The sequence below is a fragment of the Chelmon rostratus genome, chromosome 16, assembly GCF_017976325.1.
Source record: "Chelmon rostratus isolate fCheRos1 chromosome 16, fCheRos1.pri, whole genome shotgun sequence".
NCBI lineage: Eukaryota > Metazoa > Chordata > Actinopteri > Chaetodontiformes > Chaetodontidae > Chelmon > Chelmon rostratus.
In genome coordinates, this window is record NC_055673.1 from 22,075,661 (window position 1) to 22,197,693 (window position 122,033).

Here is a 122,033-nt window from a genome sequence, read left to right on the forward strand (position 1 = left end):
AGAAGGGGTCAATAGGGGCCCCCATCTGGTTTTTGCCTTAGGGCCTCCTCACAGGTTAATCCGGCCCTGCGCCCAAAGTCTTATTTGCACACATTTATCAAAGTTCATCTGTTTTTCCATGCCATTTACTGACTAAACAGTGGAATGCACACAGACATATTTTCATTGACTGAGGAAGTGAAGCAGAACACTGAGTTTGTTCAGTTGTGCAGCTGCAGCACTTTGCCTGTAGTGGTGCTCATTCCACATTATAAACCATCATAAAAGCAATATGAGCACATTGTAAGTGTATGACAATCACTATAATGAAAGCATAATATCATGAAACAATACGTTAGAGTGTTGAGGTAGAGCTTGAGTCTATTTAATGAGTTGCTCTTGCCACTTGAGGTCAGTGTTGTTCCAAGTTAAGAGCTACGTTTCCCCCGGTTGAGTCGATGTCCTGAATCTAAGGTCAGCACATGTGAACCCATCCATTGACCTCAGTAAGAAGAAGCCATATGCTGCTTCAGCCTCAGAGGAGGCAGGACTGAGTTGGTGATATGATGCTGAAGTGTAAGCAGTGACAATCTGATGGTGCCTTAAACAAAGGCTCTTGAAGCATGGAGCAATGTCAGGGCAATAGTTTCTATGCAACTGAAATATAATGGGAACATTTTCTTACAGTAAACCATCAGTAATTGTAACATAAACATGAAACTGGATTTTAAACTGGGAACAATTCAGAAGAAACACTGTAGCAGAGAGTTGCTGGAGGGCAGAAATGGATTACACCAAATGGTTTGTTGAGTTTGTGTATTTATGTAAATAGGATTTCAAGCCAAATCTTCCATATTTGAGGATTGGTTTTGTTTGTGTGTCTACAGTGGAAGTGAACACAGAGAGAATAAGAGCTCTGATTACACAATATTTTATTCTCTAATTGGGATGATCTCTAGTGAATGAAATCATAGATAAACTGATCGACTTCATATTGGAACCTCCCCAGGAAGACCTGCCACTTCTTTATACTATTTCACCGATACCTACTGCTAAGGCCACAGACTCAGTGTCATGAATCCAAATAAAATAAATCCTCGGGGTTTCCAGCCTGAGTAGCCACTGTCTCAAAATTCTTTGCACATTTCCAGCATGTATTTCTGGGTGGGAAAATATTAGTACATGTCCATTTTATATATTAGTTTTGTCTAAAATCAATCAAATTTAAAGATCTTTATTCTAAGAATCCCAAAGCAGCCTTCAAAACCCACCATGTGTAACACATGTGTATCGGAGAATGTGAACTCCCCCTCAGGTCGTTAAAACCCAGCAAATTGAACACAACACTGAGGAAAAGATCTCTGTGTGCTCAGTGGTAGCTATATGGCCCTGCGTACTGTGTCATTCCTATGCACATTTGTTAAAGAGAAACTAATGAGTACTTTATTTTCATTATTGATTCATCTATTGATTATATTCTCTATCAGTCAATTGACTATTTGCTAAGCATCCGTCCCTTAGTTACTATTGCTTTATCTGTCAACCTTTCTGTTCTCGCATGGCACATATCCAGGTTACAATAGCCATGTTTCCATCTAATTGTCAATCAAATTTGAATGGAACTTTTAATGAAAAAAAGAAAATGTGAGTGAGGTAAGTTTCCATCAACTGGTTTGGAGGGAATAAACCAGGCAATGCAAAGCGTAGTTTCACCACAAGTTGACGGTATAGGCTAAGTTATGCATGCCTGTAATACGCAGAATAGAAGAAGTAGAGTTGATCGTTTGCCAATCGTCATAAACTTCAAAGAAGAAGAAGAAACATCTACAAAGGACTGGGCAAGTTGTAATTATTCTTTCATGTCAGCCAGTGTAAGTTGTTTGCAGCCATGTGACGTTAAGTTCAGATGGAGGGCAGGAAGTGTTACTGTGCTACTTTAGATGAAATTACGAGAGAAAGGTGTCAACAGAAAATCAGAACATATGTTGGATGTGGTCCTTACGTTATGACGAGGAGCGATTTTTCACCTGAACTGAAAGCTCTGCCTGCTATTGAGGCAGCAAATACAACCAACTGTTCATTCAGACGTTTGGAGTCACACAACTTTATTGGAGTCATACAACTTTATTGTTCGCGTTTGGAGCAGCTGTGGATTCGTTTTTGCTAGGGTTAGCAGCTTTTAGCTCCGGTGAAACAGCACCAAGGATGTTCAGCGTCCCGAAACAAGACAGGGTACGTTATTTACGTTCACCTGTCTTACGTGAAACTGTTAACACCGATTTTAAAATGTGTTATGTATTACTTTAAATCTATCACCATCGATTTTGCTGTAATAACAACTATAGCTAGCAGATTCTATCAGCTGTTGCTAAATAAGCTAACATTAGCTGTATGAGTTGGTTGAAAACATAATCTCCGGTTGACTTTTTATGTTTCCTACTCCTTTTAAACTGAAAATTTTGTAAAAGAGGTCTTAAATATACTCTTAAGGGTTGCATACATGATACCATGCTAACAACCTGAGGATAAAGCTACATATTCCAGGGGAAAAGTCAGCAACCCCACCAGTTGTTGCGCAATGTAAAAGACAAAGAAACACCACTGTTCTTGTATTACATTGTGAGAAAACATTTGGCTGCTTGGCTTGTGGCTCATATAAACAGTGTGTTTTCCTTTAAAATGTACAGAGACAAGGTTTTTAGGATGAGGATTAACTGGTGTATTACCAAACATATCGCTATCTTGATAACATTAGCTGGAGTTGCTGAAAATACTACTACTGAGACGAGGGCAGGTTAATGTAGCTAGCTAGCAATGTGCTCTCTGCCTTAGAAGTTACACTTGGTTATGATTAATTAAGCTATTTGCCAGCCATGCTAAACTTCGTAGCTTACGTTAGAGCGGAGAAACAAACGAGGAAAAGCACTTTAAATGTTGAGTCTTACCTCAGCCCTGTATACAAAGCTCATCATGAGAAATCCCAAAGGTGGATGGACCTGCCATGCTTAGTTACAGTCGCTTTAAGATATTACTCGCTCACACAACTGCTGTTCGGGGATTTTAGGAACAGCCCTTTAATTGTTTAATATGCTAGAAAAAAAGTGTACAATGCCCATCACAGTTTCCCAAAAACCCAAGGTTAATATTCTGTGGACTGACTAATCGATAAATCCTTTCAGCACTACATCTGTTGCTAACAATAGGAGCTTTTAATCACGACGTAAGATCAAAGCGGGGTGTGTAGACATAAATAGCCCCTTCACAGGAAATGTGAGGAGGTCTCGGGACTCAGGTTGGTGAGTTAGCCGACTCGGTGTGCCCTGGGGAGAGGAAAGTCATTGACCCGTGGCCAGTCTTCCTCCAACAGCAGCGCACCTCGCATATTATCACCCCAAGTGAGTCATCAACGGCACGTCAGCATCGCTGAGGTTCTTCATGCCAATCTTCCTATTGCTTTTTTAATCCCCCAGCGTGCCTCGTTTGAGCAATTGCCTCCCTCCCCCTCTTCTTTCTCTCTCACTCTCTTTTGCTTTATATCTCTGCCCCCCCCCCCCAACTCCCAAAACACACGCACACACACACGCCATCCTTCCCTGTACGCTTCCATCACATTCTGCTGAAAAATTTGGAGGTCTGCCAACAGCGTTGCACTGCTGCCGAGTGTGAATGTAGCATGCATGTGTTTGTGTAGGCCTCCGCCTGCACGAGCGTGCACGAGTACGCGTGTGTGCAGATGCAAGAAGCGGGTGTGTGTGTGTGTTCGCCACAGCGTTTTTTTTTTTTTTTTTGCGAACATGTGAATTCAATTGACGGCTGAAGGGAGGAATCGCGAAGAGGAATGTGCGTGCGTGCACGTTTGTGTGTTTCAGGACCAATGGATGAATGGGCAACTGGGTTCACTGCTTTTAGGGCCTAGTTTGTGAATGCGTGTGCATGAGCGAGAGTGAATGCTCTGAAAAGAGTGACAGAACGCGAGAAAAAGAGGTATTGGATGGGTGTTGTCTTACAAGCAACAACAGCACATTGCAGAAAGAGGCATTTTCAACCAATTTATTAATCCTTTTAGGCAATGTTCCCTGTTCAGAAATGCAAATTGAATCAATCTGAGTCTGACTTTTAAGACTTTCAAGTGGGATTTAATTAGAAGCCGAGGCGCACAGTTTTAATGAGAGAGGGGGTGGAGAGAGAAGGAGAGACAGAGAGGGAGAAAATGGGGGAGAAGGAGGGGAGGTGGTGTTTTAATGCTATTCCTGCGGGATGGGGGTGAAGGACGCATAAACCCAGCGCTGACGGCTTTCTTAAAAGAAGAAGTTCCATCGTTCCATCCAGCCATCTGTCCATCCGTCCCCGCTGCCCTTCACCTTCGACTCGGCTGTTTACGCCCAGGGAGGGGTTAGCGCTCAGGGTCTGTTTGGTGACACTGAACAACGCCCGATCCACTCCAAACCCGCACATCGCCCTCAGCAGAAATATCACCCCACTTCCTCTGCCAGTGGTTCAGCTCTTCTGCAATCTCTATCTCCGAATCCTTTGTCCTTTTGTGTTGCTGTTATTTACTCCAATACCATTTCTCTTTCCTCCTCCTCCTTCTCCTTCTATTCCTCGCTGAGATTCTCTAACCCTCCTCATCATCCTCCCATCATTTTCCGAGCCCTAAGCTGACTGAGCCTCCCAAAGCCATCAGGTCTGATTGTCTGATCTCGAGGCATCGAGTCCGCCGGCTGAAATGAAAAATGAGGATTCCTCTCAGCCTCTATTTTTATTCTGTTTTCATTCTCTCTTTCATTCGTCTCTCCTCGGTCTCCCCCTTTTTCTTTTCCCACCTCTCTTTCACACTCTCCATCACGCCTCCCCCTCACACACACACATACACATACACCTTCTTTTGGCTCTTTCACTCATGCTTCTTCACCTTTTGTGGCCTGCCAATCTCACGCCATTCCTCCTCTCGCTTCCATTCATTTCTGCCCTCCGTCCTCTGCTTGGTTGACTGGCAGCTGCACTGGCATGGGAATATCTAAAGGGAGCTGAGAAGGAGCAGGAGGCAGAAATCACTGGCTAAGGCTTTAGATTACATCCTGCAAGTTACAGTAAATACTTGGTACAGAGCACCAAGGAAATATTTCGTAGCTACCTGTAAGTACAAGTGAAGAAGTGTAGGGAAAAGACAAGTACATTTTTAATTTCCCTCTACATATTGAAGAATTCCAATGTGCAAACAAAGCCTATATGTCCCTTCACACGAGCTATATCATGAAAAGGAACCAAACTATGTGTGGCACTTAAAAGACTAAAAAAAAACCTTGATAATAAACTTTAATGTGCTCTGTAACTATGCTATAATTAGAGTTTAAAGGGGCGAACAATGGACCACTACATTTTACAGCCTGCATACTCTGTAACTATACCGTAATTACATGAAAAAGGGGTGAATAATGGACCATTTGATTTCACTGTCTGCGTCCTCTGTAAATGCATGGTAGTTACATAAGGGTGAAGAAGGGAACACACATTATTATTTACATTATTACATTAATTTGCAACCTACATACTGTTTGCAATATGCAACATGATTCCTGCCCCTCTCACCTGCCTTTTAATTATCAAAAAGGTACTCAGTAATTAAAAAAATACTTACAAATTGTAGTTTTATACCCTGTATACACTAAATAATTAGACATATTATCTAAAGTGTGACTAGTCATTGTTCTGTGTGTACCAATTTACTGCAGTGGTCAGTGGAAGTGTTTCGAGAGGCTCCTCTCTAATACCACAGCCTCATTAAGCTCTTTTTTGTTGATAATATGGTTTCTTTCAGGTCACCATGACCTTGGAAGTGATGATTACGGCCCAAGGATCATCATCATGCCCGGCAAAATCAGTAATGCTTTATGGTAATGTTATTATTTTCTCAGTAGCAAGTAGTGTAACAAATTTATTTTGATCCCTTCTAAATATCAATTAAATTACCCTCCAACTAAATCCTAAACTGATCCCTCCACTCGTTTAGTTGTCCTCTCCTTTAGAGCTAAACTGAAGAATGAGAAATGGCAGTGAATACGACTTCCTGTGGATGGAAGTAATTCTGCTGCTTTGATTTGACTGAGCAAAGAGCTGGTGAGAACAGCGTTCAACCACAGGAGAGACAACTGGCTCATAACTCTCTTTTTTTTTTTGAAGGGAACAGAGGATGTCATGATTAACGAGGCGTCATGTATCAATACGTGGTGTTACGAGTTACTTGTCCCCCAGTGGAAGGCGGTGCAACAAGCTGTAAACACAACGCTGATATACACAATTATCACCTTATAAAGTTGTTGCGGCTAACACATTAGCAAACAATTGCCTATTTACACATCTAACAGGCACAGAGCAGCATTAGCATTCATTTGGAGTCGTGTTTCGGCCCACCTGATGAATAGAAGTCCAATATTCGCTCTCCTTCTAGGTGGGGTTTAATTTCCAGCTCCTGAAGGAAACATTTGGCTTTTCACTTTCTAAATGTTGAACAGTATCTTCTCCAGCCTTGTCTGTCTGCTGATTGGTGCTGGGCAGTTTACACTGTGTTTGTCAGACAATTTTTAACGGAAATTATTGGAAATGAGGGTGATGAGAGTCAAGGTTGCAGGTTTGAAATCCAGGACAAGGAGCTAAAAGACGCTAAAAAGCTCCGACTAGCTGAGGGAAACGACAGAGTTCAGAAGAGTCAGGCTGACAGGCGGCTGCCATCCGAGCCAAAATGTTGTCTGGGGCCGCAGAAAGCATTGCTCCTGTCCTGGGTTGGTGGCGAGATGAGGCAGGGTGAGGCTGCCGGGTGTCAGCGTGGTGGATGAGCTGGTGGTGCGTAAGGCACAAGGTGATGGAGTGTGTGAGGTCCGGTCTATCGCTGTCATTAATAACCCCGACAGGCCTGCCAGCACCTTGGAGCCCTGCTCCCATACATAACCCTCAGAGAAGCCGCCAGGGCCCCTACACTGGCCCCCGAGGAGGCGTACACACACACACACATCGGCAAACTAGTCTGACTACTGATGTTAACATGATAGAGAGGAGACACGCGTAGTGTGACGAATAGTGCTACACCTGGGGTGAAAAAACGCCTCAGCAGAAATACAAGAGGTTATGGTCTCAGATACAGTGTGTGACATTCTTACATATTTTTCCTTCCCATCACTGGGTCCATTCACCCGAGACAGACAAAAGAATAAAAAATGTGAGGCAGCTTTCAGAAGAGTCTGCTCTTGTCTTTGTCACCAGGCAGCACTTTCTTTACAGTTGACACACCCATGGTAAGAGTAACTCTTGCAAATCAAGATGCGCTACATACGCAACGTCCTCCGTCAATTTTAGCATTTGTCTCGCTTCAGTCTCTTGACAGTTAAATCTTAGTTCACGCGTCTGCTCTTAGAACCGGAATGCTTCACTGTTCAGGTCTTGCTGAACTCGAATGACCCAGCCTTAGTTAGAAAACCCCTCATGTATTGGGGAAAGTAAAGATATGGCAGAGAAGAAGATGGACATCCAGAGGGAAGAAGGGATGAAGAGCTATTTCATGGTTCCAAAGCTCTTACTGATCAGTGAATCTATAGCAAGATACTTTTTTTTCTCAGACATCAGCTGTGATCACTGGGCAGCTCCTCTGTTCTCTTCTTTGCCTTTGAACATAGCTGAGCACCTGTCCTTCAACGTATCAATAGGCAGGGGAGAAACAGAGGAAAAGTGAATGAAAGTGGTGCAAGGAATTGGTTGATAGCAAATGCAAGGGGGGAAAGAGAAGAGTGTGAAGGTGGAGTAAAAGAGACAGGAGGGCAGCAGAAGAATGGCAATAGGACCGAGTGTTTGTGTGGGAGGGAGAGGGTCCTCTCTGATGGAGATGGGGAGATAAAGATAGAGATGGATAGGAGAGGAGAGGGGGAGAGGCTTTAATGAATTAATGACTGTTCTCACAACTAGATGCCTCCTCTCTCTAGCTCAGACGCAGCCGATGAAATAATAAATAAACACATGAATAAGTGAAGAGGCCTGAATGAGACGGCACTCCGGAGGGGGAGAAGATGGGGGGGGTGGTGGTGCGTGGATGAGGGGGAGGGAGGGGTGGTAAGGCGGATACGCACACGGTGAGCCTCTCTGGTGATTTGCTCCAACATCAAGCAGCTGGAGGTTACTGAAAAATTTAGCGATGAGCGGGGAGCCGGTGAATGCTAATAGCACAGACTGACTCCCCCCACCCCCCCTCTCCTCCGCCCCGCCTGCACGAACTCACTCCAGCACACTCCGACCACCTTCAGTCTCCGGTGACCTTGCTCCACGGCGAGATCGAGCGGCCACCGGCATGCTAACGAGACGCTGGCTTGGGGTTTGCAGGGTTGCCAGACGCTGCAGGGCGCTAAGAGGGCAAGTAGGGGCATCCGAATGACATGCTAGCATGGCCGGGGCCTGGACGGAGATGGGCAGGATTATATTACCGAGAGAAAGAGATGGCACTTCAACAAGAGGGCTGTTAATGAGAAGTGTTGGTCTTGAATACAACTTGCAAAAGCAGACCAAACAAACGCAGCAGACTTGTTCAAATAATCATTCAGTTCTGAAAGTCCTCTGCAAATGAGCCAAAGGCAAAACAGATGAAGGGCCAAGGGTCTTACCTGGGTCTTATTTTCATAGTTTTGGTCATCACTCCTATCTGTAATAATAAGGGTGTAAAAATTTTAAATGCATGTCGGACTACTGTGAATAATGCAGACTGAAACCTTTACATTGCATTTGCAGTCTTCAGAAGATACAGTCGCAAAATATGCTGCTGGTGAGCAACACTAGCAGTAGCAGGTAATGCTCCTTCTAACCAACTCCTGGTAGCTGAGGCCCATGTACTGTTTCAGTTACAGGGACGTGAACCCAGTCTTATTAAAAATAAAAAAATCCAGAAGGATGATGCAGAGCGTGGATGTGAGCTAAACCATATCCTTTAGCATCTTAGCAGCATTTAATGAAAAATTCATCCTCAGTGGGGCGAGCTAAAACTTTAGCCGGTGCTTCACTGTCTGTGTTAACTAATTTTTTTTCTGAGGCATTTAAGTTGATTGATGTACTTTAGTCACTTTTCTTATTAAAAAAAAATAATTATCACATCCTATGAATAGATTAATTGTATTGACTCAGATTTGAATTGCAGTGTAGTGGCTCATACAAAATTTATCTGTATCATTTTTGTATGGGATGACTGTGTATCTACATACACATCAGCTCATCTGGAAGACAGACATACACACCCATACGTAATAATAAGGCATAACTGAACTTTTTAGACAGAGTAAACGAAGGCTGAGCTAAGCCACTTTGCTGGTGACAACCTGTCAGATCTTCAGAGTTTCAACAGAATTTGTTCACCTCTGACTTATTGATAGCAATATCACCTTGTTCCCAAATCGCAGCCATTGCTTTGGTCAGCACAATGTTATCATAAATGATAGGGGGAATCATTCTTAGCCTTTGAATTTACACCCAGAGAAAGCCGGTTTTCCAAAGCTGGTTAACAGCAATAGACATCCAGCATCCAGCAATCAAGACAACCACTTATCTTTCTGTCATCAGTCCAGAAAACTTTCCAAAGCTGTTTCTTATCAATGGTCCCATTCGGTAAAATCTGTCCTTTTTTAATGTTACTGCTGAACTTTTTCCAACTTAGCATCCACCAAATGGTTGCTGGGTAAGGAGTTGTGGCAAATCAGATCAAAACCACTGTGGCTGTTAAAAGGTTCTCAGCTAACACCTGACATGAAAAGAAAGAGAGCAGGTCCTTTTTCTGTCTTTTCCCAGTCACTGAACTGATGTTCAGGGCTGCAGTTAATTCACACTTTAAAATGTTCTTGAAGGTAGTTGTGATGGTGCCAGCAACAGTTCAGCACCGTAACCTTCAGCCTCACAACTATTGTATCTTCACAGACAAAAAACAGCGACCTTAAAAATGTAACTCATACGACAAAATCCAATGCGAAGAACTTAAAAGACGGCTTGTTTGGAGCATTTTTCAGGCAGCCCTGCATGGCTCTTTGTAGCACAGTAATAAATATACATAACCATCTCAACATGTTCCTATAGGGAACATTTCTTAAAGCTTCCCAAAACCCATGATGCAACAGTACAAGCCTAAACCATTTCTGGACAAACCCTTTTTATTAAGAGTGTTGGATTATTGAAGGGTAAGCAGCCGTTACAAAGCACTGATGTGTTTGGGCCAGTAAGCTCTCATCAGAGCGAGCGAACAGCTGATGACCCTTTGTAACAGTTGTGTCCCTTTCAATGAACCCTCTGCCGTGTAAGTAATCTGTCATTTTCACTCTTATTTGTGGGATATGATGCCATTTATTACTTTTCGATGAAATGAAAGATTGACTTTGAGCAAATGTATTTTTTTATGACTTTTGAGTGAAAGGCTGGTCGGGGGATTTTTTTTTTTTAGCTTTAATTTGGGAATTCTCATTTGACCCTAATCTGTCCCAATGGTGAGCCGAGTAACACACTTTCATAGTAGGCCAGCCACTGTGCACATTAAAGTAATAGAAAATAACAGCAAATAGAAAATAAACACAAAATAGAGTAACAGAAAATGCTCATGTAGCTCTGAGCTGTCACTAAAGACACTTTGAAAAGGCCAAAGGTCATGCTTGCACTCACAGGAAACATTAAAATCTCCAAAGACGGAATTACGAGTGAAATATCCTATTTTTGAAGGCAGGTGAGCTCTATCTTTAGGAGACTCTGACACAAATGTCCTCGTCCTGGTCCTGCTGGCCCCCGGGCCTGGATGGGCCGCTGGTCTCAGTCCCCCAGCCGGGATGCTGACAGACTGGATGGGAGGCTCTGGGCGCCACCGAGGAGCCCCGGTGACATGATTTACGGGCAGAGCTGCTGGGGTTGCTGGGCGACGTCTCGCTGCGGTCCCCCGCCACTATAATCGGAGCTCCACGTCCGGCTCCGAGGAGTCTGCCCAGGCTCACATCACCTCCTCCCCTCCTCCTACTCCTCCTCACCCCCTCCCCTCCCCTGCCGATCCAACTCAACAATGCACTCCCTCCCACTTCTCTTCTTCTTCTTCTGCACCACTGAGGCATTGCGAGGCGGGCGGAGAGGCTTGCGACAATAGTAGCTGTGTGATGAGGGCCCCTCCTTTGAGGTGAAGACACTTAGATGCACATAAAAACACACACAGAGTATGCACGCAGGCACACATGTGCGCAGAGACACAGATACGCATGCAAAGCATAAAACAAAGAGCAACAGCAACACAATGGCGCTGCGTTGTCTTGCCTTCCACTGCGGTGTGGATTTATTGGCTTCTATGTGGTGTGCAGATCCATCCCTCTTGTAAAAACGCATTGTCTAGGCTCCTCAGAGCAGCGGCAGCTCCAGTGTTCTGGCTCTCCGTCGGAGCCTCAGCACCTCCACTGCTTTCCTATCCACCCACTATAATCAGCGGAGAGTGCTGGGAGCGACTTGGAGCCTGGCTGGCTGGCTCAGCTCTCTCCAGAGTGCTGGCTGCGAGCGAGGTCATCTGTCCAGAGCACTGCGAGTCTCTGGGGAGAGAGAGAGGGAGGGATGCAAGGGGCTATTTGAGGAGCAATGGAGGATAAGGAACACCCTGTCTTTAAGTTGCACTGGGCAAGGTTTTCCTGTAAAAACATAATTAACTTTCTCTTAAGCCCTTATATTGGTTGTAACCTTAGAATGCCTTTCAGTATAATGTTATTTTACTGCTATAAAATGATGTGCCCTACATACCTTTCAACAGAACTGCAGTTTCAGATAAGTTATTATCTTTAGAGACAAACAGCAGCATTTAGCCTTCAGTGAATGAATAGACCTGTGTCTTTGATTTCTGATGGGATGCAAACTCTGGTCACCTGTATGAAAGTTAGACTCTACCGAGCCCAGCTCCGCACTCACACACACTTACTTTCCGCCTTCTTACCCATATCAAACACTACGTCATGTCATGTGTGGACTTGTCTGATATAAACATAATTCCTACCACACTAGGCTACAATTTTCTCTTCTCCAGTTCTGCATTTACAGTGATAATCATATGGGAAATCCAGGTTTGCACTATAATCTCAGTATTTCAACAGCATTTGAAGCAGCATGTAGAAAAATGACATTATCATTACTCATGCACTCAAGTAAAAGCAGTTTTACTGTTGGGGTTGGTTGAGGTGAGGCACATTTTGCACTATTGCAAGAGCAACTGCTTTAATTATGGATTAATCTTCTGATTTTCTACATTAATTGATTGATTGTTTGGTTTGTAAATGTTTCGAAAATAGTGATATTTTTGAAATTCATTTTCTATCAATCAACTAATTGATTAATCGTCTAATTAGTTCAGCAGTATATGCATGACAACACTGTTGGGTAGTTGCATTTATAACAAAACACCATATTTTATTTGTTTGTTATGTCTGCAAACATTTTCATTTGTAAAGTAACTAGTAACTAAAACTGTCAGATAAAGTAAAAAATACAATATTTCCCTCTGAGATGTGTAGTCGAAGTATCTAGTGGCATGGTAAGAGATAAGATAAGACAAGATAAGATAAGACTATATTGATCCCACGACAGGGAAATTCACTCATTACAGTAAAAAGGAGAGGTAGAAATAGAACAAAGAACAAATAGACAAAATAAATCAACTACAGAGGCTATGTACAATCTATACATGAAATAAGATAAGAAAAATCTGAAGTAAGTACAAGTACTTCGAAGTTGTACGTAGGTGCAGTACTTGAGTAAATGCTGTGGAAGTGGCATTAAAACTCTCCACTACAAACCAGTGGAAGGAAATTCCTACAGGTGTGTTCACTTCAGACAGGGCTGAAGAAACATCAAGGAGCACATGAGGGAAAATATAAAGATAAGTAAAAGCTTTAAAACCGCCACTATCCATAACATGAAACATCAGTCTGAATTTTATATTCAACCCCAGTCGACAGTGACTGGCGGTTCTTCCATATTTTAATGAGATCAGGGCCTGTATTGGCTAACCCATATATCTGTCTGACCCCCGTTACGGCATCCATTCATCAGACGGCCCGCGTTTTCTCCAGCTGAGCCCGTGAGGCAGCCGGAGAGGCCGGCAGCACTGTGATCTGCCATGCACAAATACGTGAGGCGGAGGAGAGGAGAGGAGAGAGGAGCCGTGTCAGAGCTGTCTGCACTGAGGCCTTCAGCGCCGTCAACAACACAGAGCTCTGATGGAACCAGGCCGACTGCCGCCGTGTGTGTGTGTGTGTGCGTGGGCGTGGGTGTGTGAGAAAGAGATGGAAGCCGAGAAAGGTTTTTAAAGTTCTGATAGAAGGTTTGTCACTATAGAGCCTCTCATCACTTTTCAAAGGCGAACAGACGCTTCTCAGAGAATAGAACCCCACTTTTCTGCGTTTTTGGAGCTTTATCGAACTAGAAAGAAACCCCCAAATACCCCCTTTATCATCAATCATCTCTCTTTGTCTCTCTCTCTCTCTTTCACACACACACACACACACAAAGACACACTTGTACATGCACACACATACTTAAACTGTGTTGGGAGCCCAAAGTGTTGAGGTAATGACTTACACATGTCCCTATTAAGGATCTGGCACATGGCGGGGAACTTTCCCACCCGTCCATAATTGATATTAATCCCTGCTCTTTGGAGTGGCTCGGGGGAATGGTCGGAGGAGACGTTAATGCACATACAATGGCACAGTCCTAGACCTTGGAGGGGAAAAAAAAGAAAGCTCTTTGAAAAAAGACTGTAATAAATGAGATTAAACCCTGCCAGAGAAAGAGTGGATGAGACAAAAAATTACAGAAAAGAAAAAAAAAACGAAAAAGAACAGAGATTTCCTTCAGATGTGGATGGAAAAGTAGATTAGAGTAAAACAGATCAAGAATTTACACTCTTTATAGAAAAAAATCTATTTAGCACTTTTGTTTAGCGGCCACTGCGGGAGAGGGTGAGGTGAGGCGTATTTAGTTGATTGCAATCTGCAACCTCACCACTAGAGTCCGCTAAATCCCACACATTAGACCTTTCAAGGATTGTGTCACCCAAATGACAAAAACACATTTTGTCACTGTCCTCTGGTGGAACCGAGCCATGCCGATCATTTTGCTTTTATTTGTCTCAGAGCATTTTGCTTCACTTCATTTTCAGTATTCAGGCTGACACCATGTTTGTGTTTCAGAGGGAGATATGTGGTTTTGTTGTAATGCTCACTAGCAAATAACATACTCGTCCAACATCCTTTTCAGCTGACAAGTTGCTGTAGCGCTTTCTTGGAGCAGTCAATGTTTTTCATGACAACTGAAGAAATATGCTATATATATAACATACTTATGTAATTTGACGAGAACATATGTTTAGGTTTAGTAATAAAACCCTCTTGTGGCTGTAGTTGATGATGAGAGCAAAGGAGGAAGTAGTGTGATGTTATTATAGAGCCACAGAGTCCACAGAGGGAGATCGAGGTGGATGGTTGGGTCAGCATAGTTAGTTTCCTGTTTCCAACCAACAGTCAGTGTTTGTTTCCTTTGACCATGACCCGAATCATTCTCAAGCCTTAACAGTGATAACCACAAAGTGGTCAAAACACATTTCAAAGCATCATTTACACTTCCAGGTGTGGATGAACAGGAACAGTGGCGTGCACAGAACTTTTGAAGGGCAGGCGCGAAAAGGAAAAAAAGGGCACATATAGCGTGTCCTCGCCACTGAAGATGGCACTTTAGCGCACATTTTGGCTCCCGGGGGTACTTTAGCGCACGTTTTGGCTCCCGGGGGTACTTTAGCACACGTTTTGGTGTCCAAGGGGGCACTTTAGCGCATGTTTTGGTGTCCAAGAGGGCACTTTAGCGCACGTTTTGGCTCCCAGGGGGCACTTTAGCGCACGTTTTGGTGTCCAAAAGGGCACTTTAGCGCACGTTTTGGCTTCCAGGGGGCACTTTAGCACGCATTTTGGCTTACAAGAGGGCACTTTAGCACACGTTTTGGCGTCCAAGAGGGCACTTTAGCACATGTTTTGGCGTCCAAGAGGGCACTTTAGCACACGTTTTGGCGTCCAACGGGGCACTTTAGCACACGTTTTTCAAACACTGGGCCACGAGGGGTGGCAGTCGCCCCCCTTGCCCCCCTCCTGTGCACGCCACTGAACAGGAACATTAAATTGGCAAAAATCAACCTATGCAATACAATTTGTCTTCATGTCACCCTTAAATGCTACAGAGTACGAGGCCTCATTGCCTTCGGCTCTGCTGGAGGAAAGTTTGTCTGAACAAATAACCCTGATGACGTCATCAGGATGATCTCAGTGTGGGTGAGGTGGGAAATTTTTCTAACAGAAAACCTGCGTCTAAAAAGTGGGGGCATCGGTGTAAAAGATGTGGGTGTTCGGCAGGCCGTCTAGTGTTTATGTTAATAAAGTTGCATTGTGAGAAATGAAGGACCCAGTGTTTTTCGGAGCTTGACTCATCCTATGGAGTGCCCCAACTTGAGAGTTCAATACGAAAGCAGCATTCCCTTAAAACTATACTTTTTATGTAGATCTTTCCATGTAAAAACCACCACAAACAATCTACAAAGACCTTGCGTCAAATGAAAATAGTGTTTCTCTGGAATTTTCCTGAAAGAGCATGTATGAAAAATGAACACTTGAAGCGCTTCTTCCTCACTTTCCTCTGGAACCTTTAAGAACTCTCCATGCCCCTATCTGCAGTCAGTGAAACACTCTTTATTGAATGTGAGCGGTGGTTGAATAGAATAGAGCAGAACAAATCTGAGCTGATGTGCTGTATGTGCATCAAATGGGCTTCGCATTCACGCAGTGCTCCGATCTGACCTCATACTTCTTATCAGATCAAGAAGGTACATACGTGTACGCCGCCGGAAACATTCACAGATGCTGTGTAAATACCCGTCACATGAAGAGTCACACTGTTAAAGTGAATCAAGCGCTGTTTTCTCAGAATAATATCTGCTGGATGACCTCCATGACCTCGACGGCAGCATCCTGCAGTCAGACTGGTGGACTGGGGAGAAAGCACATAGCAGCCTTTATATGGTCTAACGAAAGAAGAAAAATAGCTCATTCCTGTGACAGGGTTCCTTCTGAAGAAGCAGAAGTGTTGTTGGCAGAAAAGCTTCCTTCCTTCCACACCCGTGGCAGAAGCAGAAGCGCTGACGATGCTGAGGCTCCCCGAGGGCCCGGCCTGAATTCCCAGCTGGGTGTCACACACACCCTGGGGTCTGCCTGAGTGGACGCCCATCTGCCCCTTGCTGTCTGCCTGAGGAGGGAGGCAGGGAGGGATGGAGCAGTGGGAAGGTCTTACATGGAGGTCACCCAAGACCTTAAAGTGGTAACCCTCAAAGAATAATAAGAATAATGTGAGATTTACTGGTGATCTTAAAGCATGACCTAATACTAAAGATTGGATCAGTTTCACTAAACTGATTCATGATCAACCCGGTTAGAATTTTAAAAAATCGGCTTGTGCAGGCTTGTGCATACAATTCAAATCTCTGACGGCAGAAAACATGAAGTGGATGGATTGTGTTGTAAAGACAGAGCCTTACAGTCAGTTCTCACATCCAGTCAATCAATTCGGCAGCTACAGCGGGCTGATGGTCTCATCTCACAGACTTTGCTGTATGTAGCAACTATTGCAGCACCAAAAAATATGATTGTGGTGCAAGTAACAAGAAAAGACACGGCAGCTGAACTCATTTCTTAAAGGAGCCAACAAGAAAAAAACGGCTCAGGGATAGAGGAAAAACCTGGAGTTGGAAATCCAGAAAATACATCAAAAGAATGGCATGGTACCTTCAAAACAAGATCCCAATTCAACACAATTTAAGATAAAAAGTTGAAACAAGGGGAAACAACTTATCTGGTTGTGTTTAAAAAGGCACCTCTCAGCACCTCCAATTGTTACTAATTCATATGTTGTGCTTCATTTGTTCAGTCGGTACACAAAGAAATATAAAAGTGATGATTTGTAGGTTTGCAGGAAGTCACATGCTATAACCATTTCTATTGATCTGTGTGTGTATGTCACTTTCTTTAAGATTATCACTTTCTTCAAGAACGATTGTTGCCCAAAATGTTGTACTCTTCCTTTAAGCAGACAGGTTCAAGTTTTAATAATCTGATTTAAATACCATTGTGGTAAAAAGCCGCTGGTTGGATGTTGTTCCCAACACCTAAATCAAAGAAACAAAGTAAACTTTTGCGGAGGATCGGTTCATATACCAGCCCAGCATCCAGAGGATTCAGTGACATGATGAAGGGATGATTCTGCAACCCATGAGCTACATCCAATACCAGTGTTCACTGCCAATGCAGGAAGTATTTTGCCAGGTGTTAAGATGAAGATTGTGGGAGTTAGGCTATCATGCAGGGGACCAGCAATCAAGGCTTGATTTCATTATCTGTAAAAGCAACTATGCCTCAAACACATTTAGCTGCTAACCATACCTCAACCATAGTTTATTTTCTGTTAATCATGTTTCCCCGGCCTTAACCATACTGTAGTGGGCATGTGGAACAAGAACTTCAAAAACATTGTCATTAATAATAATCTGGGCTTTTGCAGAATCATCCAATATTAATGTTTTTGTCTGAAGCTAGGTTTGCTACACACAGAGCGCTTGGTAAAAATGACTGAAAGATCAGCCGAAAGTGTCATCAGCTCCACAAAGCACAAGGTGCACAGGGAAATGGTGACTGTTTGAAGTCAGTACTCTTTAACTGAAGTGTTTGTCAGAGTGTGGATCAGCACCTTCTCAACACTGGAACTAAAAGGGGACCGCTTCTGATAATTTTTGAAACCTAGCGTCAAGACACTGGATGCAGGTTTGTGGACCTTTATTTAAAAAAATAAAAAAAGCAAGAAAAAGAAACACAAAATTAGTCACAATTGTGCAAATAGGGGAAAGAAGGAAGCAAGGGATTGGACCCAAATGCAGACTATAAAGTCGAGGTAGGTGCAGTTCAAACAATTTATTAAGAAAAGGCAATACAAATTTTAGGGAAGGGTGAAGCAGGCAAAGGGCAAATCCAAGAAATAAATCTAAACAGGAAAATAAATCTGATGAAAACAGGTGAGGCACAGGGAAAACAAAGTAATAAAAAAACACTGTGAAACACTCAAAAGGGCTTGAACGCTCAACCAACAAGAGGACAAGCATGAACAGGCTGAAAGCACTGGCTTAAATACACTGAGGAGGGAGGGGTGATGAGGGACAGGTGAAACAAACGAGGAACAGGTGAAACAAATCAACAATCCCAAAGGCAGGAAAACACAGGAAGTAAAGCAAAAGATGACACATGAGGAAAACTTTTCAGCATAAAACAACTACCAAAGCTAACAACCAAAACCATGACAAAACGAACTGAAGAGGGTTCTGAGAGAGGCCAGGAAAACAGAACTGAAGTGACTCAGCTGACCTTATCAAAGAGAAAAACCAGCCTAACCAATGACTCACAGGGGAAAACTACTGCATATCCTGACTGACCGAACCATTTAACAGAGATGAGGTGTAAGAATGCAGTATACATGTTGGACAGTTTACTAAATTAAATTAAATTAAGCAAACAAAATGAACTGCAGAATAAAGGTCACTGAAAAGACAGAAAATGATATTAATGCAGCTTATAGATAACAAACCATACAAAATAGCTAGATGTGAGTGCATCATGTATGATGATGCATGTATAAAAACTGCTTTAGTTGTAGGAAAGTTGTCTGTAGCTGAGTGTAAATATGTGAGAAGGTAAACGTAAAGTGAGGGTGAGTGGACCTGATGTTCCTTAATGTTTTCAACAGCTGGTGCAGCCATCACACATTCCAGAGCTGATGATCAGATCATCACGCTCGCTTCGCACAGCGACTGGCCAGGTGTGCTGACGGGGGACAGTCCTGGATGCAGGCTCTCTTTTCCTTCTTCACAGCACTGTTTCTGTCGCCTTCCCTCAGTGCAGCACCACAAGAGACTGTCCAAAACTGTTCGCCCCAGCTTGTGCGATCCATCCCGTGCATGACGGTTCAGAACAAGCACTTTGTCTTTAAAAGTGATGGGAAGACGCTTACGAACAGCTCGTTTCGAGCAGCCCTTTTTGTTCTAGTGCAGTACAAACTGGAACGATACAGTGAAGCTTGTTAGGAATATTTTAGACATGACTCCATGTCACTGAAGCCATACAGGAAACGGCAGCAGCACCATGAATGAGTTCAGCGCGTGATTTCTCAGTTTGATCCTCACTTGCATTCTCTCGACTGCTTCTTTACCAAGAGGAACATTCATTGTGTTCATTCATTCCTTCTCGATATAAAGGCTTTGGCAGCTTTTTCACAGCTCTCCTAGCAACAACAGCAGGTGGTACTATGGAGGTAGTGACTGCGCTCATATAATCGCTAAATATATACCAGGTTGTCAAGAAAGAGAGGTTTACCTGAACGCGCTGAGAACCAAAGCAGTGGTTAGGAAACAGAGAGGAGATGGAAGTGCAAGTCAAAGGTTCAGCAGCTGTGTGTGGACTTCAGGCAAGTTTCCACTGGCATGGCGATAATGACCGGATTTTCGTATTAGGACGATCGTTTCTTTCAGACTTGGGGTTTTTCATCATCTCTCCAGTCTTATGGCCTGGCCTTGAAGATGGACACACTGCTGTGAGCCCCGCTGTTCTTCACCACGCTGTTTGGACTTTTCCACCGTCAACACGGCTGCTCAGTGGCCCACTGGCATCCCAGAACTCAAAACCTCTACACAAACACACATACAAACACACACACACACACACACACACACACACAATCGTTTTCTACCATGCTGATGAGCACAAAAGTAACCAAATGAGGGACATGGATTCATGCAAATGTGTCTGTTTGTGTGGATGTTGTGTTCATGCTAATCTCAGTTTAGCCATATTTTCTGGCCAGTTGAAATATGAATGATGTAAATTCAGTGTACAACATGTGAGGCACATCACACAATGTAAATGACTTGAAATGTATACATCACTAGCGTAAAAATTAAACGAAATCTGTGTATGTATTAAAAAAGAAAACACACACACACACACTCACAACATTTATTTTACAAATACATCTGATTTTGGATTTACACTGCAAGAGATACATTGGGGCTCATTTAATTCTGTCTTGTTTTCTACCGCCATGTATATTTTTTATATATTATAAGATTAGCTGCTACATTCCTGTATCAATAATTACAATCTAAACTCAAAATAAATATAATATATGATATATAACTGAAACTGCCCATTCAATATAATGAGCGCTTTTAATATTTGCATCAGAGCCATGAGTGAGCTCCACCTGAGCGGCGCTGTTGACGTGGGCGGTGCGGCTGCTGTAGCCGGTTAACGTGGTGCCGGAAAATGAAAAGCAAGAGGTTTCGCGAGTCTTGCGTGCTGCTCAGGTCGGCGGGGTGGCACAGATGTGAGAATCATTGAGTTTTATACAGTGATCCTGTGAGAGTTGTCTGCACATCCCTGGGCACATTGCAAACAGGAACTTCTCACAGATAATGCTGCGTACTTTTAATGGTGCAAAAGTTAAACATGCTAAAAAAAGTGGCTGTAGTTGTAGCTCACAGCTAACTAACTGGCTCCACTGTGTTTAAGTTTGCACTCCGTCGTTGGAAAGCTGAGACCCTCTGCTTCTGCCTCCTCTCCTGCCTGGTCTGGAGCCTCTCTTCTTCTCTCCCTGTTCGGCTGGCTGTGTTGTGCTCTGATTACAGTAGTGGGATCAGGTGTGCAGGTTTCGGGCTGCCAGCTGCTCATCATCACCGTCTCCTCTGCTTTAAATACCGGCCTTCATCCCCACCACTCCGCCAGATCGTAGACCCGGGTGCACACTTGGTCCCGTTCCAGCCTTTTGGATCCCTTAGTTTGATCAAGTGTTTGCTAATTCTCATTCCTCTGTGCCTGCAGCCTCCCTGACTCCTGCCTCTGACCCACACCTGTACAGCCTGGAACCTGCTGTGGATCAGCAGTCTCCTCCTGGTGCTCTGGACCGCTCAATCTACCGTTGCTAATTCTTCTGACTTGCCCGGCTCAACCCCAGTCACAGCTCAGCCTCTGCTCTTCTCTCGCCAAGTTACTCTTCTGACTGTAAAGTAATACTGTATGTTAATAAACTCATTGCTTACAGTGTAAATTCTTCCAAACGTCCAGATTATTGCTCTGTAGGCCATAATAGAATAAGTACCCAGTAATTAAAAAAACAACTACAGTATGAATTTCCTTCTCTTTGTAAGATCCCAAATTGTATCCACCTTATTGCATAACTTCACATCTTGTTCCATGGTTCCTACATATATGTATTAGTACATCCTGTACTGGTTAGTGCAAAAAATTACACCGTAACTCTAATTACACTCTGCATTGCCAGCTGTAATCAAAAGCCTTATCGACGTTTGTTGTGCTTTGGCGCTATATGAATAAAAACTGAAATGCATTGAACATTACGTAGATGAATACAGTACATGCCTGTTCTTGGAGAACACCTAGCCATACCGTGTGAAAAACATATGGAAAATGCATTGTTATCAATTTTTATTAAACTTGGACTCCGGTAAAGCTTCATGCTGTGGTCCCGTTGTGTTTTCCAACCAACAGTCATGTGCAGGCAGCTATATACAAAAACTACTGTGGCCAAAAATAAAAACCTTCTACTCAAGTGTGCTCAAACCTCTATTTCTCAATGCCAGTAACACAATTCTGAATGCTGGGGATAAAACTTGAGTTTAAAAAGAGGTGAAAACCATGCATGTGCTCTAAATGGTTCAAGAAGAGCGTTCAGTGTACTTTGGGCATGCTTTGGATAGGTGCTTTCAACTAATCGTCCAGGAATTTACAGGAACTGTAACGGGTTAACAGTTCTGACCTTTATGGAATGCTGGAGATAAACAGTCTGTTTAGCAGGCAGATCATTAACTTTCAAGATGTTAATATCAGCACGAAATATTGGCATCTGGCTTCAGTCCAAAATATTACATTTTGTTTCATAGACTCAAATTAATTTAATGAAAACTGATCAGTTTTAGAAATGGAAACACTGAGCATTTCCTAATCTGCTCGGATTTTGCGAGTAATTTTGGACGTACTCAGCATCCTGAAATTTGAGCATTTGGAAGTCAGTGTCATGCTGTGTCCCCCTAAATGTTATTCAAATAGGAACTTGGTGTTTTCAGGCAGCCAGGTGCCGGGTGAGAAGAGTTTGAAGATAAAAAAAAACGGCCCGGTAGTATTTGAAACCCACCGCAATCGCAAGTGTTTTCCTCCACCCATTGACTTCTCTCGCCTCCAGCTGGACCTGCTACTGGTCCTAATAACCTGGTTGAGACTGACCCACTTACAGGTTGCCCACCTGGGTCAGGACCACCAATCAGGGGCTAACAACCCAGAGGTCCGGGAGGCACAGAGGATCTAAGGTCTAAAGCACACCCTGCACTGAGCAGAGAGCGGCTCTCGTCAGCATCAGCTCCAATTCACTCGGCCTTCAGAGGAAAAGAACAAATGATCTGAACCATTAGAAGCTTTGACTAGTTGAATATTTACTTTTGTGCATTACTGAAAAATATTAAAATACTAAAAGAGCTGAAAATAGAACAACAATAACTGAAGGGCTTTTTTCCCATCAAAAACTGTCACACATTTGGCATGTCATGCCGTTATGAAGATGATAGCTAGCATGTCAGCAAACTACTGGCTGCTAACACATCCAGCAAACAGGAAGATTAGCATGTGTTTCTAGAAACCTGATGAATGTAAGACCAACACAGAAATCTATGGCCCTCTAGCTTGCCTGATGCTCCACTTTGTTCACCAGCTGGGTGCTAACCATGTCTTTCTGGTCTCTGGTGCTGGACAGTTAGCGTACAGCAGTTTTATTCATTTCAGTAAAAACAGCTGCTTCTAGAAACGAGGGCGAGGAGAGCAATTAAGCAATTATTAAAAATCCCCATAGAGCCGAATGAATTCCATACTTGAGTGATAATTCTACTTGGGTTCAACAGTATGAGTGACACCTTTCACGTTATGTGTAGTCATTTGATCCATTGTTGGTGTGAAAATATTGATCAGTTTTCTATGCATTTTATTTTCACTTATTGTGTTCCCTGATTGTTCCTCTGAAGCCTGCAAGCTGCTTTTAGGTAAGATGAAGAGAAATAAGGTTTGATATAATTAGACACGACATTAGTTGTGCATGCATGCATCCTTACTGTGAAGTTGTGGCTCCTTTCACATGTTATGTAACCACTGCTCCTAATGTGGCAAGTTAACATGCAGGAATGAACTTTAACTGCCCACGCGATCAAATTTTAGACTGACTCGAGAATAGTTTGATCATGTTGAGAATGATGTGTGACAGTCGGTCAGACATCTAGCTGAGGAGTTTAAGGCGTTACCACGGATGTAATTAGCGTGACATTAAGTTGTACAGGTGAATGAGGACAAGTTTGGTTTTTGAAAGACTTCATTTATTTACCTGTGCCACCCACTCTGAGGAAAAGCTGCAGTGCAGGCAGAGGTCTCATCTAACAGGCTATGAGCACGCAGCTAATCGAGCTTTCATTTCCTGCAGGCAGTGCGGGCCAAGTGTAACAGGTTATAATTGTATGAGAAGAACATGAGAAGAACGATGATGAACGAAAATGTGTTTTGCTGCCTTTTCGTCTTTACTGGTTACCATTAGCTAGCTACAGACCGGAGGAAATAATTGAATTCACTGTGACGCTCAAGGCTATCTGCAGCTACCTTTAAGGTGGAATGTTTTCTTGCGTGTTAGTCACTACATGAGTTGACGTGGTGAACAATCAACATAAAGTCAATATGAGAACTTTGACCATTCGAAGGGGGCGCTAGTGAGCACCAAATGGAGTAGACGTATTTCTCCTGAGCTCCTCTCTACCGTTTGATTATTTCGGTCATTAATGTAATATTTGTCAGTACAGTCGACGATTTTTCATTGTAATTGCCTTTTGAAAGATTTGAGATGCCAAAACCACCAAAACCTCCCAAGCCAGATCGTGGAAGACCGCTAGATAAGGATCAGGAGGGGGCTGAAGCACTAGCCGAGCTAACCGAGCACGAGGCATCTCCAGACCCAGTCAATGATGCTGCTGAACCAGCAAATATCCTTTTGGCCATACAAAATATGAGTAAGAAAATGACTGATCGATTTGATAATTTAGAGGCGACTTTGACATCCACCCAGGCGTCTCTGCTGAGTCTGGGGACCCGTGTTAAAGAAGTTGAAGATGCTACCTCTAGCTTTGATAGCCGCCTCTCTAATCTTGAACAGACATGTACTAAAATGGGTGCGGAAAATGAAGCACTCCGCTCTAAAGTGATTGACCTAGAGGCTCGCTCAAGGCGACAAAATATCAAAATTATCGGTTTAGCCGAGAAGATCGAGAATGGACGTCCGACAGAGTTTTTGACAGAGTTTTTGCCTGAGCTGTTGGGTGCCAGCAATTTTTCCAAGCCAATTGTGGTGGACCGAGCACACCGTCTGGGGAGGCTGCCCTCTGATGGGAATGATCGACCGCGCATCATGATTGCCCGGATTCATCACTACCAAATAAAAGAAAAGATTCTGCAACTGGCTCGTCGACAGTCTCCACTGAACTACAGAGGCAAAGCGATTCACATCTTTCCCGACTTTCCAGCGGAGATTATGAAGCAAAGGCAAGCGTTTGAGGAGGTTCGAAAGAAGCTCAAGGATGCGGGCGCAAGGATTGGCTTCATCTACCCGGCGCGGCTCCGGGTCACCGTGAACGAGTCGGAGGAGGTATTTTCTTCGCCACAAACAGCAATGGCCTTTGCTGAGTCCCTATCGTGAATACAACTTGCCCATTGGCGGACATGCATTGACTGGTATGTGAAGTTTACCATTTGCGAAAGCCTGGACATTTTCATGACCGTTACTTGTCATCTTGGTCTATTTCGGAGAGGGAGCTCCAGCGGACTTGTGTTAGCACAGTTACCTTAAGTTAGCACTTCTTATGGTCCGGCTGCCTCCATGTGAGTTTGTGGGGATCGTGCTCTCACTTTGTTTGGGAAAGTGGGACGGGGGGAGGGGGGTATTTCTAAGGTTCTGTTTGAAACGTTTCATGTTATGTCTTTTTTATTGCTTTGCTGAGGAGTCATGTACACAATTTGTCATTACTTTGATTACTGATGCATCCTAGCATTTCTCCGCGAGGTGGTGGCATTACATTTGCCAGCTGGAATGTCCGTGGTTTGGGCCATGTTCTTAAGCGAGCAAAAGTTTTCTCCCATTTGAAATCACTGTCTACTGATATTTTATTCTTGCAGGAAACGCATATCAGGCCCTCTAGTGCTAAATTGTTGAGGTGCAGCTGGGTGAATCAGATATTTCAGTCTACGTTTTCTAGTAAAGCCCGGGGTGTGGCGATTTTGATCCGTAAGACTATCCCATTCAGACACGTCTCCACTGTGTGTGACCCAAATGGTAGATACATCTTGGTAACAGGTCACATATATTCATTTCATGTTACACTTTTGAATGTGTATGGTCCAAATTTTGATGACCCTGATTTTTTCAGCAAATTATTTAATTTGATCCCTAGTGTTTCTGATACACATCTGATTGTAGGTGGTGATTTTAACTGTGTGCTTGATAATTTTTTGGACAGGTCGGCTCATACGACTCAGTTACCTTCAGCTGCTTCAAAAGTTTTGCATAGTCTGACATCCTCCATGAATCTAGTGGATGTATGGAGGCTTCAACACCCCACAAACAGGGATTACTCATTCTTTTCACAGAGACACACATCTTACTCAAGAATAGATTATTTTTTGTTAGACTCCAATCTGATATCGAATGTAATAGCCTCCAAATATCATAATATTTTAATTTCTGATCACGCCCCTGTTTTATTGGTTCTTGACCTTAGCCATAAGCACCAACCATTCAGATGGCGGTTTCATCCCTCACTGCTCTCTGATTCTTCATTTGATGACTTTATTTTTTCTAAAATTTCAGAGTTTATGGAAACTAATGACAATGCTGAAGTTACAGATTCTACTTTGTGGGAAACTTTTAAGGCTGTAATCAGGGGACACATAATTTCTTTTGAAACCTCAATGAAAAGAGGAAAACAAAAAAGGCTTTTGGAGATTGAGAAGGAATTAACAGAACTAGAAACCATTTATAAATCAACTACTGATTCTTCCAGTTTGCAAAACATTCTTAAGCTGAAGTATGAATATAACAGCATCTTATCTGACCAAGTAGGCGATCAGCTGTTGAAATTAAGACAAAAACATTTTGAATTTGGAGATAAGCCCCAGAAATTACTTGCCAGACAGCTGAGAGGTCTGCATGCCAATAGGGCCATACATCAAATCAGATCAAAGACGGGGGAGATGATCACTGATCCTAAGGGTATAAATGAGCGATTTAGGGAATATTATCAACAATTATATACATCAAAAGCTAAGGGCAACATCTCTGACTGGATGGCTCATTTAGAAATTCCAAAATTGAGTAATATAGCTAAGGAGGCGATTGATGCCGACATTACCATTCAGGAGGTTATAGATGCTATAAAATCATTCCCAAATGGTAAGAGTGCTGGCCCAGACGGCTATGGTATAGAGCTGTATAAGAAATATTCTGCACAGTTTGCCCCCTTCTTGCTGAGAATGTTTAATCACTCATTTGAAACCCAGACATTTCCAGATTCTCTATATGAGGCCAATATTTCACTGATATTAAAAGAGGGCAGGGATGAAACAGATCCTTCATCTTTTCGTCCCATTGCCTTGTTGAACACAGATTTGAAGATTTTTACTAAATTGCTAGCAAATAGGTTAAATAAGTACATTGCCACCATTATTCATGCTGATCAGACTGGATTTATTCCTGGTAGATTTTCTTTTTTTAATGTAAGAAGGTTAATGAACATACTGTATCATAAATACGAAAAGGGCCAGGAAGTAGCTACACTCTGTTTAGATGCAGAAAAAGCATTTGATCAGGTGGAGTGGCAGTATATGTGGAGAGTTTTAGAGGAATTTGGATTTGGCTCCAAGTTTATTTCATGGATTGAAATACTGTATGCCAGCCCCACCTCTTGCATCATAACTAATCAGGACAGATCAGCTCCTTTCTCATTACATAGAGGAACACGCCAGGGCTGCCCTCTTAGCCCTTTACTGTTTGCAATTGCAATCGAGCCCCTTGCCATCAGTATCAGGCAACATTCTGCTTTCAAACCTGTTTGTTTAGGGAATGTTAAACACCATCTCTCACTGTATGCTGATGATGTGGTAATTTTCATGTCTCAACCTGTACAGTCTGTCCCCATTTTGCTGGACCTTGTTAAATCTTTTGGTGAAATCTCTGGTTATACAATTAATTGGCAGAAGAGTGAATTCATGCCTCTGAGCAAGGACTTGGATGATAATTTTCTGCACAATCTCCCGTTCAAAATTACAGATAAATTGAAGTATCTAGGAGTAGTTCTACCAAAAGATCCTAAATTGATTTTCAAATTGAATTTCCTTGTCAAGCTAGAAAAGCTGAAGGAGGATATAGATAGGTGGCGCACCCTTCCCATCTCTATGATAGGTCGAGTCAACGCTATCAAAATGGTCACATTGCCGAGATTCTTATATCTTTTTCAAAATCTCCCCATTTTTTTAACAAAGTCTTTTTTCAAAACTTTAGAATCTATAATCATTCCTTTTATTTGGAATTTCAAAGCTCATAGAATATCAAAAACTCACTTATATAAATCCAGAGAGGGGGGAGGACTAGGTTTACCATGTTTTTTGCACTACTATTGGGCTGCAAATTTAAGGGCATTGGTCTATTGGCAGGATGATTATACAATGGAGGTCTCAAAAGACACTCCTGCTTGGGTTGCAATTGAAAAGAAAAGTGTCATTAATAGCTCTCTTCCAGCTCTCCTTTTTTCAGCTCCTGGTCTGCCTGCAAACACAAAACCGCATAGCAAAATTATCCTGAACAGCCTGAAAATTTGGCAGCAAATTAGGAAGAACTGTAGATTTCCAAACACCATCATGCATGCCCCAGTTCACCGTAACCATGACTTTCTTCCATCTCTCTCTGATGCAGCTTTTGGCATTTGGAGGCAAAAAGGCATTGTCACTATAAAAGATCTATATATTAATAAACAGTTTATGACCTTCTCCCAACTAAAAGAAAAGTTTTCTATTCCATCAACACATTTCTTTAGGTATTTACAAATTAGGAATTATGTCCGTCAGAATATATCTAACTTCGAACATATCCCTGAAGAAAACAAATGTCATACACTTTTGCTGGGCCGACCTGATGCCAAAAACCTGGTTTCTGATTTTGTTAAGATAATGTCTGAACAGGTTAATTTTGACACAGAATCTATTAAAACAGCTTGGGAGGAGGAACTGGGAATACAGATTGATGATATTGTTTGGGGGGAGGGCCTCAGCAGAATCAGATCATGCTCTGTTAATGTTAGACACCAGCTAATCCAATTTAAGGTATTACACAGGCTTCACTATTCAAAAACTAAGTTACACAGAATTTATCCTTCCATCTCTCCTTTATGTGATCGATGTAAGTCTGCTGAGGGCTCTCTTGCCCATCTGTTTTGGACTTGTCCAAACCTGTATAATTTTTGGAGTGAAATATTCAAATGGTTTTCTGAAATGTATAATAGTGAATTTAAGCCTGATCCCAACATTGCACTGTTTGGATATTCTCTGTCCCTGTTGACTCAAAGCCACTCTGTGCAAAATACTCTCATGTATGGAGTGATAATTGCTAAGAGATTGATCTTAAGGATGTGGAAATCAGAAACTGTGCCCACTTTTAAGGATTGGCTGACAGAACTGACAGGTGTGCTACACCTAGAGAGACTCAGATATGGCTTGCTAAATAGACTGAAGGCATTTTATAAGATTTGGCAGCCTTTTCTAGATCATCTTGCGCAACACGATGGAGACTGACCAGCACTCAAGCCTAATGTGCCACTCACCTTGATTGTATACATCCATGCAGGGACTTGTAGTAGTGATGCACAACAATACTGTTATAGTAATTTACATGTACACCCAGCTTTGTCCTTGTTGTTTTTGTTTGCTTTCTTGTTTTGTTTATATGAATGGTGTGATTTCCTTTTTGCAAAACTGAATAAATATATAAGTGAAAAAAAAAAAAAGAACTTTGACCATTCCATTTGTTTTTATTGTCTGATGATTGGATCTTAAAGTGCTTGCAAAAATGTGAATTTCAACCTGATCACGTGAACCGTGAATATTCTATTTCCTCTCCTCGAGAGTCAGTTGGCCTTTCATGCTGTATGTACTGTATAACTGTGATAGTTGCCTGCGGACTGCTCTTCCTCCTCCCCCTCCCACCTGTAGCGTTCTCATCTTGGCACTCTCTCCTCCATAACTATCTTGGCTCGTATCGCTGAGCGCTTTTTCCAAGCCCGACGCCTGCTCCCTCATTCACTAATCTCTAATCAGAGCTCACAGCCCTGCTGATCCACAGTTAACCTCTAGGCACTTGGGAGACGCTCCTCCATCTCCTCTGCATATGGCTGTTGTGGATTTTGGGCGGCAGCCAGGGTGCCCTCTCGCGTCCGCCCGCCTGTCCACCCGCCAAACGTTGGCCCCGTACTGAGGCACAAAGGCATTTGTATGCCAGTCATGTTTTGGAGGGGCCACTGGCTCTTTAAGACTGTGGGAAAGGGGGCATTTCTACACTGAAACAGCCCCGTTTTCACACATTCCTGAGGAGGGCATATTGAGCTCATTATCATAGCTAACTACAATGGCTCTTTGTGTGGGATCTGGGATTTGGGAAGGTGCCAAACATCCTCGGGTGCGTGTGTAGATGCACATGTGTGAATCTTTTTGTCGTGTTTTTTCCTGCATGTACTGAAACAGCGTATACGTTCAATAATGCTGACAGTGAGTTGGGATGCATAAGACGATAACAGGCTCGATTAATGCAAAGCACAGTTACATTGTTCTCACCAGAAAAAAAGACAAAACATGAAATTCCATTAATTCATCAGCTCCATATTTTCTGCACAATATTTTCAGTATGCTCTGTTGCAGAAAATAGATAATCATGCACTCACTATTTATTTATCTTTCATTTTGACAAAATAATCTTACCTCACACCAGAGCTTTCCACCACATTTCATGGTCTTCACCTGTGAGTTTGAAACATTTTCAGTTTCTGATCTGAGCAAATTTCATCTGCTGGTGAAGACTGTGAAGTGTGCTTGAAAGCCCCATAAATTGTCAGTAAGTCGGCTTTGAGTTGGCCCAAAGCACGAGAGGCTTGCTGGCGTAGAGTCACGCAGCTCGCCAGCGTCGCTGTTTCCTCTGGACTGCGTCGCTCACTGGCATTTGGTTCTCGGAGCTGTTCATCTTTTCATTCAGCAAAGAGCTACTGACTGAAAACGAATCTCTCTGAGCGAAATTTGACAAGCTAGCAAACATATTAGTTTGGCTGCTAATGAGCAGCAAGTGAAGTAGGTTTATTCATTGACTCCTGTCTCAAACTATGTCTCTCTTGTGCATCATCTCATAATTTGAAAGAAAAAAATTGCACAGATTTACCTGTTTCCTACCATAAAATCTGTCTTAAATTTCAAAATGTCTGGTTCCATGAGCAGAAACATCAAAGTGTTAGTCCAGTTTTTAATATCTTGACTTACCTACCCTGTCTGTGGCATGGTGGCTCACATCTGTATTAATTTTTTAAAAAAGAAATGTAGCTTTTAACAAAATCACTCAAGCAGCAGTACATCATGCAGACTATTTGTCGGGGACTATTTTCAGCTGCGGATTAATCCCCATTTAGTGCTCTAGTGGGTATTCGGGTGCAGCAAGACAATGTATGTGTCCGAATAAACTACAAGACACAATATATCAGACTTTGATAAACACAATACTTGTTAGTAGGATACATTCATTGTTGGTTGGAGGTATATTTATTTGATTTGTTGATCAGAAAATATATAATATCCCCAGACTGATCCTGTAAGAGAACCACTTACAGCTAAGTGGTCAGCCTTTGTGTTTGCAAAATTGTTGGGACTGCCTGTGTTTGCAAGCCTAATGTGGCAGGTACGTTTCAGTCAGTGAGTGTATGTTGCAGTAGTGGTGATGGTAGCAGGGGGGTGGGGATTGTGTATTGTGTTACACAGGAACACATTAGCAGCCAGCCACTATGAAAGTGGCGCACTCGTTTCCTACAAGGATGCTCCCAGCAGCCACACTGATCGAAATCGACATCAACAGCTTTCCCCCAGCTTCCCTGCCCTCGACACACACACACACACACACACACACACACACACACACACACACGCAGCAGCAGCAACAAAACATTTTCCATGACAAAAATGGCGACAGCGGCAGAATCAATGGGAATCTTCCTTCTCCAGTGACACCAGTGAAACAGAGCCGAGCAGAAGTTATTGCAGCAGTTGCAGTGCAAGGCCATCATGTTTCACTATGTATTCCCACTCGCAGACTGAAAATAGAGACCCCCCACCCTGAACGTATCATCCTATCGTCTAGACCCCGATCTCTGACTCTCCCTCGCTGCATGTGGCCAAACAGAAAGGGAGGGCGATTCCTCCTCTGCCGGGAAAAAGGTTAAAAGGGGCTGTCTTTCATCAGCTCATCATCCTCAACTCCCTCTGCATAATTTATGGGCTTGTTACTGTAATCAAAAATTCCTCTTTATTTATTTTTTTTTTTGGAGGGGGGGTTGGTAGATGCACATGCTCCCACACGGTTTCCCCCAAACCCGGGCCTTTTCATGTGAAATGAGACACTGCTGTGATGTCCCTCGGGTAAGGAGGCACACACAACACACACACAAAGTTGTGGAGAAAAACTCTGTGTACACACGCAGCACAATATCTCAAACTTCCCTCCACTACGCTCATGAATGTTAATGAGGGCATAATGTACAGACACATTCACACGCTGTAAACCAGCTAAAGCCTGCCATGGTGTTGGTTTACAGGTTATTGTTGTTGTTGGCCAAACCAATTGATCATGAGGTCATATCTTCTTTTTCCTTTCATAACAGCCACGCGGTTGCATCACAAATCTCCTAGCAACTGGTTCTTGCACCACATAAAGGGATGGCCGTGAGAAACTAAAGAAAAATATGGCCCAAAAGCAAATATATATGCAATAAACTGTGCTCATCATCTATATGATATCAAGTTTGGAAGCAACTGTGATAAACTGTGTATCACTGCTTGAAAAGACTACGCTGGATAGCAAATATAAGCCTAAATAATTAGATTTTTAGGGGCTACTGAGCCCCATATTGTGAAATGCATTTAGTATTGATTTTATAGCACTGAAATGGTTTTATTTAGCAACTCAATCTGAAATTATGTGACATTTTTACATTCAGAGAGATTGATTATTATGTGTTTCTTTTTCTTTTTCTTTTTATTCACAGATTGAAATTTCAAGCATCTGAGATGTTCAGTCACCTCTTTTTTTTGGATTATATGGCAGAAGTGAGACAGAGGTCCAATCAGCTCCATGCAAGATGAAACTGCACGTTCGAATGTATCATCTTGAATTTCCCTAATCCGATCTGAGCAACTTGATATATCAAAGTAAATATCATATATATGAATTAATAATATACTATTTATGCAGAAATAGCTTTAATTTCAACATTATTTCAACATTTCACTGTAAGGTATTGAGTTCCGTATAAGACTCAAATCTTTCGGGCATTTCTTTGCTTCCATACTAAAAGCATTGCATCAGTTCGGGCCGGCACTGAGGCCACGCATGCTATCAGGTGATTAGTATCAGTCAGCTCTTGCAATCAGCAGTCATGTTTAAACAAGCTGTTGCTCATAAGTCGACGAGCTCACACTCTTCCTCATCATTCGTGCTGCTGCTCATGCTGCTTGTTCCCACCTGCTACATGCTGCTGTTACTGGTTTCCTGTCTCCTGTTATTTTTGTTTCTTATTACTTTATAGTTCACTCACAATGACATCTTGCCTTGTGGATTACAGTGTAGTTTATGGATCTATGTTTGCTGGGGTCTGGTCTTTGTACTGGGAAAACAAAGTTAGCCCGACTGATTCTTCTCTATTGGAAGTCTGGATTTTCAAGCTGTCTTGATATTTATCTAGAGTTGCTGTCGGAGCAGCAAGTCCTGACTGCAGATTTATTTAATGTCTCGATGACCAAAACGTTTTAGGGATGCACAGCTGCTCCTTTCCTTAGCTGCACCTATACATGACTGTGATGTGGTACAAAGCTCTGGAAAAAGCTTTTTTGGTCAAATGTTAATTACTTAGGCTGTCTAAAGAGCACAAATAATAAGTAACACTGCAAAAGTCCAGAAAAGCTAGTGGGGACGGCTGAGATGTGTAATAATTAATTGATTTATCTTTCTCGATTGTTTAGTTTTCTTTGTCTACAGTGGGGTTTCATTTCTAATTTGCTTTATATTTAAGGTAAGGCGGCTTTAAATTAACTCCAAACAACCAATCATAAGCGAGATTACATCTTCAACTTTCTACTAATGTTGTCTTTATTCCAAAATAATAGTACACTGTGAAATGAACCAAGCAAGCTGGATAAGAGTTCATAAGTTAGCTGGTTATCGTCGTTTTAAGTGGAGAACTTCAGTCAGCAGTGTACCTCAGAACATGCTGCTTCCACAGGGAGAGCCTTCTCTCCAAATGCTGCATAAAGCTGTTGCTCTTCACGTGCATCAGTCTGTATATGTTGACTTGCTCTGTCGCAGCTTTGCTTTCCTCATCCTTGCTGTGGAGACAGCAGGTGTGTTTTATTTATCATGTTATAGTCCTCTATATGTTGTCTGAAGACTCACACTGTCACTGCAGCTGTCTGATACTCCTCCAGAGGACTGAATTCTTCTCCGCAGTGCTGTACTTTCATGGCTGTCCCACCGAGGGCGGGAGCTCTCCATCATTACTGCTGGAATGGTGTGTGGTGCATGTGGATGCGCTGCATGAAAACACGCATGTGGGTAGGAATGTTGGTACGCTGTGTTTATTGTGTGTGCACATGGAGGCGCAGCTAGCGAGCGATGAGCACACAGCCATCTCACACTATCGGAATCTTTAACCGCAGCCTTAAAATACTGTCCTGACGGTCACCGCCGAGGGGAAAGAGGAAGTCGTTGCCCACAGAAACCTGCGATCTTATGTGATTCAACCGCCGGTCATCCACCTCATCAAACCCCAGCCCATACCAGGGCTCTTGATAATGCAGCCTCCTTCCCAGGCGGCTACCGGCAAGCTGACCTGGGAAGCTGGGCGATGAGTCTCGAGTCTGGCCAAACACATTCCTGCACAGCCACTAGACTCTCCACCCTGTGGCCTGAAGGCTCTTCCTCTGCAGTTCTGGTGACTGACTGTGCATGTGCTCAGACAATAACATGCAACATTTGCATCATTAGACAACACGAACCTACACTGATACAAGTCGGGAAATTTGGTCGACGGAGCTGCAAAGAGTAATAGGATACAGCGATGTAGAAATATGAGAACTGTGATTTAATAGAACTGGAAGTCATAAAACTTTGATGCGCATGAAAAACAACAACATGGACAAACCAACCTGATGGAGAGCCCTGGGCCAAGACTAGGCTGTTGGGACCCTATTGACATGTTATGTTACAGGGTAATGTGTACATTTTAAAGCCTAAATGGAAAAGCTAATGCTACAAACACCTTTGATAGCTTTGAATGTGGGTTAGGTAGTGTGTTTTAGAAGCCTTTTTGTTGCCCGGGCACTCATTGTGCATGACTGGAGTCTTCCAGAAGACTTGGTAACGAGCTTGGCGCACAGGCAGAATTTCCAGCTCCACCTGCACCTACAGCAGCTTGCACTGCTTAACAAAGCAGGAACAGAAATACAGAGGTAGAAAAGGCTTCCACCCAAACCCAGGTAAGGATAAGACTGGAGGTCAAAGTCAACATGGGTATTGGCTTTTCAGCGATGGTGAGAACTGAGGGATTAATGGGCCTGAAAAGTGACGCCACGGTCGCTGTTGGACAGGTAGTGATCTGGTTTGTTCGGTCTTGTTGATTACTTTCTTCATGACAGTGTTAGGTGTCGTCTGTGCTCCTCTCCCCAACACTCTCTCATACACTCGTCCTCCAGCACTAGTCGTCAGGCAGTGCACGCTCATGTGTTTTGGTAACCCGTTCTCATTCCCATGGCGTCAGATACCGCCGCTATGTCACACCCCTCTGCGTCTCGTACATATGGTGGTACAGATACACGCGCGTCTGAACACGAGGTCCCGCTGTGCATATGAGACGCTTAAGGGCACGACAAAGCGACGGTATTTGACGCCCTGGGAATAAGACCAGGCTGATTGAGGGGGATTGTCTTTGGAGGCAGGCAAGAAGGGAGGGGATGGATTTCTTCGATTGTTGTTGGTTTCTCCATTGTTACCGACCCGATGTGTAACTGTCTGTTTCATTTCACCCCTGCTGCTTGCTAAGTAGTTGGGTATAGTATATAGTATATAAGAAACTGTGGTTCTCGTTTTTAGATCTTACAGAACTGCGAGCTCACATCCATCAGCAGGGTTTTACATCCTGCCACCTCTAAGTTCCCAGTGCACACAGAAACAAGCCTGTCATGCTATAACGGAGCACTACCTGGATCCAAGGTCTCTGTGAGTCAGCTAGTTGGAGGAAAATTTGAATTTAAAACTCAATTTGTTAAATAGTCTTAAAAGTAGACTTTGATGCACAGCCCATCTGCAAGACACCACCAGAAGATTAACTAATGAAACACAGTTCATATTGTGTTTCGACACAAACTACTAAACACATTTTGAGCACACAGTAAACCTGGGCCTGCTGGGGCCCCTGAGGGTCTACATTAGGGTCCTGAAGTAGTGGCCCTGTTTGCCTGGTTGTTAATCTAGCTGTGAACAGCAAGCCTGTAGGTCATTGCAAACTGAGCAGATACAAAGCACTGATCTCTATGCCTGTTGCTGATAACTAAAGTTTCTGGATCAGGTCTTGTATGCATCTCAGGATCTAAACTGACTTGGGTGAGGTTTTAAGCAAACAGTGGTAAAATATGAAATGTAGAAGAATGTAGTTTTTATCCGTAGGCTTTATGTAATTAGGAAGGTAACTTAGGCAACTTAGCAAGGATGCAGAAAAAAGTACAGCCTGTCATCGAGTACTGCATCTTCCACATATTGCACACGGCAATGATGTCGAACACTCCCCAGCTTCTGCAGCCTGTGCTATCTAATATTGTTGTGTTGGTGTTGCTCTCACAACATCAGAATTAATGCTCCATCACTGCAACTGACCAAAACGTGTCCACACAGGGAGCAGGTCACGGTTCATGAATGGTTCAAACACAGGACTTTCACCTGGAGACTGAGGTCCTGTGTGGAACTTATTATACTGTTGACTCACTGTTTTCTTTTTTATTTTCAGTTTTCTGCTGCAGGTCACATTTGGGCAGCAAAACTACTTGGTTAGGTTTAGTTTTTCATGGTTTGGGTTAAAATAGATCCTTTCACAACATTAACCACGTGTTAAAAGGCTAGCTTCTCCCCTGTGCATAGTTTTCCGGCCTTTTTTCCCAGAGTCAAAAAGCCTTGACATTAAAGCAGCGTGACTGGTCAGTTGCAATGATGGTCCTGCAGCCACATAATTATGATGTTGAAGGAACAACACCAGCACAGCGATATCAGTTTGTGCCTGTAGCCTCATCTTCTCTTCCACTGTCCGATTCCATTTCAACTGCACCCCTTTAATGTCCCCTACATCGGAGGAAAAATGGGAATTTCTGGAATAATATAGTTTTGGGAAGTGCGCTCTAACAATACGAATATAATGTATCTCTAAAATATGATATGACAGCTATTATTTAAAATAAGTTAAAGAAAATAAAATTAGCAAGAAATTAAACCCAATATGAACCTTTGCCTGTTGTAATTAAGTTGAGATATTCTTAATTATGCAGGTAATTCACTCTGTTGTCACTGAGGACACTTGAGTTGTGCAGATTCGGCAGAAACGTGATCAAAGTTTGATTTACGGCTGCTGAAATAGTCAGTTCTGACAGAACCATCAGTGTTGCACAGCTGCATTTTCCTCCGTCTCAAAGAGTGTGAGGACATTTCTGCAGGGACAGCATGTCTGCTCCTCTGCACTGGTCAAAAATCATTTGTGTTCTTGTCAACACAATATTTCAACCAGCTTATTGTCAGTATTCCTAAAATATGCCTCTTCTCATTGAATCTCTCGGCCTACACCATCTCCTGGTGCCTCCAGAGGTCAGAGGTCAGGACTCCTCTGGAGCTCTGCCAAATATCAGCACAGATAATGATTGTCTAATTTAAGGAAGTTGATTAAATGCTTTTCCTGATTTTTTGGCAATTTTTGGCCAAATGAATAAGGGCCCAGATCCTCCCCTGCCCAGAGAAGCCCAGACAAGAATTTCTCCCCTTCTGTTTGAAGTGTAAAACACGGCTGCTAATACTAACTCAGTCATCATATAAAAAGTGAAGCAGGAAAGAGAAAAGAACAGAAAAAATGTTATATTTGTTGACGGCTTTCTGTCTGACAGCACAGGCCTCCTGACCCCATCCAGCTCAGCCATATTAAAGATTTAGCTGACCAGTAGCTAAGTGTGTGTATGAGTAGCCTGTGGAGGAGTACATCTTTCGCTGCGGTGCTAACTTTTTTGCTCGTCCTCCTGAAAACAGGTGCCATCAGCAACGAACGGTAGAAACTTCAGAGGGAAGAGAGACTGAGGGGAGATAAAGAGAGTGAAGAGGCCTTTGAGTAACAGCTCATCTTTTATTTGGCAACACTTCAAATGTAGCCCGTTTACCACGTCTAGACGAGACAGTTTTCACAGCCAGGGTAGGGTACTGTTGTTTTTTTGTTTTTTTTTTACCCAAGTATATAAAAGCTATTTACTGTAACAGCAGAAGACAGACATCTCTTTTAGTTTTCCTACCACAGACGCTCTGCTTCTCCTCTACGTTGCAGATGAGTTTGTCAGATGCCTGCGTCCACCTCTCTTTCTCTCAGCCTAACGCTCCTCCTCTCTCTTCTAGCAGTCCGTTTGAAGCCGTGAAAGAAGTGAGACAATCTGATCCTGTTTGATGGATAATTTGAAAAACTCAGCGTGCGGGATCAGGGCCGAGACAATGTTCGCGTCTCGTGGCTGGGCTTCAGAAAACAGGTCGTACAAAGGGACTTGTTCTCTTTCTGCGGCCCTTTAAATCAGCCAGCGTGTTGAGGCCGCTTATGTACTCCAACTAATGCCACAAGCTTTTCATGTGGCTCTTCACGCTGTTTTGCTGTTGAGAAGCTGTGTATTAAGAGATGCAGTGAGCAGAGAGGACTCTCTGCTCCAAATATTTGTGGTTTTACATCAGGTGTATCTAAATGGACCTGGAGACAATCCCAGCATCCCTCTGTTTTCCTGCTTGATTACTGCAACTGTTTCAACAAATGCTCTTAAGTGATTAATAACAGAAAGTCATTATCAGGATTGAGTTTTGCACGGTATTATACTGTAGTTTTCTCTTATAATTTACCCAGAACTGATTCCACAGAGGCATCTGATCAGATTCAGTGAATGCATGCATCAAGAAATGTTTTTATTTTAATGCTTGTTCTCAGTATAAAGATGCAGCGTGCCACGATGGTGAAAATGCAGTTCAAAGGATTGCATTTTATAATTTCATCTGCCGGAAAAAGGGAGTATTTTCAGGAAATTCTAATCAAATTTCAAAATTATCACTACATTATTATTACTCAAAAGCTTAAATACGTACAAATTGAAACATTGGAGCTGCTGACAGCTTCATTCCAAAATAGCAACATACAGTAGGCTTCACCAACAGTTCAGTCAGAGACTCAGGTGTGTTATGCTAGCAGCAGCCTCGAGCTTCTTGCCTCAAGCAGAGATCACAGAGCAGCTACAGAGGCCTGGTAAGATCACTTCTTTCTGACTTCACACCCCCAGATTTGTTTTGGAAAAACAAAGTTTTGGAGAAAAAAAAACACAGTAAAGATCGGTGCCCCCTAGTGGTAATATCTCAGGCAGACAGATGCACACACTGCTGCCCTCCACCCACTGATCTGACCACAGGAGACTGAGAGGCATGAGCTGAAAGCAGCACATAGCCTGTACCAACTTTGACCATATTTCTTTAATTCTTCAACCAAAACATGATGTCTGTGAAGTTTATCGGTGAAGATGGCCTGGTGTCTTTCAGCGTGCCGTTCCAGAGTTTGAAAACTGTCTCAGCAAAGCCATGACTGCTTTGAGTTTTCAGATTCAACCTAGAAACCGCTCTAAACCGCTTTAAAATCACAGTCAGCCAAGTCAAGTGCACACTTTAAGTCCACCACCATTAAAGGGCACTCGAGAGAGTTAGTATTTCTCTTCCGTAAAGTGAGCGATAGATTTAAAAACTAATGGTCAGCATCGACGCTGCAGGGGCTGAGAGCTTGACTCTGTTTCCTTGCACGGGTCGAGCTTCAGAAACACCAGCTCCTACCTCATGCAACTTGATCGCATCTTTCCACATGTTTCAAACTCTGACGCAAGCTTGAATTAGCGCACCTGGCCTAAATATAGGACGGGCTGTGCACACAACTGCCTCTCTGTTTGATCATCAGGGTTATTTTCACAGTCTTTAGTAAGCCGCTCCAGAGCACAGAAGCCATTATGCGGTGCCCCTTTAACAACCTTGTGGCCTTTAGCAGCACACTGAGCAGATTGGCAGCAGTGTGCAGCAGGTATGATGATCACCTGCTCACTCTCTCTAAATTACTGAAGATGCGAGCACGAGCTACAGTGCTGCAAGGCTAAATTGCGAATGTTAAAATATTGCCACACTGAGTGGTGGAGCGGAGCTATGTTTCCAAGCCGCAGGGTGTCCTTCTCCTCCTTCTCCGCCTCGCTGGTGGGATCCTGGGCTTCTCTGATGACGGGGTGCGACTGTGGCTTCTGGGGAGTGTCTGGAATGGGTGCCATCTCCCTGCGGTGCTCCACAGTGGCCTGATGACGGGAAGAGAAGGGACATGTCACCCTCTTCAATCGGCCATTGGTTGACATGGGACGACGAGGAGGAGAAAGGAGGAGGAGGAGTGCGGGAGGTGGGTGAAAACGGAGGGTGCATGGGAATGGCTTATTCTCTCCTCCACCACCCGGCAGCTCTGGCATATCACCAGCGTTATGGCAGTAATTGATTCTCTCTGTGCCATTAGTCTCTGAGACAAAGATGCGCCAACAAGAGGGGGTGCTGTCACTTAGAGGCTGGCATGGCGCCCAGCCGCACACTCTCACCAACACACAAATAGATACATGCAAAGATACACTCCTTTCACAGACGCACACACATTGAGATTTCACACAGATGCAAAGCAGCACTGGTGTAATGTCAGCTATCAAGGTCTGTTGTGGCAAGAGCATTGCTCATTTGCAAATAAGCCAAACATCAATGGTATGTAGCGCAAATATGGTTAATGCAGAATTCTAGACACATAAAATGAAAGGGAATACAAATGACCCGTGATCAGATTTGACGCTCTCCTCTTATACATTATACTGCTTGTGTTGTATTTTTGAGGTTAGTGTGGTCGCAGCAGAACAGCATTCCTCCAAGAGACACACGCACATTTCCACACACTTGAATGTATAAAGAGAACTCCCCAGACAAAGAGCGGGGCATGTCTTTATCTCATTAAAGTTAACGAGAGGCTGCTGTCTTCTGCCTGCAGACCGGCTGTAATCTGATACAGAAGCCCTCGCTGTGGGCATCAGACCCCAGTGCCATCACCACCAGCGCCGTGGTGCTCATCATCCTCATAACGCTCATCGTCGACCTCGGCGCTGCTGTCGCTACCGGCACCTTAACGCTCATTGTTGTCATCACCATAACTCTCATCACCGTCATAACGGCCGTTACAGAAATCTCCACCGACGCCACGTCACCGTATCGTCTTTACTGTCGACACATGAATGCCAAACACTGCACGCCGTCACCATGGCAATTGTCTTTTGTCATCCTCTCCGACGCTGCCTCTCATCACCATGGCCACGGCAGCGGTACCTGCTTCACACTGAAGAAAAGAGGTGGAACAAAAGCAGGTAAAACCTAGTACGCACACCCACACAAAATATCACACACACACACACACACACACACGAAAACGAGTGCATGCGCTGAATGCCAATTAGCCAAATGAAGGATAAGCTAGTGGAGACAATAGCTCCTCAAAGTCAGTTACGAGCTAATTAAAGAACATATAGCATACAATCTAAGATCACTCGCATCAGTTTGCCCTCAGGCGCTGCGAGCTGCTTGTTAAGCGTTCTTCCACATCTCTAAAGTGAGCTCTGCATGTAGGGACTGATGTAAAAGAAAGAGTATTAACTGGTGGCAGCCCTCCATCACTCCAGTAGCAGTTTAACCAGCCTGCCTGACTTTATTCCTCTTGCCTCTCAAGGCCTGCTACTACTCTGATGCTCATTTGGAGTCTGTAATTAATTGGAGCCTCTATTTTTTCATCTATTTTTGTTTGGCTGTTGACCGACGTGTGGTCCTCTCACGCGCTCGTCTTCAGGTCGACGTGGCTCCCTAATTAAGACTCCAGAGGACGGCTAATTGCTGTTGCGTGCCTCTCGGCGGAGCAAGGGAGCCTTCTCCCGGCGCTGCCCGGAAAGAGCGCCCGAGTGCTGAATTAAAGGGGCTTATGTAAGCTTGCGGTGAAACTATTAAACACCAACCAACTTTTCCTTGTAAGGAACTGCCACTTGATTTAATGGGCCTCATTAAAAGTGCACATCACAGAGATCCAAACCGCTCTCTCCAGCTTCACACGACAATGGGATAATAGTTCCTCCTCCATGCTGTCAAAGCCTAATCCTAAATATTGAACAGTGCTATTGCTCCCACAGAACGATCCAAAATGGGCTGCGGCATTCTTAAAAGGAAGGATTCACATCATTTGTCTTTTTTGACAAGGGGCAGAGAGGAGCAAGTGACGGAAGAGATGGCGCCGAGCGGCTCGGTGTTGTTTATTGGGTGAGTTAAATGGAGAAATCTGGAGCCGAATGAAAATAGATCCTGTATCTGACGCCGAAATATTGTTTTCATTGCACACATTTTTAAATAAGCTCCTTCTAACAGGGCAAGATCAAATATGGCGTGGTTTATTAGCAGACTGGCATGGTGGAGATCTGATTAAATGTCACAAAGTAAATCCTGGCATCAATCTATCAATAGGGACACATCAGTCCATTTCAATGCTGCTACACTTACAGCGATGCACATTTCCTGTTTTGGCTCAGTCTCGGTCTTTCATTGAGCTTTCTTTCAGTGGAGAAGCTCTGATAAACTCATTGAACATTATGTGCTCAGCACCAGCCTGCACACTGACAGAGCTAGCAACTATGTGGCGAACATGGTGGGGCGCTTAGCAGCCGGAGAGCCCACAGGAGCTGGATGTGTAAACCTGTTAACTTGTAACCTTGACCTTAATACAAAAGAACACAAGCCCCCACCAGTTCTTTCATATATGGTCCTATAAAAATCTGTGAACAAAGATAAGACAACTTGGCGGGTGAGATCAGATTCTATAGAAGAGGAGAGGAAATGAGGAAACATAGCGGCAACAATTACTTAAGAGACACAATTAAGGCTTGAGCACAGAGAAGACCACTACCACAATGGGCGCTTCGGCAGATACCCTTGAAACATTCCTATACTTCAAACACACAACTTGTGCCTCTCATAGAAAAAAAAGCTCCAAGAGAAGAAAGAGATGGTAAAAAAAAAAAAAAAAACAAATCAGGAAGAAGCTGGAAATGAGTCCAACTCATGCATAACTTCAAACACTCCATCTTCAAAGTTGCATAACATTAAAAACCAAGCCCACTCCGAGTTCTCAACATCAAAAACCAGTCAGCATCGAGGGGACACTGCCGAGCCCGCTGAGCCATGCCCTCACTCTGAGGCACAACATGCACCCACCCTCCTCTTCATCTTCATCCTTTATCGTCCCTCGCTGTCGTCCTTGGGGTATTTGTTACCACAGAGCAACACGGCATTATGGGTAAGAGGAGGGCCAGGTGGTAACACACATAATGACTTCCCGCCCCAAAAGCGAGCAGACAGAACACAGAAGCCCTCTGAATTCTCTCCACCAGAACGTCTTTGAGATCACTTGCATGCATTTTTCTGTTTGTGTGCGAGGAAGGGCTCGCATGCCGACCTCAGCGACACCGGGCGTCACATGTGCATTTGAACTGAGTTTTCACTGGATGTTATTTAATGCTAATGATCACACAAACGGGAATAATGTTTTCATGTATTATATTTGTCAGTATTTAGTTTTGGAAAGGTTTGCAATCATATTACTACCGCTTTCATTCATCCATGACTTTTAGATAGAAGTAAAGGACAAATGACTGATTTGTTTAAACAATTCATCCATTATTTTCCTATTTTCCCTACTTTTAGCCGTCCATTGCTAGCATTTTCCCATTCGATTTAGCCTACAGTTTAGACTCCTCTGCTCAATTGCTGACAAGTTTTCATGCACTCTCAATTGCAACATGTTCAGGTGTTACAGCTGGCTCAATAGGTGTTTTTTTTGTTTTTTCAATCAATGATTTAAATTTTCTTAAATGGATTTAGCGTCTCTACAATCTCTCCAACTACCCTCTGGCAGCTGCAGAGGCACCCCTTGAGAAACACCAACCACCGCATCATTAAAGTGTGGGCGCTGTCATTCATGACAGGTACGGGCAGAAAACTGCATTTCCTGAGCAACAAAGTTTCATTTTGCAACTCTGAGCGGGAAAAAGGAGCTGCAGTTTACAGCGCAGGGAAGCGGTAGGTGTGGGGTGACAGCGAGCAGATTGCAATCAGCAGGTGCAAAGTGTGATCGCGTTTTCATAGAGAAAAGACAAATGTATGGGAAGCATTGTGGATAAAGGTGTAAAAACACGGTGGTGTCTTTAAGTCTTCACTTGGCTTTTCCCCTTCTTTGTCACTCTCAAACGCTCCTGACAAATTCTCCAATATACTGATAAACACATACAAAATCCCGCCCACACATTTAAACAGAAAAAGCTCTTCAGAAGCGCACCTTTCCACCCACATATGTTGACATACGCACATGAACAAACTGGTAATGTTCCATCAAAGCTTATAGCGCCCATTAAAACGCAGAGACAAACATGGAGCCACGCTCGTGGTTAACACCCACGCACTCTTGAATGGCGTGCCTTTCCATCACTGCAATTGCCAGTGACAGTGACAATCATGTACCCCACTCAATTACACCTGGCTAATTGTTGAGATGCCACATTACCATAGACAGACACACACAGACAAGTCACACACTTTATATAAGGTCTACACGCACACACACACACACACTATTTTATATATATACATATTTATATATATATATATATATATACATATATATGTGTGAGTGTGTATGTGTGTGTGTTTATATATGTTTAGTAGGTTTGCACAAGCATTTAACATCCTCGTGTAATCAGATAATGGATTATTTAAGCATCTGCTCTCACTGTGCCATATAAACCGATGGAGATACAGTACATTTTCTCTCTCAGACAAACACACACACACACATACACACATATTCCGTGCACAGCACACCGCACACACTTTGCCTGAAGGATTTTAATTTGAGATGCAGAATCCAGTGTCATAGTGAATGATATTAAAAGTCGTATCATGAATAAATCAGGAGACAGAGGACTCACCTCAGCAATGTGACAGATAAGCAAAGAGAAACAGCACACAGGAGGAGACATAGAGAGAGAGAGAGAGGGAAAGGTTCAGGACTAATGGAGGAGAGACCGATAAATAAAGCCACTCACATTTTAACAATACAGACAGCAGCACTGGTCTGATGTCGGCCATTAGTTTATGGCGCTTCTTAACGTGGCTGTAATAGCTTTACTGCTAAATTCACAACATACCTTCATCTTTCATCTGATCACTGAAGAATGATTTTTTTTATGACTGTTTGCAAACAGGAGACATGTTCATAATGAAACCCTTCATTTGTAACAAATCACTCAGCCGCAGCATCAATAGAAATTGACAATTTGTCCATTTGTCATGTAGTTTCTGAACAAGACGGGATGTCACAGCAGGGGAGTGGTGCATCCACAGTTTTTGAAAGGGCAAAATTTCATTCAAACCTGTCAACAATTCAAATCAGGAGGGAACACAGATGATGTTGTGATGCGTTGGTTTAGGTGCTGTAAACATGTGAAACCTTGAAGGCTCTATCTCACACCAGAATATGTTAGTGCTTCTTGACCATGTCCAACTTGTGAGCACCATTTTTGTAAAAACATAAAAGAAATGGTTCTATTTTATAGATAGATAGATAGATAGATAGATGTGTATATATTCTATAGTACTGCTTCAAACTCTTAATCTGCATTTACAATGAAAGACCTGCAATCTCTTAGTTTTTTGTGGCATAAAACACACCGTGTTTCTCACAGTGTATGTGCAGAGATTGACAGATGCTATTAACGTTTTGAGTGATTTTTGTCTTCTATCTTATAGGAATGCTCGACAGTTGCTTGGATTATAAATAAACCTGTCTCCTGCAGTGCTAGAGGCGTACTGTGACGAAGCAAATTTTTTTGCCAAGCATTATTCAGCAGGAATGCGACCACTGGACTGCTGCACTCCGTGTTTAGTGACCACACAGAGGCAATGAACACGCTATACACACGTTAGCTGCAGCTGGCTAGCAATGTGCATACCAACTGTTTGTGGGTGGCGTGTCTGGTGAGTACCTGGTGGGCTCTCAGCTCAGAACAACCAAAAGAATCCAGTTCCTTCTGTGCTTTTTTTAAAGACCCTTCTCATTTTCCTTGTGTCCATACAGTCAAGCACTGCAGTCACACAGCGCCAATTCAGCTTGAGCGGTCACACCCTCAACTTCATTCTGGCCACTCAGTCATGTCAACTTGTGTCTTTGCATTGTTTTTAGATGCAACTGTGCTACCTCTATACAACTTTGCTAAGGTGTCTGATCCAGCCCTGTAACCACAGGATTACATTACATTACATCCCAGGTGGACAATTCTGAACTTTATCATTTCTGTCCAATTCCAACGTTCAGTGCCAACGCAGGGAGTAGTCTGTCGCTAAGCAGTGAGGTGAAACGTCAGGCAGTGTCTACACAGGAGGCATTACGCCACAGAATTTAGTGTAGTTCACACGGTAACCATAACCATCCTTTATTTGCTGTAATCACCATCTTTCCCTAACCCTAACCATCACTGTAGGTGCCTTTGTGCAGATACTGCAGAAAACAAGATTATTTGAAATTTGCCACTGGACCAAAAAATAAAAAAAACACCACTAAATGTAATTGAGGGTTTTGCAGAATTGTCCAGAAACAACATCAGTGTCTGGGGAAAGGGCTGGGCTGAAGTTTTCTCTTGAAGGCGCTTAAGAAGGACACACAGTGTCATAGATGCGAAGCACCACTCATACATCGAACTCCTGAGGTCAGATGTTCTGTATAAATGATGCATGCACCGCTTTCCACACAGACACTGATATTTACGACACAAGTACCGTGAAAGCAGTCAGACCTGCACACAGTGTGAGAAATGCAACAAACAGAAGAACATTAAGGAGAGAATTATATCATTTGAACCTTCATCTTTGATTTTTTTAAGTAACGATGTTTACATATTGACTCCCTGATTGCACAGTAATGTTGGAATAATGCTGAATCGTCAAGTTGACTACAATATCCTACATCATCCTGAATGTCATCGGTCAATAAGATATTATAGCTCAGATTGTGCTTCTGAATGTAATATAATACACAAAGGCTGCATTGGAGCTGTTCGAGGACGTCACCAGAACACCTTCACATCCAAGCAAGGTGGAAAAATGATGTTGCACACATTCATGGGTAATTGTGAGAGAGGCCAACAGACTTCTGCCTGCATGAGCAAATGAATGAAATCTAAGTACAACAGGGAACAGTGCTGGCAGGGCTTTCTTCAAAGGCTGTGAAGGCACGATCCCGCTTTTGTACAAAAACAAAGTTCTGAGCCTGCTCTCACCAGAAAGGAACAGCAAGGTGGGTAGTTGGTTCAAATGCTGAAAACCACTTCCACTTTGAAAACCTTCATGGTCAAATCTTCCTTTAAACAGTCCAATTTATTTGCCCAGTAACAATTGTTAATCCAGACCAGCCAGGATGAGCAGGATAAAAAAAAAAGCCTGGCTAGCCTGGCATCACTCATAGACTTTATCTTACTGTATCAGCTCCTCCTTCGAAGTGCTTCAACAATGGTAAGTGATAGTGACAGCAGAGAAATACTGGAGGTGCTGGAAATATGCTGAATTCTGGCATGTTTCTTACTTACAGTATAACGGTCATTTAACATATCTTTGTCAACATATACGTAGTATTAAAAACAGGAAAAGGGGTCAGTGTGAGTGAGTGAGTGAGTGCCTGGTTCATGAGGTGCTTCACATCACAAAACAAAGGAAAAATAAATGAATACATTCTGTTTCTGTTCCCAGCATGAAACCATCAACAATGACCAGCAAAATCTTAAGTTGATGAGAAGATCAACACCACACTCATGTCTGTGGGTTAAGAAGAGAGATGGGTGGCGATTAGCCTAGCTGAGCATTACCGCTGAACGGAGGGGGAAATAGCGAGCTAGCTTTGTTCAAATTTGGAGCCGTTCTTCATGCTATTCTGGGCCAAACGCTTCCTGACTCCAGCCTTAAGCTTAACAGGCAGACATGAAACCAATTTCAAGCTTTTCATTTAGCATATTTTCTTAAATGTTTCAACTATTTCTTTACGGCAGAATTTTTTTTTTTTTTTTTTTTTTTTTGTCCGCTATGGCACAGAGAGATGACGCCGTCAACACAACGTCAGAATCAGAATCAGAATTGGCTTCACAGGCCAAGTACGTGTGCACACACAAGGAATCTGACTCCAAAGACAGAACAATAAGTTAAGTAATGCAAAAATAAGTAATATGCAAGTATTTGTGTTGACAGTGACGGTGAGTGATGAATGTGCATGTTAAAAACTGTGCGTTAATGGACTCTAAATGTCAGTCAGTGGATGTTTTGCAAACATCCACAGATTGACATTACCTTAGCTGCTGTAGCACACTTCTCTTTGTAGGCTGCACATACAGATCCATGCTTCTGTCCACCTGATGAATATAAGTGAAAATGCAGCCTTAAATTTGAATGGAGTCAACACTTGTGCACCCAGGTAGGCGGAGGTTCCTTCCTGAAGACAGCATCATAAAAAAGTCTGTAAACCTGCAACAAAATGTTATTAGCTGAATGTCTTTATTTTACGGCCCTTCCATAATGTTTTATTTCAAATAAATTCTCCATTTGCAGAGAATCTGAAGAGTTCCCCCCGATAAGGTGAGCTGGCTCACACTGCCTCAGGGAGCTGAAGCCCCAGAAAGAGTTTTATTCATATGCAGGGTTTTTGTCTCGAATGATGCTCTGAACATCCCCCACCCATGAGACCCACCCACCCAGCACCATTCATGGGGGTCAGGAGGACAAATGAACAGAGAGAACAGTCCGCTTGTATCTGCAGAGACTGCATCATGCGATCTGCAGCTCTGTCTAACCAGCCAAGAGCAGAGTCCGCCACGTCAACTGGTGTCTGGTGTGTGTATGTGCACATACGTGTACATGAATATGCACGCGTATTTGTGTGTCTGCGCTGTGGTTACCTCTGAGGGGAGACGGCAGCGCTGTCGGCAGGTTAATCCAACCCTCGGGCTAAGCATCCAACTTTCAGATCAGAGAATCAATAATTCAGACAGCAGCTTGTCAGGATCTATCACAGAACACAGACTGAGAGGCAGGCAGCGGCACAACAAAGGCACAGAGGTGATTTACAGCCTCATACAATTCACACACACACAAATAAAGGTGGACGCAGACTCCCTGCGTAATTGCGCGCCAATGCGCTCGCTCAAATCACAGCCTCGGATACACACACGTAATGCCCAAAAGCAAGGAAACATGCGCATACATAAATTCTCACACACACAAAGAGCCACACCTTGACTTCAGTCCAGAGAGATATTAGAATATGTGTAGGAAAAAACTGATTGATGGTCAGAATCACTTTCTGATTCCCAAACCTCAGAATCGAAACTCATTCCTGACTACAGTGTGTTCCAGATCTACTGCTGTGCTTAAGATCCACCGGCTAGTCCTTGAAGTGTATACCACCCTATTAATATGGCTGTGGCACTGTTGTAAATCCCCTGCAAATCAGAGAAACATAGCAACAAACCATGTCTGTTTAGTGTGCGTTGTGGGGGAGTGAGCCGGTAGGGGGTAAGAGAAATTGAGGGATATTTCAGCGCGTGGGTGTATAATGGCTATCAGAGGTGACTTTCAGTGGGATCAACTCAAAACACTCGTGCACAAACACACAAACAAGCTTTTTTCCCTTTCCTCGTCACAGACACAGAACATTAGCTTATACAGATACCCATATCAAATAATCATGCAGCTGCAACTAGCAAGCTCTGTGTGTGTGTGTGTGTGTGTGTGTGTGTGTGTGTGTGTGTGTGTGTGTGTGTGCATGAAGCAGTCATAAAGTGAAAGTGCTGACGCTCAGAGACATTTTCTTGGAGCCGAGTGAGCCCCTGCAGGCCTGGTAACCTTGAGTTCCACGCCATGTGTGAACTAGAGGCTGAGAGTCAACATAGTGCGTGTGTGTGTGTGTTTGTGTGCATACAAAGTTGCGACCAATCACAGCTCCCCTTACACCCACAGGTTGCTTCTATGTTGTACCCCTTTACTACAGGCGACCCACCTTGTGATGCTGATGCCAAATTAAGGGTGTAATTCCCCTTTTTTTTCAATATCCTATTTATGTCTCTTCTGGCTCACCCTCAATTCCATGCACCCACAGAGAGCAGCAAGTGCTTTGTGGACTGTTTAGCCCTGAGTTTCACCACACAGGCTATATCCAGGCTTCTCTAAACCTCTGTCTGGTTAGCTGGGTCCCGTGCAGTGGGCCAGGAAACTGTACAGATGTACACAAATCAGAGCTAAAAAAAAAAAAAAAAAAAAAGTATTGCCACCTCCTCTGCACATGTTTAGGGAGAACATCATTGAATCTATATTATGTGTAGGTGTCAGTGTGTGATTTTAACTTTAAACAGTTCTCTCCAACCAATGCTGTTGTAGGAGAAAGTGTTCTGAGATGAACACCCAGGGATTAAAAATTTCTGCTATACAAAATGATGTTCATATTATTCTTGTATCTCTATTATATTCATTCTTGTGAACACTGGATAGTTTTACCTCTTAAAAAAAAAGAGGTACACAAATGCAACAATCTTAAACGACAAAATCAGTCTTTGATTGAACTTCTGGCTATGTAGCATGTAACCGTAGCTATTGTGTCCCCACAATGCTGTGTGCGCCTTCTCCTAATTGGCGCCTTATTTCTAATGAAGGGAAATCTTAATGCTACAGCACACGGTGATGGTTTTGACAATGGTGGGCTTCCAACTTTGTGGCAACAATTTGTCTTTGTTCCTGCATGACGATGCCTAAAGCACAAAGCCGGCTCCACGGAGGAACGGCTTTCCCAGTCTGATGTGGAAAAACTTGTGTGACCTGCACAAAGCACTGACTTCAAGCCCATCCAGCAACTTTGGGATGAACTGGAACAGAGTTTGTGAGCCAGATCTCATCCCCATCAGTGTTGAACCTCAATAATGCACTTTTGGTCAAATGGGATGCTTCCAGTTCAACAGCTGCTGGAAAGCCTGAAACCAGACAGGTGAAGGTTGTTATAGCAGCAGATTAATGGCCATGATTTCAGATGATGAGACATTGTTTGGGTGTCCACATATTTTTGGCCATATAGCAAAGTTTTGTTTGTTTGTTTGAATTTTGACTTCACTGTGTCCCCTCACTTTTTTTATACCTAACCTCACGACGAAGAGAGTTAGCAAACGAGTGGAGAAAGAGATAGAGAGAGAGCAATCTGACCTCAAGAGGAGAGGCAGATAAAGAGATAAAAGGATAAAGAGGGATGAGAGACGAGATGGAGGATGCAAGAGAGGAAAAGGAAGGAACAGGCTGCTTGCTTCCTGTGTTCATCTATATTTCACAGCACTTTCAATTAGTACCAGTGTGGCTGCAGAGCGGCCGAGAGAGATAAAGAGAGACGGAGAGAGAGAGGTTTGCTCCAGGTCACTGTGGCCTGGTAATGGCCTCTCTCTCTCTTTAAAGGTGTTTGCAAATATAAAGTCTGTTTGCTTTGGCCTGAAGCAGGGCACGAGCGCTTGGTTTGTTACATCTACATATTTCTCAGGTTATTTTTAATGTTGTAAAACTTCAAGCAGGCTGTAATTTATCAAGAGAATCCACATGGAAGAAGCCTTTCCACTCATTGGCTGAAAAAAATGTTCAGCCAAGCTGGTGCAAGCTGAGGTAAAGTTGAAAGTACAAACAAACACATTTTTCTGGATATGATATTCAGCCATGGTAGAAATTCATTTGAAATTACTCTGAAAACTGTTTGGAGCTGATAGCAGAAAGACTTTGTGCCCTGAGTTGACCTGATGCAGGTAAAGTGCTTGACAATTGTGGACTTCAGCTTTAACTTTGGCACATTTACAAGTTGTTAAATGTTGTGCACGTTGTTGATATTCATTCAGTATTGAGCTGTGAATATAGCTGAGAAGATCAATAACTATCGTGTCTGTGCATTAAGTATGGAGCTGGAGCCAGGAGGAGATTAGCCTAGCCTAGCTTAACATAGGAACTGGAAGCAGGGGGGGAGAAATTTTAACTCTCTCCAAACTTCAGAAATACACCTATGAACAAAGTAAACTAATAAAATTTATCTCAAGAAAACCTCCATCCCACCAATGTTTCATCATTGTTCGTTTATGGCCAGTCGAACCCCTCGAGAGTCCAAAGCAACTGGTCTCAACCAGCTAAATACAGACAAGCCTGTCAGCTGAATGACTGGTGAGAGGTGGTGAGGCAGCACTGATGCTGCCTACTCTAGCCTGTCTGAGGTTGCAGCTGCTGGGAGTGAGTCCTCGGCCGGGGACCACTAAGATCCAACCATCAGCAGAGTTTCACTGTAATCGCTCACTACAGCGACAGAATTCACAACCAACCACACAAGGAACAAGTCGTCACTGAAGTGAACTCCTTTTGTTTTGTTGGGATGACCTCAAAGCTAAGAATGTCAAGTTGAAACACTTACTCCGGTCGAGATGGTTCACTTGAGGAGAGCAAATCGGTGTAACAACCCAAGACCAGCAAACACTTTTACAGTTTCAGATGGACTACATGCAGGATGTTGTGCAATCAATTAGGACATCATCATTTTTGAGCTGGTTGGATGCAAATCTTTAGTTTTGCAATGAATCTTGGTCAGTATGTGCTTGTAGACCAAGCCTCTTCAGTTCAAATTCAATTCCGGTTTCATCCAACCATCATCCTCTGCTGTCTTTTCTCTTTGAGACAATTTTTACTTTTCAAAATAAAATATATATGAGATTAAAAAAAAAATAGTATCTACTAGCACATAGGAAGTATTATTCATGCCATGAATATCTAAAACACATTTCATGCGGTCCATCTAAAAGTTGTTGAGAGATTTCACTAAAAAACAAAAGTGTTCCTAGAGGAAAAATCAGGGGGTCCCTTTAATCAGGAGGATACCTCTGTGGACCAGGAAGGTCTGCTCAAAGTTTCATTGTAGTCCATCCAGTAATAGTAGCTGAGATGTTTCAGTTTGGACCAAAATGTTGGACCAAGCGACTTACGTTACCTGCCATGTGTTCAGCATTTTAAAGGCACATGACATGACAAGATGACAAAGACAGCACTGGGTTCTGCCACTTTAAACACACACCAGTGTGTGACAGAATACAAGAACTATCAGAACATTTCCACTAAGTAAGTCCTGAATACTGCAACAGAGGGACATTCATATGAAACTATGACCGTGACCTCATTTGATGGCACCAGTGTGAACATCAAGCATGTGACTGAAGACGTGAATGAACAAGATGCACATTGAGAAAGACCTTTGAGTACTTCTGGGCCTCCTTGGCACACTGTTGGAAACCACTGCATTGTTCAGTTTGCTGTTGGACCGGGGAGAAGGGGAATTTAGGGCACATGTGTGGAAAGACCATTCCTGCTGCAACCAGCAGCTGTTGTCTGGCGCCACCTGCTTCTCCAGGGAGTCGAGGCCTACAGAGAAGGGATGCCAGGCCCCAGGCATAACCCCCGGCGATGTATGTCAGCCATATGCCTGGCCTGCTGCAGGGACCAGTGCAGCAGGGAAAGAATGACTCCAGTGTTGGGGTTGAGACAGAGAGACACTGTCGTTTAAGGCTGCATTCTGGCTGACAGCTCAGCTGACACCAGGCCAGGTCAAATCCTGGTCACAGAGGAGAAGGGGTTCAGGCTTACCCCCTCTCTGCATCGCAGCAGACCGTTTCGATGTCAAACATCCCAGCCGTTTGATAAAAGTAACGCCACGGGACACAGAGCAGAAAATGTGACTGCGGGGAAAGACGAGGAGTGACACGTCAGGAAATTAATTAACGTGGGGAAAGTAGTGAAGCACCTGCCTCTGGGCGTGCAGAACAGAGCAGCCGTCTGAATCAATGAGGCTGTGTTCAGCTCTCTTTGACCAGCCGGCCAACCCGCGGCGGTTAGCAGCATATGAAAGTGTAATGAGATGTCTATCGCCTGGCTCAGCGTCACCCCCTCTGTTTCAAGCCAGCCAGCGCTGGATGGCAAGACTGTGATATGATAGCGCCGGCTGACACCTTGGGAATTGCAGAGAATTGCCCCCCTTACAAAAAAAATAAGAGAGCAGAGTCTGGAGGCGGACTGTGTTTTTTGGGGGGAGATGATTCCTCTGATAGATGCAATCTACCTGCCATCCAATCTAACACTCCCCCTGCTCTCTCCTCCCGCCTCCCAGGCTCTCTCTGATACCGCAGGTTTCCTCGCACGTCTCGTTTTAATCACAGGAGGATGGAGACGAATCAACATTCTTCACAGCATTTTTGTGGCATGTTCGACTCGTGTCTTATGCAAACGTCAGTTTGCTTAGCATGTGCGGTGTGTCACACACACTGTAAATTATGACCCGGAGAAAAAAAAAATCTACGAGCCTTCGTTCTTTTTAGCTTGCCTTCATCTTCATCTCATTGGTGTGTTTTACAACTGTCTTTCCCAGAGATTATCATTCAGCAGAACAGCATGAGCATTCTGCTAGGCTGATTATCAGCGCATGCTAAACACTTCTACTTATTCTGAAGAAATTAACAAATAAAATAGACTTTAGTCAGTGAGGAAGCTGCAGAGAGCTGTCACTGACTCTGCAGCTCCTCTGAGTTCTAGATGTTTTAGCTCCTGTGGTTGGTAAGGTGCAGTTTTATTGCTCCCATCAACCCAGTTTCCAGGACCAGCAAAAGCTCTAACAAACCCACTGTCTCCTACCTGCTCAGCAGCAAACAACACACAGACGCAGTTACAGACGAGCCGGTGAACATAGTCGAGCATCGGTGTGTTTGTGTTCACAGCTCGGACCTTCCTGTGAGTTTCCTGCAGTCTCTCTGCTTCTTCCTCTCGTCTTTGTATGTGTGGAACATTCATAATGCCTTTGGATAAGCAGAAGCCACAGAAACATCATTAATTCTTTATTCTTTCTTGACTGTCTTTTTTAGTCTTCTTCATGATGATGCTGTGAATCGTCTCAACACTTTGTTTGGATGCGTTGTATACTGATACACAAGTTGCTTCACTTGCTCTTCTGAAGCTGCTCTGGATGTGATGATTTCAGTGTCATTCTGAACAAAGCCCTGCACCTGTAACTGAAAAAGCACCAAAAAGCACATTGTCAGTAATCACGGACTGCAACTTTAACTGGCTGCAAGTTGAATTACAGTTCCATTATAAATTAGTAATAGAGAGTAATACTTTCTGAAGGCATTCTATACAGGAAGGGCTTATAAATGGACTTATACCAGCAAATATCTGGATGATCAATCACAAAGATCTGAGGTTTATAGTCACTTTAAAGTCGGATCATGAGCAAACAACCATCAAAATCTGTGCTGGGGTGGTAGGAGCGAGAGGTGATGATGTCACTCTTGTTTGCCCAGTTTGATCTTCACTCCTCTCCACTAACACTCCTCTCTCGCAGCTTTTCCATCATCTGATATGGTGTTTCATTGATCTGTTTTCTCTCCTGCTTGTTTTGGCATCTCAACATGGAGTCAACAAGAAAAAGTCCCAGGGGCAGCAGCGGACGGCTAGAGGTAGGATTGCAGAGTTTAGTGTGTGTTACAGGCCAAGAAATGATATAGATGCAGTGGACCATCATGCAGTTTCACACCACTGTAGTGACGTCCAGGTGTCAGTGGTGAACATCAATGTTGGATCATTTCAGAAAAGTACTAATTTATGCGACCACTTTCACTTTCACTCATCATTTGCGCTGACTTTCTTTTTTGTGTGTGTTGGACTTGCATGACTATTTTTCAGTTTTTAATCTTATAGAGATGATGTCCTTTCTGCTATATGTCTTGTGTTGAAATGATGTTGTTTTTCTATGTTGTTCTTATGGCATCCTGTATCTTATTTATTTTATTTCACGTCACCATACCCTGAACAGCTCTGGTATTTTCAGCACAACTTGAAAAGCTAAATACAAATTAAATTATTTTCATCATTGTGCAATTAAGCATGATATGTTGGGACGGACAGATAGGACCTAGGACTAAAAAGGCTGGTGACGCGATTACAGTTTGCAGATTGAGCTCAGTGCGGGCTGACCATTCTGATAATGATCTGAATGCAAAGTGATTTCACACACAGGATATTCTTTAACATCACTGTGTTGAAATGATTATTGTGTGTTGTTTGACTGAGCAGCGACAGGAAAACCAAAGTTAAACAATAAAGACAACCAACAACATGGTGGTTGACTTTAGGTTTTTATTATTTTAAAGATGGTAGAATTTAAAGTCTGAAGGCATTGGAAATTATTTTGTATGCAGAATGGTCAGAGGTTTATTTTACATAGATTATATTGTTGGATTACTATTATTGATGCCTGAAGATGAAAGTAGTTTTTTAATATTGTTGATTGTGAGTATAATAATAGCATAAAATGAAAATACTCAAGTTAAATACAAGGAGAAAATTGCACTTAAATATAGTACGTGTATAAACTTTAATAAATGTACTGAGTTATGTTCCACCACTGACTTAGACTAACTTGAAAACATGATTACTTCAATGCCTATCTGTGTTTTGTTTCATGTTTTACTCTTCATTTGTACAGGATCACCAAAACTAATTGTTTTCAGTAAGTCTGCTCATGTGGCCTGGTCGTCATGATGCCAGTGAAGGCCCTCACATCCCCTCCGGTTGCTTTCTGAATTGCTCCGACCTGCCAAGCCCTCTTTTAAAATCCCCGTAGTTTACTTTTTAAGAAGACAGATGATCTCTACTGGTACAGTAAGGGCGCTAGGATTTTGACAATTATCACATGCAAGACAACGGAGCCTGCATACGGATGAGCAGCTGCAGACAGAAGGCAGGCCAGGAGTTAATAACTGGACAAATGGATTTTTTTCTTCCAGCAGACTACTGTCAATAGTGTTTAAACAAGGGAGAGCCTAATAAAATTCATTAGACAAAACTGGGACACTAGTTGATTAGCACACCCTTGGCTTTGTTTCTTCAGTAGAATGAATTCATTAAAACACCAAATTAGAAGAAACGAAAAAATGTTTTCAGAAACACACTAATTAAATACATTTTGAAATTTTAAATATCAGCAGTGAGCTGTGGGGAAATTTGGGGATTTGGAGGCATTATGAGGCACTAAAACAGACTCAGGGCTTTAGCAATTTTTTTTAACTGCATTAATAAATGAGGTCCTTATGGAGTTTAACAAAAGTTCATTTGGAGAATTTAATGGTTAGTCTCACTATAGATTTTCCTTTCTTGCCTCCAACTCTATCAGATGACTGTTGGAGGTCACTCTTCAGTTCAACCAACCAGATTTTGCCGCGACCTTTGTGAGCTCATCATCTCGTCACTGTTCAAATCTGTTCCTTTAGTGTTCTTTAGTTTTCTAGAGTACACTGATTGAATGCACACACCATGGTATGTACTGCTTCTAAACCTTTCCCTTCGTCTATTTATGAGTGTGTATTGTACGTCTCTACCTCTGTTGTGTTTTTTAAAAAAATAATCTTTTTCTCTGCAGCTGCCAGCTGTCATTTCAGCGTCTGATTGACACAAACCACCCACCTCCACTCCATTCACCTCCGTCAGAACCAGCTGTCCAATGGGTCCTTCCAGTACACTCATCAGGAATAACACTCCAAGATGGATTTGGATCAGTTATTTGTAAAAAGTCAAAGATTTGTGTAAAATCCTACCTGAATTCTGAGTAACTATTTAGCAGGAAATCAATGAAACATCACCAGCTGTAGTACAACAAGTCTTACGAATATAACGCTACAAACGATAAACCTTAAATTCTAAACAAATCTTAGTAAATAAAGGTATGACTTACAGTATATGACAACATGCTTGTCTGAATGAATGAATGAATCCTCTTTTTGAGCACAAGTATCTTGTGTTTAAATTAACTCTCAGAGTTTGTAGTATTCATGCAGCTTAGAATGACAAATAACTAAATGTGCTAACCTAGCTGATATTATTATGCCATTTAGACATTACCGACATCATGTTTGAGGTATATTGTGTTATTTTTGTGAAAAGCATGAGGAAAAATCTTCCCATGTTACATCATTATTCAAAAGAAACTCAGGTGTCAGGTCAGATATGTCTTCACATGTCTTTATCTCATTCAGTTTTCAGTCTAAGTGAGACTCGATGGCCACTTTGGCCTGCAAGACAAAGGTCACATGACTTGCTGGCACAGCTGGAGCCAGTGTCTAGTTTACAGTATCCTTGGCCCGAAAAGCATTTTTCCTCATACATACAAAAGAAAAGGGCCTGCTATGAAGTGGCCAATACATTTTTCATTATTTTAATTATTATATTATCCCATCCATGTGCGCGAGGAGCCAACAAGAAACTCAGCTGGTTCAGCCAGCCAAATTCTCAGATGTGCAGCTCTCGATCAACTTGACTGGAGAAAGACTAGTGCACATGCTCTATGGGCCCAAAAACATGGAGGCATGAGCAAGCTTTTTTGACATATGTGCCCAATTTAGGATTGCAAGAGGTGCCATGTATGAACGCTGTATCCCTTTCTCCTTATTACATCCATGACTTGTGCGGAAAAAGAGGGGAGACAGTGAAGAAGTGCATAACACGATTGTGCTTGAAAATTTAGTCAGGAGGTCGGGGTCACCTTGGAGGACGGCTGCTGCAGCTCAGGCTCAACAGGTTGTTGCAGCACTGGAGCTGGAGACAGCTGAAGCTTGGGAAAAGAGACTGCTGCAGCTCAGACACAGGTGTCTGATGGACCGATGGGCTGCTACCTGGAAACCAGGAGCAGATATCAATCTGAAAGCCATCAGGAAACCAAGAACAGGTGTTGACTCCCAACTGAGGCCCAGGAGCAGGAGTGAGTCGGACCGACGACAGGAAACCAGGAACTGACGTGGCACTGGCTGACCCAGGCGTCAGACTCAGGAACTGGAGACATCAGCCAACTCAGACTCAGGAAGAGTCTCAGGGAGATGTCAGCCTATATGCTGGATAGTGGAATGTCCATGGCACAGGGCAGCGGTAAGAATAAGGAGCTGGGCAGCGGTAAGCAGGAGTACCTGGGCAGTTGAGAGGCACAATGTGGCAGGAGCCATGCTTTCTTTTGGAGGGCTTCACAGTAGGTGGCTCCAAGGCAGGATCAGGCAAGGGACTGGCTGGTTTCATGCTAGCTGACTGGTTAATTGGCTGGTGGCTAGCAGTCTGGGGCATGTCTGGCTCTAGAGCGAGGTCCAGCAGAAAACGGACCTTGGAGCTGGGCTACAGGGAACAGGAAGCCTTGATGTCATTGGGGGCCTCAATTTCATGTGGGAGCCATCTTGATACCGTGCTGGGTCCCCAAGAATAAAGATTTCTGAGAATCCTGGGAGTTCAAATCAAGCAGCAAACACGCTCACTCAGGGACAGAAAGCAGTTTGGTGGCTAGACAAACCAGGACCTGGAACTGGTAGGAGGCTATCAGGCCAGTGGCTAGCTGACTCAGGAGGTGGTGGCAGGAGGTTAGCCTGCCGTAGAGAATATGTTTGGCTGTCAGCAGTCTTGGGGGGTCGCCTCAGGACATAAAGGCTGCAGGCTCACCAACCAAGCTACCTTGCTGAGGGCTGGTAGGTTCCATGCTCAGCTCAGCATTGCTCAGTTGCTGGGTGAATCCAGGGAGGGCTGTAAGCTTTTCCTGAGTTTGGCAAACACTGCTAAGTTCACAGCCATGAACGTAAAGCCAGGGCCTTGACAAAAGTGGAGAATAGCTCTGAAGGACCTGGGAACAGAAATGAGGCTGAGGAGGAACAGGGAGACAGACTGTTGTTAATCAGCTTTCTGCATTTATTTGTAGGAAGTTTTGACAAATTGTGATTTGAACAGCACAAAAAATTTCAAAATAAAAACCATGATCATGAAATGAAACAACTTGTTTAAGCTACTCTTCCTCTAAAATATGGCATTGTATCCATTCTGCCTAATCAAAATCCAGTGTAATCAGATTTTGAAAATCAACTGTCTCATCTGTCGCCCGGCTGAAAACTTCAAGCAGCTCTGTTTACAATGTCTAGATAAATATCAGATAATGAAGGGGACACACCTTAATGACACTGTAATTATTAGACCACAAAACATACATTTCAAAAATCAATTATAACTCGTTTGTACTCATAGGGCAACACAGCTGCTGATCACATCCAACAAGATCACAGGTCATGGCATGACTTACCCCATAAAACAACGTCACAATGGGGTGTAATTGTCAAAGACTTGTCACCTATCTCTTCAACTTTTCCTCTTGTTAAATTGAATTCTTGCTAGCCCTTGCAGTTAGTCCCTACTCATTTAAAGTACTGTATTTAACTATTATTTTTAATATTGAGAGCAAGTTGAGTGCAGGAAGGAATAATGAGGACAATGAAAAATGATATCCCTGTGCTGATAAAAGACACTTTAAGACCTCCTTACCTACATGTATTTTATGCTGTTTTCCTTTGTCTTTGGTTTCCTGTCTATAAGACCAATAATATTAATAAAATATGAAATTTATTCTCACACTGACTGAGCAAGACGTTTCTGTGCAAGAAAAATCTGTTTTCAAGTCTTCACCCTCCCCCACGAGTGTAATAATCAACTTCCAGATCAATTAGCATTCAGTATCAAATCTTACACAGTACGTACTAAGCCTGAGCTGCGTATTATTGAGGGGATAATTGTTGCCTTGCGGTGGTTTGAAGTTGCTCGCTGACTGACTGACTGACACTGATACATACACATACATGAACCGTAATTACTAACAAGCACATAAAGACACATAAAGAGTGAGTGACACTGATAATTAACACACATGGAACACATGCACTCCTCTTTCTTGTGCTTTTCAGAGGGGCCTGTGTACACCCCAGTCAGAATAATCCATCTCGATCATGTCGACACAGCGCTCTGTCTCTGAGATTGTCACACTCACTAATTACTCTTTAAGATAATCAGCCTGTGTGGCTGGAGATGCAGCTCCCCTCCATGGCTCTGTCTTCTCGGGGAATGAGAGGTTTAATCTGTGGCGAGATCAGAGCTACTGGGAGCAGGAGGAGGAGGGATGGGAGGCGGATGGAGGGAGGCGGGTGGAAATGAGAAGGAATTTGGGCATCTTAACAAACTCTTAATTACGTTCTCTATCCTCTGCTGGTGGCAGGCGTAAATGGCGGTCCCCAGGGAGCCTCTGATCCACTTTCTGATCTGCAGAATTCACAGCCGAGCTGCTGATCAAAAAGATTGAGCGGCCTAGATGCTTCAAACACATGGGACCTTTTTCCAGCATGGGACTCGTAGCTTGTCATTGAGCGGAAGTTTGAATTGTCGAAATTCATGCTCAAAAAAGAAAAAAAAATAGCTCAGCTCTCTTTAAAGACAAGAAAAAAAAGAGGATTTGAAGAGAAACAGGGAGTGTTCATTGGCTGCATGAATTGATAATGAGCATTCCTGCAACGTGCTGAAGGCGTTTGTCCCATATAGGAGGCAGAATTCATTGGAGATGACCTCCACCCACATTCTTGCTGTTCTAATATGCCAGGCACAGCTTTGATGTTGGCCATCAGCTGAATCCCTGGGGAGCTTCTGCTGTAATAAACCACAGCAGTGAGCGCACTGCAATGCACTCGCCAGCAGGAAGTCCCATTGGCCTGTCCCAGTGGCTCTCTGGGAGCTGCATGAGGTCAGCAGGCCACTGAGACTGGATCACGACACTGTACAGTATGTCCGCTGACCACCAGTGTCACACTCGACATCCTGCGGATGAGGAATTAAATATAAAGTACTGAAAGAACAATATCACTGTGAAAACATTTTAGTTCAGAATTTTGTGTTTGTTTAGGTTTTTTTCAAGTTTGCCTGCTACTCTGTGGGTTGAGACGATTATCCTTGTCTTTAGGCTTATAGTTTCTGATTGGCTGGCAGGTCTTCATTAAGACTGCAGAGCGGCACACATTAAAGAAAGCCCTGGAGCACAGTTTGACCACCATTATAAATAAATGCACGAGATACATTAAACTGCAAGTAACCATAGCAACAATACTTCCGTTTGATGAGTGTCTGAAAAGGGCCTACACTAACTGTCAGTTAAAGTAACCACAGGCACACTTTGAAAATGCTTTATGATTTGAAGCCAGCCTGCCTTGTTTTGCTTTTCTTAGTGGTCATGGCATGAGCCAGGTAACTGACCTGCCGGATGAAGAGCTTAGATCGTGTTCTTTACTTCACCTTGTATTTTCATGTAGCAGAAATTTCACTTTTTTCTGTGGCAAGCATGACCCTATCTTGGTGTTCTCCAGCAGGCATGAATGTTTAATACAGACTGATGATGTCAGTACCGCAATATTACTGGTGGAAACGCTAAGGGGGAAATAACCACAACATTCAGGTGTGACATTCTCCACATAGACCCATTCAGAGGCTCACAGCTTAGGCACAGTTCACACTGCTGTGAAAAAAGGGTTTTTTTCTCTCTTGAAAATGGAATAAACTGCAGTATCATTAGTATCATTTAATTTCTTCTTACAAAATGTGAAAAGTAAGAATTTGACCTCAAAAGAACGATTGAAGTATCTCAAAAATGACGTTGAAAGTTGCATACAATGCGAGGTTCATGCGTATACCAACAGTTTCATCCAATATTGTGGAAAATGTACTGGAGTCCAACCAAAATCTGGGGGTACCAGCTTTTCATTATAAATGGCATATTAACAGCAAGCATTTTAAATCTCTTTATGTGTCTGGAATTTAGTGCAAAATGCAACCAAGTGTGTGCCGATTCAGTTGCTGCATATGTACATATGGGGTGTAATTGCCTTCAGTCATTATTATTGTTATAACATCGGCTGACAGGGAAAAATTCCTGTCTTTGTGGAGCTTGTTGGAGCCATTCAGCCCTACAGACAATACTGAGGGCTAAAAAAACGTTCCTTCCTCTTTGTGTTTTTAGAGAAAAAATGATCATTACAATCTTCCCCTGGAAACACACTAGAATTTATGATTTATGAAATCAGGCGATAATGATCTGCAGTCTTTTACTGTTTTAGTAAAGATTATTACAGCAATTACAACATTATTTATCATTAAATATCATGTCTTTCTTGATGAAACTACATGTTATTTTAGTGCATTAATTAGTTCTTTTTTGTTACTACAATTAGAAAGTTGCAAGACTACACCTTTAGATTGCATGATTAACCCTAAAAGGTGTTGATTAGTAGTCAGAATAGTTTCCTGGTATCTGGCAAAGAATTTGAGTGAGTCTCACTAATGTTTACTGACAGACTCTGCACACTATAACACTGTGTAGTTTATGCAGATAGCATATAACAGTGCAGAGCTTGCATATCAGCCTACAACCTTCGTCAGATCACAAAATCCCATATCCTGTGAAATATGGGGACGTCTCTGAACTAGCTGCAGAAGAACATGGGAGATTAGGGAGGAAAAGTGCATTAAGATGCTTCGGTTGTAAATATATACGAGGAGGGAGAGAGTGAGAGGGGGAAGGAGTGTAGGTTTTTAAGTTGCTGTCACCAGGCTGTCACCGTGTCTGTCAGAACAGATCCATCACGGCTCTGACACATCAGGCTTCACATTTGCATGGAGTGCAGCAGGAGCCTGTCCTTATTATGCATTCTGTCTCACACTAACCTTCCTGTCTCTACCAGATGAACTAACTAGCATCCAAGAGGCATATTTTATTGAACGGCATGAGCTGGGGATGATGGAGAGCTGTTATTGGCTTCTGACAGTGTGTGTGTGTGGGTGGGTGTGTGTGGGTGTGTGTGTAGCACTGAGTGCCGCCATCTTCCCAGGTGTACTGGGATCAGCCATCTTGTCAGGTGAGCTGCTGCTAACTAACTTCGTATTACTTTGACTTTATCTTGCTCACACACCACACACACACACATACACAGACAGCAACAGAGGTGAGGAGGTGATGGGGACACAGCCATGTGTGTTTGTGTGTGTGTGTGTGTGTGTGTGCAGCACAGTATGGCAGTGCAGATGCAGTCAGTCCCTCAGTGAGGAAGCCTCCGCTGGGACAGACACAGCTGTGGCATGGCATCGGGTTGCTAACGAGCCTTATCACACAGGCGCTAGACAAGACACACACACCAAAACACATACAGACACACGCGCACCCACACATGATGGGAGTCACGCGAATATACACGCTCAGATAATCCCAAAACTGAGGTACGGGGTGATGCACTTGTATGTCAAACTTTCCATCATACACTCTGATATACACATGTTCATGCACAAACACGTATACCCTAAAATACACACACACAAAACACACATGCATGGACATACATACATACATACATGCTCTCTAGAAACATTCATGCACATGCAGTATACAAAGACGCACAAGCCATACACACACTTTCATGTACACACACATACAGATGCATACACCCCCACACACACAGCTAATGATGTATCTTGTGGCATGCTACCATTCAGAACTTAGATGTATGGCATATTAGCACCTACGACTGCTGTTTGATTACAGAAATCTACAGTAACATACATAGCTTTCCCATGCCATGAGGAATTATTTCAGACAGTTTGGCTCAATTTCAGTTTCGCCTCTAAATAAAGCTAAATCACATGCTTGATTTTCTTGCCACATCATTGTAGTGATTTTGCTGTTTTGTGTTTCAAGATTTTCACAATTGCTTTGCTGAATACAATGTTAAGTTGTATTAAAGTTGTATTAAATAAGTTTTCCACTTTTTTTAGTGCTCATACCTGGTATGTTTGTACCTATATACCTAACTACCTGCGTGCAGGACTGGAGTCTTCCACAAGGCGAGGCAGATGCATTGCTGACGCTTTAGCGTGCTGCTCACACAAGAGTGGCAGAGAAAGAGGTGTCAAAATTTCCCAATGCTAACATGCTAGCTTGGCGACTGCTAGTACTAGCAATAACCATGTTTGTTGTTTCTGTTCATTGTGATAATGTCAGGTGTTTTCTTACATGGAAATGAGGTGGTTGGATCCAGTCACACCCACTGAGCCAACAGCAGCACGCAGGTACGCTCGTCACAGCTACTTTCTCTGGGTTTATATGACCGGGCAGTCGTTCATTTATGTGTTTATTAAAGGAACCTCTCTGATCATCAATACTCCTCTCCCCAGTGCTCTCTCATGGACTCATCCTCCAGCAGTAGTCTGGCAGTGCACGTTCATGTGTTTTGGGGGAGGCCTAAAGGGATGGAATGTTCACTTTCAAAAATCTAGTTTACTCTTTTTAGTTTCTCCAGCATTCCCAACTCCAGCTTTAATGTACATTTTGCTGTAATTCTGATTCTCCATTTCGTGGTTTTACTGTTGCTATAATCAACATCTATTTCTTGCCCTAAGAGGTAATTTTGTAATTTGTGATTTTGGACTATGTCAATAAAACAGACTTGACTTCATTGGGTAAGATTAATAACAAAATGAATGCTTTTTGCAGTTCTTTAAGAATTAATATGTAGTAGGTTTTCACCTGACAGCACCAGTGCATGTGTGATTGTGTATGCAAATAACAGAGACACACCAAAAAAACATCTATGTTCTTATTTGTTTTTATTTTACAGTCACCAGATGAGCAGATACATCATTTTAGAAAAGAAATTGATATTTGCAAAAAAATTATAATACAATTTTCTCAATATAGATTATGTACAGAATGAAATGTAGTCAAACTGAAATAGCATTCTGCCTCTTTGTCATCAAGAAGACGAAGCTGTGAGGGGTCTGAGTGGTCCTCCATAGACCCATCTCCCTAACCAATAAATATAAACTGTATATATTATGTATGCTGAGCTCATCCAGGCATTGACAATGCCAGGGAAAGTTAGTTCTCAACAATATTCCCTTAATCAGTTCTTGTACATCACTGTGCTACACAGACACACACACACACACACACGCACACACACACACACACCCCCACACCCACGAGAAGCGTGACACACAAGTGCACACAGGCCAAAGAACAAATTACAGTTGGGTTACAACAATGGGCCATCTTAACTCATGAAAAGGAAAGAAGAAAGCAAAAGAAATGTGTATGGAAATACCCGTCATTGTCCTTGATCAGGAGGGAGAAGTGGCTTTCTGGTCAAAGCTCATCGGAGCTGGCTGAGTAGCACTTGACATTTGGCCTGATTCAAACAGCCAATTCTACAGAAAGCTACCGAGCTGGAAAATCTCTCCCAGTCTCACAGATCCTGCCTACTCATTTAGCTGCCTCCCTTCCATTCAGTCTCTCGCTGTGTCCATCTACCTTTCTTCTCTCTCTTGTTCCTATTCTCTCTATCTCGAGTGGGACAGGTGCCAGGACAGGGGTTGGTGAATGCCCCCTTCGGCTGTTTTCCCTCTGGGAATGAAGGAAATAAAATGCACACGAAAGCTCCTATCCAAGCTGTGTTGAAACAGGACAGACAACTGCACGATCACAGAACGAGCACAAGAAAAGACAACAGCAAAGTAAAGCTATGGCGGGATGGGGCGGGGGCCGCATGTAAAGGGGATGCTTGAAGGACTTGAAGGACACTATAAGCACACCACTTGCCAGCCGCTTTACCTTGTCGCTGGGCATCACCTCTCAAAAATTACCCTCCTTGTTCTTGCGGGGGGAAGAATTATGACTTTGTGCCGATGAGCGAATCCACACACTTGCATAAATCATCCATCTTGTTTGGCGGTTAATTACTCTTGTTTACCCTCCGAGTAACCTCGGGATGGGGCGGCCCGATAGGAGGGAGCCTGGGAAGAAGAGATAGCACCAAATAGTAATCTGCTGACGCTGTTCATCAGTGTGCAATTCGCAGGAGTAAAAGCCCATAGTGGGCTTGAACCTGGGTGTTAGTGAATTAGACAAGGTTGCCTGGGGTCTGAGGACGGCAGCTCCATCAACATCCTGGCCTGACCACAGCTGCTCACTAAGCTGTTCTGGGGTCAGCCGGTGAAAGAGCCATGCTGAGGCAGCCCAGCTCAGGCCAATCACAGAGCTCCTCAGGATGTACAGCAGGCTCTGATCGTTGCTTATTTCATTACGGGGAAAGCTACATAAATCCACAAAATGGAGAGGAAGAGGCACAGAGGGAATATTTGCATTTCTCCTCTCCTATCATCTCTCCCCAATACCCCCTCCCCAACACCACCCATTTCAATCCCTCCCCCATTTAGTGCAGAGTGACTTTAATCATCACTTTCGCCAAAACACATTAAGCCAGTGTGTCCGGAGTTGAGGAGAGAGAGGGGGGTTGAAAAAACACAGAGTGGCGCATTAGATTTGCAATAGTGATGCATCACTCTGGCATTACTTTGGAGATTAAAGAAGGGACGCTGCATTTCAATGGAGTGGTGCTGATGGCTACCTGATGGATGACTGTCCTCCTGGACTCAAACGAACAGGAAACACCACTGACCACCAGGGAGAGAAGTCACACTGACCCTGGTGTTCCCTTCCATCCTATCACTCAATACCTTTAGCGCTTACTCCCTGTTCTTCCAAAAACTTCCTTTTTTTGTTCATCCTTAGACCTCAAAGCCTCTCCTGCCTTTTAACCCCCAATCTGAGAGCACCTCTACATTGAAAAATATTTATGCAGCTGTTTGATCATGTTCTCAAGTCAAAAACAACGCCTCCTTTCTAGGATGAGATAATACTGTAAAGTGGATTGCATACATTAAACTTAAGCCAACACACAACGTGACTTTGCCTGGTCTTTGTATTACTGCATCTGTATGGAAAGGATGGATGTAAAGTGCTTGAGAGCTTAGAACAGGCAGGACGAGATTGGGAGGAGACCATAAAAACATGAAACATAACAAAAACTGAAGGGCATGAACAAGGGGGGCTGTAGGACTGGGCTCATTGGGGGCAGGTTCAATATGAAGACAGAAGGCTTTATAAACAGGGCGGGGGAGGGGGGAAGGGGGGCTGCAGGGAGTCCCCAGGAAACAAAATGACAATACGAATTTTGTTCTACAGTCTCAGAGAAACAGAATCACAGTCAGTCAGTCCAAGGGTACAGCCCACCAGCAGCCTGGCCCAGTGGGTGAGCTTTCCGGTCATGTGTCTGTCCAACACCTTGGGCCTGTGTTCACCCTGGCACCCAGCTCTGGTTGCTGTGTGCTGGTGGAGGGCAAGCAAACGCCCCCAAGCTCATGCCCATTCCCATACCCAAGCCTTGGGACAAAGAGCCATCAAAGTTGAAGTCCATGCTCTCTGTGTCCATAAAGTCACTGAGCAGGATGGAGTCTACGTCACAGTCCAGGCTATTAGGGACATTCTCCATCTCCAGGTTGGCAGCCATTCTAATGTGGGAGTTGTGCTGTTGCCCCTGGTAACCAGTGTTCCCTGGCTGGTGGTTGTTGTGGTAGTAAACATGCCAGGAGTCGGTCATACCCTGATGGTGAGCTCCAGGGTAAGGCTGGTGACGGGGGTGAGGTGCGGACGCCAACCGGCAGGGGTCTTGCGGAACGTCCATGACACCGGCAGGGTTAGGCGGCAGGGAAGGCGATGTCGGGAGATGAGGACGGGGGCCATAGTGGTTAGAGGTCTTGAGACTGTAGGGCTGCAGTATGTCAGTGCTAACCCGTGGGGAGAGGGCCTGGGGGTGAGGCCCACTGTGCATAGGGTTATGAGAGTTGTGGGGGTTGTGGTTGTGCATGTGACTCTGGCTGGAGCGAGGGTTGTGGTCATGGCTGGCGTTTACTTTGTTACTGTGACCGAGCTCGTGACTCGGACCGTAGTCATGGGCCGGGTGGGGCTTGTGGCTGTAGTTGAGGCTGGCTTGGTGTTTGTGACCCTGATTGTGGTTCTGGTGGTGTGTTGTGTTCTGGTCATGAACTGAGCCATGGCCATTGTGTAGGCTGGGATTGTGAGCGTGCTCTTGGCTGTGACTGTGGTTATGATTGTGGCTGCGATTCTGATTGTGGCTGTGCGGGCTGTGAACGCCGTTGGTTCCCTGTGCCATTAGTGTGTGTGTTTCCCGTCCCTGGCCCAGCACTGTGTCTTTGTTGCAGTACGGAGGACCTCCAGTAAGGAGACTCTGCAGGGCGTTGTTCTCTGAGTAGCCCCTCATTGGGCGTTGGAAGCTGACTGGCTTATTCTCCTGGATGGTCTCCATGGGAGTGTGGTGCCGGAGCATGCCCATGGAAGGCTGTGCGTAAATAGGCCCACAGTAGGAGCCCTCCGCCTTGGGCCCAGGGACGTAGGGGTAACCATTGCATTTGATTTGTGGTGGCTGGGGGTAGCTGCTTTCATCTAGACTGATAGCCCCAGTCAGGTCAGTCAGCTGGGGCAGCTCCACGGCAGGACAGTGGCCCCCAGTGCCTAGGGCAGGGGAGCGGGTGCTGGTGGGGCTGGGGTATAATCGAGGGGAGGCTGAACAGGACAGTCCGCCCTCCTCTGGTTCGTCAGCCTCCGCTTCAGCGAGGATCGGAGACAGGCAGCCACTTAGCGTGGAGGCAGAGGAGGAGGTACGGGAATGGAGGTCTGTCCAGGTGTCATACTCCTCACCCCCCATGCCCACACCTGCTTTCCCGGCTGGACTTCCATGCTCCGGGGAGCTTTGCATTGCAGGTCCGGCTCCCTGACCTTGTCCACGTCCAAGGCCTATGGTCCCTGCTCTCTTGCGACTGATGCGACCCTTCGTCTTCAGATAACGGGTGCCGTTGTCTATAGAGGCCGCACGTCGTCTGGGTCCCTTCCCCATCTTCCCTCCCTCTGGGTTCAGCATCCACCAGGAACTCTTTCCTGTCCCTTCATTTTGTACTCGGATGAAGCGACTGTGCAGGGACAGATTGTGTCTGATTGAATTCTGGAACAAGAGAGAAAGGTTGGAAGAGGATAGTGGGAGAGAGAGAGAGAGAGAGAGAGGAAGAGGCAGAAGAGGGAGAGAGAAGGAAAGAGATAAACATTAACACCCAGGGGAACATTTAGGGTTAAATAATCATTTCTTGAGAACACAAAGTCATTTCAAATTATGGCCAAACTATCAAGGCTGCATGGCAAGCGAGAAAAAAGATGGATAAAGAAAGAGAGGGAGATGGAGGGGAGAGCAAAGAGGGCAGGGAGAGTGAAGGACCAATCGATACCTCCCCTGACCAGCCTCTCCTCTCCACACGCGCTCACTGAGTCATAATATGGACATGGGTGCAGCCTCCACATCAAACCATCACCAAGGTTACAGAAATGAATCACGCGAGGCAACCCAATCACAGACAGCCCATATCGATTGCAAGGCCTCCAAATATGAGAGCCTGAGATCCAGCCAGAGACAGTGAGGGAGGGAAGGAGAGGGAAGGAGGGAGGGGGAGGCGTGATTTGGCAGGAGAAGATCTGGAAGAGCACCAGAATGAAACAAGAAACACTCATACACAGGCCTGGAATAAGATAGAGGGGAAGTAAACGAGGGGAGGGAGGAGGAGAGGGACATGCTCATTTAACCTCTTTTAAAATTATGGCACAATTAACATGACCGTAGGCAACGACGGCAGATATCCTTATGATGAAGTCTTCCTGCGAGTAGATTTGAAGGGGGACGGATGTGGCGGTTGTGGGTGGGTGCGGAGGGGGGGTACAGGATAAGCCTCTCCAGACCCCTGTTTAAGTGCCTGAGTGACGGCTGTATAGTTAATCCAGGGCTCCGCAGCAGCATTTGAAGCCGGTGCCAACCTGGAGTGAGTTGATGAGATCTAAGCCTGCCTAAAGGAGAGCTTAGCAGGGATACACATCATCTCAGCTGGCCAAGTTAGTCTAAGTACAGCATGTTCATCCAAATCTTTCCTGCTTGTGTCATTTTTCACACTCTCTCCAGCTTTCCTCCCTTTGCTTTCCCGCCTTCTCTTTCTTTCCCTCTCTTTTGCCTTTTCCTTTTCTGATCTTTTGGGAGGAATAACACCCCCCCCCCCCCCCCAACCTGAACGCTCTACCCCATGCGCACAATCACACACTTTTCTTTTTCCTCTCTGGAGATATCTATCTATTTCTGCCTTGTTTATTACCTGCACATAGCTCACAATCTCTGTCTCCTGATATCTCGAGCCATTCTCTATCTTCATTCACTCCCCGCCTCCTGTCCAATTTTCCTGCTCTCAGCCCCATTCATCTCCCTCTCTCTGTCCCAGCGTCTCTTGATCACGACATTGCTCATTCTCTCCTTCTCCCCACATCCATCCTCTCATCACCTTACACAACTTCCATCCTCCCCCTCTTCCCTTCATCCATTCACAGAGAAAGGCGAGCAAATATCGGAAACAAACAGCAGGAGATGCAAATCTGCGCTCAATGGGGGGGCCTTACATTTCACCCCTCAGTGCAATCCATACAGTCAACATATGCACCCCCTCATACTGTGGCAGCATACAGAGCCACATGGCTGCGACCTGGACAACCAGCTAAAAGAGGCGACTGCTCTTTGTCGTTGGAGGGTATTATGAAAAGCACAGCACCCACAACAGCAGGTAATATGTTTCTCGCAAAATGTTTACACTGGGAATTCAGCTCTAATTGGGTTTCAGATCAGTCTTGTATCCTACTACTATTCTCATTCATGTAGAAAAGCCCCCTCCATGTACACCCATCCCCTCAGCATGACTCTTCACAGGTAATTTCGCCCCATCCTCCACTCAAATCATGCTGCTTTGACTAGACTCTCTTCACAGACATGGAAATTAGAGAGGATAGATGTGTTTATGTTTTTTTATTTTTTTTTCTGCTGTTCAGAGGGGTCCTCTCCAAAACACCAGGTCGGTAAAAATTGCACAAGCTCAACGTTTTGCGACAAAATGGGACGAGTGCACTCCTCAGCCGCAGCGTGCTACGGAGCGCAGACTTTATCAAAGCCAAATTGAACGATGATGCCGTGTGAAAGAGGCCGCCAGTGGAGGCGACCCGCATCAGGTGATCTAAGAGCGGCACTCTGACAGGTTCCTCCACAACATGACGGCTCCGGCTGGGCGTAGCCATGGCAACAGAGTAAACCAAAAGAGGGAGAAATGAAGAGAGGGGAGGTGATGGTGGGAAGGAGGGGGGGTGGGGAGGAGGGGAGGTGGCTGATGCTGTTTGATGCTGCAGGCAACTCCAAACAGCCTTTTATCTGAGTCTGTCAGATTCCTGCTTCCAATCCACCAGGGAGGCTCAATCACCAGTAGTCCCAACGTCTCACTACCTGTACCAAGCTGTGATTAGCAGTTGTGTGTGTGTGTGTGTGTGTGTGTGTGTGTGTGTGTGTGTGTGTGTGAGGGTAGAGAGAGCTTCTGTCCAACTACTAGAGCAACAATTATACCACAATAGTAGCTTTTCTATCACCTGCTGATGTATTGTATTGTAGCTCTCTACATTGTCTTCTGTATATAATAATATATTTTTTAGGCTGTGACTGATTTTTGTATTGAAATTGCTAATGAAAGTGAAAGTGAAGTGAAAATTTGGTACTCAACACCACCAGCAATTAATGTTACAGTTTCTAGGCCCAATTATGATGATTTCTGATCGTCATTGTTTGAGCACAGGAGAGCAAGAATCCAATTAACACATTTATTACTGTGGTGTTCAAACAAAACGTGTAAAAAAACGATGTGGGTGGAATCTGATCAATACGAATCAATTTAGGTTATGAGCTTTCAATAACCATTGTACAATTCTAGTCATTGTAACTGTGTGGACAAAAACAGGCTATTCAATTTCCTCTTTTTACTTTGTCTTCCTACATTCTTTCAAAAAAAGTACGTAAGCTTTTACATTTGCTGTTTCTTGCTGTTGTGTTCATGGACACTCATTTTCCAGTTTATTAGTTACACCTAGCTTAAACTACTGCAGTCCTGCAATAAATCCTGAATGAAGGACATAATGTTCAGGCTGCAGTTTGTGTTGCAGTCGAACACTGTGTTACACTGCCAAATGTTCCTGTTATTTTGTCCACCCCATTTATATAAATGCTGGAAGGCGAAGTAACAGAAGCACCTCTCTCACCTCACTCTACCACTGGCATCTGGCAGGCATATACATACAGCATACATTATTAAAGCAAGTTTGGAGTGACACCGCACTGAGTGTAATTTATTAATACAGCATTTGATTAAGCACAAATCTCAATCTTTCCCATATCCCACTTCTTGTGATTTAAAGACGCTCACTGACCCGTAGCCAAAATATCTCCAATTGCTACTGAGTAATTCTTTTTTATTTATGGTGTTATGTGTGTTTTTAAATATGTCTATTGGCTCCATTGGTATGCTGAGCAGAATATTATCCTGTCTGTTCAACACATTCTCACTCCCAAGTCCACAAACAGACGCTTGGTCAGGACCCCTTGGCATCACTTTTTAAGGAACTGGGCACCTCTTTAGAATCATTTTGCAACACCCAGTTAGCAACGGACTTTCAAATTAAGCTTGCCGAAGAACATTTGGTCAACACCGTGAAACAGTTGAACTTTGTTTAGGTTTAGGCAGTAAAACTACTTGGTTAGGTTTAGGAAAAGATCAAGGTTTGTCTTAAAATAAGTATGCTGGTTTTATACAAAAGCAATCAACTTTCTCTTTTGGTGTCACACGGGGCACAAACCCCGGTCTGCTGGTTGAAGGTCCTGTGCTTGACCCATCCAACCCCTCAACCCCCCAACCCCTAACCCCCTTTATGTGGACTTTTGATATGAGGGACTGTCTACAGATGTCAGACTGCACTAAAGGTGCGCCCAGTGCCTTAAAAAGTGACGCCATGGTGTCCCGACCAAACATCTGAATGTGACGAGCTGGGAATGAGAACTGGTTGTTCTGTCCTCTTCACAATATGAACTCACCCACATGAGTTCTGAACAGCTTTTGTTTTAATGTTTACATTCAAGTGACAAAGAGCGACCATCATAATTATGGATGGGTCCAGTGGGTCCAACTAATCATCAGACTCTGACACAGGAGACGACCGTGCACTTCTCATTTCTCACAGACAGTCAACATTGGTTTCTTTTAACCGTGACCACGACCGTTCCCGAACCTTATCCAAGTGATTGTTGTTTTAACCATGACAACCAAGGTCCTGAAACCTTAACAAAGTAATAATTTTACCCAAAACCAGGATTTTTCCTTAACGTAAGTTTTTTTTTTTTAGTTCTAAACTTAACCAAACCTTAACCATAGTGTTGTCGGATCAGTATTTTTGCAAGTATGATTTGTAGCAGCTTTGAAGACATACAAACAATGTCGTCCTGCCAACACGGCGCCAGATCAGAAAACACTGTACCAAAACAAATGTTTTTGAATTATGCTGAGGGGCAATTCAAACAATGTATTTAGTTGTGTAATTTGGAGGAATTCTTGGTAAAAAAAAGATGCTGTGGCAACTGTGCCTAGAGATGCATGCAATGGGAACAAAACTGAACCAAAACACAGACTGCCAAAACAGTGTGTGACAGAGTGTTAGAAATTCCTATCTCATCAAGAAACAGCCGATAAATAGACTTTAATATAACTAAATTTAATAACTAAATAAAATAATATTGTTGTAATCTATAGTGTTCCACTTCAAACATCATCGCAGTACCATCCTAAATGTTTGCTGGTTCGGTGCAACAACACAGACTACACCACAACAACATGACAAAAGGAAAAATGAAGGAACCTCCTGATTATCATTTAATGATTTAGAGTCCAGCATGAGTCCAGTATATCAACATGACTCTGGTGACTCTGGTGCAGGATTGGACCATTACTTGCAAAGGGAAGGTGGAGACCATCCAGGTCATCATTGCAATCAAAGGTGACACAGCAAAAGATGTCACTGATTAGCAGACTGTCAGCCACAGAGGGGGAGCTGATCAGTGAAATTCTCCAGCATGGTCTTCGGTTGGAGTGAAACCTGCAGGCTAGCTGCCCATCCCTGCCACAGTGTATATATTAACTTGTCAGAAAGACTGATTCTGAAGTGTGGAAGCCTGTTCCCTCTGCTCTCAGCCTTTGCCTTTCTACTAATGCAAGAGGAGATGGGCTGTTGCAGACAGAACGGTGACTGAATCTGTCCTCACATCCACCCTCCTTCTCTACAGGGAACACGCTGCACTGTATCCAGCTCCACTACTGTATATTATGCATAAATAGTGATGGAGTTTGACCCTGATACACTGCTGCTTTCACTGAGTCAGGGGATAGTCAGTCCAGTGGTTCGCTAATGGCCCGTGGACACAGGGATCTGTTTAAACACAGAATTCTTACACTTTTCCCTTATTCAAAATGCCAAACCAGGCACTGACTGGGTTCAGGAACAACATCATTCTGCATCACTCTATGTGCTGTGTAGTTACAGCTCACAACATAATGCAATTTGGATACTGAGCATGACAGCTCATTCTTGACCTTGGAAATACTTTGACAGCACAATCCCAAGAGTGTGCTCAATAGCTTTTGCCAGAGCTTTCGACCATATCACCCAGTCTTCAGGTGGAGTTTGCTCAGTTGTCACAGAGGTGGATCTATTAACACACAAGCTCAGTGGAATTAATCCACAGGATTTTTATTCTAGATAACCTGAAACGTCACCCTGATTGTCTTATATGGCCATGTAATGAGACTGAAAGCTAAAAAAAATAAAATAAAAAAGCAAGCAAGTTTGAATCAGAAAAGTTCCCTCTCTGGTTTAAAGGGATTTGGAGGTGGGTCTCCTCCGTTTAATGTTTTGTTTTTGGAAGTGTCCTTTACAGGGGCCCTCCACCAAATGTAGTTTTTTCAACTTCAGTTAAATTAGCCAGATGAAATTAAGTCTGTAGTCAAGCTACGGCAAGACGATATGTTCCATGATGCAACTCATTGTTATCTTCCATTAGACCTTGATGTCATTGTCAGGGGTATTCTTTTTAACTTTGGAAAGCTAACTTCAGAATCACCCACATGAGATACTGTACAACCATTTTTGCAGACTGAGTACTTTTTGTGATAAGTAATGAAGCTGCATGTGTAAACTCAGTGGACTGTCACTTTAATGTCCTCCTCTTGGCATTCCAAACTGAAAATACAGGGGATGGACAAAATAACAGGATAATATAAATATACAGTATAATTCTGTCCAGTACAGTATAGACCTTCAAGACATGCATCTTCTGTTTCAGATCGTTAAAACTGTGCCTGACTGAGAAAGGTTAATGGCTGTAGATTACATTACACCATGAGCTGCTGTTATTTTGTCCACCCCCTGTACCTGCATTTTATTGAGGCCCTGTCTCCAAACAGCCTTTTAAATGGTCAGAGAAGGAGTGTCCTCTTCAGCACAACGCCATGTGCCCACATCCTCCATTTGAGAATAGCAATAACAGAGCAATGGCTAATTTTCTTGATTATTATTATTTTCAACCCCCTTGTCCCTTATTTTATTCTGGGTTAGTAGCTAACGCTAATTACATCTATTGCAAATTATCCAGTTTGTGTTGCATAGCAACGAGAATGATGTAACTCTTTGCTTCCCGTTTGCCTCTTGTTTTCTCTCCGTTACTAGCAATTCTCTCAACAGAGCTTTGTGTCTGAGCAGAGAAAAGCCTCCTATATTAATTCTCCACAGCGACTAATATCAAAATATATCTGTGTACTTGACCTTGTCAGAACAAAGAGGGAACATTGTTTCGAGACATGTCCACGCTTCTTTTCAGACTGGTAAAGATGTGGATATCAAATCAATTCCAATGTTTTCTTGAATTTTCAGTCCACGCAGCACTGTACACATGCAGCACATGTAAACAAACGGCGTCATATATATTTCACAACTTGACACATGTTCACTTCAGTGCATGCACGCACACAGACTAACACACACGCGGACTCACCCCCCCACCCCAAACTGGCAATCATACTTAATCCCTCTCCAGCCTGAGTAATCCCCAACAATCCAAGGCTAATCCTGGTTAATTCTGGGCACTCCTCAGCTGGGTTTCACCCTGAAACCACAGAGACAGGGTGGGGATTGGTCGGATCATGGCGATTGAGGCTGGGCGCAGCGTTGATGGACATAATTGGTCGGGCAGTTATTGGGAGCCAAGAAAAACAAGCACAGGTTTTCACGGGTCTTCAAAATACATCCGGATTGACCCCCGCTACGTCACGCCACAGCCTTACTGTTGTCGCTGCTCCTGGTAGAAAACATGTTTTTCACTGGGAGCCCTGCGTGTTAGCATGTTAACGCTGACACAAGACTCTGTTGCTTTGTGTGCTTGCTGTGACAACCAGAGCTAGCGGATATAATAATTTTTTTTTTTTTTTTTTTTTTTTTTTTTTTCATAAAATCTAAAAGACTGGAAAATAAATTGCCACAATAAAACACAGGCAGGATATACGGCATGAGCCATTCCTCCGGTGTAAGGGGCTTCTGAGAAGTCATTAGCTTCTATTCAATCAGCTCTACCTACCGAAGCTGCTAGCTCAATTCTTCTTAGTGACTATTGATCCTGATTCCAAAATGAAGCACTTAAGACGCCTTGATCAAGCTGCTCCTTAATCTAGCGTTAAGGAGATTGAGACCTTTTCACCCCGTGTCTCAGACAGACTTATTACTTTGGCACAAGGGTACAGTGGCAGTCAGAGCACACATCACTATCATAGACTCAGTTTGGGTTTTATAGTCTGTATAAAACCCAAACTGATACTCTGCCATTTTGAAAAAGCTGTCAATATACACAAAGCCAAGAGTGTTAATGAAGCAATATGTCACTGACAGGGGATGGATGGGGATGCTTTGTTAAAAACAAGAAGGCCTCTGGTGTTTGCGGGCTCGACTGCGTGCCTGTTCGATTGAGTTTGCACATGGAAACTGCAGGATATGTGTGTTTGAACCGGTGGTATACTCATGAGAGCGTGAAAGCAGAAGCAAAAAGGAAACTGATTTACCTTCTGCTGCGGCTCTGTCAGCAGCGAGACGGGGAACAGGTTGCAGAGGAGTTCTGCTCCTGGACATTTTTATAGGCTGCTTTTACCTCTCTATCCTCACAGGAGAGAAGTCTCTTGGAGGGGATTCTTTAGAGGATTCAGTAGAACATCATGTAGTGGATTTTATAGCGCTTTCTGCTTCACATTTTAAGGAGCCCACCTCTAATTTATGACGCATTCCACGGCGCATTCAGGACGAGGGTTGTGTTTTAAATTCCGTGCAGCGCTCCATTAGATGTGGTCCGGCACAATCCAGCCGAGTGTTGTGGGGATTGTTGTACGCCGCCTTGTTGAGAAGTAGTGGGACTAGGCAAAGCCGTTTTCTCCCCTTGCTCAACCATTATTTATTAATCCATTTCACACAGCCAGGAGTCATTATGCACGGTCCTGTCAATGGGTATCTCTCTATGCCGCGCATTTATTTGATAATAAGCAGGAGTGGGGGAGAAGATAAAAGCGCTGACTGCGTTCATTGTGGAGCGTTTTCTGCAGGCGGGGAGACTTAAATGAGAGCAGCCAGGCTCTGTGTGGGAATGGGTCTCGTCTGCTAAGCCTGTCTGGAGGCAATCGATGGAAATTAGTCAACGCTAAAGATTCACTTCCTGTGACTGATGTCACGGGCAACGCTTGTCTCTTTGAAGGGAAATAAAGAAGTGGGAGGCTGGGGGATTAATGGGGTTGGAGAAGGTGTGAGCATGCGGAGTTGGAGTGGGGGCTAAGCTGGGAAATAAGATGCTATTCTTTTGGTGGATTGTGGGAAAATAATAGGTCAGAGCATCCAGAGGAATGCAGTGTAGCTACGAACACTCAGGAAACACAATAACTCGGTTGTGCATAAGACCAGCAACGGCACGGACCAATCAGTTGCAATACAGATGTGCCATCGCACTTCTGCTACTGATGAAACATCCTGGCAAACAGTGTAGAAAGCTGCAAATAATGACATATTATTTAACAGTTGTAATAGTAAGTGAAATGCTTTGTTGAAACATGCTTTATTTTACTGTAGCACCAGAAACTATAAGAACAGTGACATGAAGAACCCCTTTCTAAAGGTTGCCATAGTGAATGTTAAGAACATTTTGTGGTGTATAGGACTCTTTAAAAAATGCTGTAATTCAGCAGGTTAAAACAAAGAACCATTTGATTTGTAAGGTTCTTTGTAATTGCCGTGGTTGTTGAGACATGATGACCTTCCAGAACTTGTCCAATAACACGAGTTTTCCCTTTTGTCTGTGCGGAGGATGAATAATAGTGTTTACAGTGGTAGCAGCAGTTTCAGATGTACACCAGCAGTAGCTGTGACAATAGGATCAGAGTTAGTGTCTCCAGCAGTTGTACTGAGGCCGCCTCCTGAAAGGTGCAGCAGTTAGCTTCTCCTCAAAGTGCAGCCGAGGGACTAGAGCCAGCCCTCAGGCGACAGAAGGCCTTTCACTCCCGCTTACTCCCTGTGGAGCTCCACAAGCTCTGGGGGGGAAGACAGAGAAACAAGGCAGACAGGGAGGAAAAGAGTGGAGAGAGGCATTGTCTGGGGCTAACCTGAGAAAGGTAGACGGGAAGAGAGCCTGAGGGGCCAGAGGCGGACAGCAAGCCCAATCCCCAGCAGAGAGGCCTCTAATTGGAGCTGCCGGCCTGCCGAGGCAGCCTCTCCCTCGGCGGATGGACATAAGGAGCCGAGTGAAGGCGGAGAGCCCGGGGGCGGGAGGAGAGGGCAGATAAAAATAGAGCCGGCAGATTAACGAGCATCTGAAAGCGGGGCAGGGGATCGGAAAATCCTCCCTGCGTGCCAGAGATGCCCGGTCCTTCGGCCACAGCCAGCTCTTTAAAAAGTGATGGACCCAGAGTGGCCACGAGTGGGGCTTCCTTCCTGTTGGCCTTTCTTACATCACAAACGTGGCGGGGGGGGGGGGGGGGGGGGGCTATTATGTCCTGCTGGAGGACTTTGCTTAAATTTAATGAAGTACTGGGATAAAAATACAGTAAATGTGCTCTTTTGTTTCATTGGCTAAATAAAAATAAGTATGTTTAAAAAACATTCTCGTTTGTGTCATATGTTCACATGTCACGACTATGTAGCTTGTAGCCTATTCATATTCTGAACTCGTCCTTTTGTTGTGGTTTTTAGGAAGTGTTTTTATGAATAAAAACAATAAAAGGGATATTTTCCCTTATCCTTCTTGTCCTTTTGATTTTCACTTGTGTGAAGCCTCTCTGCGGTGTATTGTCAGGCCTTTTGGTAAATTCTACCCGCTAGCTGCCAAACCGCAGGATCAGGAGTTACCTCCCTGTTCGATGTAAAAAAGTTTGCTGTGTTAAGAGTTCTAAGAACAATATTTCTATATTTCACCTTTTGGAAACTGAAAATGTTCGCCCTCTTTGTTTACTTTAGTTCTTTTGGTTTTCAATATCAAACTATTTCGCGAGGCAAAAAGCTAGCAAACAAACAACACTAGCTTGTTGTCTGGCTAGTTTGCTAGCCTCTAGCTTTGTGAACTAGCCCGACAGCTAAAAACAAGGCGATCCAGGGGCAAATTCCATGTACTCTTTATCTGAATGATGACTTTTTACTCTTCTACTCTTAAGCTGCAACCATTTAATGTTTTATTGTAACTACCCATTTTCTCTACATGATGGTGTAAATTTGATGCAGCAAGATCCTGATGGGATGTTTTATTAAACCGAACTGCCAAACAAGCCGTGAAAACAGTGCAAATAACAAAGAAAGCCCTTCAATTACAGTAAAAACAGTAAATGTAGTTTGTCACCTCCACCTTTGACTCACACTCATAAAAGGAATCCACCTCAACGGCTGTGATTTCTATCCCTCCCCTGGGAGCTTTCACACGCCAGGTGGAGCATCGTGACACCTATGGGAGCCAAAGGAGAAGCTGAGAAACAGGCCTGATCACACCTGCCATCAGGTCTCAGGAGAGCACCACCCACCTCAACACTCAGCTGTCACATCCATCCACACGCCGAGGCTGCACGACGCCTCCAACAAATGCACTGATCCACAGTCAAAAGCTGATACACTGGCAGAAACACGAGCCGCTTCTTTTTATTAATGTCACATTAATTAAAAGAAACAGAGGCTAGATTGACTTGAGGAATTGGAGAGATGGGAACATAGCCCACTCACGAACACCAGACACCGCCACACAACTCGTAATAAGAACAACAACTATGTCTTGTGTTGACATAATGAGTTCAACCTTTGGCTTTTCATCCATAACTTAGAGAGTTTACCAACAGAACGCTGCAGCCTTGAATGAATAACAGACCCGTGAAAAAGAGTCGATGAACTTTTCAGAAAGTGGCTGCACCTCAATTATAGGTTAGCTTGATTTAATCCAAAGTTGTACTGAAAAGCCACAATCATGACCGTGAGTATTCATTAGAGTTTGATACTCAACAATCTTCAGCATTGTTGAGTATTTTCACTGCCAAACTGCTGCTTGACTAAAGTATCACAGGGAACATCACTAGCCTGTTAATCAGATTCACTTCATTCATTCAGTCTGACATTGTGCTCACATTAGCTGATTTCTGTTTGGGAGGGGGTCATATTTTATTCTGTTTGGCCCTAACATATGGTGACATATCCATCCTGCTAATGTAATGTTCAGTCTACACAGAAACTGAGGTAGTGGGACTACATGCCATGTAAAGACTGGCATGACAATGGCTCTTGTTCAGTTCAAAAACACATTTTCGTGTACTAATATGCAGCTTTCGTAGTCTGCATTAAAACTGAGGGCTCTCGCCAAAGTTGAAGCCTGCCGTATCCTTGCCAAGTTGCTGCAGAGGGATACATCCTGGTACTGGAAATAAACCTACATGATTGCTATGACTTCTTGAATTTGTGTAAGTGAGACAACTGAAGCCTCATCAACCTCAGCGTACATTTTTGCGCTGCTTGGGGACAGTGGACTTTGCCGTCATTATAGTATAGTCACTCTACAAAGGTATCGCTTCACAGCTAGTATGGAGAGGAGGAACGATTCCAGTGACCGGCACTCTTTCAACATTTGGCATATGGGGGTAGAAAAAATCTATTCAACTTAACAATAACTACATTATATTTCAATAGATGTGGATGAGATTTGGATGAGATTGTGATCCAGATGTGTAGAACCCAGAACATCACATCAATGTACTGTTACAGCTCAGTAAACCATTAGCATCCTCACAATATCCTCTGATAGCAAAACGACAAACATACACAGATCTGTTTGGATCATGTTTCACTGCAACTTGGTGGTATGTCTCCATTCATAATGGATCATCATTAGCTTCATCTTTAATTGCCTCTCTGTAATCTAATACCTGCTTTGGGGCCCACACTCAAATACCAAAGCTAGATTGGAATGGTAATGATAGCAAATTTAAAAGACGAATGCGTGCTTATTGCCGACAATAAATACTTCACATTATCTTTTGAATCAATTAGTGCTTCTTTATTCAGCCACTCTTCAGAAATTCACAGGAATGTGACTTGAGATTGATTATTTTTTCCCAGTAAATAATTTTGCCAATTTACACTTGTCACTTTTTAAGAACTCAGATTTCTTTTAAGAGGAGCACATCTCTCATCAGATGTGCTCTTCCAAAGTGAGCCAATTTCAAAAGGGAAAAAAGTCAGATGCTCTTCTCTGTGTTATTGGTTTTGACTGTCATTCTTCCAGGATGGGGCTATACATATCCATTTAGCAGATGCAATCTGGGAAAATGACAAGAAATTGATAAGACGCAGGCGGAAAAGGATATACATGTTCACAAAACATACATTTTACAGAACTTCTAATCCTGTATTATTAGTTGGCATCACAACAGAAGTGAAACCCCACTCTGACAGTTTGCATATCACCCTTGCAAAGACAAAGCCACACACACACACACACAACAACACACACACACATCTCATGCTTTGCTAGCATGGCATGCTGGGCCGGCTCATTACTACAATGCCAAGCTACTAGTTGCTAAGGAGACCTTAGGGAGAGGGAGGGTTCCTGTTGCCATGGCAGCAAGCCTGCATCCTGCCAACTGTCTTCCCCCATGAGACATGACCATCGTAGACAGAGAGAGAAAAAGAGATGGGGAGGAAAAGTGAGGGCAGAATGAAGTGAGGAGAGAAAGGCTGGAGGGGGTTATGGTTAAGACGTTGAAAGAGGAGGACTTGTAAAGATGCCTGCGAGGCAGCAGGCTTGCTGGAGAGCCACAGAGACTGTAGAAATAAAGCACAGAGAAAATTGATGGGGTGAGAGCAGGGAAAGAGGGAGACCTTGAAAAAAAAGCCCCCCCCCCCCCTTCTTCTGAAAGTGCCGATGTGTATGCAGCAGCTTTCCCATGGCTAACATGGTCGCTGCCTCGCCGACCACAACTAGATCCAGGCGTTGACAAAGAAGCCAAAATGACGCTAAGTACCCCAAACCAAAACCCCCTCTTGACTCCCTCAATCCCTGCCCCATAATGCCACGCATGTCCCCGCCTGAACCGCCCGCCTCGCAGCTTTTACTACACCAGCAGAAGATCTGACAGAGCTTTTGGACGAGCGTTCACAGAGCCCATCCGTCATGGAAAGAAATCTGCTTTGGTGAGAGCGAGCGGTAATGAACGGCGGATGGGAGGGAGAGAAGAGAGAGAGGGGAAGAGCATCTGGGAGGGATGAGCAGAGAGAGATTAAACTGATTGGGGAGCGCAGAAGAAGGGCGAGGAGGAGGTCATACGAGGCAAACGAAGAGAGAAGAAGTCCTCAGTCTCAAATTCAAATTAGCCTTATGGGTTTCCAAGGACACTGAATTGTTTCCATCCTCCATTTCTTTCTCTGTGTCACTGTCTCATCCCCCTCCCTCCTCCCCACGTCTCTTTTCTTTTCCTCTGGTTCTTTCTCCCTCCCTGACTTCATTGGATCTTATTAAATCATTCTTCTCATTGCCTAGGACTGCTTTGTCACATTGAGGAGTACACATTTGTCAAGGGAGCTATACTTGCAGAGCTGCTAAGCACCTAAAGATCTTACCTCTCACCACCCTCTGCCCCCTCTCGAGCTCTGCTACCCGAACTGAGCCGGACAAAGAATTAGACTTGGGATCGGGTCCAGGTCGGGGTCGTGGGACAGGTTTTGCTGCGTGTCCAGATTCGGGCAGGTTCAAGTTTATTTTCAAATGATTTTTTAAGAAATATCTCTCCCTGATTGTGCTAAATCATCCGTGTCCACGTGTGTCCAACCCCACGGTCAGACAGCATGTTGATATTCTGCAAAACCGTGCTGGTTATGCTCAGTGGCGACATCTTAGCAAGTCCAAGACCAAAGTGGAAATTAAGGGAAATGATACAATGAGATTTTAGACAATAGTTTAAATTTGACCTGCACAGACGCCTGACCTCAGCCCCATCCAACACCTCTGGGATGAACGGGAATGCTGACTGTACGCCAGATCTCATCACCCAACATCACCGTTGGACCTGACTCCTGCGATTGCTGCTAAATGGCAGTAAATCGATCCCTCCAGTCAGGCTGAGCCAATACCTAGCAGGAGATTAATGGGCATGGTTTCGGAACGACATGTTCAACCGTCACATCTGGGTGCAATGTTTGGCTGTCCACATACTTTTGGCAGTGTTCTTTGCCTTTCGTCAGTATCAACCATGCATATCTCTTTGTCTAGGAAAAAGGAATGACATAAACACAGCATCGGTTTGCAGTCAGGTTTGAGTGGTACACTCGGCGGCGCTAGTCAGGCTCAGCTGGGTTCATCCGGGTTCGGGTCTCAGTCTGAGGCCTGTGCTCAACCCTTAAACGCACACACAGTCACAAACGCACACACACACACATGCGGCACAGAGCATATTCCCACATACTTTTGCTTCCAACCAATTTCGTGCAATGTGCAAACATGCTGTAACTGTCCCAACCAATTCAAAGCGCTGCTCTCTCCCTCTCTCTCTCTCTGGTTTTGATCACTCTTCCTCTCCCTCGCTCGCTCTCTGTCTGTTTCTCATTGCGAGGGAATGTGGCGTCTGTCTCATTGTCACAGACGCTGGGAAACAAGAAGCCTCATCACCCTCATCCTCATCTGATGCTCTCTTCCCTCCCTTCACTCTGTCTCACACACACACACAGACATGCACACACACAAAAAACACACACACAAAACACACTGCACACACACACACACACACACACACACACTGCACAGACATGGCTTTATTGACTTATTCATGCATGGGTTTGTTTCGGGGGCAGAGCTCCTGTCTGCCAGTCTGACAGACACCCTGTGAACCCTGGAGACTCCCCTCCCCATCCCTCTCTCCACACACACACACACACTCACATTATCCCATCCCACCCCCACCTCCCGCCCCTGAGCCCCTCTAACCCGAGCATGGCACAGGGAGTACTCGTAGAGCAATTGGGGTTCACTCAGGTCCTCCATCGTTTCCCTCCTCCTCTGTTGTTTCCCTCCCCTCTTCACTTTCTGCTTCTCTTTTCTCTCTCTGCTGGGGAGAAGGGGAAGGTATGCCCACATTTCCCAGAACAAAGACAGCCCAATTAAGTCAGTTTGAGTTAAGGTCTGTGTGGCAGAGAAGGATCGGAAGCGAGGAAGCTGAGGAGAGAAAGCGGCGGCAGAGGAGCGAACGGCGAGGAGAGGGGAAGAGAGAGACAGTCTAACGAACAGCGAAAAGAGGGGGTAAAAAGAAGTAGAAAACGAGAAAAAAAAGAGGAGCGCGAGTCACTTTGTAGCGGAAGCGGGTCGGCTTCGTTTTTAGCTCCTCAATGGGAGACTATGAAATATTAATAACTGCTCCAGCCATATACTTCAGAGGCCTATGGTGAAACTTAAAGTCTAATGAGACGCTGCTCATGAATTGCTAATAGGGATGCTGGAATGTGTGTTTTTTGTGTGTGTTTGAGCGTCTGCACATGTGTGTGTGTGTGTGTGTGAGTGAGTGAGGGGGGGGGTCAAGCTGGTAGATGAGGGGTGGAGTATAGCAGAGCGTTCAGTCTTTCAAAGAGTCGACGAGAAACTTCATTAGAGGCTTGAAGTCCTTCCTGCCGCACATCTAAGCCGTCGCGTTTTCTTGAACCGAGAAGTAACTTCACTGTTCTCGACGGTCCGACCGCAGCTAACAAAGTTTGAATCCGTCCTGTTAATTGAAACAAAATGGAAATGGATTTTGGCTCTTTGTTTTGTTTTGTTTTTGTGGGTGTTTTTTGTGTGTGTCAGTCCTTCATAAGAGCTCCATTCTTTTATTCATGGATCGACTTGCATGTATGTTTGCGGGGCAGAGCGCGCTACGAGAAGTCAGCGTTTCCTCGAGAATTTTCTTCTTCTCTGACTCCCTCCATTCTGCCCTTCGCCACTGATTTCAGCATGCCGCTTACACGCACCAGCTAACTTCAGACTGTTTGAGCGACTGTGAGCAGCCTGAAATGAAAAACAGAAAACAAGACTAAGAGTCTACGGTCATGCTAGTAACTCTGTGAGGTTTTTGGTCAGATTATCACTAAAATCTTTAGGATTCACAAAGATTGCAGAACAGTTTTATGGCAATCCATCCAGTAAATGTTCAGATATTTCAGTCTGGGCCAAACTGCTGGACCGAACACCCGTCATTTTTCTTCTTTCTCATCCCATTAAGCAGCATGCAAAACCTTAGATTTATCCTGCAATCCTTTGGACAGGTCCCGACCCCTGGGCTGGCAACCACAGGCATAATCTGTTTCAGATTTGTTGATGATATCCTTTAAGCATTTTATCTCATACATTTAGGAATAAGCAGTTTTTTTCAGGATATTTTAAAAAGACTTTTGTTATACATCACTTCTTAACTGTTTCTACAGATTTTAAAAGAAGAAAAAGCAAACGTCTTTTTTTTCTAAGATGGAGAATGGAGACACTCAGTCTCAACTGTTCATCAGTGTGTTTCACACAAATGGTGACATACCATTTTTTATGACGGCAACTGTTTACGCACCATGACTCATAGTCAGTGTTGCAGTTACTAAAAAATACACTTAAAAATGGCCTTAAATGTTCTGCATATATAATACATTATATAGTGTTGTACACCATTTAACAGCTGTTATCCAAACTGCTTTGAAATACTGAAGCTATGTGTTACATACTGACATCTATCAAAACACTTAAAACAGCCAATATTCATCATACAGTATTTAACACTTTCTAAAATGCTTTCTATTATAAGGGCTTTCTATGTTGTAGCTAAAGTATGTACGAATCATAGTATCAAAGTATGGTTCATAAATCTTTAAAGGTGCTTGTCCTCCAGCAGGACTTTTGTTTTGTCATTTTAGCTGCAGAGCATCTGAACTGCAATCCAATCAACTGTTTATTAACATTTCCACGGCAGGCTTCGATCAATCAATCAATCAGCAATGACTTATAGGTGTGAAACCCTAAATAATTATTCATCATCTTATGTAATAGCAGAACTGATGATTTACTACCCTTTATTAATGACATATTATCACTATAACTGCAGGCTTAATGGCCTATTAGAAACTAAAAAAAAAAAATAACGTCCCTATTAATTAGTTTGACAACCTAAAAGTTGCTGTTATTAATGGCTTGCAAGTGGTTTGAAAAGAATAAGTAAATGATTTATTAATAAGGTGATAAATTGTGCCATGTGAGAAAGAAGGCCCACATATTCTACTAGAAACATTACGTAGTGAAAGAAAATCTCCATGACATATGCTCCGTTACAGCATGCTCTATATCTATCCGGAACTGTCTTAAATTAGTGCCGAGCCCAGATATTCCGTACAGCAGTGAAGTACCTGGCCGAGCGTCCCGGTCTAATCTGTGCCAGAGCCGGAAGGCCTTGCAGAGCCTTGCATAACCCCGGCTGAGTGTAATGGCAGGGCTGAGCCATCAGCTGGGGGATTGTGGGCCGTGTGCAGGCTGGGACTGAGGGGAGCCCAGGGGTGTCGCCCTGCATCGCAGCATTGCTTACTGACCTCATTTCTTACCTCCCTGAAACTCCCCTGGCAGGGCGCTGATGTTGAGATGCTGAGGCAGGGCTGAGCCGAGCACGCTTAGATAAATTGGCCTTTTATTAAAAATCAGATATGAACAAGTCAGTGTCTTCCAGTGATATATAATGGATTGACTGTCAAGTTGATCAATACCACACTGGATGTTTATGGGAATAAATTACCCTGAATTGATTCAAATAAGCTATTTTGATCAGATTTCCATATGCATGACTGTTTATTATTAGTAAGGGCCAATTAGTAATTAGGAGCAAGAGCAGTGGGAGAATACTGAGTTAGTGCTTGAGCACACTCTAATGAAAGAATAGAGAGATTTCCAGTTATTATTTTATTGAGAAAGTAGGCTACATCCAGAAGCTGCAATTTGGAGGTGTTGCTAAATATGTGAAGTGGCGACGATTTATTTCTGAGCACCACTGGAGTGTTTTCTACCTCATCTCAGATTAGCTAATGTGTGCATAAATACATTTAATATTGGGAGAAAATCTCATCTACCAGCTGGTCTGAAAAATGTTTGGATTAGTGTTGGCAATCAAAACCAATATTAATCAAACCTAAATCCCTGCATCCAGGTGTTAAGTGAATTCAAAGCAACATTTGAAAAGATGCAACAATAAAAATGAATTAGTCGTGTTCCTATGAGACATGCTGAAGTGAATAAATAGGTTTTCTGAATGCAGAAATATGTGCTGTCAGATAATATTTGCTACAAATGCAAAGTGATGACATGCAACTTTATTGATCCCTGAAAGGGATTCACATGTTGCAGCTAAAGGCGCAGATCTGCTCCAAAAATGATGTGGACCGCAGACGTGCAGGTGGTTCTGTTTATACTGCACTGGGTGTCCACATATGAAGATGTGTTCAGACACAAAGTTATGCCACACAGACTCTTGCAATACTTTGAGGGCACACAGATATGGACACAGTATATTCTATTAAAGGTGTACAACTGCTTATGGACACTGAACACTGGACCTGAAGTGAAGTGTTACCATTAACATGTTGCAAAGTTGTGAAAAATGCTGCACACAAGTTCTCAGAGCGTCTTCAAATTGCTCGTTTTGTTCAACTAGCAGTCCCAAAACCAAACATGTTCAACTTACAGTGCATTCATGTGAAGGAAAGCAGCAAATCCTCACATTTCACAGGCTGGAGCCAGTTGATGTTTGGCATTTCAGCTTAATAAATGACCTACGATCAATGATCAACGCTGTTGATGGTTAACTTTCTGCCGATCGACTAATCGAAGTGTTCCAGCACCAACACATACACTTACATACACTTGGAGAAATGTAATGTGAAAACTAAATGTACTACGGCACAACTGTCTGCTGGAAAGTTTGGTTGAAAAAACATTTTCCGGACAACACATCATGTCCTCAACGCTCACTGTTGAGATTGAGGCATTTACCGAGCTTATCATGTCAAACCCACATCATTCATATGACTAATACATCCCCATCGCTATTTATTACATTATTTCTTTATCAACCAAAAAAGTTTTCTGCCTCAGGCAAGCGAAAAACTATTTTGCGACAATGCAGGGATTTCACTGAAATGTGCCACTTTCCATTCAGCCTATCTAATTCAATAAGTTGTCATTTGCATAAAAATGCATGGATGGTAAGTCAGCTGCTCCATAAGGATGCTGCAGAGTATATAGGATGAGTGCTATCTGTGGATTATGTATGCTGTGTGGTCCATGTGTGTGTTTGTCCTCTGCTCCACATATATGTCTGTTGACATGTGAGTGAACAAATGCGTGATTTGTTAATGCAGATCTATCTATCTCACCGTGAGTGCTTACGCAAGTTGGCGTGCATGGTGCATGTGTGTCACACATGCATAGTAAATATGTAGCGTTGGGATGTGTAGGAGTTCATTACTGTCTGTGTGTGTGTGTGTGTGTGTGTGTGTGTGTGTGTGTGCGTCTGTGTGTCTGTGTGACGGGGAGGAGGGGTGCAGCCTTTCCGCATGAGTGGGGCTGTCAGTGGGCATCAGTCAGCCAGGCAGCGACAGGCGGAGCAGATCATTAGCAGAGACGGAGAGGGAAAGGGAGAATGGCGAAGGCGAGGGAGTGCAGGGACAGAGCGGAGGGAAGGCCTCGCCGCTGCGTCTTTAATATCCGTCTTACGAGAATTACACAAACGGGCCTGTGCACTGCTCAGTCACGCAACCACACCGCTGCGATCATCCCGTCCCCCTCTGTCCTCCCATCAGCTTCATTACTGTGGGCTTCAACTGCTATCACATCTGTCAATATCTCCGAGCAGGCACATTGACAGTATTTTACGATGATAATATTGCTCAAAAAAGCCTCTGATACAGCATTTAGACTACAATGGGACATTAGAACTGAACTCCACTGAAACAGATGATGCTGTAATTAATATTGCTGCTGAAAACAGTCATGCTTTAATAGTATTTGGTCAGAATAATCTCTTACATTCAGATCAGAGTGATGTCTTACTATCAGTTGCAATGTTGATCAAATGTTCAATCAATGAAACTACGTCACATTAATCAGTGGTGGCAGACTTAACCTGATTGTTGTGGTGTTACTAAAAGTAACACTGCAATGAAAAAATACAAAAATCCTGCATTCACAGTGTTATCCAAAGGGGTCCTTCAGCATTTCAGTATTGCACTTCCATGAAGTCGGGGGACTTTCTCTAAATCGAAGCAGCAGGGGATAGATATGCTCACTTTTAGTCCCTCATATGGGTCAAGCACCAAAAACCCTGGATCCTACAATTCCCATAATGCAACTTGACAGTGTATTTTGTCATACCTTCCCAAAGACATCATCAGGGTTGTTTTCTCAGACTTTACAGAGCTCCCCTGAGCCGCAGAGGACATCATACAACTGTTTTCAGAGTACTGCTGCCCATGACGAGAAATGTGTGCAAAACAGTGGAAAAGCCACCGTATTTCTTTTTGAAATTTAACTTAAGTAAAAGGAGCAGTACCACAAAGTCTGATACTCCACTACATGTAGGGGTCCGGCATTAAAAATCTATATTGAGTCGAAGTACAGAGGCGTAGCAGCAAACTGTACTTAAAGCATCAAAGGTAAAAGTGCTCATCCTGTGTTACATTAAATTACTGGATTATTATTACTGCATTAAGGTGGAAATGGCATTTTAATGTTTTAGCAGGTTGACATGGAGCTAATTCTAACTTTATGTACTGTTGGGTATCCTATTTGTAAAAATGAGTCAGATTTTATGAGCTCACGTGTTTTGAATGCAAAATCTTGAGGATAGTAAACACACAGGATAAAGCAGCATTAAATCCTCAAAGTACTTCTTTTTGTGAGTAAATGTTCTTCGTTCCTCCGCTGAGCTTCATCCTATCAGAGCCTGACCACACTGTAGGCACAGAATCCATAATAAAAGCCTGGTTCTGATCCCTGTATATTGGTGTAGCCTTATTCTTAACCACAGCTAATTAAACATGACACATAGTCCTCACTGGGCCTCATTACAAAAAAAACAACCTGCCACAAGATTGACTGTTTTGAAAAACACCTGAAAAAAGGTGTACGATGGTTGAGGCTAGCGCCTCATTAGCTAAACAGGGTTATGAGAAGAGAAATTTACTTGTGTGAGCCCATAAAATGTCACATGAGAATCAATTATCATGTGTTCTCAGTAAATTAACAGGAACGCAAAGCATGCAAACAAATAAAATATCACCTCTGGCATGCGTTTAGCAACACCTTGCGACTGATGACAACCCGCTGCAAAGTTTGACAGCACTGTCTGAAATGTTTTTATTTCACACCGTGTTCGGTAACTAGCTTCGCTCTCTATCCGTCCTCTCGTACGTACAGCCGAGAGGAAGACCTTGTTAAATTCCGCCACTCTCCTCCACATCTCAGCTGTTTTGCATTTTGCCCTTTCATCGTTCACCGGCTGGGCCTATAACTCATCTTTTAGTGCTGCATCTTGTGGTGACCACCTTCCACTCAACAACACCATTAAACAGGCAGATTAATGCCGCTATTAAATCCGCACATCGACTTTGGTGGCTCTCATCAAAGACAGTATATATGACTAGGGGTATCAAGGATTTGATGAAGTCAGACTTTCAGAGGGCCAATAAATCAGTTCGGCAGCTGCAATCTAACACTTCACAAGGTAGAGGCTGACGCAGGAGGAAGCAGCTACTGGTCAAATAAGACTTTGCAGAGAATGAACACAACAGACGGCTTTGCAAACATTTAACTTCAGTAACAGCAGCAGCCCCTTTGACTGGCTGGTTGTGTTTCACTTGGTCTTCTCTGCAGGAATAAACAGACATGATTACTTTCATTGCTGTCTGTTATTATCGTGGCCGGTGAAGCTGTGACTTTTAAAGCCCCTGGAGGTCTCGGCCATTAGAAGTTAGATTTTCGCAGCTGATTCGTGTGATTGCCCAACAACTAACATTGTAGCTATTGATGGATCTGTTAACAAGACATCAGAGACACTAAAAAGCCATGCTTGTGGCCCTTAGAGACAGAAGTGGTCATTAAAGCTAACAGTATGAAAATGCTGTTGAGCAACAACGGTGTTATGATGTGACAATTCGCAGAGCCTTATCTGAAGAGCCTCTAAAGTCCAGTCAGGTGTGTGCACAAGATAATAACGTGTATCAATGACCTTTGTTTCATCTCTCTCCTTATTTCCTGTGTTCTCTTTAGATAATAAAAGCATCAGATATCTAAAAATACTTCAAATACTGGTCATAGTATTTTTTTATTCTTAACAGATCCTTCATATTTTTGCACTGTGGTTTTTCATGAATACACCCGTAATATTACTATTAGACAACCATAAACCAGAAAATCACCGTATTGCTGTACTATTACTACAATCATCCCATGTTTGCACAAGATTATGTTGTGTGCACAAGATAAGAAAATGTCATCTTATGGGACTTTCGGGGCTCTACATACCAATAGCTGGCTAAAACATAAAGATTTTTCCTGGAGGTGACACTAAAGGAAAGACAGTGTGATTACTAAAAGGGTTTATCCTCTCCAGAGCATGAATGTGCTCGGTAAATTCCACACGAATGTCGAGCCTTAGATTTTTAAACAAATTCAACAATCTAACCCTAAGAAAGTGTTGAATCTCTCCCTGCATTACTCCCAAATGCTGCTCTGAGCACAGTTCATTCACTGCAATGGGCAAAGCCTGTTGGATTATGGGATGTCTTGAAACAAAACATTAGAGTGAGGCGGCACTTAAGGAAAGCTAAAAAAGAAAACAAATGTGTGCCCTGGGTGACATGAATGTGCTCGGTAAATTGCATGGCAATCTGCCCGATGGATTGTGATATTAGGTAAAGGAAAAGCTACAGGCTAACCAAAATCAATACAAACCCATCCTCCAAATTTTAAAACTATCTGCTTAGCTCTTGTACATATCTTGCTTTAGTGTTGAGTGAAGATAGCCTCTAAAAAATGTCCGTCCTTTGGACAAAACTAGTGCTAGCTAGATAGCTACAAGTCACATGTTCACAATTGGATTCATTCTAAATTAGCTGCTGGCTAATAGCCAGGTAAGACAACCAACTCTTCTCAGGCAACAGTGTTTTGAAGGCTATGAAACAGCCTGTTTCTGTTAAGGTAATCTAATTGGACACAAATCAGCCTTATCAGAAAATTCACTTAACAGAATTGACCTTGCAGCAGTCTTTTCACTTATCTCCTCTAGTTGTTAGCTTTATATTTGCCCATTATTTGTGTACAGCCAATTCTCCAAATGCCAGAGGTGCTTATTGTGACTCAGTTGCCTCAGATGTAGCTGAACACTGATCCGCCTCATCTGTAAGTGAATTCACCTTTTACAGAGTCATTTTTAAAGCATGGCAGTCATGAGAGATGAGGGCCTGCTCTGCAGGAGAATAATAAATCAAGCCATTCTACTGGTGACCAAACATACCGTAGACCTTATGCTAAGCTAGGTCACTGCCCGGTTGAAATATTATCCTCATAAAACTTTGCAGCACATCTATTTTCTCCCTCAAAAGCGGGAATACAATACTCAAAAGCACATCTAAATCAAATAAATTCTACCAGACGCAGACTATTGTGGATTTAACTGCAATTTCTGGGGAGGAGCGGGCTTAATCTACGGCCACAGATTTGAATTTCTTTACGTGAGCTCGGAGCGACGGAAGCCACAGGAGAGCGACAGAGGATGACAGGACAGACTTCAGATTACAGAGGAACGGGGAGGGAGGAAGACGGGGGGAGGGAGGAAGACGGGGGGAGGGAGGGAGGGAGGGAACAGAGACAGAAAAAGTCTGGAGTTCATTCCAGGCTAGCCGTCGTCAGGCTCGGCGTCAGCCATCACATGGGCAGAATGCTAAACGCCGAGCTCTGAATCCTGACCTATTTTCATCAAACTGACACAGAAATCCACCGAGAGGCCGTCTTACACTGCTAACCTCTGTCTGCCTCCTCGACCGCCCTCAGCAAGCCATCACACACTCACACACACACACACAAGTTGTACAATCTGTACATAACATAGTGTACATCTGCTTAGCGCTGATCTACAGCAGTTTAATGATGTTTGATTAATAATGTCCAAAATGGCTAGATTGTAAATTATTGCCACTCAGCTCCAGCTTGAAAGGCTTTTATTGTAATTTGTCCAAATATGCCGTTGGACTGATGAATATTCATTAAGTGAAAATACTCTTCCCTGACCCTTCTTTGTGCTGACAATAGACAATGGGCACGTTCTTTTCCTGTGTCTACGCTCAAATTGACATCGTTAGCAGACACCTTCCCCAGCGCACCAACTGCTTTAACAGACTTTGTTAACAAAGACAATGAGCAAATAACTCTGCTTAAAACACAGCAAATGATCCTGCTCTTAAGCCACTAATGGCTTTCATTATCAACTGGCTTTTATCAACTATGATCAAAGTGCAATTATAGACATCTTTAATGAAAATGGATTCAATTGCCAGCAAATGAATGTGACTTGATTGATGCTGAACATCACCTGAACATGACTGAACTACGCTGAGAACAATGCGCACTAAGAGTGATTGATTGCACTGTGAAATGATGGAGAGCGGCTTTTTATGAATATGCCCTGTAAACAGTGCGACCATTCATTTGAGCTTTTTCGGCAGCAAATCTATTTTTGAAATTCTACCACTGTCTAGCGCTTTGTCCTCCATTTCATATCTCACATGCGAGTTTGCAGAGACTTTTTTTGGCTTTTCTCAAACGACTCCATCATTGGGCCTCATGCAAGAATGCTTTCGTGTTCTTATCTTTTTACAATGAGGTTCGCTCACACAAATGTTGGAACTCAACGTCGGATTCATCGAACTCTCTTGAGTCACAAGCTTGTCATGTATTCATGTCTTTCAGCCTGATGAATGCCCACTGTTTGTGAGTAGTTGCACATTTTTTAAATTTGATCTACGGCCCTAAGAAATCCGTTCTAAGTTTTGGATTCCATTTTATTTTACGATTTAAGCACTTTTTTTTTCAGAAAGAGTGTCTAACCATGTGGTGGACGAATAACGGATCTTCTGAAGGACAGCCTCTGAATGCAGCTCAAACACACCGAGTAAGTGAGTCTGACAGAGGCTACGCTACCTGACTCCATGCATACAGCCACAAAGTCTTCATCAAACTCTGCTCTTACATCTGTCCATGAGGTTGCACTTCTGAGATTCGCACTTCCACAATTCCATCCATGTTCTCTGGATCGCAGAAATCACAGGGCCCTATTGATCATTTGCATAATGGACACACCCTATGCAAGGCTACCTGTTCTGATTCATTTATGGGCAAGTTTAATTCATAAAATTGTGCCCAAAAGTAAAAAGAAAACATACAGTACTTTACTACAGCTGTCAACACTGCGTCGTCTCAGAGCTGCATCATGACAGAAACAAGGAATGGCTTGACATCAAGTTCAAGGCAAAACAAAAAAGTTTTTCAACGTGATGTGGCGCGTAACTAAAATTGGAGTTGGTCAAGGGAACGTGACAGTCACAGAGATGGGGAGAAAACATTGCATTGAGTGTGAGGCAGTGGAGAATGTTGCAGGCCATAAACTCACATAAAGAGCCTGAGGCAGCTGTTTGAGTGTAAAAACTTTCCCACTACTGAATTGTACAAGTTGTCGTGCATAAATAAATACTCATCTCAACTCAACTCAATCATGCTGATTTCACATTGAATCATTTTAATTTTATTTTTAGCCATGCGAGTAAAATGGCTCAATGGGAGTCTGTGGGGTTACCACTTTGATCCAGTTTAAAATATCTCAACAGTTACTGGATTGATCGCTCTGAAATTTTGTACAGACATCCATTGTTCTCAAAGGACAAGCATAGTGATTTTGGTTTTTCCCCAAAATTGATATCTGTGGCTTTGAGTAAAATGTCTCAGAAACTATGAAAACTACTGAAAAACTAATGGAATTTCAATTAGCCTCCACTTCACTTTGTGTTTAGTGATAAATAGCAACTGTTAGCATGCTGACATGTTAAAATAAGAGGGTGTACATCATATCTGCATTGCCATTGTGGTCATGTTCACAGTTCAAAGCACTGTTGTGTGAACGTACAGCATCACAGAGCTGGTAGCATGGCTAGCATTCATTTAGATAACTCCTGTGTGAAAAAAGCAAACACGTTGTCCTCTTTGTCGAAAGACAATCTGTTTGTACTTGACCCGTATGACAGGCCTGAACTATTCGAGAATTTTGTTTGAGATCCAGTTTGTAGAAAATGTCTCATGATGAGAAAATGTGAATGCTACAACTCTCTCTTCTCTCATGTCCATGTAGCACTTAAAAAGGAATCTGTAGTTCGAGTGGTTCTTGGATAGCGAGTGCATACTGTACATTTTTCACCATAAAAGCCTTAGCCCTGGCAGTGTTGGCGCCTTCCTCAACTCATCGGGTTGCAGGGCCGTTAACTGTCTTCACTTAATTCAAGCTAAGTCAGAGATCCAGCAAGGAGTCCAGCAAGCTGCATTTCCACATTGTCTTGTTTCCTTTAGTTCAGTAAACCTCCCCAAAAAACACAGCCCTACTTTGAAACTCATCAGTAAAAAAAAAAAATGTCATGACTGGATCAGTTTGGACAGCAAAAACACCATTTCCCGGCAGACATTTGTCTTTGACTTGAAAATTGCAGGCTTCAGCTAATTGTTGCTAATGCCTCTAAAAACACAAGCTGAAAAAAGGCTACGTTTAGCAGCAGGATGGATGCATGAAACATTTGTAGTTCACAGAAATAGTTTCTCAGCATGAACAACACATCTTTAAGAAGGATCTTTAGGCATTGGTAAGTTGTGGCAGTTTCGTTCATACTTCATATTCCATCTGCAGAGGAGATTGTCCCATTCTCACTAACGCAGGCAATGTAGATTTGTTCTGTGGGACTGAATTTAATCCTGATTGTCTGGTACAATCACCTGTGGGAATAGGACCTTCGCTGTGAAATAGCAGGCCATTATTTAAATGAAACACAAGTCTGATAGCACTTGTCAAGCAGCAGCAGTTCTCTTGCTTTTCCTCACATCAATGCTACGGAAAATTTGGGGTTGAAAAGTCGCGATCCAGGTCATCCAGCGTGGCGGTGAGAGGTTCACTCTCCAGCAGCATTAATCACAGAGCCGCTGTCCTCCGACTGATTACCTCCCATCCATCTTAGTTTGCCGAGCCTTCCAACAGGAGAAAGCCCTCATGAAGATCTGATTAAAAATGTAAGTGACTCATAATAGGAGCACATGCCTGGCCTTGGAGTCGATACTCTGTGCTAGTCATAAGCTCTGAGTGGGATTTATCTCTACTCATCTCCAAATGTCCATTCACCTGCTGGCGCAGAGATACTGGCCTGATCTCAGCGAGGGGACCCGCAGCGAAGGGTTGAGGTCTGGAGGAGAACTAGCGGATCTGTGTGTGGTAGTCATTTGCAGCTGCAGACAGAAGGGGGAGTGACTTTGAGAGTGTCTGAGAGGCACATCCTGTCTGCAATTAAGGTGGAATCAGAGAGAGATCTGCGCTGCCTTGATAATGAGCCTCATCTGAATTATTAACTAGAGCTGTACCCCCCGGACCTGGACTCCCATCAGGCCCAGCTATACAACAAGAGCAGATGCACACACACACACACACGCACTCAAATACACACACACACACACAGAATCTTCAGATCCATACAAACCTCTATCAGACACATTTTAGCGTGTGCAGGAACTCAAAAACTAATCCCATTTGCAGTAAAAATCAGGGCAACACATTACTTGAAGTGGTGCTCATAAGGCATTATAAGGCATCAAAAGCCCATTATAAATAAACACACTGTGAGTGCATGATGATTTATTAAAATTGGTGCAAAGTATAATGAGTACAATATGCAGAAAGTTAGGGGGCTGAATACTTTATGAAGCAACCGTGCCATTAATCACATTAAAATTTAGTGCAATTTCAGATGCATAATTACATTATAACATTTTTCTCTGATTCCAGTGGGATTATAATCAGCTTGGTGTTGCTGTGAATTGATGGATTGGGATTGTTAGGATGACTATATTTCAAAAGTAACTCCTCACGTGATGTAAAACTTTCAAGGACATCTCAAAATGCGGAGTCACAACTACTACAGTACTACTACTGCTTTACAAGTTGGAAACAACACTGTTAAATTTTAGAAATTGTGGACGTTGCTGTGGATGCATGTTGTCTTTGCTCTAGGCAACCATTGATTTCTATCAATTTCCATATGGTGTAGTAATCAATCAATCATATGTACTTTTTGTAAGTTTTAGCGAACTGTGTTGTTGTATTTTAGAAATTTGGATGCATGTTGCTCTGGGCAGCCATTGTTTTCCATCTATATCCAATTCGAAAGAAACTCACTTAGCAGACTTGTACAACTTGCTTGTGTTGCATAATTAATCACCTTCAAATCTGCATTACATCAATACATTTTATTCAAAATTCTAAATAGTTCAGGATTAGGCTACGTCAGTCGTGTTTGAATTCACTCAGACATTTACATATGAATTATCATTTGTTCAAATTCAAGTTGTAAAACAATGACAGCCCTTGTGTCATTATTATTGGATGGTAATGCAATTAGAAGACCGATTGATTTGAAACCTCTGTACTGCCTTCCACAACAATAATAATGTAACTCTGTAACTTGAAAAATTCATGCAACCTTGAAGATCATTGTTATGGATCGCATAACTAAACCAGTTTTCAGGAGTCTGCTAATAGATATTCATATTATATGGAAGTTAATGGGAAAAAATCTCTGCCTGGAGCATTCAACAAAATGCAACCAAATTCTACCAAAATAACAGCATGATTTAGAAAATGGTAACTTGTGAAAACTTGTAAAGTAAACATGATTGGTTGATTGATTTTCTTTCTGTATGTATGAAAAATTGAATAGAAATGGATTACATAACTCAAGTTGCTTTCAGCTAATAGGTTTTCATGGGATCTGAATGCAAACCAATGTGCAGCCTGGAGCAGCAGAAAAAATGCAACCATGTTTCTAAGTGTATGTGATTTGTAAAAACTTTGCAAAAATAATAGAGAATGACTTGTCGAAAAGGAGCAAAGATGATAGAAAGCATCTCATGTGGTCACTTAAGGCCTTGTTAGCAGTGTAACAGTATCACATGCTGACCTGTTCCTGAGTCACAGTCTGGCAGCGAGGACAGAGGACTGAATGTTTTTTGAATCGCGCTCTGCTCATCGTCCGAGCCAGACACCAGAAGATTTTGAAGCCCTGAGGTCTGGTAGACAACACGGAGAGAATGTGTGCTGGGCCGACATTTTACGACACACCACCAGGCACAATTCCCAAGATCCGCCTGCCTGTGACTGTTGTGTGTCTGGACTCGGTTTTCTCTCTGGAATTTCCGTCTGTAGAGCGTTTCTCAACATTTTATTCCAGCTGATTTATTCCAACTGATTGAAGTGTGAGGGCTGAGGGCGAGAATATTATGTTCTATTCCAACCACTATGACTCATTTAAGCGGCGAACACCCCGCCTCCACTGCCGGTGCATCCCTTGTTTACATCCCAGCCCTTCTCCAGATTGAAGTGATATCTGCCGGCGTTCTATTCTAATGCCTTTTGTAGCTCGGCATCAACCGACAAGGCAACTGATCCTCTCGGATCAAAATCTGTCCATCTCCGCATGGCCTCCTTTCCATTCAAGCCCTCAACGACTCTGCCCAACTGTTTCCTCTCCATTCACAGGACTGATCAGATGAGTTTTACCATAGTTTCAGATTCAACAACCAACCCCCTTCGCCTTCCAAATTCCTCTTCCCATTCTCCGCCCCCGGTTAACCCAGCGCCAAGCCCGCCAACTCGAGAGCTGCCTCTCCTTCTGCTGGGCCTTTGTGATAATAACAATAACTGTGTAGCAGTGCAGAGGGCTTTCTGTTGAGCCAGCGCCAGGCCGGCTGGCACAGGGAACCCTCTAAGCTTGTTCTACCATCTCCAACCAATTCCCCTCTGTCTCGGCTGGCGCTGGAGCATCACAGGCATTAAGGCTGCTATCAATGTGCTCAGCAGCAGGGGCCACCGCCACCACTCTCACACTCGCTCTATCTTTTCTCTCTCCGCCTCTCTCCCTCTCCCACTCAATTCTGAATCCAATTCAAAAAAGGTTTTATTGGCAGGACAAATAATACCTTGTTCTTCAAAATGTCTCCTTGCCTCCTCTTTTTTCTCTCTGCCTCTCTCTCTGTGCTGTGCACCTTATTCTCTATCTCCTGCAAGTGGAATCTCAGCAGAACAAGGTGATGGCCATCAGCGTGGGCAGTAATACTGTCCATGGAGTGCATTGGGATGCATTAGAAGCAGATTAGAAGCATATTAGAGTTAAAGATCCACTTTTACTCTCAGAAATCAGGGATCTTAAATCAGACTATTTTTAGGGCTGACATTGATACTGCAAATTTAAAGCGTTTCTCTGCATATACATCCAATTTACTTTACAAAAATCAATTTATTTATTTATTTATTGAATTTATTATGTTTTCTTTCAGAAATGTGTATGAGCAAAAATGACCAAAAATAAGCTCCTGCACCAAGTTTTAGTGCATTGCCTACAGATCATCTTAAAACTTGGATTGAGTGTGTTGGTGGAGGTTTACCTGCTGGGCCTGAACAACCCTGAAAACTTTTAAATCTTCTGTTTTTCTGGATAGCATTAAATATTCACACGACTAAAGAAGCAGCGATGAAAGTTAACATTTTGAAAATAGAAGTCAGGTGTTATTTGATATCACCTTTTACCAAGCCTCGACCACTTCAGAACAGTGAGAGGAACACAGTTACAGAAAGCCCTCATGTGAAAGTACCAGAACTGTTTTAGCTGTTCATGTTGGCCTTACAGTAAATATAAATATTATATCACAAAACAGGAATTTAAGTGTATTGACAATGTATGGGAGTTTATTTTTTATGTCTACGTACTAAAGTTCTGCACAGAGATCCTGATCTGTACCTGAAGTTATATTTCTTCTTTACGTCGTCCATTACCGACCAGCTTACCGGGTGAATGAAACACATTGTCTGCCCCTATAGTGCACTGTATTTACTCTCCACCTTATGAGTGTGGATGTATGAAGTTTATGCTCCATATGAAGTCCTCCAAAAAAAACTGCAAATATAGTGTGTGTACTACTTTCTGCTTACAGTCCCACAATGCAATGAGCTGCACTTTGTAGACGCAAAAAGTAACAGTCACGCAACTCTGCAGCTGTCAGTGACGATGAAAGATGATAATGATTCATGAGTGTCAAAAATCTCAATTTACTGCTCACTATACAGTTAACTACAGAGAGCCTATTACATAGGGAGTAGTGAATGAGTGATTTGGGACATGTTAGCTGTCTCTTTCTATCAGTCAGAGTGGAAGAGAGAACTTTCCTGATGAATCACATTTGAAATGAGCCCAAACCCACAAAGCCAAACTAAAACCTCACACTTTGTCAGGACCCGGAGAGTCTGGGTCAAGTAGCAGAACTCAACTATATCCAGGTGTGCAGGGATTATGTCTCACTTTGACACGTCTGCGTGGATATGGAGCTTCGAACTGATCCAATAGTGTTCATAAATGTTTGTGGCTATCTCGCAGGTGTTGGATGTAAAATGCACCAAATCAATTTAAGGTAAAGAGTAACTAAAGACTAAATCTGCTTTTTTGAGTTGGTAAATGAATGTACAGGCACTATATTACACACTGAATTTGTGAAGGGGGCGTTTTCAAGCTATAACAGGGTGTTCAGTCGGACAGAGGAATGAATGCTTTTCTGAAATTCTAATTGATCCTCATGTGTATTGCTGCTTGTTTGCTGTACGCTCATTATATCACACTCTGATTACAACAGTCGTACACCCACGACGCGCCTTTAACGTGCTGCTTTGTAAAGCCTTCAGGTAGAGTCAGTGAGCTCCTACCTGCCCGCATGGTGTCGAATCAGCCTGCAGACAGGCCACAGCTCCGCGCATCCATTCCCACGCAGAGCCACTTGTGAAATGAACATAACAGCGTGTGTGTGAGCGCGGACCCCCGCATCACCGCCGCCATGACCACCTACAGAACTGAACTCACTTCATACGACCAAACACAGCCTCCCACCTCAGATGCAATAACAAACATGGCCCAAACACTTGACCACAATTACTGAACCACAGTCAGAGAAATCCATACATAGTCATCATGGTAACCCTGCTGCCAGATGCTTAAGCAACACTGTGCGTATATGTATATGTGTGTGTGTGTGTGTGTGACCACAATCAAAGAAATCTATACAATACCGCTGGACACAAGAAGTGTGTGAACGTGTGAAAGAAATCCGATACACCGCTGTAGCCTTAGGGCTTGACACTTGAATAAGTGAGCGACACCTCAACTGTGTGTGAGGACAGTATGTGTGTGTGTGTGCACGCGCGTGTGTGTGTATATGTATGTGTGTGTGGTATTAAGAGGCAGGAGAAGCTGCCGGCCCAGATGAAGACAAAGAGCCCAGCGGCTGAATTGAGCAGCAGCTCTCAGACAGGATTACACAACAGCTCTTAAAGACTGCTTTTAATAGCAAGACTCTGGATCTTATTTTCCTCCCACTCACCCCATCCAACCATCCATCCATATACTGTACATCCCCACCCACCCACCACCCCTCCCCAAGTGCTGCCCAATCCAAGCAGAAACATAGAGGAATGTGTAAGAGTGTATATATTGCACCAAGTGTGTGTGTGCGTGTGTGCTTGTTTCAAATCTCATTAAAATCGCTGCCAACTGTTACAGTCTAACATGTGCGTGCATGTGTGTGTGTGTGTGTGTCTTCCTTCTCTCTCCTTTTTGTTTTGTTGAGGAGTGTTATTATGGTTGAATCAAGTTGTTTTTCACCTCAACTTGGAGCCTCTCTCCACCAATCAGCTCCCTTGCCAGACCAAGCCAATCAAAACCTCCACGCAAAGCTGGAGCAGGAGCAGGTATCAAGCTGGGCATCCCTGGGCAGCACAAACAAGCCTCGGGAATTAAGCACGCTTTAAATCCAATTTTAAAACCCCCATACCATAAAGATTGGACAGCGGTTGTTGCGGCTCTGCTCAGACCTAAATCAAATGGTGATTTTATTGAGATTAATCTGCGTCTTAATACTGCTCAATTGGAGTCTGGTATGGAGCCAAATGAGATGTCGCAGCAGGGGAAGGCTTTGAAAAAAACCTCGTCTGAGAGAGGGACGGGAAGAAAGGAGACAATGGCACTTATCAAAAAATGCTGTAAGGATATGATAACATGACAGGAGGAGCAGATAGAGGATTTTGGATCGCATCAATGTCAAACACACAGATGATGTGAAATGCTTAATCCCACTGCAACTTGTGCTTCCCCTTCCTCTGTAGTCCTTCTATCGCCAGGCTGTGTCAGAAAAGCAAAACACACAGGAAGGCAAACCGCAACCTCAAAAGCATTGAAAGAATCTTAAAGGGACAGTCCACCAATTTTACACTCAATGCACAGTTTGCTTGTCACGATGAGAGCTGCTCAGCCCCGGCAAAGCGATTGTATAATGTCGTCTGTGGCCCCTGAGGGAGCTTTAAAGTTTGGAGGGGGAAAAACCTGATGATGTCACAGTGATGTCATCAAAGTTATCTCAGTTTGGGCTCAAAACTTTAAAAAAAAAAACAGAAAGTGTGTGTTACAAACTGGCGTGTGGGCAGAGAGGGTTTAATAAAAGACGTTATTGAGCTGCATTGTGGGAATTGTAGGACAAAGTGTTTTTTGCGCTCAGCCCATCCTGGAGACAAAAAGTCAGGATATCTCTGCCTCTGCTCCTTCGATTGTCTTTCTTCAATACATCTGTTGTGAGATCACCAACTTTATTAAAGTAAAGCATTAAGTCACTGGAGTGACTCTTTAAACATTTTTCCCAGTCAGCTTTAAGACTGTCATTACGTTGAGTGATGTATCTATTTTTTCAGGCTCCTGAATAGAACAATGCCAGTAAGGCAGTAAAAGTCAGTTTAACAAGAAGGGAGTTATTGAGGCTACTCCCTTGTTCTGTGAGAGTTAATAGTGTGTATCCAGCATTTCAGAAATTCCCAGTGTTGACCCTCTGTAGCCCTTTGATGAAACTCCCACCACGGACAAAAGACATTAAAACATAAGTAGAGACACAGCAAATCAGATTTTCAAGTTTTTTCCTCTTCTTTCTTTCTCCTTTCCTTTCACATATGACTTACATATTAGTGCACAATTTACCAGATAAAGGAATAGAGTGTAAATTTATTTTGAATGAACTAAACTGCTAATGGCTAACATTAAAAAAAAAAGTGGCATGAGGAAGCAAAACTTTGTCAAACACAAAGGATGTATGAGGGGATGCTACAGCACAGGGTTGGAAACAAAGACCATTAATCCTCACACAGAACGGGTGGTAAACTTAAGTAGATTACAGCAACCAATCTATTAGATTAACCTCATATTAATTTGAATTTAAGGGATAATCTGTAGTTACATCTGTTTGCTGTGACACCATGTCATCATCTCTTGTTATTGTCCTTTTAAGCCCCTCGCCTTGTGCCATGCTTTCGCGCAGCCTGTGCGTAATTCAACGTGCGCGCACTGGATAGCAGGGGGGCGGGGTGGCTCCAAACGGTTTATCCAGAGCGCCCAACCGGCAGCATGGGTGACGCTCCAGATCGGACCGGAGGCACACTTTGTCCCCCGTGTGACCCGATAACGCAGAGAAGTACAGGCTTGGAACCGGACACTTCACCAATGCGTCACAGCGCGTAATTGTTGCCTATCCAAAGGGAACCGTGAAGAGGGGGAGTTCGGCTCCGTGTGGCTACTCCTATGCACAGGCGAACCCTAAATACGATGAACCCAGTGAACCCTTATCCAACCATGCTCACCGCCCCTTTCCACACACTGTAGCGTGGAGTGACACGGGGACACGCCACTGACATAAATTGCTGGGACCAGGGGTCAATTATGTGGCTTTCAAATATGTAGAAAATGAGTTATGCCGCAGACACAGACTAAGCCTAAATATAGTGCAGCTTCTCCACTAAAACCTTCACCATGTGGTGTCAGAAAATTCTTTCATGTGGCCTACCTTCCATCCGGCTGAACTGTTGCTGTCGCCCTTATCCTTGAAATAAGGAACAAAGCGAACCATCCAGTCATAAATTTGGGACAGGGTGAGTCTCTTCTCCGGGGTGCTCTCGATGGCACGGGTAATGAGGTCTGCATAAGACAGGTTTCCCCACGCGTTCCGCCGGGAGGACTTGGCTTTGCGCAGCTGGCCGGCCACGTCGAGCGCAGCCCCGGACATGCAGGCAGGAGCGGCCACGACCGGGGCCGGGGCGCCGGCTGGATGCTTGATCTCCGCCGGTGCGCCGCCTTTTCTCTCGGCCCGGCATGCGGGCACGTTGTACTGCTCCACTTTGACCGATGCCAGGGCCAGACCTCGGCTCGCCTCTTCTCCCCCGGGGAAATCCTCCGGACACGGCAGCGGCCAGGTGCACGACCGCGACCGACTGTGAGGCTCAAATTCCGAATCGATATCAACCTGATGCGCATCCATGCCGCTGTTCTTCATCATCATCAGCATGATGATCTCCCGCTGAATGGATGTCAAAACCGGGCAAGGTCACTATAACAAAAAAGCCTGTCAATCTTGACGTCTGCCAGTGAGTTAAAATGCCCAAACTGGTCCCTTTTACAAAGAAAGAAATGCACTGTTTCACACACAGAGATGATGAACCAGGATGAAAAAGCCGGCAGCGGTGTGGGATATGATCATTCTCCTCAGTGCAACAATGTGGCATCACATCAGGACAGATGAAGGTGTATCCGAGGCATCAACAACAGTATCAGTCTCTCTTCCATGTTAATTAAACACCAGCGGCTGCGTGGCTGCATGCAGGACCAAGTGACGGTCAAACATCCATTCTGAGCGCGCACACACTTGGAGAATGTCCCTGTGCTCGCTCCGGCTGCAGCAACAGTTGATCCTTTTGACAGATGAGGTCCAGTGCAGGTTAAAAGGAACGCTTATCAAACTCCCACCAAATTAATTGACTTTCCTCCAGACTCTGAGCCCAGCTTTTACTAGCGTCTTTCTGCGGATTGGTCGCTGACCGGCCCCAGCTCAAACTCACTGCGAGCGCAATTACTCCCTTAGAAATAGAAACAGGCTCTCATGAATCATTTATGTGAAGCCGTGAATTTCCAGACACGAGGGGTGAAAAAAAAAGCCCCCGTGGATTTGATTGGGAGCATCCTCTGCGCCTCCGCCGCACGCCGCCAGACGCCTCACTCGCTGCTGCTATCGCTTGGTGTTGGTGTGATATTTCTACCTTTGTCTGTGGCTCTCCGTTCACATGTCACACGGGCACCGTCTCTCTGCCTCCTGCTCTGCCTTTATACTACAAGCCTGCGTCTCTGAAGGCTTCAAGCCACTTAACTGCAGCTTGGAATAAAGTGGAATAAGTGCTGCTTCCATATAATTGGACGCCGCCTGGATCAAGTCACTCCCTCCAGAACAGGTTTCCAGAGGAGGAGGAGTGTGTGTGTATGTGTTTGTGTGTGTGTGTGTGTGTGTGTGTGGTGGGGGTGATGTTCTCAACAATACAATTTCGACAGGCAGCGCTTTATATACGCGTTATACAGATAAATTCAATCACATATTTGTAGTTTATCATGTTCATAGCCCAGTTTTCCACAAGTGTACATCTCCATGGGTTTTTATTCAGTTATTGCTGATGAAAGAAAAATATTTACTTTGTTTTCTTTATTTTTGAATAACCTAATGAGTAATAGCCTCTTCATAGAAGCTGCTCACGTTTAATATGTTTCAATGTGTGAAATTCTGCTGGCCTGACTGTGTTTTTAAAAATCTCATGGGCAATAATCTATAATTTACGTCTGTAGCTCCTAGTGAAGGTTACACATATAATTCATAATGACCTTTGGTCATTTGATTGAATTTATTTACATTTTCCGTAACGTGGAAATGCTGCTCCGAAGCCTTCCCCACGCTCAGTTCTGGGGTAAAAATGCTGAAGCCCTCATTTGTTAATCATTTAGTTGGTGAAATAACAAACAAACAAACAAATCCAGACAAGAAAAGCAGGATTCATAAAATATTGCCAATGTTTACCTTTTTATTGACAACAAAATAACTCATGGACCATTCTGCAAAACCCTGTGTTGCATTCACTGACGTTTTGTTTTTATTTGTTACATTCAATGCCAACATTTTAGAAATTCATGCCTTCTGGCTATGCTGATAAACTTTGGCTATGGTATGGTTAGGGTTGAAAAATAAAACACTGAAAAAGGTTTCTAGTGTCTCTGGAAAAGTTCCTGGGGTAAAGCTTTTATTACGCTACTTATAAGAAGTCAAATTCAGTTCAGAAATAGTGTCTTAATCTGCTTTTGATTTCTACAATGAGCATGTTTTTAATTGTAGAATGTAAACTCCTATAGGTTTCTAAAACATCCAAACTTCTCTCTCTCTCCATCACACACACACACACACACACACACACACACACACAAGTAGTAATAATAATCTCAGAACATGACCTCATTGTCCTCAATTGCTCCTTTATGACCAAATAGCTCTTGGAACTATGGAGGCACTGGGACTAAATGCAGGGACTAAAAGTCCCCGCGAATGTTTGCACGCTCGGTTGTCGGGTCTGGGGTTGGCCAGTGACAGACGTGAAGCAGTGCAGACTCCACCCCAATAGTTCCTTGGTCATTAAAAAGATTTGCCCCCAGAGCAGGGACTATTTTGGTACCAGGAACTGTGACTGTGGGACGACATTAAGACCGTGGCTCCTCTGGTCACAGCGCGAGTGGAGATGGGCTGAATGCTAGCTGCTAACGGCGCTGCTTTCTCCCCAGTCAGTGTGTTGTGGTCACATTTCCAACATCAAAATAGTCACATTCTACTTATTACTTTTGTCTTTAACCACCTAACCTCTCTCAACATATTAACTGATTATTCTGCGCATTCTAATACAATTAAATACAGTACGGCTAATTATCACATGAGGAGATTCCTCCCATTTGTTGGGTCAAAGAATCAAAGTAGCAGCTCCCCTCGCTGTGTTTGTCACACAGCACCGCCTTTGGTGAGTCTGAGTTCATAAAGCGGGCTCCGTCAATAGCTGCTCTGTGTGTTGTAAGCTCCTCTGGAAACCTCCAACACTGATAGAGGCTGCCACTCTCTGACAGCCGGTTGTCAGTGACAACCATAACCTCAAATGCACCTAAATGGAATGCTTTCATGAGGACTAAATGGGCCTATCAACGTGAAGAGAGCAAGCGAGCGGTGTTTGTGTGTGTGTGCGTGAGAGAGAGAGAGAGCGAGCAAAACAAAAAGTAGAGAGAGATGCTGTAAATGGGAACAAACAGAGGGAAAACTCAAAACACATGGCTCTGCGGTTTCAAGAGGAGATTTTTATGCACCGCAGAGAAGTTGTAACAGGAATGTGGTGTGACTCCCATCATATGGAATGAAAACACTGAAACTGTGCCAGCAGGGTGGATATAGGGTGTTCAGCTGCGGCTCACAGCAAAGTCCCCGTCATCATAGCTAGGTGATGTACCGCCGCAGCGTAAACATGACAAACATGAGTCACGTGGCCGGACGCGACGGAGAATTGCATGGTTTCATGCAGGGGGAGCGGATTCGTCAAAGATACTGTAGCTGTTTGTGCCAAACACGGAGTGACGGCAAGGAGAGCCCGAACATTCAGCTCTTACAACAAACACACCCGTTCATAGCTGTTTCATTTCCAGCAATTATTTGTCAGATTAAGGGATCCGGATAACGGATTTGTGTGAGATTCATGTTTATCCATTGTCCCTCTATTTTCTCAGCATTAAATATTGATGACATGCATATTGACTGTCACGGCCACCTCCCTCAAGCTGTCTCTTCTTATTTATCCCAAAGTTCACTAATGCTCAACTGAAGGGATGCAGTGAAAGGTAAATAACTTACACCAAAAAAGCAATTATAAATGCTTCAGGACGGCATAAATCTGTGACATTATAAGGAGCAGTCCAATATTATGGGAAATATGCTCACCATTAAAGCTACAGTTTTATGAGAGGAATAATATTAATCTCTGGGTGTCTTGTACGGACATACTGTAGTATAGGCATGTTAGCCTAGCTTAGCACAAAGACTGGAAGCAGGGGAACACTGCTATAGCTCAAGTAAAGTCAAATAATATGCCTTTCAGCATCTCCAAAGCTGCCTTATTTACATGTAGGGAGCTTTTCACCAGAAAATTGACATCCTGTGTTTACTTTATGTTGCCCCTGATCAGCAACTTCTTCTGATCATACAGATAATGACTGCCTGTAACATAGCATGATGTTATAAAAGCTCTTAGAAGCATTTAATGTGGATGGTTGGACAGGCAAAGCATCTTGACTTACCTAAACCTGCCCGAACCGTAAAGCTGTGCTGCTTGATATTCTTTAGATTAACAGTGGATCAGATGGCTTTGTTGTATGTGAGAGGTTACTCATAGTGACAAACACAGAAGAGTATTATCCGGCTTTGCAGTTGCCCTCAGCTCTACAAAGGGTTCTACCATCTTTCAGCTCATTGGTTTGTTTTGGTTCAGTCTCACTGCTCTCATCGAGCTCATGTCCAGCTGCAGGCAGCTGTTTTCAGTGAGTGAGCTCTGGAAAGCTCTCTGTACAGCACCTGACCGGCATCAGACGGGAAGCAGGCAAAGTCGGCTGCGAGCCAGAAACTCTACTCCAGGCAAACGCTGATGTTGCTCCGTGTCTGCGGGACTAGGCAAGGATTTGCTAACACGCTCACCACAACGGTTTTACAAGGTGATAATATGTCATTATCGTGTTTATAGCCAACGCGAGTTCTAATCCTGTTCCACTGTCCCCATGTGGCCAAAAGATGAATCCATGCAGCTTGACCCATAAAGGTGGCGGATAAATTTCATCAACACTTGCGAGGTTGTTTTGTAAGGCGCCGACATGACCTACTTTGTCATTTAGGTACAGAGACTTGTTGTGAAACGCATAAACCGCACTGTCTTGTTTTTGCATTTTTGTTTCTACATCGCATGAGAAGGGGAGCTTTGGAGCTGTTGGAAGGCACATTTTTTATACCGTTGACAGAGTTAGGCCGGCGGTGTCCCCCTGTTTATTGTTTTTGCGCTAGACTAAACACATCCCAGACCATCCTGGTTCTGGAAACAAAGAGATTTACTCTGATCTTGAACATGATAAAGAAAGCTATTTCTTTAAATGTCTGACTGCTCCTTTAAATTCATGAGGGCAGCATGGCAAGTGGTGTCCACTTCATGAAAGTTACTGGTCATGGAAAGGGGTTCATAAGAGTGATATGCTCACTCCTTCCTCAGAAACTAATTGATTTTTCTTTACTCCTGGCAGTTGTTTGCGTTAGGCTCATCACCAACTGGGACTCAGGTTTTACCCTCTTTTTAACACTACACCACTAACTATTCCAAGGCCCCGCACACCTTCGAGTGAACACTAATTGCCTCTTCTCCACGGGTCTTCCACCTTCATTTTCATGCCTTATCCAGTGAGCCAGTCAGTCAACCTGCAGGATTATTGATGTGTTTACTGGTGGAGGGGGATGCCACTCCCTGCCTTGGGAAACCCTGAGGCTTTCAACTGTTGAGCAATACTGACTGCTGCCACCGACGCCTCCAATCAGGAAAGTTGGGATGTGCTCCTCTGTGCTCATAATGAGGCAAAACAGAAAGAAAGAGATGGTTGCACCATGAGCCTTTGACTCACCTGTTTCACTTCATTTAATCATCAAGCTGAGTCTCAGCCATTGCCCACGGATGTCTTCATGCCAGCCCAACACAAAGCAAATAAACCTGTTCAAACCTTGCAGCTCCTTCAAGGTGCTTGAAGCAGAAGCTTTTCAAGGTGAAAGAAACTTAGCAACTTAAAATAAAACTATGAATATCAGATAGAAGATTTAAAGGTGTGCTGTGCACAATGTATAGACTCATAGAAAGATAGTTCCTCTAAATCATCACTTATGACCCTTTAGAGGTGTGTGGCAGTGTATGTATTTGCCCTCTGCCTGTTTTTTCTTATTTTCTTTTTATTTTGCTGTTCAGGATGGGCAGTGGGTGTGTAGCCCCCCCCCCCCTGCCAATAACAGCACGCAGGTGAGGCTGAGCTTTATGAAAACATGAGCGGCACACATCCAAAAATGGCAGACGTAACACCGAAAAACAGGCAAACATAACGAGGCGCAGCACCAAGCGAACAATGCTTGTTCCAAAACAAGAGCCAGTCTGGGGATGGTTTTCAGCAGCTGGCGAGCGCTGAAGGAGAGGGTGGGGATGAAGAGCGACGTGGCGTTGACCTGCTTTCTCTTGAACAGGTAGGTGTCGGCAGTTAGCTTAGTTAGCTTGCTAAATCAGCTTTTCCATCAAAACAAATTTAATATTCCTTTAATAGTAGCTTACAGTGTACGTTTAGACGTTAATAAGCCAGAATTATACTTTAAAGCAGTGTTTGGCCAGAGAGGAGCAGGTGAACACAACACTGACCTATAAACACTTTAAACACGCATCCATCAGACACAGAACAACGCTAGCGTTCATTTTGTGTTGTGCTCCTGAATAAAAACCCCAACATGAGCTCTCCTTTTAGCTCTGCTTTGGTCTCCACAAAGTCCTTAAAAAACACCAGGCTCTTTAGCTCCTAAATGAATGCTGCACCCTGTTCGCTCACTGACCTTGACCTGATTGTCTGGCTGCTGTTTGGTGGTGGTTGAGGCACTTTTTGCTGACGGCGCCTGCTGCTGGTCGAAGCGAGGTTAACGAGGGCACAGGAGTGAACCAAAACGGTGAAGTTGACCAAACCAGAACCGTGAGTTGAAATGTGCTAAAAAGCCAAAGAGCTTCAGTGTGGGCTTATTACTGTGACTCCTCTCACATCATCACATCATTTCATCCATTGTTAACATAAAACCTTAACAATGAATACAAGCGCTAATGAGCGGCAAAGGCTAATACAGCTAAAACATGTTGCTTTTTAAATCCAAAGCTTACAGCAGCTCAAGTCATTAATTAGGACATGTTCAACAAAAAAATGCTCTCGTGGCTGAAATGTTTGCATTTTTTAAATGAAACCTGCATAGTGTTTGGCATCTGTGGCACTTGGCTGGCAACCTCTAGGTTAGGCTGCACACTTGCTTTGGGCAAGTCAATTACTGTACTCAACTTAGTTTCAATGTTCAACCTTAAACAACCTCCCTCTTTTTTTTCTCCCTGTCAGTCCATAATCCTTCCCCCCCAGCCCTCCCTTTTCTTTACAACCAGCCCCAGTTACATAAGACTGCCGAAACTGTTGTTTTCAAGCGGGACTCACTGCTGTGTGCGGAAACTGTGGGAGTAGAGGGTTGGGCATCTCAGCCCGTACTCTGCCAATGGCCATCCCAGGAATGCATCCTCTCTGTGGGTCTGGGCCACAGCCAACCATGTGGCCTCCCAATGTCACAGAGGCGCTGAGACAGAAAAAAGACGGAGCACTTTTTTTGAGGGTTTTTTTTTCCCCGACAAACAAAAAGCTCCATTTTGCTCCCATATTGGCAGTACATGTCGAGGTTGTCTAATACTGTGCACGTGTATATTTTCGTCTGCTTTTTATAGGTAAAAAAACACAACATTGTGTTGCGCCTGCCTGCCTCACGGCCCTTTGATGAATACAAATGCACTTTTAGTAATATTTAAAGAATCCCCCTCAAGCAATGTTCAATGGTGAAAGGGTTCAAGCAGACGCAGTGACAGACTTCTCTCTGCCGTACCTGACATAAAGAGGTTTAGCTAACACAACCCGACACCTACTGTTAATCCTATTTCAAATTGCACTCTCAACCATGAAATCCACTCACAAGAGAGAAAAATACACAGCGATGCAGTGCAGAGGTGTTACAAAGATAATCTTTCCCCTGCCACTTTTCCCCACTGGCTTTAAAGCAACAAAAGCAGGCAGGTACAATTAAAGCACGGGTAGGTCTTCTGAGCAAAAAAAAATAAGGCAAAGTAGGGTTAGGATTTTGTGAAATTAGGTTATGTGGGGAATAAAAAGGGGAATGGTATCATACTGTGTCAGCGGGCGGTGCCAGACATATGGCAGACATTGGTGGTAACCACGCTGTAAGGTTTTTTGCCAAAGCTTGATTTGACCCAGTCCTAGAAAGCTTCCTGATGGTGGTTGCAGAAAGTTAATCACATGAACTCTTCCAGGCCTTGCGGTCTGGTAACCCAGCACTGATCCCAGAACACAGGCACGGGTCTGGACAGGAGTTTTTCAGTGCAGCACGGCCTCTGCACGGCCGTCACAACCGAGGGTTCACGCAGAGGAGCAACAAGAACAAAACTGGGGTTCTGCCAGCAAGTCCTCCAACCTAAGCAGCCCGTTAGGCCGAGGTTCAAAGATTATTCTTGAGCTTGGAAATGGGGTCAAGAAAATAACCTCACTGTTTAGGAGCTGCTCCGGAGCTTTTGTACATTTCACATGATCTTCATCAGCAGATGGAGATGGAAAGTTTTTACGAACAGTCCAAATTCACTTTTTTTTAATCATAAACGAATGTTGGCTTTAAAGCTGAGGTTGAAGTATTCTGGACTCTGATGGCGTCATAGCGATGTCATCAGGGTTGTGTCTGAAAGATGTGGGCATTTGTCAGGCAGGGTGGGTCAAGTGACTGATGCTCTTGATGTTGCATTTTGGGAAAGGCAGAATCCAGAATTTGGGGGTGGTGCGCCATTCAAACTAAGGAGTGAAAGTCAACGTATCTGTCTGTTGCCTGCATTTTGACAAATCTGCCATTTTCATGGAAGTGTAATACTAAATAGCTGCCAAGTACTCCCTTATAGGTTTGGTTAAATTCAGCCAACTAAATATACTTCATTAAGGTCGGGGTTTACTTTTGAAAACTGTGGCCTCTGTCTCTGACAGTCTCAGTTCCACAAATGAGGGGTTGACACTCATGATCCGGATCATTTTCAGGTCATGAAGCTGCTTGCTTAGTGTTTCTTTTTCCTTATTCATGTCAAGGTTGCAAAAGCTTCTGAATATACAAAACACCATAAAAAGTCAAGAGCTGAACAGTGACTAGACAGTGCTTAACTATTCAGTAAAAACAGTATAGGCCCAGTACAGTTGCTTCTCACGCACAACTTCTGAACTTCTGACTAAAGATATGAAAAACAAACTGAGAACAACATTTGGTGTGGATTGCAGCCAGTGCGGGGGCTGCAGGCTGACAGGAGACTATAAAGAAAGGCAGTAGACGGTACAGGAGGCCGGCTGTGACAGCGGATGGCAGGGTGGGTGTCACCAGGTACGATTCCCCCTGTCTCGGTGCATCTCAAGAGTTTCGCCTGGCTGATCAGGGACGACAGGACCGCTGCTCCCAACCTTCAGTCAGCTGTCACACGAGGTCACTGTGGAAGACAAAGTATGCAAGTCACACACTGTACAGGCCAGACACAAGTCGGCTACATGCGTCGGCATTCAGTGGCGTTCGCCCGTGCCGCATGTGAAGTTTGACACCACCCGTTGCTTTCAGCCCGGGAACAGGCTGGTGTGGGCCGACAGGAAATGATGTTGTGCTGAATTTAATTTCTCTGTAATTTCTATTATCTTGGCGGTCACGGGTTAACACTGGGGAGTGAAAATGGAGGACTAAAAACACAACAACTTGGATTAGAGAGAAAAAAATGAGGGAGTTCAGAGGGTCGTATATCATTAAGCAATTGAGAAAGTTAATTAGGCAGCTCTGATAATTATTGCCATGGCAACCTGAGCGCACTCATGCAGATTTGATTAACGAGGTGCCATTTATCTGTACTGGCTAGACGGCAGGGCCTGCACAGAGCTGGAGAGACCCCTAAAGGTAGAAGCTATGTATGCTTTACTCGCAGCCGCGATGTTCTCTTATATTTGATTCGGTGTGTACAGAATAGAAATTGCTCCTACTGTAGAAGGAAAAGCAGACAGGGTAGCACAGCTTATTGCATCACTCAAGAGAGAAATCAGAAGTGAAACAAAGCTTTAGTTCTCTATTTTCCCCTCATTGTCTCGCACTACTGACACAGAGTGTGAAAAGTGAGGCTGCTGAGAGGGTTTACCATTAAAATAAATGGCATTTCTATATCCATAAGAGACTGTCAGTGGCATATGGTATTGCAAGACAAATCTGAGTGTAAAAAAAAGAAAAAGAATGTGATTTACATCTTGGGGAGTGTGCAGTGAAGGAGACATGGGGGTGTTTGTGGATTACAGTACCCATGTTGCCCTCTGGTGGAAAAACAACAACATTTTAAACTTGCGTGCCTTGCTGCTGAAGGGTGTCTGGAGCCTTGTTTAGCAGCAGGCAGCATATTGTCAGGCACAGAGACACTTCATTATGTGGTGGGGACAATTATTAATGGCTGTAAAGAGAGCACAGTACAGCAGTAATGTGAAAAATAAAGCAAAACAACAAAAAAAAACAAACCTGTACTGCTCTTCGAAAAGACGAGCCAAGTCATTTCAAAAGCCATACCTGTCAGCAATCAGGACACGATTCAAAAAGAAAGAACAGATAGGTGCTCAAAATCTTCAGAGAATATTTTCATCAACATGGGGAGAAAATGACACATTTAGCATGTGCTAGAGACATGCTATCAAAATCAGTTTGCTGGAGAAAAAATCACTTAATTAGCACTCTCAAGGGTTTTTTTTTTTTTTTTTGCCATAGATGGGACCATTAGCAGCACGCAGACAAAAGTGAATACATGAAAGTAAAGTAAGCTCAATGGGAGATTTCTCCAGGGACCTGCTAATCCTCCTCCACATCATTTCACACACAGCCAAGTGAGGGGTATGGATTATAGTTTATTATACAAATATCAAGCATAGATGAATTCTAATAACAGTCATATCAATTAAAGCCCTCTCACTCAAGTGTTGCATAAATATCTGACAATGGCACCTGCTCAGAGAGCCACTGGTATAAAAATAGAAAAAAGGGAGAAAAAAATAACATTGATTTTACTGTCACAAATACCCGTTTCTTTATTGAGTGCCTTTGAAGTCAGTCTTCACCCGCAGTTCATAGCCTTGTCACAGTCTATTACAGGTATGTCTACTACTCCTTTCCTGGCTTGTGACACTTTCTTCCTATTTTTATGAGTAAATCTGCTAGTGACCAAATATAATTCACACAAAGAACAATTTATACAGGCGGAATTCAGGAAAACATATGAGACCGAAACGAACATGAGAAGTTTTAGGGAGCACTTAAAACTGATGAGATAGTTAAATCCACTTAAGTACAATTAAAAATAACAACATGCGAATTCAAAGCAAATTATTTTCCTGCTTTGCTCAATTGAGCAAACTCTCAGGGTCACATCTGTCAGTAACAGTAAGTCCTTGATTGCACTGTGCAGGAGAGGTGTAGTTCATCAGAAATCTCCATGTAGGACTCCATAAAGGTCCACTGTCATCTCAATTTTATTACCAGTCATGTGAGAAAATGACAGGGAGCTGTAGTGTAAATGTAGGTCCAATTTACTATGATAAAGTAGATAATAAGCTGCATTATTCAGTATTTTTATATAAACAATGGCATTTGTGGTGTAATGTGAAAGGGGTTTCCTGTATTTGCTAAATGAGGATTAGCACCAGACTCTGCAGTTCCCATCAGCCGTACAAGTGTTTTAGCTCACATTTTGATTTTGTATTGTTGTTTGTGTGAAAATAAGCATCCGTTTGCTAGCTAGTTCACCTCATCTTTAAGTCCCATTTAATTTGGTGACAACCATGGTTATGTTCTTGGCCTATTTATAGACTGTTGCATTCAGTTTCATTACATTAATGGCTTCGGTTAACAATATAACAAGTTAATATAACAAGTTGTTTTTGTGAGGTATATTTAGAGGCTTTGCAATATAAGGTCCTGATGTAGGAGTGGTCTACAGGGTGACAGGGGGCTCTGCTCAGGTGGGTGTGGAGGAAGATCCCCATACAGACCTTCACTGACTGGCAAGCTGTGACTCCAAATACAGCTCGCTCCAGGCCCAATGGGCCACAGCCTTTCATCTGCTTTTCCTAAGCAATGTCAAGGTTACACAGACAATAAACTGACAGTTTAGTTGCTTTTGTGTGTGTGTGTGTGTGTGTGTGTGTGTGTGTGTGTGTGTGTGTGTGTGTGTATTAGTTTATTTTGTCCTTACAGACTCAAATCAGAGAGCAAATATCCAATTTAGTTAAAAAGGAAAATAAAATACATCAATAAAATATGTCCGCCACATGGACGAGCGATGGATGTAATGACCCAAATGTGCAAATTAAAAAAAGGGTTTCTGATTGCTATTCTAAAATCCTCAGGCCACTCACAGTTTCCCCAGGGCATTAACTAATTCAGTAATTCATTAGATAATGCCCTAATGATTGAATGACACTGAGTGACATTAAATGACAATCAAGTCATTTAGAGAGTGAAAACTAATGTTGCAGGCAATTTAGATCAGCACTTAAAGCCAGAATGAACCCTGTGGTAGCATCGCTTATCAAAACCAATATTTATACAAACAAATACATATGGCATCAGAATTATTGGTGAAAGGTGTCAAAATCCCATTAACAAGCTACACGCAGTGATTTCAAACCACACAAAAAGCTGAATGTACATCGTGATTATGATTTGTGCATAAAAGTTAACCTCATGCTGCTTTAGGGTTTTGGCAAAATGCTGCATTATGCAAACATTCGTTTTAAGTGGCCGTTGCTGCAGCTTTTACAGACAAGTGTGAGAACATCATCTTGGCAATCTTGTGAGATCATACTTAAACATTTCTTCAATATGAAAGCAGAATAAATCTTAATCTGATGACAAAAGTAGTCATATCACAATGCTTTGTGTTGATCTTATGTCTACTTACTGTAGCAAAGTGACAGGAAGGTTCCCGCTGACATCGCTGTGGAGTTCAAAAAGCACAGAGGAACAGTATCAGAAGTGGAGAAGCTAACACGCAGAGGTGCTACGTGTACACGAAAAACACAAAGGCTCATACACCATCATCAAAAAACTACAGTGACCAGGAGACAAGATGCATCAGGATCTGTCTGGTTCAGCTCAGGTGACAGTGACTGATTGATCACTACATCGTACGCTTGCTTTGCAGTAATTAATCAGAGCGGCACATCAAAATGTCAGGGGGGGAAAAAAAAACCTGAGTTCTTCCAAGTTGGGAAAAACAGAGTCAAATGGCTTAATCAGATATTCAGGAGGGGATGTGTGAGGAAAGTTCACTACACAAGCAATTAAAGATGAAGACTGTCTGATAATCACCAGCTGGAGCCCTAAGACGTTCATTAGATTATTAGCAATTAGCCTTATTGATCAGCTGTAGTCTGCGTCTGGTATATATCCCATATTCATGACATGTGATCATACTCTACATACATTCATACTTCAAGGCCACATCACTCACCCCCATCTTCATATCAGACTGGTTTCTTTGGCTTGTTCAGTAGTCCATATACATACATATATATATATATGTATGTATGTGTGTATCTATCTATCTATCTATCTATCTATCTATATATATATATATATGAGGTATTGAAAAATAAAATGAAGCCAACATAGATATTCAAAAAAACTGCACTTCCTCAAACGGCCACTTGAGGCTGGCTCCAAAAGTGTCAATCCCCATAGACCTCCATATTAAAATGTCCGACTGTACAGCAGGAATAAACAGGTCTGCAGCCTGGTACAAAGAACAGTTTAGCTCTCTACAGCTAATTCCCAGTTCATGACAACTATACGTGGGTGAATTTATATATACATTTTAAAATGAAATGATTCTGAACCTGCTGTCTGCAACATGTTCCATGAAAGGTGGGACTGGGTCACGTTACCCCCTGTGTTCATAATGTGTCACACATTCTCAATGGGGGACAGGTCTGGACTGCAGGCAGGCCAGTCCAGTACCTGCGCTCTCTTACCAGGAGGCCACGCTGTTATATGTGAGTGTGGATTGGCATCGTCTTGCTGAAATAAGCAGAAAAAGACGTCGTCATGACGGCAGCATGTTGCTCCACAACCTGTACGTACCTTTCAGCACCACGGGCTCCAACACCCCCCCCCAAACACACACACACCACCAAGGAGCTGGGTTTTCAACCTAACGCTGGTATCAGTCTGGATGGTCCATGATTTCCAAAAACAATGTGAAAAGTGGACTCGTCAGACCAGAGTGTGGCTCAGGCCACATATTTCTGTCTGAACACATCCTGAGTCAGAGAGAACAGCAACCGAGCCCGCCTCGAACCCAAAGCCACCCTGGTTTTTATGAGGCTGTGTAACCCTGTCACACAACTGTTATTACCATGGATACAGCCTGCCTGTTTACCATTATTACACTTGTGGGCACCTTCTAAATGACCATCAAAACGTACTGTTTCATGTAGGGTGCCGGTAGATTAACACACACAAACACTCACACTACGCAATGTCATCAGCACTCAAAAATCAAATCAAATTTGACAAGTGCACCATCAAGATGGCAACCCCTGTCGACGTGCCTGAATCTGAATGTCATTTTAGAAATGTTTGTCCAAGCCCTGAGGAGTCAAAGGTCATGAGAATTCAGAGTTGGTTTTTGGCCTTGCTGCTTATGTGCAGATATTTCTCCAGATCTTTTAATTATATTTTGAATTGTAGGTGGTGAAATTGCAATTGTGCATTGAGAAACATTGTTCATAAAAAATGGTGAACCTCGCTCCACCTGCTCCTTTCATACCCAACCATGATACTATCACCTGTCACCAATCAACATGTTCACCTGTGGAATGATCCAAACAGGTGTTTTTGGAGCGTTCCACAGCTTTCCCAGTCTTTTGTTGCTCCTGTCCCAAATTGATTGAAACATTTTGCTGCATCAAATTGAGAATAAACATATATTTACAAAAACCAATGAAGCTGAAAAATGTTGTAAAACATTATATTCATTGTCTTTGTGATGATCACCTTCTGTTTAATCTGTGTTTTACACAGCAGTCCAACTTTTTGGAATCAGGGTTGTAAAACCAAACTGTTTGTTCTCAGTTGTTGGACTAAATTTGCTTTGCGGGGCTACCTCCTTTTGTCTAAAATGAAAACCAGCATAAGCTATGAATTATTAATGTCCCTACAGCTGTCAGTCTTCAGCTTTGTCAGATCTCAAGAAATGCAGCTTTTCTTTCGCAAATGCATTTCAAGTTTGGAGCTGCTCGCATTCAGGAGTTTTGCAGAAAAAAGACGGATTCCTCTTTGAATCCAGACTTTTTTACACCCTGCTGAGAACCAACGGCAGCAAACAAAGATTGAATCTGCGCACGTCTATCTCCATCTCCTCTTCAGGCAATCCCAGCAGGCCTTTCAGTTCTTCATCCTCCCCTGCCTTCAGCTCCCCTGGTGCGGCTCTGCCTTGGGTCTGGGTTTTTTTTCCTGAGAATGTGGACTCGTGTAGATGCCCCGAACGACACAGTGGAGTCTAATGGAACCTGCTGGGGCTTGTGTGGTTCCAGGCGTATTCATCCCAGGAAAGTCCCATGTGCTGAACAAGAAACTGCACAGCCAAAGACTGTTTTCATTCATTTCTTTAGAGTGGAAGGAAAACAGTGAGACATTGAAATAAGACAAATGGCAGAGACGACAGCAGAAAATCTGATTTCTACCTCCATTTTTATTCTCAGACGAGAGAAACTAATGCATATCAACAGAAGTTCAGAAACTGCCATTTCAAACGATGCATCTCAAGTCATACACCCCAGCCACTGTTTATGACTTTCACAAGGAGGTGAATTTACAGATGCAAACATTAGGAGCAGCTCACGATATTCTGTCTGAACCCATCCTGAGTCAGAACCTCGAACCCAAAGCCATCCTGGTTTTCATGTCCAGACCCGACCCGAGCCTGAAGCACTGAGGTTCAATCAGAAGAAGCAGCGAGAAGAAATCTTTCTGTCTGAATGAAAACACTCGTTCATATTCAAAATGAGCATTTTTAAGAAGTACTGTCCCTCATAACATAAAAACTGAATTACATTTACTCTCCCCATGAAGACAAATATCATAGATTCCATTATTGGTAGACTGATTTGTTGAGATATCATTAAATAGATTGAAGCTCTTAACTTTAAGGTGTTTTGTTCAAAAAGCACAGTTGACACATTTGTCACGACCAACTGCCAGTGTGTTTTTTTTCCAATTGCTTTGAATCACACACTGACTGTCAAGGAATTTACTGTCAACTTTCACCATTAGAGGCTCAACGCTGCACTTATCACAGAGACAGAGTAACTCCTTAGCTGTAGGGGGCGCTTTAGCATCTCTCAGCTCAGTATTTTGATTTTACAACACTAAAAAGCTCTGATAAACCCACTGAACAATACCTGCCCAGCTCCAAACGACCGGCAGACGAGTTCACAGGCTAACAGTGAACTTAATGGAACATTTAACAGATAAAGAGCCAGATGATTTTCTCAGGAGTTGTTGGAAAGTAGATGTAAGGTGACTCCAAATGAATGCTGTGTTGGCTGGATGAGT

General features: G+C 43.4%; 1 protein-coding gene across 1 annotated transcript; it reads right to left on the bottom strand.

The window, feature by feature from the left end:
- Positions 1-68,033: 68,033 nt before the first annotated feature.
- foxo6b (forkhead box O6 b) lies at positions 68,034-105,995 on the bottom strand. The gene is made up of 3 exons (XM_041955915.1): positions 105,507-105,995; positions 68,681-69,755; positions 68,034-68,647 (listed from the first exon to the last, which is right to left on the bottom strand). Exons 1-3 carry the CDS (start codon positions 105,993-105,995, stop codon positions 68,034-68,036), a joined length of 2,178 nt encoding a protein of 725 aa, XP_041811849.1.
- Between the last annotated feature and the right edge of the window lie 16,038 nt (positions 105,996-122,033).

What these genes read in the sequence shown, in the direction of transcription:
- foxo6b (XM_041955915.1), bottom strand. Translation starts at nt 105,995, where the DNA reads ATGATGAAGAACAGCGGCATGGATGCGCATCAGGTTGATATCGATTCG. An exon ending in ACAGTTCAGCCGGATGGAAG is followed by an intron (nt 69,756 to 105,506) that starts GTAGGCCACATG and finishes CTCTTGTTCCAG; the next exon opens with AATTCAATCAGACACAATCT. An exon ending in CCACCCGGCCCATGACTACG is followed by an intron (nt 68,648 to 68,680) that starts GTCCGAGTCACG and finishes ACAGTAACAAAG; the next exon opens with TAAACGCCAGCCATGACCAC.